Source organism: Nomascus leucogenys, chromosome 12 (assembly GCF_006542625.1).
Source record: "Nomascus leucogenys isolate Asia chromosome 12, Asia_NLE_v1, whole genome shotgun sequence".
Taxonomy (NCBI): Eukaryota; Metazoa; Chordata; class Mammalia; order Primates; family Hylobatidae; genus Nomascus; species Nomascus leucogenys.
This window is the reverse complement of record NC_044392.1, coordinates 67,008,370-67,115,773: the sequence shown is the minus strand read 5'-3', so window position 1 is coordinate 67,115,773 and position 107,404 is coordinate 67,008,370. Positions and strand designations below refer to the sequence as shown.

The following is a 107,404-nucleotide window of genomic DNA, read 5'->3' as shown; positions in this document are numbered from 1 at the left end:
GTTTGAAGTTCAAGTCCAGCCTGGGCAACATAGCAAGACCCCAGAGGTTACAACTCTCTCTATATATGCTTAGGCATCTTGCTTCTTTCACTGACTTTTGCAGATAATCCAACCTCATTCTTTTCGGTGGCTACAAAGTATTGTCATTTATGAATCATCACAGGGGGTATTTAGATTAGTTCCCCCTTGGGGTTGTTACCATCAGTGCTCCAGTGCCCTTCCCTGTACATATATCATGCCACATTGTGTGGCTTATATATAAAAGAAATTCCTAGTAATGGAATTGCCGCTCTGAAAGTACATGATTTGGAATTTGTGGAACTTGGTAGATATTACCAAATAGTCTTCCAAAAAGGTTGCATTTCCGCCAACAGCATATGAGAGTACCAGTTTCCCTCCATCCTCACTGACACAGGGTTTCTTCAAACTTTAATCTTTTTTCAGACTAATAGATAAAAGGAAATTCATTGTTTTGATTTGTTTTATTATGAGTTAAGAAGAACATAGATTTATTTTAAAATAAATACTTGTTGGTTGCTTTTGATTTTAAGAATCAGAAGTCCTTTCTTTTTTCTTTTTCCTTTAAGTACTTTGTGTTACCCATTTCTTATGGTTTCTGTGTTTTCTCTAGAAAGTCATCTTCCTAAATTGTGTAGTAAGTAAAATACATTTTGGGGGAAGATCAAGTTTTCTTTGCACTTTTTTCTTTTGAATCCTTGGTTGCCTAGCGTTGAACTAGTATTTCAGTCGACTCCTCCACCTCTGTGCTTTAGCAAGGTCTTCTGCAATCGTTTTAATCATTTGATCTGTAGTTTCTTTCAAAATGGTTGCTGTCCTTAGGGCATGATCCAAAGCCGAGTTTAAAATCTACAGAGGAAAAGTCCACACATTTTAATTAGATAAACTAACTGCTGTTTCTGTTCTTTGGGTTCTCTCATTATTAAACATTACAAGGTGGAATTTTCGGAGTATTCCTGTTTTCCTCTTGGTCTATTTCTGTTTTTGAGGGTTGGTTTCCTAGGAGACCAGTCTGAGATGGAATATATTTGTTAGGGAAAGGGATTGAAAAAAAGACCAGCACGTGACTGATGAGCATGAATCAGAGGGTGAGGTCAGCTGCCAGCTGGGCTGTTTCCCTGCCGCAGAGAAAGAGAAAAAAAGAACAGCTCTTAGGGGCCATTGATGGGGATATGGGGGCCATAACCACTGAGAGGGTATTCAGGGATACAGCGCATGCGTATGGAAACATTTGAAAGTGGCCTGGGGATTTGAGTTAGTGATTTGAAATAGGAAATTGTTGGCAACCCTGATCACAGTGTCACTGGAACAGACCCAGTGCCTTCAACCCCCGGCCAGGGAAATCCTGTAGCTGAGGCACCACCCACAAATCACTTTCTCCAGGAAATTTCCCGTGGAACCAATTTAGAATAATACAAACCATGCGGCTGCTGAGGCTGTGTGTCTTTAGCTTAGTGCTGAGCACAAAAGTGTCTTTAGCAGAACATTTTCTGAAGCTCTGATACTGTAATAACTTAAGAGCTGCCAGTTCTGTGGGCATCAAGATCAAACTTACGAGCTGCAAGGATTCTCGAATGACTTTCTAAGTCCTCACCTCAGATTTTGTTTCTTCAGTGCTATCAAAGTCACATAAGGATTTGCTTCCAGAAATCCTGCAGGAGTAGAAATGGGGTGAGGGTGTTGCAGGGTCTGAGCTGTAGGTCATGAAAGCCTGAAGTTTTTTTCTGGAAGACAAAAGCACATTGATACTTGTGTCAAGCGCCACCCTCAAGCACACTCCTGTTCACGTCAGCTCTGTGGTCGGTAATGGCTCTATGTGTGTGGTTTGGGTGTGGGTGGATTCGTGCACCCGCTGCCCTCGTAGCTGTCATACTCCCATGTGGCTGACCACAGCTGGGCTTCAGAAAAAGGTTGTTGCCATGACCATGCGGGTATTTTCTCCCGGAATTGATCTCCTTTTCCTCTAGTACAGAAAGAGGCAAGACTCTAAAGACATTTTTTATTCCGCTTTCATTATTTTGGGGCCAACTTTCTTTTTATTATCATTTTTTTTTTTTTTTGAGACGGAGTCTCACTCAGTCACCCAGGCTGGAGTGCAGTGGCGCAATCTCTGCTCACTGCAAGAGATCGCCTCCTGGGTTCAAGCCATTCTCCTGCCTCAGCCTCCCGAGTAGCTGGGACTACAGGCGCCCGCCACCATGCCCGGCTAATTTTTTGTATTTTTTTTAGTAGAGATGGGGTTTCACCGTGTTAGCCAGGATGGTCTCGATCTCCTGACCTCATGATCCGCCCGCCTCCACCTCCCAAAGTGCTGGGATTATAGGCATGAGCCACCGTGTCCAGCCTTTTGGGGCCAACTTTCTACCTTGCATTTTTATAAAACAAATACACAAAACTGCCAATTGCAGGTACCTTGGGTTGAGTTCATTCTGGCACCAGTGACCTTTCACCCCAAGGAGGCAGAAGCAGTCAAAAAATAAAAGCAGCTCCTTCTGAAGTAAACAGGCTCCCCTTGCCTGCTACACTGTGATTGGCTCTCTCTCAGGGGTGGGCCAGAAGTCTGCACTAGGTGAGTGAGGGGTGCAGGGCCACTGGGCTGTTCAGGTTGTGCAGAGCATGGCTCTAGGGGGTTATTTGCACAGTCTGTGAAGGGCACTGCCTGGAGTTAGGCTTTTCTCAAGCACGAGCAGTGGCCCTGAGGGATGCCATGAGAACTTGCCTGTTGACAGAGCAGTCATAGAGCCACCCTCACAGCTTCCTCTGGCTTCAGGTTTCCTCTGTTAAGCATTACTTTGGTACATAAAACACTTGTGAGCAATATCATCTCCAGAAAATATCCTTTCATCCCTCTCCCCTATCATATGAGCATCAATTGGTTCTGCAAGTTGACACATTGGATTGATCCTCCAGGCAAGAGATGGTCCAGCATCTGGGGCCCCTAACTAATGAAATACTCTGGGCAGGGGATGGCAGAGTTGTGCAGAGTCCTCTCTCTCCCCATAGCCCATCAGTCTCCACTGTCAACAGTATAACAGCCATCGCTTGCTGAGTACTTATTATGAGCTGGGTACCATTCTAAGTGCTTTATACGTATGGACTCAGTCCTCAATGAGTTTGGCACTATTATGATTCCCACTTTACATGTGGGGAAATGGAGGCACACATAGGTCAAGGAACCTGCCCAAGGACACAGAACCAAGACAAACCCAAGAAGTCGGCCAGGCATGGTGGCTCACACCTGTAATCTTAGCACTTTGGGAGGCCGAGGTGGGTGAATCACCTGAGGTCAAGAGTTGGAGACCAGCCTGGTCAACATAGCGAAACCCCCTCTCTACTAAAAATACAAAAATTAGCCCAGCATGGTGGTGGGTGCCTATAATCCCAGCTACTCAGGAGGCTGAGGCAGGAGACTCACTTGAACCCAGTGGGGCAGAGGTTGCAGTGAGCCATGATCGGGCCACTTCACTCCAGCCTGGGCAAAAGAGTGAAACTCCATCTCAAAAAAAAAAAAAAAAAAAACCCAAGAAGTCTCCAAAGGCCACGTTCTTAAACACTGTGCTAGACTATGGTAGAGGGTAGTAGGTTCAGACTGAGTGGCTCTGAGTGCAGAGCCTGAATTGTTAGCCACTCTGCTGCATTATTGGTTCTGTCTCTTAAATAGCTCTTGAATGAATACACAGATTTTTCTCTTTCCATCTCCACCACCCTTGGTCAAGCTGCATCATCTCACCTGAATTATTGCACTGCCCTCTTATTTGGCCTTTGTTCTCCAATCTTAACTCCTCTAATTCATTTCCACTCCTTCAGTAGCTAGACTTATCCTTTAAAACACTAAGAAACTTTTTAAATTCCCCGATTAAAAAACTTAATTGGGTGGGCCTGCCACAGTGGCTCATGCCTGTAATCCCAGTGCTTTGGGTGACTGAAGTAGGAGGACTGCTGAGGCTAGGAATTCAAGATCAGCCTGGGAAACATAGTAAGACCCCATCTCTACCAAAAAAAAAAAAAAAAAGTAGCTAGCTGTGGTATCACATGCCTGTACTCCCAGCTACCTAGGAAGCTGTGCCAGGAGGATCACTTGAGCCGAGGAGCTCAAGGCTGCAGTGAGCCAAAATTGCACTCCAGCCTGGGCAACAGAGCAAGACCCTGCCTCAAAAAAAAAATTTTTTTTAACTTCACTGGGGGGCCAGACACTTGTAATCCCAGTGCTTTGGGTGACCAAGGTGGGAAGATCACTTGAGGTCAGGAGTTCGAGACTAGCCTGGGCAACATAACAAGACTCTGTCTCTACAAATTTTTTTTTAAAAAAATACGCACCTATAGTCCTAGCTACTCAGGAGGCTGAGGCGGGAGGATGACTTGAGCCCAGGAGTTCAAGGCTGCAGTGAGATATGATCACCACTGCACTCCATCCTGGGTGACAGAGGGAGACCCTATCTCTAAAAATAAAAATGAATTAACAGCAAAAAAAAAAAAAAAAAAAAAAAAAAAAAAAACCCTAATTGGCTTCCTCTTGCTCCTAAGATTCTGAAATACTTCCTGGAGCTGACAAGTCTCTGTACAGTCTGGCCCTGACAATTCCACCAACCTTCCCTCATCAGCCTCATCTTGCTCCACTGCCGCTCCCTCTTTTGGGTTCCAGCCACACCATTCCTGAACTTGCCAAGTGCCTTCTCACAACAGGAAGCTTTCCTAGACTGGAATGTTCTTCACTGCCCCCAGATCCCCTTGCTAGTTCGTTCATATTTATCCTTCGAAGCTCAGCTTCCCTGAACCCCCAAATTAGATCAATAGGACTTTGTACGTCCCCTTCTTGGCACTTACAAAGACTGTGCGGCTTCTCTGCCAAAAAAGTAAGCTCTGTGAGGCCAGGGACAGTGGCTGACTTTGTCCTGTGTTCTCAGTACCTAGCACAATGACTTGGTTTATTGAATAAACAAATGAATGATTGAAGGATTAGATAGGTTTAGGTTTGAATCCTGGCTCTACTCCTAATGATCTAGGTTATCTTGGAGTAGGTAGTTAATACACTATCAGGTACACTGTATACACCCCACCAATGAGAAATGTTTTGTTAGTAATAATGAAATAATACTTACTTTCCTGGTGTGGGCTCATGTTCACCTTTAAAGGATTTTGAATTCGCTCCCTGAGAACAGGTCCGTTTGGGTTTTAAAAAAGCTGAAAAATGTTAGCTATGATTAAATTCAGAGTTTCAAAAATGAGCCCCAAATGTATCATTCCTTGAACTTTTTGTATGAATGAAATATTTCATAAAATTTTAATAAATCAAAACTGGGAAACATAGACAACAAAGAACTTTTGCTGGGCACAGTGGCTCATGCCTGTAATCCCAGCACTTTGGGAGGCTGAGGTGGGAGGATTGTTTGAGGCCAGGAGTTTGCGACCAGTCTTCCCTGTCTCTATAAAAAAAAAAAAAAAATTCATAAACCCCTTCCATACTAACTATAAATTTTTTGTTAAGTTAGCTGGGCATGGTGGCATGTGCCCACAGTTTTGTAGCTACTTAGGAGGCTAAGGCAGGAGGCTCGCTAGAGCCCAGAAGTTCAAGGAAGCATTGAGCTATGATCACATCACTGCCCTCCAGCCTGGGCAACAGAGCTAGACCCTGTCTCTAAAAATAAAATTTTTAATAAAGAGCTTTCTATGAAGTATTCTGAACTTAGGAAAAGAAATTCAATTTTAAAAGGATTTTTAGGCCAGGCGCAGTGGTGTTTTTAATCCCAGCACTTTGGGAGGTCAAGGTGGGCAGATCACCTGAGGTCAGGAGTTCAAGACCAGCCTGGTCAACATCATGAAACCCTGTCTGTACTAAAAATACAAAAATTAGCCGGGTGTGGTAGTGGGCGCCTGTAATCCCAGCTACTTGGGAGACTGAGGCATGAGAGTCACTTGAACCTGGGAGGTGGAGGTTGCAGTGAGCCAAGATAGTGCCACTGCACTCCAGCCTGGGTGACAGAGCGAGACTCTGTCTCAAAAAAAAAAGAGAGTTTTATTAGCAGATAGAAACCAGGAGTTTAGGTTCCCTGGGTTCTTGCTGTGTGACCTGTGCATGACATCTGACTTCTCTGGGTTTAATAACCACATCTGATAAAGGGAGGAATAATATCTTCCAAGAGGTTGGACCAAATGGATTTCTGAAATCCTCTTCAATTTTAGGAGTTAAGATTCTAGGAGTAAAAATTAATGATTATGTTACAAAGACAATTCCAGAAAATAGAGTCTAAGCAGAGAAGGAAAATGTGGAAAAGTCACCATGGAAGACAAGAAGAAAGACAGATAAAGGAAAAGAGATGAGTCAGTGGCCAAGAAATCTGCCTTCTCTGTCACCAAGGCTCCCTTCTCCCCTTCCCTTTCCCTCTTCTTCTTCTCTCTGTCTTCCCCTCGTTCTCCCTCCAGGTCTCCTGTCTTATTCATTGGTGTCAAGTAGCCAGGCTTCACTCACCCTCAGGAGAGTCCCGTTGGATAAAGGACACTGGGAGAGATTGTCCCTCAGACATGCAAGGCAGGGCAGAAGCCAGAAACCAAGATTTAGTCATGCTGACCACCTAGACTTGGGCAGGATGAAGAGGCACTAATGAGCTCAATCTTGATTCTTTGGTAGTCTCCAAATGTAATTTTGGATTTTACTGGAAACTCAGAGTTAGAAAGCACCACAGTGTCACCTGGTGCAGTTCTAGTCCAGTGTACAGATCTACAGCTTCCAGACAAAGCCCATTGCCTTCCAGTCCACAGATGAGCTCACAACCTTCTGCCACAGCCCCCTCCATTTTCTGTCCGCTCCAACTGCTATAAGGGTCTTTGTAACCTGGAGGAAAAGCTGCCTCCTTATAACTTCTACCCCCTTAGTTAGCTAATGGAGTTCAAGATCACATTGTGGATGAATCCATTGCAGCCCTCATTCATAGTATACTGGCATGACAAGTGTCACCGGCTGTAGACCTCAAGACCAAGGAGATAGTGAAGAAATCTGCGCTGTGGCTTCTCTGGTCTTAGTCACTGTCACTTCAAAAGAATACATGCAATTGGAGGATGTGGCAGCTGGAGCGGGGGAGGGGAGACAGCTGAGGTCAGTCAGGTAAATGACATTCTTAAGTCTTGGGCACTGGCCATCATGAAAGATAAGAAACATTCTCCCTCGTGCCCTCTCCCAGAGAAGGAGAGGAAGAGCCCTGAAGGTATGAGGGCAAGGATGTAGCACCTGTCAGAGAACAAGGTATAGCTGTCATTCAGGGGTAAAACTAGGAGTATTTCCTTCCCTCCTTCCTGTTCCCTTGGCACACTTTGCCCTGCTTTTAGAACTTACCCCATTTTGCTTTGAGCTTTCCTTATTTGGGTATGAGTTCCTTTCAAGAGCTTGGGAAAGAGCAGTCATGTCATTCATCTTTTTAAATATGTGTTTGTGGGGTTTTAATTTTTTTTCAAAGACAGCAAATTTTTGCCTTGGAAGTTAGCAACATGATGTCTATGGAATGTAAAAATAGTCTATTTCTCTACATGCTGACTCTTAGTAGGGACAGATGTAAAGCATTAGCCACCTCTGAATAGTAACAATAATAGTACTGATTATCCAGTAAGTCATTTATTTGTTCAGCAAACATTTATGGGTTGCTACCAACTTGCACTGGTGTAGCCCTTAATAATTTTCAAAGTCCTTGGTCACTGTGATTTTATATTTTCCAGCCCCAGCTCAGCCTCTTGCCATCCAGGTGTAGGGCTGGATTTGGAAGTGTCAGGTGAGTGCACAAGACCTGGGCAGCAGAATGGAGAGGCCAGGGCTTCCCAGATGGAAGCAGTGGCCAGTGTCATGTGAATGTCCCATACCTGGGACATTAGGCTGTTGACATGGATGGGGTCATGCAGGAGATGTACTTACAGGGTGAAGAGTTTTTACTTTCATCTAAAGAATAGGGCTGGACAAAGGCACCTCTTTTGCTATGATTTGAGTAATTCTGTCCTGGAGTGTTGTATCTATAATGAAATTCTGGAAAGAAAAGATTAAAAATACAGTTCATTGCCTGGGAACAGTGGCTGTCCCCACTTGCCTTTCTGAGGCCCCAGGTGAGTGTTACCTTTAGGTGGTTCTTTGCTGCAGGCTCTTCGGGAGGTAGGAATCTTAGTGTCACAGTCCTGACATTTGTTACTCTGCATTTCAGTGCCAGAATCAGAACAGAAGCTGTGTCCTGTATCAGAATCTGAAAAAGCCCAAGTTGCATGAATGAAGGGTAAGTGTCTTGATTATAGTCATAAAATACGGCATGGAGGGCAGAACTGTAACCGTGCAGGGTATGTGTTTGGCACCAAAGTGCTTAACGTCCCGGCACTGTCACCAAGGGGAGTTGCCAGCCCGGGGTAGCATTTGGGATTCCCTTTTGACAACTGAGAAATGTTTTGATAATTAACATTTCTTGTAGGAAAATCTCAAGATGTAGCATACATATTTAGGCTTAGTAAAGGTCTGCTGAATGAATGGATCTGCGGCAATTTGGCCCACTGAAATATCAGACAACCTTGGATTTGTATTTGCTTTTCCATAGTTGGCCTGATACATCCACATTCTTTCTCTCAGACCCTGCTGCGGCCAAGAGCTTGTATTTTGTCATCCAGGCAATTGGAAAGATGGGTTTCTTCTATGAGACATTCATAAGCCTATAAGGGAACCTAAATCATGACTTTGCTCTCTTAGCCTCAGAGAAGCTAGTAGCAGACAGCACATGTATTTGGTGCAGGTATAGAACCTGTCTGGCAGGCTGTGGACAGAGCAGCACTCCAGGTAAGGCCAGAGTATGAAAGCCTGGGGCCAGGCAGGTGAGCATGTCAGGACTGGATGTCCAAGCAACATCTCGCTGCAGGACAGATGCTGCAGTGACAAAGCTGCTTCCAATGCTTCTTGCCTTACTGAACTCATGGTTAGACTCATTTTTAACATTATCTTTCAAAGTATATTAAAGTGAAGTCATCCCTGGCTGACATCTTGACTTTAACATGTTATACAATATATAGTAACTTCACTGTATAATAACAAATCCATTTCATATTAGCAAATGGAATGAGTTTGAAGGCCCAGGGTTGCAGCCTGGCTCTGCTACTTATTAGCTATGATGGTTGAAAATATGTTCACAAATTCTTTAATGTGCTATTTTTATTTTTTTGAGCCAAGGTTTCATTCTGTTGCTCCCAGGCTGAAATGCAGTGGCTCAAACATAAGCCTCAACCTTCTGTGTTTTTTTGTTTTGTTTTGTTTTTATGTTTAAATATTGGGTCCCTATGTTGTCCAGCCTGGTCTTGAACTCCTGGGCTCAAGCAATCCTGGCTCAGCCTCCGAAAGTGCTGGGATTACAGACATAAGCCACCACACCCAACTGACACTCTTTAAAAGGTAGAGCCTAATTCCTCTCTCCTTGAGCATAGGCTGGGTTTAGTGACTCACTTCTAACAAATAAAATAAAGCGGTAGTGATGGCATATAACTTCCAAAACTAGGCCATGAAACACACTGAAGCTTCCATCTCGGTATTTCTCTCTTGGATCACTTGCTCTGGGGGAAGCTGGCTGCCATGTCATAACGACACTCAAGCAGCCTATTGGAGAGGCCCACATGTTGGGGAACTGAGACCTCCTGCCAGTGCTCATGTGAGTGAGCCATCTTGGAAGCAGATCTTCCAGCCCCAGTCAAGCCCTCAGATGACGGCGTCCTTGGCTGACATCTTGACCAAACCTCATGAGAGACCCTGAGCCTGAACCACCCAGCTAAAGTGCTCCCAAATTCCTGACCCACAGAAACTCTAAGATGATAAATGTTTGTTGTTTTGAGCCTTAAGTTCTGGGATACTTTGTTACACAGCTATAGATAGCTAATACACTCACACTCACTGTTTGGTCCTGTCAAGTCACTTAATTTCTCTGAGCCTCTAGTTCCATATCTATAAAATAAAGGTAATCATTCCTGCATTACAGGGATGTTGTGAGAGTTATGTGATATACACTGGCAACAGTTTTCAAACTTTTTATTCCAGAACCCTTTTACACTCTTAAAATTGAGGACCCTAAACAGCCTTTGTTTCTGTGGTTTTAATCTACCATAAAATGATAATATATACCATTTTATATACCTGAGGTGAAAATCCTCCCTCACTGGAGAACAGCTATCATTCCACATTCAGTCCACTGCAGATGGATTGGTAGAGAAGTACTAATGTATAGATTACTAGTCATTTTTTGCTTGTGCGAATCATTTAGATTTCCCAAAACTAAATGAGCAGTTCCAAGGCGCTTTTTTTTAGAATTTTAAACTGAGATGTTTAAAAGACAATTTTATTTATTATGGCATTTAAAAAGTAATAAATCCATTTCATATTAACAAAATAGCAGTTTTTAATGAAAATAACTATTTCCGAAAAATTTAGTGAGAAGAGTGGCATCATTTTATGTTTTGGCAAATATCTTGAATATCCGGCTTAATGAAAGGCAACTGGATTCCGTAGCTGCATCTCCGTCAGTTGCCTGCAATACTAGCGTTGCACAGCTATATGGCTGGTAAAGGAGGGACCTGGTGGCCCCCCGAAAGGGTTTCAGGAAACCCCAGGGACCCTCCGATTACACCTGGAAAACCCCTACTTTGTTATACCATCTGGCATAATACGTCTTCAGTCAATGAACCCTATTATTATTTGGAAATGTGTCATCTACAGTGCAGAACTGACTGTGACATAACAGAAGGCAGAGCTGGAGGCACGGCTCTGGGCCACAGGCAGTGCGGATGTAAGAAAGCCTGGGTAGCTCTCCAGTGCAGCTTCCTGTTACTTAAGCTGGGGAGACAAGCTGGGTAGGTAGGTTAGGCTCAGGGGTGATTTTTAAGCTGAGAAGCTGCATGAGCAGAGGCCTCCAGCCCCACCTCTTCTCCCAGGGCAGTTCTGCTAGATGTTTCTCTCCTTAAACTATCTTTGAAGAAAGGATCTTATGACTAAAAGCCATTGAATTGCATGTACTGGGGCACCTCCCAGCTCCAACTGTCTTTGCTTCTATGAAATGCATATATCCAAGGCAGCAGCAACTCTCACATAGTCAGTAGCCTTACCAGGTACAGTTATGGGTCATGTGGGAAGGATGAGGATGGACAGACTGAAAGACATCTTGTGACTGAGTCCATGGAGTACTTCATTTTCAGCTAGAAACAGGTGTTCGTGCTTTACCTAACCACGTCTTATTGAAAGTGATTCTTTTTTTCTTTTCTTTTTCTTTTTTTTTTTTTTTTTTTTGAAACAGGGTCCTACTCTGTCACCCAGGCTGGAGTACAGTGGCATGATCATGGCTCACTGCAGCCTCAACCTCCCGGACTCAAGTAATCTTCCCACCTTAGTCTCCCAAATAGCTGGGACTACAGGCATGAGCCACCACACCTGGCTAATTTTTGTATTTTTTTGTACCGATGGAATTTCACCATGTTGGCCAGGCTGGTCTTGAACTCCTGAGCTCAAGTGATCCACCAGCCTCAGCCTCCCAAAGTGCTGGAATTACCGGCATGAGCCCCCATGCCCAGCCTATTAATTCTTTACATTTTACAAAGAAATAAATACAACATGCAACATCCTAGTGTAGGGAAATGCTCTTGGAGTGGCAGATGGCAAGCTGGTGCCCACCGTGAGCAGAACCCATGGGGAGGGACGCTGGAGACTGAGCACCCAGCCCAAGCCCATCAACTTACTGGGAGTTGAATCTGAGTGTGGTGCCTTTTCATGAAGGACAATTGAAAATCTTCCACAGTTGATCCTTCTGTGGCCCTTTTTCTCCACTTTTTGCTTCCTAAAAAAAGATGCATAAGATCCTGTAAACTTTTAGTGCATTTCCAATAGAGATAGGGAAAGTTTTGGTAAAGGTGAAATGTTAAATTTTGTTATATCAGAGCCTGGAACAGTGTAGGAGGGGCTTGTCATCCTCCACACAGAGCTCTCCTCTGCCTGCCTGTTTGAGAGCTTTTCTACAAGAAATTGCACCCTGGCACAATTTGGCCTGATAAGAAAATGTATACAAGACATGAAAAATAAATGTTTTGTTCTGCGGAGGTTAATATCTAATCATCACATACACATTTACAAAACACATTTGAAGTATGGAATTATAAAATTTGGAGTTTTCCTCATGCATCAAAATCCGTGGTGGCTCATGCCTGTAATCCCAGCACTTTGGGAGGCCAAGGAGGATGGATGGCTTGAGACTAGGAGTTCAAGATCAGCCAGGGCAACATGGCAAAACCTCATCTCAAAAACAAACAAACAGTTCCTGCCAGGGGAAGAAACTATGCTATACGTCAGTAATGGGTCACGTAGCTTTGGCCCTGGAAGTACAAGCTGATTACATCCAACAACTCCAGCAAAGTGGGCTTTGTCAGGTGTCTGTGGGACTAAAGGCTCTGGGAGCATGTGGAGGTGATTTTAGTTGCACATGGCCACCAGGTGGCGTCAGAAAGAAGCAACTGCAATGGACATTCTTCAGGAGCCTTCCTGTGGCCCACCTGCAGCTTCCTCCCTCCTCCTCAGAAATCCCAACTCCTCCAAAGGAATTCGAATTAATAACAGTTCTGAACAAAGCTCTTGCTCAGCTCCTGGGATACAGTCGTAGCCCCCAGGGAAAGTTGTTCATTCTTAGTATGGAAGGCACCGTGCCCGAGACATCCTGGCATGAATGAGGCAGATTGCCCAGGGCTAGGGTTTGAGCCCAAGGCATTGCTGGGCAAACACATGCTTGCTGCACTGTGCCCTGGCCTGCTGTTGGCGGAGAAGGGATGGGGCTGCAGGTTCGTGGGGCTGGGGCTGAGAAGCCAGGCCCTTTCCCTCCTCTTGGAAAAACACGCTGTCCTCCTGAGTCACATATTTTCTCACACCTCATTTTCTGTCTCCACCCTTCTCCTCTGGGGCATTTGAACATCTGCTCTCCAAAGTGGGAAACTTGGATCTCGCTCAAGTGCGTGCAGTCCAACACAGGACTTTTTCTGCTTTTAAACTCCTTTGTGTACTCAAATCTTCTGGCCAAACAGAATTCCACTGGAGAAGACAGTTTTTCAACAGGACAAAGCAGCTAAAGTACACACTTAAATCCAAAGTTTTGCATCAGAAATAACATAAAGGGATAAGCATATTTTACATTTTATACGTATATAATTTATCCACTTATATATAAACAATTTATAAATATGCTGAAAACAATATGTACCTCAGCAAGCTTCATAAAGGACGAGTCCCATCAGAGAGAGATTTAATCGTCTAACAGAAAGAGTATATAGCCCTCCCTTCAGTAATTCCTCAGGGATTATGTAGGTTACCAAGATTTTAATTCATAAGTCATGTGTATCTCCTCATCACTCCCCAGCAGTGGGTTCACTGTGAGATTTGATTTTACACTTGGTTGTGCTTGTCTTTCCAGCTTGTCTATCATAAAAAAGTATTATTTAGTCTGGAACATTGGTCCCTGTCTTGGTACTTAATGTACTTCTGTAGGGTCTAGACTAGGAATTTAGAAGAGAGAAATTTAGTACCTTGAATGCTTAATAAAAATGTTTTTTAAATGTCAAAATACTTTCATTATACTTAGTAAAACCTTTAAAAATCCAAAATTAGACTTTAATTCAATAAATAAAAATAGTAGGCCTGGGATGACTCAGTGAGTAAGCTTCATGAGTGCCCCTTGGATTAAAGGGCAGCTCAAAGCTGATGACTGACATGGTGGTTTAATGACCCACACACGATGACACATGACCATTTTTAGCACAAGCTTCATGCAGTTTCTTTTTGCAGGGGTGGACACTCATTAGAACTCTTAAGGCAGGTGCCCATTCCTGCAATGGAATGCTTTCTAACAGGAAGCCTCAGTCTTTCAGACCCTGTCATCTGCTTCTATTAGAGTCCATTACGTACATATAATAGTGGTTGCTAAACACCTGCTGCCTCCCTGACTCTTGACCTTCCAAGGTCAATGAGCCAAGCTTTGGCCGGAGTCCACAGTGATCTTAGAGGTAACATCTCTCGCTACCTGAAAGAAGCTTCAAATAAATGATACTGAATCGACATGGATTAATAGTTGCACCAATGGGTGTTTCAAAAACAAAGGATTTCTCCTGAGGATTTTACATGATTTACAGCTTGTTAGCTCTGGAAGATTTCGTCCTTAGGAATGGGAAGAAGTCAGCTCTGAGAAGAGGGATGAGGCTTGTTCCTGGGACTGGGGGGCTCAGATGAAACCCAACAGAGAAGACTTTTGCTCATCATAAGGAGAGAGTAGGGTTGGTGGGAGCTGTTTGTTATACAGGATAAGAATCCCCCATGTGGGCAATGTCCAAAAGCCTACAGGACCACCCTCCGTGGGCTGTAACCATGATTCTTAACCAAGGGGGCTTATCGGAATCACCTGGGGAGATTTAAAAGCAATATTCCAGCCGGGCACGGTGGCTCACGCCTGTAATCCCAGCACTTTGGGAGGCAGAGGCAGGCGGATCACGAGGTCAGGAGATCGAGACCATCCTGGCTAACACAGCGAAACCCCGTCTCTACTAAAAATACAAAAAATTAGCCGGGCGTGTTGGCGGGCATCTGTAGGCCCAGATACTCGGGAGGCTGAAGCAGGAGAATGGCGTGAACCCGGGAGGCGGAGCTTGCAGTGAGCCAAGATTGCACCACTGCACTCCAGTCTGGGCGACAGAGTGAGACTCCGTTAAAAAAAAAAAAAAAAAAAAGCAGAGCCCCACCGCTGGCGATGCTGAGACAGTAGGTGGGGTGGAGGCATGTGCATGATAGTAAAATCTCCCATGGTGATTTTGATGTTCTCCCCAGTTGAGGACCACTGCTAGAGGATCTGTAAGGTGCAAGGGAGGCTGGGCTCTGTGCCCAGGCCTGAGATCTGTGACTCTATAACTCAGCCAGTGGCCTCAGTTAGTTGCCGCCCACTCTCGCTGGAGTTACTATGCCAGGACTGACTCCAGCCCACCCTGGGAATGTAGCCGCAAGCAGCCCTCACCATTCAAGGATCCTGCGACAGAAGGCACAGCTCGGACTGGGTGCCGTCGTCTCTGCACAATCCTGCCTTCCTGGAGTGCCCTTGGGGTCCTCCTGCGCCACAAAGCACATAGATGGAGATATGATAGAGGATGTGACTCACGCCGCGGCTGCACGCGCACAGCCCAGCAAGCAGCTGAGGTCCGGCTGAACTTGACACGTCAGGCGGAGACAGAGACTCACCAAACCTCTCCTCCATATGGGGAAACGGAGGTGCAGGGGGACAGGAGGAAAAGAAGTAAAAGCCCATCCTTAGTTCTGATGTGTCACTCAGTCGGGGCTGCGCCTCTAATGGCCTGGGCTGAAGAATGGAAGTTTCCACCCTGGTTTGCTTCTTTCCTCCTCTAAACAGATTTTAAAATCTGGTGTACAGATGACAGAATACTTTCCCCTCTGTATCTTTCCCTTAGTTTCAAATTACTCCAAGTTTCACCAGAGAATGAACAGATTTAGGAACATAATTTTTAGATCTATTAATCTGACCGCTGGCTAGTAGAGTTCTAAAAGCCTTTCCAAATAAATATATTCAATTATGAATTAAAACAGGGTTTAGGGACTGTCTGGTGGCCTAAATGATTGGTTATATGTCCCTCTTTAACACAAAACAATTACTCCACTGACCTGTGAGGGCTGGTACCACCCACTGTGTATTTTTGACTATGATCTTACCCTTTATGTAAATAAAAAATAAATGTACTTTTCCCATCATTATAAACAATGGCAGAAGCATCATTGCACACCTAGCTTTTTCCACATCTTGGATTACTTCCTGAGGAAAATGTCTGGGCCAAAGGTTGCGAACATGTTTGTGTGATGACCCATATTGCCAAATTACTTTCCACAAAAGTTGTACACATTTCACAGCCACCAACAATGTGGACGGCTCAGTTTCACCACACCTTCCTCTGCATCACGAATTATCACTTGAAGATGTTTCTGTTAATTGAAGGGGGGGTGTCACCTTTTGTGTTAATTTGCATTTCCTCTGTGACTAAAGGAAATAAGTCTGTTCCCATATGCTGATTTATTGGTTGTATTTCTTACCTGTGACTTTTTTTTTTTTTTTTTTTTTTTTGAGACAGAGTCTCACTCTGTTGCCCAGGCTGGAGTGCAGTGGCCCAATTCAGCTCACTGCAACCTCCGCCTCCCAGGTTCAAGCAATTCTCCTGGCTCAGCCTCCCAAGTAGCTGGGATTACAGGCGCCCACCACTACTCCCAGCTAATTTTTTGTATTTTTAGTAGAGACAGTTTCACCATGTTGGCCAGGCTAGTCTCAAGCTCCTGACCTCATCATTTGCCCGCCTCGGCCTCCCAAAGTACTGGGATTACAGGCATAAGCCACTGCACCCGGCCTTACTTGTGACTTTAGCTCGTGTCCTTTGTCCATTAATTTTCTTGGAGGGTTTCAGCGTTTTCCTGTTACCATTTGTTAGTTGTTCATGATGTACCAGGTGCTTCCCTTATAGTCTCTTTAATACTTCCAACCATCCTGGCACATTGTCTCCATTTTAATGGTGAGTAATCTAAGGCTCGGAGGATTTAAGCAACTTGGCAAGGTTGCATCATGAGTAAGTGGGAGAGCTGGGATTTGAACTTTTACCTATCTAACTGGTATGCTGTGTTTTTTTTTTGTTTGTTTTTTGTTTTTGAGATGGAGTTTCTCTGTGTTGCCCAGGCTGGAGTGCAGTGGCGCAATCTTGGCTCACTGCAACCTCCGCCTCCCTCCCAGTTTCAAGCAATTCTCCCACTTCAGCCTCCCTTCCAAGTAGCTGAGACTACAGGCACACACCACCACACCCAGCTAATTTTTGTATGTCTTAGTAGAGACAGGGTTTCACCATGTTGGTCAGGCTGGTCTCTAACTCCTGACCTCAAGTGATCCACCCGCCTTGGCCTACCAAAGTGCTGGGATTACAGGGGTGAGCCACCGCACCCGGCCAGTATGCTTGTGTTCTTAACCACAGTTCTGCTCCTTGGGGAATTTGTCACAGCATTTGATATAATGAAGTTCTCAACAATGAACATTATTTGCTCTTAATATTTTCTCAGTTGTCTATCTACGTTTTTTTTAATTGACGGTGGTTTCAGTTTTGTAAACAACTTAAAATATCAATATTGTCAAGGAGGAGGTGCGAGTGGCCAAGAAACATATGAAAATAGGTTGAATTTCAAAAATAGCAAGATTATAATAATGAGATATCGGTTTTCACTTACGCATTTAGCAAAAGTTGGAAAAAGAAAAAAATGTCTGGAGTAGGCTCAAAGTGGGGACACCAACATTCCCATGCACTGCCCTCAGCCTATAAACCCCCACGGCCTTCCTAAAGGCCAGATTATCAGAATTTTCAGCATGTACCATTTTAACCATTAACTGCAATCCTAGGGTTTTATTCTAAGGAAATGATCAACTACAAAAGTTTGCATGTCAAATGATGCTACCCGAAGCAGTGTTTATAATATCAAAGAACTGGAAAAAACTAAATCTCCATCAATAAGAGATTGTCTAAATGTGTCAGAGTACATTAGTATAATGAAATATAGTGCAGTCATCAAAAATGAAGTGATAGGTTTATTCTAACTGATATGGAGAGCTGCTCAAAATATAACATTAAATGAAAAGCATAAAAATATATATATATATATATAGTAAAATCCTATTTTGGCCAAAATGTATATATAGGAGAAAAAAAGACCGGAAGGATATACACTAAAATATTAGCAATGGGCCAGGTGCAGTGGCTCATGCTTGTAATCCCAGCACTTTGGGAGGCTGGGGTGGGTGGATCACCTGAGGTCGGGAGTTCTAGACCAGTGTGGGCAACATGGCGAAACCCTCTCTCTACTAAAAATACAAAATTTAGCTGCACGTGGTGGCACATGCCTGTAATCCCAGCTACTCAGGAGGCTGAGGCAGGAGAATCATTTGAACCCAGGAGGCAGAGGTTGCAGTGAGCCGGGATCGCACCATTGCACTCCAGCCTGGACAACAGAGCGAGACTGTCTCAAAAAAAAAAAAAAAAAATTAGATTGATTTTCCTCGCAGTGGAAGTTTCTTCTTTATACTTTTCTTTATTTTCTCATTTCTCTTGTAATAAGCATGTATCAGTTTTATAATTTAAAAAAATAAGGTTTTTTTCATCCATTTTTCCCGTGTTTTTTTTTTAATTTTTATGTTTTATCACTGCTAAGCTTACAGGGTTACTCCTCCACTGACATTTAAGGCAGATTTACATTAGCAGAATGCAGGGAGGTGCCCCTCCACCTGAGTTGGAGACCTGGGCTTTAATATCGCCTATCATTTACCCTGAACAAATCTCATCTTTCTAAACTACTCTTCCTCTGCAAAAAGTCTTTGCAAACTGTAAAGCTCTGAGCCAACATAATTATTATATCATTGTTTACTGCTTATTATAATATTGCTATCATTTAAGACTCCGGGGTTGTTAATCCCAGCATTTCCAATTCATTCAAAATGAAATAATCTCTAGACCCTCGGAATTTAAAGTGTGGTCCCCAGACCAGAACCAGCTGCTTTGGCATCACCTGGGGCTTGTTAGCAACGCAGAATTGCAGGCTCGCCCCAAACTTAACTGATTCAGAGCCTGCATTTTAACAAGCTCTGCAGCTGATTCATAGGCTCAGAGAAGTTGGAGAAGCTCCGGTCTAGGTACGCCTGCCAAGATTCTCAGGAGTGCTGAAAGTGGGAAACCGTCAGCAGTACCAGCCGTCACCAGCACTGACACCCAGGATGCCATTAGGAAGAGGTAGGTGATCTTGATTATGCCAATTTCACAGTCACATTCAGCAACACTGGTTTTAGTTAAAGAGCCAACAATGAGATAGAACCCAGCCAGGCCCCGGCTGCAGGACATTACCCCAGAGTTAGAAGACAGCCTCATGGCCACTTGGTCTGGCTTGTTCTGGGCAGCTGTATCTCCATAATGACCGTTTAGGTAACTAATTTAAAAAAAAAGTTTGAATTTTAGAGCTACCTGGGAATTCTTGAGCTACCTGGGAGCTCCACTATTTGGAATCATTTGGCAGCACCCCTGGGATGGTGGGAGCGAGCAACCTAAGGTAGAGAGTGCTGTGGGCCTCGTGTGGCCACTTGACCTTCACCTCTCCCCACGTCCCCCAGCCCCAGCCGTCCCGTCCCTCAGATCTCTGCCCAGAGGGTTGCAGAGGCTGGCCGGGCCCTGCTGGTGGGGCAGGTGAGGAGCCAGGCTACCAGGCTTTGTAACCTGTGGTCCAAGACTGCTTTTCCTGTGGGAGCCCCGTGGGCCCCCCTGGAGGCTGCATGGGGAAGGGGCCTCTTTCTGTGTCCTGTGTCTGCTGGGGCTCCAGAGCGAGGACTCACGTCTGCGGGGCCAGCTCACAGAGCTCCTCGTTGGGGGCCTCCTGCAGCCCTCCTTGGGGTGTCCCTGTCGCCTCACTCTCACCTGAGCCTCGAGGCCCAGAAGGGTGGCCAGGGTGCTCCTTGGGAATCTGGGGGAGCCACACAAAAGGACTTGAATTAGAGCCACAGTCCCACTGGAGGTGACTCAAAATCAGTTCAGCATCCCTACAGCACCCCTAAGGCACCATAACATCCTGCCTGGCATCCCCACCCCTGTCTCCCCCAGCTCCTTACCTAGCTGCCTTCTCATCCTCCAAGACTCAGTCCAAATCTCACCTTCTCTGAAAAATCTTCTCCCTTAGTAATTCAAACCTTCTGCATTTAGTTATTTTTGGTCATATGCCATTACTTAATAGTCATGATAGCTAACACCCAGGAATAATGTACCTACTGTGAGCCAGGCCCTATTTTCAGTACATTACTTATATTAACTCATTTAAACATCATAATAGCCCTGTGAGGCAAGTATTATTATCCCCATTTTACAGAAGAGAGAACTGAGGCACAGAGAGGTTGCATAACTTTCCTAAGATCACAAAGCTAATAATAAGTGACAGAGCCAGTATGTGAACCCAGGTAGTCTGGCTTCAGAGTCACGCGGATTGTATTATTATTTTCTGCACCATGCTTTTAACATTTCATAATTATATGTTAATTTAATTTTTTTTTTTTTTTTGAGATAGAGTCTTGCCCTGTCGCCCAGACTGGAGTGCAATGGCACAATCTCGGCTCACTGCAACCTCTGCCTCCCAGGTTCAAGAAATTCTCCTGCCTCAGCCTCCCCAGTAGCTGGGATTACAGGCGCCCGCCACCACGCCCAGCTAATTTTTTGTATCTTTAGTAGAGACAGGGTTTCACCATGTTGGCCAGGCTGGTCTCGAACTCCTGACCTCGTGATCCACCTACCTCAGCCTCCCAAAGTGCTGGAATTACAGGTGTGAGCCACCACACCTGGCTTAATTTGTTAAGTATATATATCTCTCTCACAGAAATGTAAGCATCTTGAGGGCAGGTGATTTGTCTGTTGTTCATGTTTTATCCCCAATACCTAGAAAAGTGCTAGCATATAGCAATACATACTGCTGAGTGAATGAAGGATGCCAGCACTAGACTCTTTCCAGAACCGCTTACCACAAAGTTATTTAGAGAGTTCTCATCATTTCACAACAGTAGCTGTAAACTTGGGACCAAGTAAAGAAGAGCAGATCCAGACCCCAGGGAGCCGCCAGGTAGAGGGCAGGGCCAACCCTGAGGTGGCCTCACAAAGACTCGTGACTCCTGCAGGTCTAAGACTAGCAGGGCAGCCGCTGTGAGCCTGGAGACTGCTTGGGTGCCTTGAGATGCGCTGTTACATCCGCAGTGGCTCAGGGCTTCCTCTGTGAAGCATCGACTCTCCTGGGCTTTCAGCTGGACATTCAGGATTCAAAGATGAGTGCAGAGTCACAGAGACAAACGAGACCCAGTGCTGCGGGGACACGGAGGACGGGGCCAAGAATTCCTCCAGGTGTGGGGGATCGAGGGGCTTGGGGGTGAGGAGGGTGGCTCACTAGGGGTGCATAAATGACCTGATGCTAGAGCTGGGCCTTGAATGAGTGAGATTGTGCCTGGCAGGGAAGTGCTTTGAGGAGGCAAACACTTCTTCGGAAGGGCTAACGTTGACATAATCTTTGTCACTTTGTCCTTCGCTCTGACAAAATCCTCATTCAAGTTTGATGTTTCAATTCAAGTTTGAAGATGATGATCAAGCCTCATCAGCCCCAGGCTGTGGCTTCAAATACTGTATGAAACTAAAGAGTCAATTTAAGGTATTTATTTAAATGATTCTGTTTCTCAGAATTTTGATTTTAGTCTGAATGTTCTGAGAGTTGAGGCTACAAAGGCAAAAAGTATAGAAAGACAGTGGTGGTTAATTTGAATTCCCAATCTTGCATATGTAGAAATCCAAAAGAATTTAACTTGAGAGCAGGAAAATGCAGAAGTGGATTCATGGGAAATAATTATTTCACTGAGTGTGCTATTCTTTATTTTCAGGTGGCTCATGCCTGTAATCCCAACACTTTGGGAGGCCAAGCGGGCGGATCACTTGAGGTCAGGAGTTTGAGACCAGCCTGGCCAACACAGTGAAACCCCATCTCTACCAAAAATATAAAAAATTAGCCAGGCAGTGGTGGCATGCACCTGTAATCTCAGCTGCTTGGGAGGCTGAGGCAAGAGAATCACTTGAGCCCGGGAGGCAGAGGTTGCAGTGAGCTGAGATCGTGCCACCACACTCCAGCCTGGGTGAGTACAAAACTATGAAGAAAAAAAATTATTTCTTCCAGGCATGATCTACAAAAATTTTATTAATTTGGAAGAAATAGCTCTTCAGTGGTTTAATGGATTTAAACAGCATTGTTACATCCTAAACTATAAAGGTGTTTCAAAAATTAACACTTGAAATAGCTTCTAATCTTTAAAAGCTGGTTCCATTTAAAATAATATAATTCATGGGACTTTGGAAAGTTAAATTTTCATGAGATATTAAAAATGGAATTCAGTGAATCCATGAATTAGGAGTCTATAAATGCAAAAACACCATTTTTCCTGGCACAAAATTAGACTGTGCATTGCTGTATTACCTCATTTGAGAGTGAAGAGGAGGTGGAGGCCAAGTCATCCAGGATAACTGGAGAACTCACAGGAAGGGAAGGAGCTGAAGTATATTTGCTTTCATCCATTTTCTCTTTAACATCTTCAAGTAGCATCTCCAACTTGAAGATTTCACCTTCCACTTTTCTAAGTAAACATAAACACACAGGCATCTTCTGGGCTCTGTGGTTGGCATTCTAATTAATAACGACAGTTCTTGAATACAGCATTGATTTATATTATTAATGTGGCCTGTCTTCTGTCACAAAGGATAATGGGAGCCCGCATGACTGTTCATAGTTTCTCTGACAGCCTGGGCTCTGATCTTCACCTGCTGTCCATTAGCTGCGTATCCTTGTATAAATCACTTAGTATTTCTGGGCCTCCAATGTCTCACTTATAACCTGGAATAACAATACTGTACCTTACTTATCTGGATTTGATGATTTTGAGATCCCTTACAAGGGATTCTAAGAACTGTGATTCTATGGAAATACTTGTTATGCTAATTTAAAAAGAGGAAGAATATTAGATATCTGAATAATTTAATTAACAAGTTCTAATCCATATTAATATATGTGTATGTGTATATAAATATATATTTTACCCAACAAAGAGAATCCATTTTCTTCAAATCCATTACATTTATAAAAATTTACCTCGTAACAGTCCACAAAGAAAAATTTCAAGAAAATGCAAAATATTAAAAATTATACGACCTACATTCTCTTATCACTAGACATTAACAACAAAAAGATAGCCCCCCCAAAAAAATCCCTATTTAATTAGAAATTTTAATACCTAAATAGCTTTGGATTAAGTAGGAAATAAAAATGAATGTTAGGCATAACTTACAAGTCAATGACAAATGAGAGAATAACATAGGAAAACCAATGTAATGCAGTTAAAGCAGTACTCTGAGGAAAACTTCTAGTCTTAAATGCATTATTGGGGGAAAAAATCAAAAATCAATAAACTATTTAAAATAAGAAGATAGAAAAGGGAATATAAAATAAACCACAGAAAAGGATTCATAAAATTACTAGAAATAAATGAGACTTAAAATAATTTGATCAATAAGATAAAACATGTTTTCTTCCAAAATATCTATGAAACAAACCACTGGAAGTCTGAAAAACAGTAACGTTAAGAATGAGAAAGGAAAAATAGGAAAAATTTTAAATCAAAAAGCATTGAAAAATCCATATCAACACCATTTAAAAGTTAGGTGAACTGGGCAAGTTTCTAGAATAATATAAATTATTAAAATTCACTTTTAAAAAAGTAGAAAATATGAAAAGACTAATAACTAGAGAAAAATGGAAAGTGTTAAAAATCTACTCCACGAAAGGCATGAAGAGTGGGATAATGGGTGAGTTCTACCAAGCCTTTTAAAAAACATTTCAATGTCTCTAATATGTTAATTTTTATGTATTACATAGTTTAAAATGTAATTTATTACAGTTTGAAAGTATATATTTCAACATATATTTTTAAAGGAGAAATTTAAATCAAGTATATGCAGACCCCGAAGCACGTGTATAGAACCTTAGAGTTCACTAAACATAATTCTACCAAGACTTTTAAGCAACAGTAAGTCCTATATTATTAAACTCTTCCAGAACATGAAAAGAAAAGAGGCCAGGCGCGGTGGCTCACGCCTGTAATCCCAGCAGTTTGGAAGGCCGAGGTGGGTGGATCACGAGGTCAGCAGAGCGAGACCATACTGGCTAACATGGTGAAATGCCGTCTCTACTAAAAATACAAAAAACTTGGTGGATGCCTGTAGTCCCAGCTACTCCGGAGGCTGAGGCAGGAGAATGGCATGAACCTGGGAGGCGGAGCTTGCAGTGAGCCAAGATCGCGCCACTGCACTCCAGCCTGGAGGACAGAGCGAGACTCCGTCTCAGTAAAAAAAAAAAAGAAAGAAAGAAAAGGGAAAATTGCCCAACTCATTCTGTGGTTCAACATTCATATATTTATTAATATATTCCACTAAATTAATAGATTAAAGGAGAAAAACTAGATTTATAAATCCCATTTGATTAAACATTTTCTTAAATTAAATAACAATAAAAGCCCCAATTCTAGAAAGCTAGGAATAGAAGAAAACTCTCTTGATGAAGCTTATCTATTTGAATCATACTTAGGAGAATTCTTATTATTATCAGTAACATGACAAGAATGCTGTCTTTTATGGCTCACGCTGGTAATCCTAACACTTTGGGAGGCCACAGTGTGGGAGTATCACTTGAGCCCAGGAGTTCGAGACTAGCCTGGAAAACATAGGGAGATCGTGTCTCTACAAAAAAAAAAAAAGATTTAATTAGCTGGGAGTGGTGGCATGCACCTGTAGTCCCTGCTACTCAGGAGGCTGAGGTGGGAGGATCCCAGAGTCCAGGAGTTTGAGGTTGCAATGAGCTATAATTGTGCCACTGCATTCCAGCCTGGACAAGAGTGAGACTTTGAAAAAAAAAATGCTGTCTTTCACTAATATTAATTATCCAATATTGTTCTGGAAAACCTAGCAAATGAAATAAAGAAAAAGAACTGAGATAGATAAGAATTGGAGAGAAAAGAAAGTACAATACAAATATTCCAGAATAAAAAGCTTGTTAATATTTTCAGATGCTATGGATTGTCATACTTAAAAATTAAGACAATCAACTAAAAAATCAACAAAACACTAAGAACAGAATTGCATAAGGTAGCCCAGTACAAGTTAAATATGCAATATAGAAATACTTCCTATAACATCAATTAGAGAAAACATCTGTCAACAATACTCAGAAAACTATAAAATAGCTAGTAATAAACTTAACAAAAAAAGTGTAAAATCTGCATAAAGAAAACACAATGGGAATACTCACTACAAAGATTTCAGTTCTTCCCAATCTAACCTATAAATTCAATACATTCCTAAGCAAAATCCTCATGAAATTTTATTAAGAAACTTGGTGAGCTGATTATAAAGTTTATTAGTAACAGGAGTGTATAAGAACAGCTAAAAGAAAATTTTAAAAAGAAGAGACATTTCTAAATATACACTAACCTATAGTAGTTTAAAACTATGTGGATAATGTAGAAATAGAAACATAAGATCCATGGGATGGAATAGAAGCAGTTCTGTATACACGTGGAGGTTTTGTATCTGATATAAGGGGCTTTTTCAACCAGTGGGGAAAGCCTGCCCTATTCAATAAGTGGTAGGACAAAGATCTAAGCATGAAAAAAACAAAGCGATAATTGAATAAAATATAGGAAAATATGTTGTGATCTTGCAAGCAGAAGAGAATGAAACAGGGGACAAGGAGAGACTGAAAGTTTAAAAGAAATGAGCCCGGGTATGGTGGCTCATGCCTGTAATCCCAGCACTTTGGGAGGCCAAGGCGGGCAGATCACTTTAGGTCAGGAGTTCAAGACCAGCCTGGCCAACCCAGTGAAACCCCGTCTTTACTAAAAATATGAAAAAATTAGTCAGGCATGGTGGCACGCACCTTTAATCCGAGCTACTCTGGAAGCTAAGGCAGGAGAATCGCTCGAACCTGGGAGGTGGAGGTTCCAGTGAGCCGAGATCGCGCCACTGCACTCCAGCCTGGACAACAGAGCAAGACTCCATCTCAAATAATAATAATAGTAATAGTAGTAATAATAATAATAATAATAAAAGAAATGAAATGATGGAGCAAGGCCTCAAGGAAGTAGAAAGGGATGAGTTCAAGGACTGTGGCTAGAGAGGTTGGAGAGCAAATTAAGGAAGGGAGAGGAGGTGAAAACATGGGGATTTGGAGATGGAAGAGACATTTTTGAGGGAAGTTGTGATCTTTAAAGCAGAAGATAAGATTTTATGCTGAGACTCTCAGGGAGAAGTGGCTGATGAAGTTAGAACCCCATTTCTTGAATTCTTGGCTTCTGATGTTAATATGTGAAAGAATCAAATTACTGTTGGACTACATTCTAACAAGCAAGATGCATGAAATCCAAGCAAATATTTTTGCATATTACCTTGTAAAGGTAATAATGAGAAGGCTTTAATAAGAGCACAGCAGGTGATGTAAACAAAGGACTAGTCAATGAATTTGCAGAATTCTTGCCCCTCCAGAAAGCCCTCTGCATTAGCCTTTGGACTCAACACTTACAAGGTTCTCGACATATCAAGACCCCAAGGGTTGTATGGGATTCTGTTCCTTGTCACATTATGCCCATTTGAGAACAAGGGGACGATTCTGGAGCTGATCAGTCTTTGCCTGTCCTGAGGTGACTTTAGCTGAGATTTGGGAAAGGCTGGGTCCCTCCCTTGCCCCAGTGTTGAAAGCTTCTCCCATATATGGAATGTAATTGCAGTTGAAGCTCTTTTTATTTATGCTCATGCCGGGCACAGTGTGGTTGTAACTAGGATATAAATAAGACATTGAATAACTTTGGTCTTAATGTGCACAGAAACCTGTCTTTAAAATGACTGCCCAAACAGAAGATTCCTTGGAAAATAAATGTCCTTACTCTATTAATTTTAAATAGCAGAAGCCTGCAGAGTTCTTTCTTCCCCTACCCCCAAAAAAAGCCTTTGGGAAAAAATCAATATTAAAACCTCATCCTTACTGTCTAATTACTCAGTGTTGAAATAAAGGTAGACAGAGGTTCCATTAATTTTGGAAAAGTAAAACCATACCTTGGGGAAAAAAATACCACAGAACACTAGGACTGAAATGTAAACCATTAAAAAATTTGGCAACAACAATTCCACATTAAAATGCTATGAATAGAAAGGGCTGAACTTACAAATATTAAGCCTATTAAATAGTTTCTTTTAATTTATACCAGGAAATTATAGGGAAAGAATCCTCTCCTGGAGTCCTGGAATACAGCTTAAAATCATTTGGAATGCAGAAAGGAGAATACAGTGCCATAGAAACCACCAGTTAGAAACTTCAGTTTGGAGTGTGTGTTCAAAGTTCTAATGTGAATTAACTCAGAAATCATCTAACTTTAAGCTTTAACACTTTTCCTTTATCAGGATTTGTAGGTCCCTCACCCTGACATCAATTAACTTTACAAGGACCCCCTCCTGCCCAGTGCGCCTTGGAATTATCAGTGCATGGGAAAGAAAAGGGGAAAGAGAGGGACAGAAGAGAGAACCAGGCAAGGACAATAAAGGCAGGTGTGGGGAGAGATAGATAAGACAGGAAAAAGCTGAGAGGGAGAGGAGAGGAGGAACTTGAGAAGAGGCCCTCTGTGGTTATCATGTGAGCCTTTCTAGGGTTTTCTTAGGCTCCTCTGGGTCTCCAAACCAATTATAATGATATTCAACAAATTGCAAAATTTCGGTACAATGCCTCTGCCCCAGGAAGCATTTGTTCATTTTGGGTGTTCCATCTGAGTCAATGTCCAGCACAGCACCTTACACTCAACAGGTCCTCCATGCTGTCTGTGGCATGAGGTGACACTTTGTTCATTGGTGACACAGTTTCTGCTGACCCTAGACCAGTGGCTCTCCAAGCACTAAGCCAGCAGCCACATCAGAATCCCGCCTGAAGGAGATCACCTTTGACCCTTCCACCTTACACAGTTGGTTTAAACCTGACCTTTCTGGATCAAAGTCACCAACGATTGTTGATTCGTGCTTGTGGACTTGCTGCAGCAAAGTCAGATGCTTGTCCTTGGTGGCCAGAAAGTTCTGCTCCAGCAGTTCAAGGTGTCCCTGCAGTTTCTCCAGGACCTGCAGTGGTGAAGTCACTGGAATCATTCACATGCAAGCCTGTGTGTGTAATTGTCTTCCCAAAAACACAAAGCAGGCGTACCCTACAGTAGTGTCAAAACAAAGCTGCCATCCTTCTCCCAGCAGCACGAATTGTTTTGTCTCAGAGGCTGACATCTAAACTACAGACAACCCAAGGGTCATCTCAACATTCACAAACCCTCACAGCACATAGCTCAAAAGTACAATTACTTCTGATTTCTCTCTCAGAACCCACTCAGAGGCCTCTGGCCTTCCTTAGTGGGACATTCATAATCCTGTATATTTGCAGAATGGTTTTTAGCTTACAAAGCATTTTTCCATTCCTCATCTTATTTAATCAACACATCAATGTTGTAAATGTGGTAAAGTATATTTTATTATCGCAGTTTTACAAAGGAGGAAATTGGAGCTCTAGCAATATGTCTGAAGGCACACAGATCTTAAAAAGGAACTGTAGTTACATGGCCTGGGTGTCAGTCTGTGGGGAGTTGGAGGATGAGATGGGGAAGGAACAGCAGGAAGATTTAGCCAAAGCTGTGAGTGGGTCTTCCACACATCACTACGTGCAGCCTCAGGAAGATGAATGTTTAAACTGTGCGGGTTAGGGGCATGTTGAAGATGCATGGAGGCTTCAGTCCCACATCCCCAGTCACTAAACATTCCCTGAGCACTGCCTATTTCTGGCCCTGGGCCAGAAGTGTGAGATTTAAAAATTGCACCAGGCACAGTTCCTGGTCTTAGAGATGTTATTCCATTGAGAAAAGAGACTGTGGCTTAGAGTACTTAGCCAAGCCAAAGGCTGGGCACAGTGGCTCATGCCTATAATCCCAGCACTTTGGGAGGCCAAGGTGGGCAGATCATTTTAGGTCATTAGTTCAAGACCGGCCTGACCAACATGGTGAAACCCCATCTCTATTAAAAATACAAAAATTATCCGGGCATGGTGGTGCATGCCTGTAATCCCAGCTACCCGGGAGGTTGAGGCAGGAAAATCACTTGAGCCCGGGAGGCAGAGGTTGCAGTGAGCAGAGATTGCACCACTGCACTCCAGCCTGGGCAACAGAGCGAGACTCCATCTCTCTCTCCCTCTCTCCTTCTCTCTCCATACACACACACACACACACACACACACACACACACACACACACACACACCAAACCCAGAGCTCTGGAGTGCATATCTGTATATGTATATATAGATATATGTATATATAGATAGAGAGAGAGAGACCTTTGCCAAGGCCCAGTGGAAGGAGTGCAACTTAAATCAGGCATAAAGGATGCTCTGGAGGGCCTGGACCAGGCAGTATCCACGAAAATGGAGAGGAAGGGAGGAACTGGAGAGAGGTTGCCCAGGACAGAAACATAGCTTGGTGAGGTTATAGGATCAGACACAGCCGGGTGCAAGTTCAGACTCTGTCACTTACTCATTGTATGATTTTAGTAAACTTGAACTCTCTAAGCTTCAGTTTCTACATCTGTAAAATTAAGGTAATACTCCTTGCCTCATATTATAAAAACTAAATGAGATAATGCATTGTGCCAGGACTATAGTACATACTTGACAGATTATTTATTCTTTTATTTTTTTTTTATTTAAGACAGAGTCTGTCGTTCTGCCACCCAGGCTGGAGTGCAGTGGTGCGATTTCAGCTTACTGTAACTTCTACCTCCCAGGTTCAAGCAATTCTCCTGCCTCAGCCTCCCAAATAGCTGAGATTACAGGCACGCACCACCATGCCTGGCTAATTTTTGTATTTTTAGTAGAGACGGGGTTTCACCATGTTGGCCAGGCTGGTCTCAAACTCCTGACCTCAGGTGATCCACCCACCTTGGCCTCCCAAAGTACTGGAATTACAGGCATGAGGCACCACTCCCAGCCAATTCTTATTAATATTAAAAATGAATAAACAAGAGTTTGGAAACATATTGGCTAAAGGGTATATAAAAAGCAGCAGGTGTGGCAGATGTTTTACATTTCTCCCCAGGTTCATCCTCTGTCTTTCTCTGTGCTGACCTTTAATGGACTGCACCACAGGCTCCCCTGGGCCCTGGCTTTGGTTGGTTTTAGTCAGTGGAAGGCAACAGCAGGAGAGAGGAGTTGGAGGATGAGATGGGAGTCTTTTCTTCCTCCCTGTGCCGTCGTGGAGTTGACTCTGTCCCTCCACCAAAAGCCACAGGGCTTGTCAGCTAGTCCCACAGTGACAGCTGCTCTCTTTAGGCTCCAGGACCTGCTTTTCCTCTGCTCCTTCAGGCCAAAGGGGAGCTCCCCACAGGTCCTTCCAGGAGATGCTTTTCCATCCCTTATTGGTTTCCCTTAGCCTTGCCCACACTGTTGTAAAATAATGCCTTTGTTAAACTCTCCTCCATTGCCCCATTTGAGTAACCATCTGGTCCCTGCCAGAACCCTGACTGACAATGTAAATCTCACAGACAATGCTTTAGTTTCTCAGCTTGGGAAGGGAGAAGAATGTGATAGACCTGACTAAACTGAGGAATTTGGAAAGGCTACCAGGCTCGGAGATATCGATGTTGGACAAGGTAGAGTTTGCAGTGAGGGTGGGATGTCTGAAGTGAAGAGAGACACAAACGTTTGGAGCTATAGATGAGAAGTCAGGACGAGTAATTCAGAACTGGAAGCCTGAAGATGGCAGCTGAGGCCATGAGGAAGGATTATGTGTTCAAGGGAAAGAGGGCAATGAGAAAAGAGATAAAAGCTAATCACGAATTATAATTCAGGATCTTGGAATTTAAATTGCGTTATGTGGCAGAAGATAGGGCACAATTTTCTAGGCAGAAATGTGCCTCACTGAATTCTCATAACAACTCTGAAAGGGAAGACATGCTGTAACATGTCTACAGTTGTGTAACCAATAAGTAGAGGCACGACATCCGCTCCAAAATCCAAATGCTTGCTGCTGTGTGCTGCTGCTCAGGCTGAGGCGGTTGCTTGTAGCCCTGTCTGGCTTCTTTCAAGACTGAACCACCCGGGCCCGGAAGTCCCAGACCACAGGCTGATACTGTCAGGAGCCACCTTTACTCTCCTCTCGGTCAGCAGGGATCCTCACATACCCGATAACATCAGGAAGAAACCTCCCGCATCCAGGCTTCCGAAGGCTCCTGACGGAACCAGTTTTCTCTGCTCTGCTTGGCCCTTTAAAATTCTGTGTTCTTCCAATTCCTGAAATCCTAGCTTTCTGGAGATCTTGTTTATCTGTTGTTTCCTCCATAATCCCTGCAATCTGGCTTCCAGATCCACCACTTCAATCAAAACCAAGCTTGCCAAAGACCCTTATAACCTCTTGATTGCCAAATCCAATGCACTTCTTATTTGGGCCCACTCCCCTCTCCTTCAAACCCTCTTTTCTCTTGGCTTCTCCGCCTCTGCTCCTCCCCAGCTGCCATTTCCCTCGAGTCTCTCCTAGGCCCTTTTCACTTCTCACTCTGTGTATTTTGCCTGGCCCGTCTCATCCACTCCAGCGTCAACCCACAACTATGCCCAAATCTACATTTCTCACCCAATCAGCTCTGCAGGCCAGATCCACTGGTCTAACTGCCTACTGGAGCCCTCTACTTAGATGTCCCAAAGGTAGCTCAAACTCAAAATGCCCCAAACTCAACTTGACGTCTTGCCTCCTGCTTGCCTTCCACACCCATTCTAAATGGGATCCTCTACTTTTATTCCTGACCTTGGTTACCCAAGCCAGAAATCTGGAGCTCATCCAAGCCTCTTCCCTTCCTCTATTCAGCCCTTTCCATCTGCCACCATTTCCCTAAAGCCCCAGATTTGTCCCCATCTCCATCTTCACTGCCAGCCGTGGTTCAGGCCCTCCTGACTTGTTACCTGGATTCTGGCTTCCTAACCAATCTCTCTGCCTTCAGCCTTGCCCCCATGGTGCTTCCCATTTGTCAGCTTGAAAACCTTCAATGCGGCCAGGCGCAGCGGCTCACGCCTGTAATCCCAGCACTTTGGGAGACGGAGGCAGGTGGATCACCCTGAAGTCAGGAGTTCAAGACCAGCTCAGCCAACATGGTGAAACCCCATCTCTACTAAAAATACAAAAATTAGCCAGGCACGGTGGTACACACCTGTAACTCCAGCTGCTTGGGAGGATGAGGCAGGAGAATCTCTTGAACTTGGGGAGTGGAGGTTGCAATGAGCTGAGATCATGCCACTGCACTCTAGCATGAGTGACAGAATGAGACCATGTCTCAAAAAACAAAAAAACCTTCAATGCTGACCAATTACTCAGCCTCAGGCATGGCTTAAAGGCCTTCATGATGTACCCCTGTCCATCTCTCCCATCTCCTCCCCCACCCCCATGTCACCAAATGCTCCCAAGTGCCATATGGTAAATCACAGTGCTCACAGCTCCTCACACTGGCAGCACTTCCTCACCCCTGTGCCGCTGCACCTGCTGTTTCCTTTTTCTAGAATACCCCTTGGTCTCCTGCCAAGCTCATCCCTATTCCTTCTACAACACCCAGCTCAGAAGTGACTTCCAGGAAGCCTTCCAAATGTCCCCTCACTGGCAAAGGTGAGCCTCTTCTAGGCTGCCATTAGCATTCTCTGTAACATTTTTCCGGCTGCATTTTAGCTGCTTGTTTACCAGTCCACTGTTCCTAAGAGACTATAAACCACTTGAAAAAGGAATTGTTTATTCATCTTGAATTCCTAGTGCTGGGTACAGGGTCTGGGACATAGGAAGTGCCTGACAAATGTTTGTTGAATGAATGATTTAATTAACAGGATGAATGAGAGAATAATCAACTGTGTCTTTTAGCATTTGGGTCCCCTGGTTTTTGTCCATGCTGCTAGGTTTCTGAAGCACAGCCCTCCCTAAACCTTGCTTGTGCCTACGTCAGAACTTCTGATCTTATCCCTTGTTGATGAGCCAATGGCCTCAACTACATCTTCAACGTCAGCATACTTCTGGTTCTCCCAGCCTTACCCTTCACCCCATTGCTCCACCCCACTTCCCATGATCCTGGCACTGACAACATGACTGCTGTGGTGATGACATAAATTAATGGTTTGATTAAATGCAGCAACTAGCAAGGATATGAAAGGAAAAGATTTTGACCTGAAAAACATTGCTTCAAGGTTGATTTTATGAGTATTCAAAGTCATATTTAATTTCCAGGTAATGGCAATTTTTATAACCTTAATCCACCAGTACCCATCAACTGTGGACAGGCCCACCCTTTATAACTGATTACAGGTTCTTCTCTTGAACCTCCCGTGGTGTCAGATTAATTATGAATAACTGGCAAGGAGTAATAGCCATAAGTAATAGATCCCCTGAGAAGGAAGGAGGGCTAAATAGCTAGAGAAACAGAATTCTGAGCTCTTTTAGCCCCCATAAACAAAGATGGTTTAACCTTTAGCAAAACATTTCCATTCCCACCACTGTAGAGAAAACATGGCACTATAAAGTTATTTGCCTTTATCCAAGCCAAATTCTCTAATCAAGATTTTAAAAACGGGATAAAATTCATTACCAGCTTCTTGTCTTGCAAATGATAAGGAGAGTCCTGTTTTATTCTTTTGGAAAATTCTTGTACCTGCAGTGAAAAAATTACAATCTCTCATTAATGGCATGGTTTCTCATGTATGAATTTGGTTACTTATATTGTTTATAACAAGCTTTAAAAGTATTACTTTAGTCTTCAGTTGATCAGTCTGTTCTTTTAACTTCTGACACATCTGTTTCCCTTGGGATATCTTTTGAAATATGTAAGAAGAACTTGAGGAAGTGCCTTTCTGAGAGGTTGGTGACAACTTAGAGAGACTCGCCTCAGATTCTATTCCTATACAAGAAAGAACACATTTGGGCTACCATTCATCTCAACTTATCACAGTTTTATGAAGTACTGAAAACAGAAAGCTGTTGCAGTCACCACCACTTACTGTTTTAAAAAAATATATTTTTTTCAAAATCTATGTCTAGGCCAGGCACAGTGGCTCACATCTGTAATCCCAGCACTTTGGGAGTCCAAAACAGGGGGATCACTTGAAGCCAGGAGTTCAAGGCCATCCTCAGCAACAAAGTGAAACCCCACCTCTACAAAAAAAAAAAAAATTATCTAGGTGTGGTGGCATGCACCTGTAATCCCTTATCCCAGGAGGATAAGGTAGGAGGATCATTTGAGCCCCAGAGGTCAAGGCTGCAATGAACCAAGATTGTGCTGCTGCCCTCCAGCCTGGGCGACAGAGTGAGACCCTGTCTCAAAAAGACAAAAACAAAACATATATATATATCTCAAAGAAGTTTTAAAACATTAGTACCTGTGAGAAGTTCTTGGTGGATATGTACTGTGGGCTCCATCTGCACAATTAAAGGGTAAGAAAACATTACTGTCGATATTGATCAATGACACCACCGTTCAGAACGACCCAACATGTTCTGTCATCATAGAGGCAGCCCAGGTTTGCAATCAAGAGCCGGGGCCATGATGCCAAGGTTGAATTGCACTCTGACACTTACTTGCTGGGCAACCCAAGTAATTGTCTCAACACTTATAAGCCTGCAATTCTTTGGCAGGAAAATGGGGATAGTAAGTGAACCTACCTCAGGGGGTTGTTATGAGGATGAAATGTTAAATATCTACCATAGTATCAGGCAGGAGGTAAGCACTTAACAATACATGTTATCTGTTATCACCATTGTGTTTGATACTGGTATGTGAAATGCTGAAACATTTCTCCTAAAACTAGACTATAAGTTTCACAACGGTAGGGACCATGGCTGGTCTTGTCACCAGCTCTGTTGCTGGTGCTGTCACTAACACAAAACACATGGTAGCCACACTCTAGAGAATAACAGAGGATGCATTAAGTTCCAAACTGTGTGTCAAGATAGTGATGGTTTTCTACTCACCACAGGCTAATTGAACAGTTTAAATTCCAGAGTGATTCACCTTGTGAGGGGTCTTTCCTTTGTTCCCAACACATAAAGCTCAGAAACATGCTAGTGCCAGAGAGCTGGTCAAAATAGACTGTGGTCTTTCTAGACGTCTCAACTATATGATGGATATGAAACCTGCAGGGTCCAATTCTCCAATCTGAATTGACAGGACTGGAAAAAATCAGATACCTGACCTCGAACCCCCATACCAGAGGGAGATGAGCCTGATATCCATCTGCTCCTGCTAACCACGGGGCACTGAGAACTGGACACAACGAGGATGTTCTCCTGCAAGCAGAACAAGGAACCCCGACACTTCCCAATACCACGGGGGTGTAGGTTTCTCTCAGACTTAGAGAGCATCCCAGTCATGGCCAGGTGGGCTGTTGGCTCAGGTTTGGATGTAGGGGGTTCTGCTCAAACTCCCCAGGCATTCAGTTGAAAGAGAGGGGGGCTGAAGCGTGAAAATGGAAATGGAAATTTAAAAAAAAAGAGAGAGAAAAAAATCACTTCCAAGGTTAGGTTATAGAAAAAAAGAGAGAGAGAATGGAAATGGAAACAGGCAGTGTGGTTCAGTCCAGAACACCTTCATATAAGGCTCAAAAGAAAGATCATGCACTCTAGGCAAAGTGCCCAAGAACTAAAATGTTTATTTTGATTCTTAATATGGATTCACCTTACTATTGGGCCTCAAAAATCAATGAGCTCCTGAGCCTCAGCAAGTTGGGAAGTTGGTGGGGGAGTGTAAGAAGATGGGGTAAGGGAAAGGGGGAAATAGCATAAATTAAGCATTAACAAAGTTTTGTACCAAATGATTACCAAGATAACAAGCTTGAAATCCATTACTAATGATCTTAATTCCATTCAATTTAGCATTAATAACTAAGGGCATAATGTACATAAGACACGAGGCCAGACCTCTGGGGGAAGTTAGGCAATGGAAAGGCGAAGATAATGTTGCTGCCCTCCAGAGCCTTAGAATCTAGTGGAGGAAGCAGATGCTTCTGCTATTATGATCCAAAGCAGGCTGAGATACACACTCTGATGGAAGGACTAAACAAACAAGTGTGGAAAAGATTGTGACTTGGGAGACCTGAAAAGTTATGTGGCCCAAGGGGGAATTGAAGGAGGCCATGAAAACAAGCAGGTCTTTGGCAAGTCAAGATGGGATGTGCCACACAAGGCAGGAACTCAGAGAGCTCAGGGCCTGGGAAGAGGTTCTGGACCAGCCAGGTAACTGCAGAAGACTCCTGAAGGAGGGCAGCTAAGTTTAAGTGAGGAGAGCCAAATTCCAGCTTGAGGAATTTGGATTTTATTCTCTTATATGTTTTTGTTAGCGTAGCCCCTGATGCTTCTCATGAGGACACTGAGAGTCTGATTGGCCACGTCACTCATCCAGGGTGACCCAGGGTGCTGAATGAAACTTTGGAACTAGAACCAAGCTCTATTCACCCTCCAAAAACCCACACTGAAAGAGATAAGCAGTGGTCCCAATTAATGTGTTTACAGGAGACCGTTTCATTTACCTGGATTTTTTGTGAAGATTCAGTGATTTTCCCTTTCTGCTCTTGATGTTGTTTTTCAACAGAGTTTGACTCAGGCATGGTTTCTAAAATATCTTGCACAAGAGCGGGTTTATCTCTCAACTTGGAAGAAAAGCTGGCTTGTTTAGCTATTGCAAGTGGTTTATTAATTATGTTATTTTTAGGAATTTTCACTTTGGGAGCAATCTTAGAGAAATCAGGGAGCTGGTAATGAACTTGACCTTGGCCATATTTGAACCTGTTGCCTGAACTTGCTTCTTCAGTCTGCTGTTTCTGGGGTGCCTGCCCTTGATAACTTTTTTGTTTATCACCTGGACCTTTGGTTTTAGCTGGAACATTTACATTTTCTTGATGGCTGCTATCTCCAGCAGCCACTGGCTCTTCTAAATCAGAGGTATTTTCCTCTGTCGTGGTGGGAGAACCAGGCTTATTGCTGTTTTCACCATCCCTTTTGGGGTTGAGTTGGTCAGTGAGTTCTGGGGTTTGTTCTTTTGGCCAAGAATTCTTATTATAACATGAAATAATACTTTTAATAATAGCTTCCTCTTCAAAACTGTTGGCATTTGAGATCTCTGGGAGGGTTTCACAATCAATGCCTTGACCTCTTAAGAATGGTTCTTTAGAAAGATGATGAAGTAAAATATCAGAAATGCTTGACTTAGAAGCGCCTCCTTCATTTGCTGGAATATGAAGAGCTGCAGTGCATTGTTTCTCTTTCTCAACTTTTTTGTTGGCAGCATTTTCAGTAATTTTACCCAGGGGTATGGTCATAACTGTATTTCCACAAGTCTCATTATGTGTAGCCTTCTCCTGAGGGTCATCTGCTGTGAAAATAATTTGATTTGAGACTTCAAGGCCATCCTTTTTTGAGGTAAAACTGTAATCACTGCATATCTTAATCTGAGAGAGGTCCCCATCATAAGGCAAATCCTCCTGCTTAGAAGTCGTGTCTTCTGAAAAATCAGCCTCATCCATGTGTGTGCAGCCTGATCACTCTCGTCCTCTGCCTCCTGAGCTGGCTGCTGTCAGTTGTAACAATAGCTCTGATTCTCACTGACTGTCTTCACTGTGTGCTATTCTGTGTGAAATGAGAACAGCCTCATTGTTAAATATATTGGAATAATGTATACAACTATGCCAGAACAAAGTGGATGTTTCTTAATTCGAAAAATTCAGTTACAAACAGGAAGGCAGGAAGCTCAGCCACAAGCTGACCCAACCTCAATCCACACTATGTTAACACAATCAGCAGTATAACAGCAAGGAATGGGAAAAAAAAAAAAAAAAAAAAAGGAGAGTGTTACATTTTTCATTTATTAAATTTTGAGGATGACATTAGTCTACAGTTAATGGCCAAATATTTATCAACCTCCCTTAGGAGATACTATTTGGAGTTTATTCTCCCAAAGTAGGAACTTGGGATGCAAGTAAAGGATTGACTTTTTTACTTTTTTCTTTTTTCTTTTTTTTTTTTTGAGATAGAGTCCCGCTCTGTCGCCCAGGCTGGAGTGCAGTGGCGCAATTCGGCTCACTGCAAGCTCCGCCTCCCGGGTTCACCCCATTCTCCTGCCTCAGCCTCCCGAGCAGCTGGGACTACAGGTGCCCGCCACCACACCCAGCTAATTTTTTGTATTTTTAGTAGAGATGGGGTTTCACCTTGTTAGCCAGGATGGTCTTGATCTCCTGACCTCGTGATCCACCTGCCTCGGCCTCCCAAAGTGCTGGGATTACAGGCGTGAACCACCGCGCCCGGCCTGATTTTTTTTTTAAACTACCAGAGCCACACCTTGTCCACGTGTCACTGACAGTCTTCTAAGCCATGTGGCAAAGGAAGCCGGCCTAGCTCACATGTAACACCCACCTTCTCCATTCTGGGGTTTTTTACCTGTCCCTCCAGACCTTCTGGTCCCCTTCTCCTGACTTTCCCTTGCATGTCTGAGAAGAGCAGAGAAGGACTTACAGAAATATGACATAGGGGCCGGGCGTGGTGCCTCACACCTGTAATCCCAGCACTTTGGGAGGCTGAGGCAAGCAGATCACCTGAGGTCAGGAGTTCGAGACCAGCCTGGCCAACATGGCGAAACCCCCGTCTGTACTAAAAATACAAGAAGTTAGTCAAGTGTAGTGGCACACACCTGTAGTCCCAGCTACTTGGGAGGCTGAGGCAGGAGAATCGCTTGAACCTGGGAGGCAGATATTGCAGTGAGCCGAGATCAAGCCACTGCACTCCAGCCTGGATGACAGAAAGAGACTCTGTCTCAAAAAAAAGAAAAAAAGAAATGTGACCAAGGGACAAATAGGCTTTCAAACACCTGGAGGCCAGTCTGCAGCCAAATGTCCCTTTTCTAATTTGGACTCAGGCAGGAACCTAGTCAGAGAGGCTGCCTTCCCTGAACAACCCCTGCCAGCCACCACAGCCCAGGCGGCGGTCTGGTGGTACCAGAGTCTTTGGGGATATTCCTGAAAATGGCTGGAGTAAAACCAGCTGCCATTTGGTATGAGTCCTATTTTCTCTTTTTTAAACAAAATGTAAAGCACCCATTCAGATATCTCTTCCTGATTTGTGAATTTTTGGGATGATTCCTCAGAAGTAGTAAAATTATCTCAAGTTTTAGGTGGAGTGACTGAGATTCCCTCTCCCCTGGAGCACCAGCCCAGGGTGACCACAGCTGCTGGCAGCCTCCCTTGCCCATACAATGATTAGGTTGGGTGAGCAGATCTCTGAGGTTCTCTCTCCAACCAAATTTATTAGGTAACCTCAAAAGCTAAAATCATATGTTTGACCAAAATAAAGTTTTTTTGAACTAAGTCATCCAAGAAAAAAAGGAGTACAAACTAAATGTGGTAAAAGCATCGGTGAGACATTGTACAAAAATCTTAATTTATAGACACATGCCAATGTTAGAGAACCCAAATGAAACAGATGCTCTGTTTAGAGAGGTGGAGAGAAAGGAGAATATCACTGCAGGATTATTCTAAATCATTTAAAGAGAGTAACATTTAGTATAAAGTGAGGCATGTCTTCATGAGAAGAATTACAGGCTACCCTAACCCAAGTTGAAGAACAAGGGAAAAGGCTTCCCAAGAAAGTGAAAGACACAGTGGGAAAGTAGAAGCGGAGAGGCATGGATCTGAATTCTCTGGCTTCCCTGCTTTCTAGCTGTGTGTCATCTGGCAAGCTATTGAACTCTTATGAGTCTCGGTTGCCTCTTCTGAGAAATAGGACTAGCAATATCTGAGATAAGGCACTAAAGTACTCGGCATAGGGCTTGGCACAGAGTGTGAATTCCATACATTGTTGTTGAAAAATGAAAAAACAAAACCAGTCTCAGTACTGGAATACTGAAGAATGCCCAGGTCCAGAGGTGAGGCACTCCTTATCCGTGGGGATATTTAAAGGATAAAGGAAGGAATTGCATATGTAAAACATAATCTCAGCCAAGCAAGGTGGCTTATGCCTGTAATCCCAGCACTTTGGGCGGCCGAGGCAGGTGGATCACGAGGTCAAAAGATGGAGACCATCCTGGCCAACATGGTGAAACCCTGTCTCTACTAAAAATACAAAAAATTAGCTGGGCGTGGTGGCACACGCCTGTAGTCCCAGCTACTTGGGAGGCTGAGGCAGGAGAATCACTTGAACCCGGGAGGCGGAGGTTGCAGTGAGCCAAGATCACACCACTGCACTCCAGCCTGGCGACAGAGTGAGACTCCATCTCAAAAAAATAAAGACATAATCTCTACAAGAACTTTAAGACAATTTTAAAACTCAACCTGTAAATAAATATATTTGAAGGTAAAAAAAAAAAATCAGGCCAGGTGAGGTGGCTCACACCTGTAATCTCAGCACTTTGGGAGGCCGAGGCAGGTGGACCACTTGAGCTCAGTAGTTCGAGACCAGCCTGGCCAACGTGGTGAAACCCATTTCTAAAAAAAATACAAAAATCAGTTGGGCATGGTGGTGCACCCCTATAGTCCCAGCTACTCAGTAGGCTGAGGCAGGAGAATCACTTGAACCTGGGAGGCAGAGGTTGCAGTGAGCCAAGGTCGTGCTGCTGCACTCCAGCCTGAGCGACCGCAAGACTGTGTCTCAAAAAAATAAAAATAAATAAATAAATAATTAAATAAATCACTAAGCCAGTTTAAACAAAATATTGTCTAATTTTTTAGAACAAAAAAAAAACAGAAAGAGTAACTTTTTTTTTTTTTTTTTTTTTAGACAAGGTCTCACTCTATCACCCAGGGTGGAGTGCAGTGACACCACCATGGCTCAATTGACCTTCCTCCCTCAGCCTCCTGAGTAGCTGGGACTACAGGCGCACGCCACCACACCTGACTAATTTTTAATTTTATTTGTGCAGATGGAGTTTCACCATGTTGTTCAGGATGGTCTTGAACTGCTGGGCTCAAGTAATCCACCTGCCTCAGCCTCCCAAAGTGCTGGGATTACAGGCATGAGCCACTGTGCCTGGCCTGAGAGTATGTTTAAATGCCTACAGAGAGAATGGAAGAAGAAGAAAACAAATTCTAGTTTTGCAAGACTTTTAAGGACCCAAGCATCAGTCCCAAAGTTATCCTCATGCTTTCTTTACATTTTCAGGAGCTCATTGCCAAACTCCATACCCTTCTTGTATAGAAAGGAAAGATACTTTGTTGGCCAAATTCCCACTTTTAAAATATAATTCCACTAAAACTGATAAAATTTGAATTTTGCTCTGGCTCTTAAGAAAAAGAAAAAAAGTCTAGGGGCAGTGGCTCATGCCTGTAATCTCAGCACTTTGGGAGGCCAAAATAGAAGGATTGCCTGAGGACAGGAGTTTGAGAACAGTGCAGGCAACAAAGCAAGACCCTGTCTCTGAAAAAAAATAAAAAAATAAAAATTAGCCAGGAGTGGTGGTACGTGCCTGTAGTCCCAGCAACTTGGGAGGCTGAAATGGAGGATCAATTGAGCCCAGGAGGTCAAGGCTGCCGTGAGCAGAGATCATGCCACTGCACTCCAGCCTGAGTGACAGAGCCAGACCCTGTCTGTCTCTCTCACACACATACACACACACACACACACACACACACACACACACACACACACAGAAAGAAAGGAAAAGAAAAAGAGTGAGATACCATTAAGATAAACCAGAAGCCTGAGGAAAACTCTCATTACATACAGGAAAACAGCTTCTATTGTTATTATTATTTGTGTGTGCATGCAAAATATCAAGAGGATTTTTTCTGGAAAAGGACAGTCCATACCCTTAGCATTGTAAAGAGCTTCTTTCAGGTAACTGGAGGAACTGGAGCATCTTCCCACATCAACACTTGGCTCAATCTTGAAATCCAAAGGCACATCCAAAGAGATTCCGGTCAGAATCCAACAGAATCTTTCTGTAGAATCCAATTTGATTTTCTGAAGTCAGGTGACTACATTTGGGGCCACGCCTGCTTATGCAGCTATCCTGACCATTATGTGCTCAGCAATACCTCACAAGTCATTCTGAGATTAACTCTTTGAGCAAACAGGGCCAGGACATCACAGTGACCCAGGCTGTGAAAACACTTCAGGCCAGTTCCTGAGTAGGAATGAACAACAAGGTGGTCACCATGCTGACAGCTATTCCCTGTATGATTTACTTTATCATGAAGTCTAAATTTGATGCTGAAGTGTTAGCCTAAGCTCACTAACCTGCCAACTTAGAGAAGAAGGTAACCATGGCTAGGATGACTGGGAATCTGATGGACTCAATTAAGAATTTCTACAGATGGGAAAACCAAAACTCCTCAGTTGCAAGAGGCCAAAGATGGTCAGCGAATCGTTGTTTCTGGCTGGTAGGTGACATTTCTTCTGTTCACTAAGCCCATTTTGTGATAACAGTTTTCCATATTGACGGGATTGTTTTAATCACCAAAGGAAAACTGTGGGGCCATGTTCCTGTGACAATCTCTTTATCTTATTCCCAACACCCTCTGTTCGGTGTTTAAACCTCTACAAACCAGGCAAACTGGGGACGATGTGTAGGACCCAGATGTGGAGGAGAAAGCAGGCATTGTTTTTACTCACCTTCTCTGCCCCTCCACTAAAGTACCAGTTAGCACAACCACATAACACAAGTCCTACACTTCTAAGATCAGCCCTATTGACTTTGTCACGGTAAGAGTTGGCTGTTGGAGGCAATTAATTCAACGACCCAAATTCTGATTATTCCTTTTTGTATCTGTCATTTAGAATGTGAATAGTGTACACCTAAAAGCTTTAAGTACATTGTCCATCAATAATTTGTACTGCACAAAGCAATATGCTGCTCTGTCTTCAAACAACACAATGCTACAGTCAGCACAAAGAGGCAAAACCATGGCAATATGGCAATTGCAATAGAAACTCACCAACATCTTGGAGTCTCTGGATATCACAGGGTGAACAAGTTGAAGGGCCTTGCGACACAGACAAGCAATCCTTTAATTCTAAATCATCTTTTTTTCAACAGTTGGAAGTTGACTGCAGTTGAATAATGGAACAAAAATGGAGCTTCAAAATCATGGCGTACCTGCTTCTTCTGGGTTCTTTTAACTGCAAGAAACCAGCTTTGAAGACCACATAGGGAACTTCTGATGTGATACAAACTTTTGTCTTCTTTTTTTTTTTTTTTTCTTTTAAGAGCATTCAAAAACACTTGGTCTGGCTGTTTCAATTTTCTCTTTCTCTCCTTCTATTCCTAGCTCAAGAATTCTATTTACATATGAAAGAAAATAGGAGATGGCTTAGAATAATATGTCCAAGGCCACGCCCAGGAGTCAGGGATTCATGAATTTTGTATCCAGTGTATGGTGTTTCTAGATTCAAATATTTTCAAAGGTAACATGATATAGGCTCCCTCTATAATGACTGCATTTGATTATGCTCTGGTAATTCTATCAGCTAACTTTATCTCAGAAATGTGGGTTACCCACAATGAAGTGCCTCAACTGTAACCATATACCATTCAGTGAGGCCGTCTAGCTTCACCCTGTCATTGTGGGGTGGCAGAAGGGAGACACCGTGATGGGCAACAAGTCAATCCAATACTCCTACAAGAGCCAGATGGATGTATTATTTATAGTCAGTCTTGGGGCTGTCGTCCTTTTGGGAGTGCACATGAATTTGATGACCAGCTGTTACAAATTTGTTATCCTGAAACTATTTTAGAAGTTGGGGGGGAAGGGTGGAAAGCCTTTTAAAACTGTGAGTAAAGCAGTATTTGGAGAAACTTCCTGCCTGTGTTTTACCAGAAAACTTTGCTGGTTTTCCTTGCTCTTTGGTGAGGTTAGCCCTGTCTTTTTATCCAATTTTCCCATTGACATAGCCTAGTGTGTGCTGTAAACCACGGACCTTTGCTGTGCTTTGGGAACATTTAGAAAACTCTTACCAATTGATTTTCTGAAAATAATTCCAGTGATAAACTTTAAAACACATTGATTTAAAGAAGTATAATCTCATTTTTTTTTTTTTTTTTTTTGAGACAGAGTCTCACTCTGTCGCTAGGCTGGAGTACAGTGGCGCAATCTCAGCTCACTGCAACCTCCGCCTCCCGGGTTCAAGTGATTCTCCTGCCTCAGCCTCCCGAGTAGCTGGAACTACAGGCACGTGCTACCAAGCCCAGCTAATTTTTGTATTTTTAGTAGAGACGGGGTTTCACCATGTTGGCCAGGATGGTCTTGATCTCTTGACCTCGTAACCCGCTTGCCTGGGCCTCCCAAAGTGCTGGGATTACAGTCATGAGCCACCACGCCCAACCAAAGAAGTATAATTTTTAAATTTTATCTATTTATTTATTTTGTAAAGATAGAGTCTTGTTGTGTCACCCAGGCTGGAGTGCAGTGGCATGATTATGGCTCACCGCAGCCTCTACCTCCTGGGCTCAAGCAATCCTCCTGTCTCAGCTTCCCAAGTAGCTGGGACCACAGGCATATACCACCACACCTAACTAACTTTTTTTTTTTTTTTTGTAGAGGCAGGGTCATGCTATGTTGCCCAGGCTCATCTCGAACTCTTGGGTTCAAGCGATCCTCCTCCTCGGCCTCCCAAAGTGATGTGATTACAGGCATGAGCCACCATACCCAGCCTCGAATAAGTATAATTTGTTTTTAATCTTGTCCCTGAAACTTCTCTGCCCTTCCCTAAACTTTCAAACGTAAGTTTTGCAACCTCTGCCTGGAGATAAGAAGGGCCAGAATATTTTAGGAAAACCCTTCCTCCCTTAACCAAAGACTTATGCTTCTCTCCTCTGCCCTCCTCCCCCTGCCTAAAGGAAGAACATTGACTTGTAATTATAATTTTTTTAAATAATGAATACAAGGTTAAATATATTGCACATTGATACCTAATCTATGCTCCTCAAAATGATTTCAAAAAGTTATGATTTTGATTAAAAGTCTATTTTTATATTAGAAGAAATATCTATAGAATGAATCTCAAGACATGTGGTAGGATTACAGGTAACTTTTATTTTCCCGTTAGAACTGTTCCTTCATTTATTAAACAAATATTTATTGAGTGTACCTATTAGGCACACAGTACCATGTAGGTCCTGGAATCAAAAGGAAATATAGAGAACAGTTAGGTTATGGACTTCGGTGCCAGACTGAGTTTGTAGTTAGGCTCTGCTGCTCACTACTGTGCTATCTTAGGGAAGTTGCTTCACTTCTCTGTTCCTTAGTTTGTTCATCTGTAAAATGGGGATATTAATAGCACTACCACATAAGGTTGTTGTGAAGAGTATGTGAGTTGCTGTTTAAATCAACACTTATGTAGCACAATGCACCTGATGCTATTCTAGTCACTTTCCAAATATTCATTAACTGAGTGCAAAGGATTTAACACATTGTATATTATTATAAATGGTGATAAGCGCTATGAATTATAGGAAGACACTGCTGGAACAAAGAATATAAGGAAGGAAAACCTTTCTCGAGATCGGATAGGCAGGAAAGGGCTCTCCAAGGCCATGCATTTCAACTGGAGCCTGAAGGACACAAACCAACGACGCAGAGAGTCGGGGCAGAGCATTCTGGGCTGAGGGGACATGTGTGCAAAGACCTGAGGATGGAAAATAACATTGTTTATTGGGAAAGCTGAAAGGAACTAGCATGGTGGTGCAGAGATTAAACAAGTTGATGTGTTCAAGACATAAGACATTTTTGAGTAACAATCAACAAAACCTGGCAATGTGCTTGTGAAGGCAGGGGAGAATTTAATCAGTACCCCTTGTCATGCTTTCTTGTATTTTTCCAAGTATTTTAGAATAAAGATCACTCAAATCAATTAAAAAAAATGACCCCAAAGAACAATGGACATGAATTAAGAGAAAAAAGATATACGAGCATACATGACACTTAAACGTATGAAAAGATGATTACCTTTGTTAGGTCATGTTCTATGTTTTAAACATATTTGTAGGCCAGGCGCGGTGGCTCATGCCTATAATCCCAGCACTTTGGGAGGCTGAGGTGGGCGGATCCTTTGAGGCCAGGAGTTCAAGACCAGCCTGGCCAACATCATGAGACCCCGTCTCTACTAAAAATGCAAAAACTAGCCGGGCATGGTGACGCGTGCCTGTAATCCCAACTACTTGGGAGGCTGATGCACGAGAATCACTTGAACTTTATTTATTTATTTATTTTTGAGACAGGGTCTTCCTTTGTCGCCCAGGCTGGAGTGCAGTGCCATGATTGTAGCTCACTGCAGCTTCAACCTCCAGTGCTCAAGTGATCCTCCTGCCTTAACCTCCCAAGTAGCTGGGACTACAGGTTCCTGCCACTGCGCCCAGCTAGTTTTTTTTTTTTTTTTTTTTTTTTGTGGAGGCGGGGTCTCACTTTGTTTGCCAGGCTGGCCTTGAACTCCTGCACTCCAGCAATCCTCCTGCCTCAGCCTCCCAAAGTGCTGGAATTACAGGTGTGAGCCACCGCACCCAGCCTATGCCTACTTTAGCTTTAATGCATGCATAAGGTTTAAAACAGTGCCTGACACATAATGTCTTCATACATGCTAGCTTTAAAAACTTATTAACCATTATGTGAAATACCTCTCTCAGTATTTAACAATTTTAGCTTTTTTAGTCAGTTTGTATGGTTTTATATAAGATGAGGATTTGAAATGTAAATCTGTTATAAGTTGTGCCATGGTAGAAAAACAATAACTATCAATACTTCCCTAACCCCTTTCTTGTAAAAAGCACAAAGCTCTTTGCATAGTCATAAGTTAGAGCCCCCAACACGACTATGAAGTAAATATTACCTGATCCAATGCTGCAATGCCAATTTTTACTAGACAGTATTGAGATACCGGAAGTGACAACCATATGAAAAGTAAATAATCAACGTTTAGTCTTTTATGATAGGCTTGTGTAGGCTTCAAAAGCGTTAATTAACTAGAACTCACAACACCTAGGTGAGGTATTTCTTTACCCTCTCAAGCAATGTCATTATCTCAGAGAAGGAAACTCTGTACAAGGTTAAACAACTTAGGACAGGAAACAATTATCTGCTCAAAAATAACAGCACTTTGCCTCTAAATAACACTTTTCAACCGACAGTATCCAGTCACATTGCAAACTCTAATTAAACATTCTTGGGGACTTAAGTATCTCCCTTTAAACTTGTGGAACAGATTGAAGAAGAGGAGGCAGTTTAGCTAAAATTACACAGCAGGCCACTAGCAGCCAGGATTTAATCCCTTGGAATCAGGTGTAAGGTGGGATTAAAAGCCTACTGTGTGGTAGGTGCTTTGTGTATATCTCTTCAGTCCTTTCCACAGCCCCTGAAGTAAATATCATTGCTTCTTTAATATGAGAACTGAGGACTCTGTGGTTCATGCCTGTAATTCCAGTTCTTTGGGAGGACAAGGCAGGCAGATCACTTGAGGACAAAAGTTTGAGACGAGCCTGGCCAATATGGTGAAACCCTGTCTCTACTAAAAATACAAAAAAAAAAAAAAATTAGCCAGGCATGCGGCATGGTGGCATGCACCTGTGGTCCCAGCTGCTCGGGAGGCTGAGGCACAAGAATCACTTGAGCCTGCAAGGCAGAGGTTGCAGTGAGCTGAGAGCATGCCACTGCACTCCAGCCTGGATGACAGAGTGAGACCCTGTCTCAAAAAAAAAAAAAAAAGAACCAAGCTCAGAGGAACAGAGCTAGGATAGGTCATCCAAAGCCAACGTGCTTCTACTCCTGTAAGACCACATGTCACAAACAGGAAGAAGAAATAGAAGCAGTCAGACTTATCAGTGTTGTTGTTGTTTTTAATAAGATTGGTTATTTTAGTTTCCTATTGCTTCTATAACAAATTGTTAAGGAACAAAATTTCAACAAATTGATTTCAAAGACCTAATGGGCTTTTATTGGCACTTCATGAATCAGGCAGCATCCCATCTATGAAATAGAAAGGCTCTTCAATGAGCTGAGCAGAGAGGCTGGGCTTTACAGGCAGAAAAGGCTGAAGTAAGCAGAAATAAGGAACAAGGAACAATAAGCAGATTGGTTGTTTCAAAGTGACTTTAAGCAGAGGGGATTTCCTTATCATGCCTAATCAAGTTGACTGGGCCCCATTAGGTTGGTTGCTATGAATTTCCTGTTTTTTGGAAAACTGACCCATTTCTAAGTTCAGTTTGGTTATATGGCCCCTAGCACAAGTGACTCCATTCAATTTGGTCTGGTCTGCTGGGGCCTAGTGCAGGAGCTCAGTCAACCAATGACCTCTCATAAATTTTATTTCACAAAGTTACCACAAATGTAGTGTAAAACTACACAAATTGATTAAGTTCTGGAGGTCAACGTCTGAAAATAATTTCACTGGACTGAAATAAAGGTGTAGGCAGGGCTGCACTCCTTCTGGAGGCTTGACAGGAGAATCAAGTTTCTTGCCTTTTCCAGCTTCTAGAAACCATTTGCATTCCTTGGCCCATGGTTCCTTCCTTCATCTTCAAAAGCAACATCACAACATCTTCAAATCTCCTCTGACTGTGACACTCCTGCCTCAGTCTTTCACTTACAAGGACCCTTGTGATTACACTGGGCTCACCCGGGTAATCTAGGATAATCATCTCCAGACCCTTAATCTAATTGCATCTGCAAAATCCCTTTGACATGTAAGGTAACACATTTGCAGATTCCAGGGATTAGTACTTAGACATCTTTCGGGGCCATTGTTTTGCTTACCATAGTACTCTTTTGGAGGATTCTCAGAAAACCAGGATCTATGCCTCATCATTTCATCCCCAAGCGGCATTTATTGTACCTCCAGGGGGTACTACTACCCCAAAGTCCCTCTTGATGTGAAGCTTTTTTATCCCGTGGAACAATTGTAATTTATTGAGATACAGCAGGAGGGCATACCTTCAAAATTGGAAAGTTTAAAAAAAATTAAAAATGATAACTATTGATACATGCAACTGTAATACATGGATGAATCTCAAAATACAGTTATGTGTCACTTAACACCAGATATACATTCTGAGAAATGCATCATAGAGTGTACTTACACAAACTGATGGTATGGCCTATTACACACCTAGGCTATATCGTATAGCCTATTGCTTTTAGGCTACAAACCCATACAGCATGTTACCATAATAAATTATGTAGGCAATTGTAACACAATAGTAAATATTTGTGTACCTAAACATAGAAAAGTTTCAGTAAAAATATGGTAATATAATCTTACAGGACCACTGTCATAGATGTAATCTGTCATTGACCAAAATGCTATTATGTGGTGCTTGACTGAAATTTAGCTATTTAAAGGAAGCCAGGTTACACACACACACGCACACACACACACAGAGAGGGTATATATTGTATAATTCCATTTATATAAAATCGTGAAAAATGCAAAGTGATATATAATAATAGAAAGTAGATCAGTGGTTGCCTGAGTTGGGTGGAGGTTGAGAAGGGAGAGGGGGTGATCAAGAGACATGAGGAAATTTTTAGAAGTGATAGATATGTTGATTGTGGTGATTTTTTTTCAGAACTTCACAAATCGTGCCTTATAAATATGTCCTGTTGATTCTATGTCAGCCATACCTCAAGAAAGCTGTTAAAAATAATACAGCTGAGGAAAGCTTGGGAAGCTGAGGCAGATGGATAACTTGAGGTCAGGAGTTTGAGACCAGCCTGGCCAACATGGTGAAACCACGTCCCTACTAAAAATACAAATATTAGCTGGGTGTGGTGGTGCACACCTGTAGTCCCAGCTACTTGGGAGGCTGAGGTGGGAGGATCACTTGAATCCAGGAGGCAGAGGTTGCAGTGAGCCAAGATCATGCCACTGAACTCCACCCTGGGTGACAGAGCCAGACCCTGTCTCAAAATAATAATAATCATAATACATGAGCAGGCCTTGGTAGCTCACACCTGTAATCCCAGCACTTTGGGAGTCTGAGGGTGGAGGATCACTTGAGGCTAGGAGTTTAAAACCAGCTGGGCAACATAGCAAGACCCTGTCTTTAAAACACACACACACACACACACACACACACGCACACACACACCAGCTGGGCATGGTGACAGAAGCTCACAAGCTTGTAGTCCTAGCTACTCAGGAGGCTGAGGCAGAAGGGATCGCTTGAACCCAGGAGTTGGAGGCTGCAGTGAGCTATGATCACACCACTGCTCTCTAGCCTGGGTAACAGAGGGAGACCCTGTCTCAAAAACATAATAATAATAATACATGAAAAGAGACTTTAAAAGCCTCCGAGGCACACAGGAACTTCATAAAATGAGATTATAGAGCCAGGGAGAAACTTGTATCAAACAGCAGTAACCTTATCTATAAAGCTCTTCAGAAAATTTTTAATGACCTCATTCAGATGTTATCATTTTAGGATGATTGCAGGTTTGCAAGTGTAACATATTTGGCAGTTTGTTTTGCATACTGTCTAAGCTCCACATGGCCTCTGAGGCCCTTTGTGAACTGTGGCAGCCTACCTCTCCAACCTGTCTTCCTACCACACCTTGCCTTGAAATTCATGCTTCAACAATCCCAAGCTATTTATAGCTCCCCAAGCTCACCTGGTGTTTTATGTCCCCAAGTCTTTGAAGAAGACACACCTGGAATGCCCTTCCTCTCTGGCCTCCTTGGCCAGGAGAGGTCATCCCTTCATCTTTTGCCAATTTATGCCCTGTACAAGGTTCCTTGGTTACACTTTCCCCACTATCTTGTAATTAATTGTTTCATATCTGTCCTGTCACTAGCCTATCTGTACTCCCAACCAGGGCATATGGCAGGGATGGCAGGATCTCAACATTTATTTCATGGAACTGGGAATGCTCCCAGTGTGTCATGGTGGTATACATGAGAACCATTAGGATGTCTACAGGGAAGAAGATCCACCAAAAGAGGAGTTCGGATGTTGCTAGATGAAGGGATAAAGCATGGTCCTGAAGTTGGTGGCAGTGACACTCCTGCAGCCTGAACTAGAGCAGTTGGTTCTCAATAGGATGGCAGGACCACCCAGGGGCTTTTAGAAATGGAGGGGGAGTGCAGCTGGATTTAGTACTCAGGGGCCACGGTGGAAGCAAAGTCCTGTGCAAAGAAGAATGCTCTCGTCCAGAACGCCGATAGGGCCCCCAGTTAGAAACACTACTCAAGGATAAAGTGCGGTGACTCATACTTGTAATCCCAGCACTTTGGGAGGGGGAGGCCAAGGCGGGTGGATCATGAGGTCAGGAGTTTGAGCCTGGCCAACATGGTGAAACCCCGTCTCTACTAGAGATACAAAAAATTAGCCGGATGTGGTGGCACGCAACTGTAATCCCAGCTAGTCGGGAGGCTGAGGCAGGGGAATCACGCAAACCTGGGAGGCAGAGGGTACAGTGAGCCGAGGTCGCGCCACTGCACTCCAGCCTGGGCGACAAAGCGAGACTCTGTCTCAAAAAAAAAAAAAAAACCGACTGCAAATAATCCTCTTCCTTAGTGCTTCATGTGAGTGTGATGTGCAGCTAGTGATGAGGACTGGAATCCTCTCCCTGAAGCGCTGACTCTCTGCACTTACTCCTTGGCCCCTGGGGGGTCCCCTGTCCCCTGAATTTCTTTTGCTCCTCAAATACACTGCCTCCTCCCTACCTTAGACCTTCCCTTCATCTGTCCATGGGGCCTGAAGTGTCCACCCCACCTTCCTCTTGCCTTTCTACCTGGCTATTTCTTACTCAACTCTTAGCATGCCACTTCCTCCAGAACCTTCTCTCATTCCTACAGTAGGCCAGGGTCCCCTGATAGAAGCCTCCAGAGTACTCCATGTATCTCCTTAGTAGCATTTATCACAATAATAAAATACTGGTGGAAGGAGGGAGGGCAGACAGTGAGAAAAGGGAAGGCAGACAGGGAGGAGGGAAGGAAGGGAAGAAGACCAATTTGGCTGCTTGAGGAGAGTGGAAAAGCACAAGTTGTTTAAAAACTGAGTTTGGGCCGGATGCGGTGGCTCACACCTGTAATCCCAGCACTTTGGGAGGCCGAGGAGGGCGGATCACCTGAGATCGGGAGTTCAAGTCCAGCCTGACCAACATTGAGAAACCCTTCTCTACTAAACATACAAAATTAGCAGGGCATGGTGGCGCATGCCTGTAATCCCAGCTACTTGGGAGGCTGAGGCAGGATAATCGCTTGAACCCAGGAGGGAGAGGTTACGATGAGCTGAGAATGCACCTCTGCGCTCCAGTCGGAGCAACAAGAGCGAAGCTCCGTCTCAAAAAGAAACAAACAAACAAACAAAACAAAAACTGAGTTTGACCCTTAGCTCTGCTCCTTAGTAATTGAGGACCTTGGATAAGTTATCTAAGTGATCTGAACCTCAGTCCCCACATCCACAAAATGGAGATAAAGGGTGCTCGTGGCAATTAAATTAGATAAGTATATGGAAGTGCCTTGCTCAGTGTCTGACACATGGTAGGTGCTCAAAAAATGTCAAACCTTTTTACCTTCTCTCCTTCTCCCTCTTCCCCAAATGGAAGGGCAAGTAAGGGTGAAAATTTAACTGAGAAAGGTGGACTGAAAAAGCCTTTGTGCCTAGCTTGCTAGAGAGAACATCTATAATCCTCCTAAATTGGTTTGAGAGGCTCTGTGAACACAAAAATGTCTTAAAGGAAGCCTGTGGTCAGAGGATGAACAGTCATAATTGGTGAGAGTGGAGGCAATGGGTAGAATTCATAGACATTCGCATGGTCGTGTTGCTCAAATATTCATAAAAGATCTACCCTTTTCTGCACAATTCCTCCAGCATGCTAGCAAGTATCTGTAGGATGACTACACTTGGTTTCTTGGAAAGAATGTGACCCAGTGGGGAAGTGAGATACCGCTAAAAATTTACTTAGTTCTTATGCCTAGTGTTCCATTATTGGAACGCTAAGCATGTGAGAATTATTTATAGCCTACTGCTCAAGGTCATCACCAAGGTCTGATTGCAAAAATTCAAAAAATTGCAACCTCAGGCATAAATGGATTAATGTCTCTGAGACCAGAGCCCTACCAAGATTCTACTAATGCAAAACACGATGGTTTGGGAAGGGTCAGTGACAATCATCTGAGGTGGAGTCTAGCCACTAAGATAGAAAGAATTCCAAATGATGACAATTTGTATTGGTATGATTTGCCTAAACCTCTGGGCACATTTGCAATCCCATTATTAAAACTGATAATAACATCATAAAACAGTGTCATTATCTTCAGAGGAGAACATCTGAGCAAGCATGTTACCCTAAAGGCAAACAGACTCTTAGAAATTCAGTATGTAGAAGACTTCTAGGGTCATCATAAGAGTCTCGCTTCCTTTCTAAGCAAGCCACCCTACTGATTTTTTGAACAATATGGTAGTAATGAAGTTTTACCGGGCAACTTGTTTGCTACTTCCTTTACACCTGACACCATGTAAATTAAGAGCACTTGATTGCTTTGCTGGCAAAGCAAAGGCAGCTGCTAGATCTGCTGTTAACCAGTGATAGGGCCCACCTCTTTAGTGAACTTTAGTGAACCCTAAAATGTATTAGTATATCTTCACTAATGCTGTAAAGAAAGAGAGGTGTCTCCTGGTTAAAGCCCTAAGCTACTTACTTGCTTCTCTTTCTCAGACAGGCTTCTCAAACCTACCATCTTTGATCTACAAGTCCTAAAGTGTTTCCATGCTATTGCCTTTGCCAACTCCTGAAGGTTTAAAATTGGAAGTCACTCATCCTGGGACCCTCTGAGTCTCGGGATGATTGGTCACCCCAGCTCAGGACAGATTCTCTCCACTCCACCCAACCACTAACATCTGTATTATCTGCCTCCCCCAAGCACTTAATCTCTTTTCATACCTTTTTTTTTTTAATAGAAAGATACCAGAAGGAAGTGATAGAGAGAGGCACGTGTGGGAAGTATGTACAAATTCACAGTGTTTTTTCTTAGTTTTCAACTTTTTTTTTTTTTTTTTTGGAAACAGGGTCTCACTCTGTCACCCAGGCTGGGGTATAGTAATGTGATCTCAGCTCACTGCACTCTCTGCCTCCCAGGCTCAAGCTATCCTCCCAGCTCAGCCCCCCAAGTAGCTGGGATTACAGGCCTGCGCCACCATTCCCAGCTAATTTTTGTATTTTTAGCAGAGATGGGGTTTTGCCATGTTGGCCAGACTGGTCTCAAACTCCTAACCTCGGGTGATCCACCCGCCTCGGCCTCCCAAAGTGCTGGGATTACAGGCGTGAGCCACCACACTTGGCCTTTTTTTTCCCCCTTGAGACACAGTCTTGTTCTGTTTCCCAGACTGGAGTGCAGAGGCATGATCACAGCTCACTGCAGCCTCAACCTCTCAGGCTCAAGCAATCCTCCCACCTCAGCTTCCTGAGTAGCTGGGACTATAGCCATGCCTGGCTAATTTTTAAAATCTTTTTGTGGAGATGAGATCTCACTGTGTTGCCTAGGCTGGTCTCGAACTTCTGGGCTCAAGCAGTCCACCTACCTTGGCCTCCTAAAGTGCTGGGATTACAGGAATGAGCTGCCGTGCCCAGCTGGTAATAGATTCTTTATCAAAACTGTTACAAGTTAATTATTAGATGAACATCAGAATATGGTAGCAATTAACAGAACTCAAAATCTCAGAAGGAGGGTGTACCAAATTGTAGATGTCTTAACATATTTAGGAAATAGGAGATTTATCATCCTGTAGAGTAAATGGTTCATGTTAGGAAGGTTGGGCCTCAGCTTCAGCCTCCCGAGTAGCTGAGACTACAGGTGTGTGCCACCACACCAGGCTAATAAAAAAAAATTATTTTTGTACAGACAGGGTCTCACTATGTTGCCCAGGCTGATCTCAAACTCCTGGCCTCAAGCAGTCCTCCCACCTCAGCTTCCCAAAGTGCTAGAATTACAGGTGTGAGCACACCCGGTCCTGATATTTTTCTTGTTATTTATTTTTGTTGAGCTCCAAGAGATCAGGGGCTGTGTTCTGTTGTGCTCACTACTATATTCCCTGTACTAGAACAGTTCCTGACACACAGCAGAAACTTAATACATACTTGCTGAATACTGTAATGAATAAGCTGAGAGCTGAGGATGAAAAGAAGCCAACCATTTAAAGAGCTCGGGGAAAATCTAGGCAGGGAGGAGGTCCTGAGAGAATCTTGAGGCTTAGTCTGTTCTAGGGCATGAAGAATGCCCTGTGTACTTGGAGGAAAGTGAGGCAGCAGGAGGAAAAAATAGGAGAGAAGAGAGAAATTGGCAGGGGCAAGATGGCTTAAGGCCTTTTTCTCCCATAGGAAGTTTGGATTTTATTTTAAATTAAATGGGAAATCACTAAAGGTTTATAAGTTACGAGAGTGACATAATCTGACTTATACCATTTAAAAGATATTTTTCAATTTGCGTGATTAGGAAGATGGAAGTAAGTAATATCAGAGATAGAAATCACATATGTAAGAGAAGATTTGCAGGGGGTAAATACTCTTGGACATGTTGAATGTAATGTACTTCTGGCTGGGTGAGGGGGCTCACGCCTATAATCTCAGCACTTTGGGAGGCCGAGGCAGGAGGATCCTTTGAGCCCAGGAGTTCAAGACCAGCCTGGGCAACATAGTGAGACCTTTTCTCTACTGAAAAAATAAAATTAGCCAGACATAGTGTCAAGCTACTGGGGTGTAGGGGTGGGGTGAGATTGGAGGATCACTTGGCCCTGGGAGGTTGAGGCTGCTGAGCAGTGATCTCCAGCCTGGGTGACAGAGGGAGGTCCCGTCTCTCTCTCTCTATATATATATAAAACTTCCTTTGTGGCTTTCACAGTATCCATACTTTAAAATCATTTATGATTAAGAAGGAATTAATACCTACCTCTGAAACAGTACAGCCAACCAATTCCATTGTTATTTACAAGAACCTGATATTAAAGATGGTTGTTGATAATAATGATAATAGGTATCAAGTATGGAGCAGTTTCTATGTGTCAGGCCCTATGTCAACCACTTAACAACCTTACCTCACGGAAGCATCATAGCAACGCTTATTAGAAGAGGCTTTATTATGTTTTACAGTTGGGGAAACTAAGACTAAAGAAGATAACTCATTCAAGGTCAATCAGCCAGTAAATAGCAGAGTTGGAGCTCAAACCCAGGTCTAGTTTGATGACAAAGCTGTTCCTTTAAGCAATTTGCCATAACATGAACCTAATGGGAAATGTTGCTTGGATCACTGGTTATGGCCATCATTCACAGAGATACTGAACCCCGAGTTTTCTTTAACATAGCCTTTACCCTGTAGAAACGTTTAAACTTCATTTCAGAAGAGAAATATCTATTTGAGAAATAATCTAAGTAAATTTATCAGATGCTTTACCCCAGAAAGACTTTGGTCTTGGTATTTTGGTTTTTGTTGTTGTTTGAGACAGAGTCTTGCTCTGTCGCCCAGGCTGGAGTGCAGTGGTGTGATCTCGGCTCACTGCAACCTCCGCCTCCTGGGTTCAAGCAATTCTCCTGCCTCAGCCTCCCGAATAGCTGGGATTGCAGGTGCCCACCACCAGGCACAGCTAATTTTTGTATTTTTGGTAGAGACGGGGTTTCACCATTTTGGCCAGGCTGGTCTCCAACTCAGGTGATCCGCCCGCCTCGGCCTCCCAAAATGCTGACATTACAGACGTGAGCCACCGCGCCCGGCCGGTATTTTGTGAAGAACAAACTACAAGGTTTGTTCTTCAACTATTTTGGGGTCACCTCGACATGGAGAAGAGGTGAATGGAAATAAAACTTATTCTTCCCAGTGTCTTTAGAATGTAGGCACTGAAACTGAGTGAAACTGCCACCCAGTTTTCCTGGGAACCAGCGATTCTGCAGTCAACAGAAGTTTGCTTTTCCAACAGCTGGAAACGCCAGGGTTGGGCACAGCCTCAAGAACTGAGGCTGCCTTGTTCAGACTTTCACACGGTCCCTTTCCTTCCACAGAGGCCTCTTTTTCTTCTACATCCCGCATCTGCCGCTTGGGACACTCATTGTGTAGGGCAGCACCAAGTCTTCCAAAAACCAGCGCCGCTTTTTTAAAGAGATCTAGGCCAGCCCCTATCTGAACTCTGTAAGATGTTTTTTGTTTGTTTTGTTTTGGTTTTAAGACGGAATTTCGCTCTTGTTGCCCAGGCTGGAGTGCAATGGTGCGATCTCGGCTCAAGGCAACCTCCGCCTCCCAGGTTCAAGCGATTCTCCTGCCTCAGCCTCCTGAGTCGCTGGGATTACAGGCATGGCCCACAACACCCAGCTAATTTTTGTATTTTTAGTAGAGACGGGGTTTCTCCATGTTGGTCAGGCTGGTCTCGAACTCCCGACCTCAGGCGATCCGCCCGCCTCGGCCTCCCAAAGTACTGGGATTACAGCCGTCAGCCACTGCGCCCAGCCAACTCTGGACAATATTTATTGCTCTACTTTTTAGTGTCTGAAGAAGAAAGAAGAGGACAGGAAAGAAACTTCAATCTGAGGGTTGAGGACACGTCCCGGAGCAGAGGAGGACCATGCTCCCAAGTCCCCCGTCACCTTGACACGCAGACCGGTAGCCAGGACAGCGAAGAGGGGGGAAACCAGCGCCCCGCCCCGCCCCGCTACGCCGCCAGCCATTGGCCGGTCCGAAAGACGCGGGGCGTTGTCGGTTTGAATGAAAGCGCCAGGAGCCGGGGCGCAGGCGCAGAGGAGGGCGGCGTTGAGGCCGGCGGAGCGGCGAGACCCCTAGGTGGCAGAGGGACGCTCCGGGGAAGCAAGGGGCGCTAAGAGCTCTGGCCCACGTGACCTGCCTCCTGCGGTGCCCCTGCCTTGGGGAGGGGCCGTGACCACCCGCCTGTCGCCCGAGGCGGCCGCCGCTGCACCTTCACCGCGTACCCGGGACCCGCCCGCCCGCGGGAGGTGAGCGCTGCCGCGACGCGGGGTCTGAGGCGTTTGAGGGGCTCTCGGAGGGAGGTGACAGGGAGGGGTTCGTGTGCGTGCGTGTGGGGCTTCTGTGTCCAGAGGTCTGGGGGTGACGTCCTTTGTTTTGGGCGGGGGGCGGGCGGCTTGCGGGACCTGTGGGCTCTGCCGGAACGCGGCGTCGATGCTCCAGAAACCAGAAACTCGGCTTGAGGAGTTGCTGCTTTTTTGTTGGAAAGTCTTAAAATGAGAGTAGAGCGTAAAAGCCTCACTCCCGAGTATTTTTTTAAGATAAAAAGTATACTAGGGTCCAGCGACTTCTTACTACTATGAATGTGAGTAACAAATTGTGAATTAAAGCCCGAATCCCCGTGGAATTCAATCCGAGGCTGATTGCAATCACTTGGAGTCGGGCGCTTCCTACTTAAACCAGGCAGTTTATGGCAAATACCTGCCTTAACCGTGTTTAAATCAGTGAACTTTTGGGCACCAACTGGTCGATTTACCATAGAAATTGATAGTTGCTGCAAAAAGAGTAAGTAAACATAAAACGTTAAGAAAACCCTTTCCTGAAATCTATAAAATACCTTCAAATAAAAAAAGAAAAAAATCTGTAATTTCCTTGTTTTAATAATAACCAATTAGAGCATTTGAACTAGTAGCATTTGAACTCTGTTAAAGAAGACGAGTAAGGATGGAAATTTTATTTGCCTTAATGCATAATTTAACCACGCCGTAGAATTGAACGAAGTAGGTTCTTGACTTTCCTTTCTGTCGGGTTTGCATTGGAGCGTTCCTGGGGTGTGCTGGAAGTTAACAGGACCAACCGAGCTGAGTTTTCAAGCTGCCACTTTAGAAGGGTGTACCGAAGATTTCTGGCCTGATAATAGCCAGTGTGATTGCTTCTGATAAATACCACCTTTGCTTGGGTTCTCACTATTCAGGAGCAGCTTTAGTTGATTGTTTAGAAGTGAATAAACAACATTAAAAAGGGTGGATCACTGTTGGTTGACATGGTGTGTGTAAGGAGAGAGGGGCCTCAGGGATTAGGGGTGGTCTCACATCTACTCCTCTTTACAACTACCACGGAGTCGTTTTCGCCAGCTATTTCCCAGGCTATTATTTATAATTTAAGTATTGGAGCGGTTTCAAAGTAAAAAGTTGTGTGATGTTGTTGTAGAGGCATGTCTCCAAAATCCTCTCTGGCCAGATAAGCAGTTCAGTTGTATTTTCTTACGTTCTTAAATCAGATATTCGGTGTTGCAAACATCTTTTAATATAAATCTGAGACTTGGTTACTAGACTAATTAAAACAGTGATAAGATATAGTAGTTTTAAAAATGACCTTTTCATAAACATAAAATATTTCTAAGATCTATCTTTAAAAATTTGTAATTACTTTTCTGGAATTTTAAAATTGAAAACCTGACATAGATTTAGGTTATTCTAAATTTATTTGAATATATATTAAATATGTCTATTTTATAATAACAGTTACTGTTATTACTACAGCACTATATTGAGTACTTTTGTTATGTATCAGAGCCAGGTGCTGGGTCAGGTGCTTTATAAATCATGTCTGTAATTATCACAGCACATTTTAGGTAAGTGTCATTATGCCCACACCAACTGAGAGTTTAGCGTAAGATCATATAACTAATAAGTCACTGTGCTGAGATTCAAATCACGGCCTGATCCCAAAGCACATGCTGTATTGCTTCTGTGTGTCTGTTTAAATCTCTGCTGTGTCTCTGGATTCCATTTGTAGGGACAAGTTCTACTTTAAAGATGCCTTTAAGTGCTGTGTTTTGTTGTAGCTTCGCAGAAACATTTCAGTCTTTCTGTTGGAACTATCTTGCTTCATTATCTTATAAGTCATCTTATAAATCACATTATATTTTCAATATCCTCTTAATCATCTTTATACAAAACATAACTGAAGAGTAAGACTTTTCTGAGTTTCTTACATAAATATGAATACAGTCTTTACTGTGGAGAAGAAATGTATTAAAGTCCGATTTTCTCACTATTATAAGATTCTTTGGCCTCATTATAATTCCTATCTTCTTCCCAGACAAGAAATAAAAGTTTATTGGGCCTCTCTTATGTGCAAAGCAATGTCTTTGGTGTTGTGAGATGACAAGAAAATGCTTCCTATTCAGTAGTTGTTTCTGGAGTTTTTGTAGTATTTTTCTTTCCTCCCCATTCCTGCCTTATATGTTGCTGCTGGTTTATCTTCCTAGCAGAGATCCAACTTGGCTATTCCTTTGTGGGGAAAAAATACCAGCAAGGTTCCCCATTGTGTAAATAAAAGGCTGCGGCCAGGCACGGTGGCTCATGCCTGTAATCCCAGCACTTTGGGAGGCCGAGGTGGACGGATAACAAGGTCAGGAGTTCGACACCAGCCTGAACAACATGGTAAAACCCCATCTCTACTGAAAATACAATAATTAGCCTGGTGTGGTGGCGCATGCCTGTAATCCAAGCTACTCAGGAGGTTGAGGCAGGAGAATCGCTTGAACCTGGGAGGCAGAAGTTGCAGTGAGCTGAGATCGCGCCACTGCACTCCAGCCTGGGTGACAGAGCAAGAATCCATCTCAAAAAAAAAAAAAAAAAGCTGAATATGAATATGTGCTTCTGCCACATATTCAGAGTCCCTCACAATTTGTTACTGTTCTACCTTCTCAGCCTTCTCTTTCACTACTCTGAACACTGTGTGCTTATCTTGGAACACGGTCTGTGCATTTCTACCTCTCCCTTTTTCTTGAGCCATTGTTTTCCCTTGACTGGAATGCCTTTCCTTCATTTGGCTAATAAGATCTACCCATACTTCAAGGTGCAGTACAAACTTACTTGCTTCCAAAAAGTTTTCCCTGGTCCTTTTTAGTTAGTTAGAATTATTATTCCCATATTATCTCAAAACATTATTGAATAGAAACATTTATTTTCCCACAGAATGGCCATAACTTTTGGGAAGAGAAGACAAAATCGTTTAATATATTTTCCTATGGAGAATTCTAAACTCAAACTCTCTAGGGATCCTTTCTAAGCATTTATAATATTTCTGCATTTGGGATTTATTTCTGCTTTAAAATGTGTTTGGGTCAGGCGCAGTGGCTTACACCTGTAATCCCAGCACTTTGAGGGGCCCAGGTGGGCGGATCACTTGAGGCCAGGAGTTGAGACCAGCCTGCCCAATATGGCGAAACCCTGTCTCTACTAAAAATACAAAAATTAGCCAGGCGTGGTGCTAGGCACCTGTGGGAGGCTGAGACAGGAGATTCACTTGAACCCAGGAGGTGGAGGTTGCAGTGAGCCAAGATGGCACCATTGCACTCCAGCCTGGGCGACAGAGTGAGACTCCATCTCAAAAAAAAAAAAAAAAACAATGCTTAGTGGAAAGGACCATTTCTTTTCTATTTCACTATTGGGCTTTAAAATTATGTATATATATTAATTGACTGAAGCTGATGACTGACCATCGTTGGTAGTAATAAATGGCTATGCTTACCAGAAAGGTTTATATATAGTTCAGATGATCTAACCTGGAGGCAAGAAAAGTAAATTATATTTATTGTCTGATGAATGTTACCAGTTTATATAGATCCATGGATGGAAGAAACAGACCAAAAACAAACAAAGAAACAGACCAAAAGTTATTGGCATTTAAGTGGCAGTCAGGATCAGATAGTTTACATAAATTCGAAGAAGCACAAAATGTAACCTAGTTTGCAAACTTTTTACTGCCAATGGAGTAAAGCAGGGCTAGGATCTCTTTGATAAAAGAGCTGGCCTTTCTTGTCTGCTCTGATTGCATACCTTGGACAGTGCCTGGAAGTCCACTTAGCTGTCTAAAGGGAGTCTGTCTATTTTGACTTCCTAATCAGATAATTAAATGTGAGGCAGTTAGAGTTATGTACTAGTTGATCTTTTTATATGTTTCCGTCAATTCCTGGGATATGGAAAAAATGATTGCCTTTTCTTTATGGTTAGATGCTGTGATCTAGCAATTTTGTTAATTTTGAGGTTTTTGGAGCATTGCTTGGAAGATGCTATTAAGAGACAGATTTGTTCCTTGCAGATTGTTAGTTGTAAATAGTAATGGAGGTTGGAGGTCGAACTTGATGACTTCTCAATATCCTTTCAAACCTATAATTTATTTTCCAATCCTTGGTCCTGTGATTAAATTTTCTTTTTTTTTTTTTTTTGTTCTTTTTTTTTTTTTTTTTATACTTTAGGTTTTAGGGTACATGTGCACAATGTGCAGGTTTGTTACATATGTATCCATGTGCCATGTTGATTTCCTGCACCCATTAACTCGTCATTTAGCATTAGATATATCTCCTTATGCTGTCCCTCCCCCCTCCCCCAACCCCACAACAGTCCCCGGAGTGTGATGTTCCCCTTCCTGTGTCCATGAGTTCTCATTACAAATGTGTAATTTAATATTTGTTGCAAATTTTACTAGTCTTACACTGTATACACACACATTATTTCTAGGAAGTAGGTTTGTTAACTCCATGTAATGAGGAACATGAGTGAACACATTATTGCTAAATTGGCTAGAGAGTTCTTAAACATGAATCATGAATCAAGAATTGCTTGTTTGTTCAGTGAATATTTTTTTGTGCGAAGTGCTACCTAATTGTTATGGAGATTGTAATGGAAGAGGCACTTTTAAAGATATTCTTCCCTTGAGAATAATAAGACTATATTATAAATTACTCTTATTGAGATAGTGAATAGCATTCTGTCTTCTTGCTTATTTTAATGGTCTTAGAAGTGGTTCTTTCTACGTGCGGTTTTCATCAAGTAAAGTATTTTGCAACTTTTATTTATATTCATTTACTTATTCGTTAATTTGTTAAACATGTAAATGCTACATGTTTACATCTTAAGAAGTATGAAATTAACATTTTATGCCGGGCGCGGTGGCTCACGCTTGTAATCCCAGCACTTTGGGAGGCCGAGGCGGGCGGATCGCGAGGTCAGGAGATCGAGACCACGGTGAAACCCCGTCTCTACTAAAAATACAAAAAATTAGCCGGGCGTGGTGGCGGGCGCCTGTAGTCCCAGCTACTCGGAGAGGCTGAGGCAGGAGAATGGCGTGAACCCGGGAGGCGGAGCTTGCAGTGAGCCGAGATTGCGCCACTGCACTCCAGCCTGGGCGACAGAGCGAGACTCCGTCTCAAAAAAAAAAAAAAAAATTAACATTTTATAATTGTGAAATTTAGAATTTCATTAAGAACTCATGGATGAGAAAAATATTTTATTTTTTTAGAGACAGGATCTGACTCTGTGGCCCAGACTGGAGTGCAGTGGTGCAATCATCGATTACTATAACCTCCAACTCCTGGGCTCAAGTAATCCTCCTGCTTCATCCTCCCAAGTAGCTGGGACTACAGGCACAGGCCACCACACCTGGTTGATTTTTTAATTTTTTGTAGAAACGGGGTCTTGTACATTGCCTGGGCTGGTCTGGAACTGCTGGTCTCAAGTGATCCTTCCACCTTGGTCTCCCAAAGCACTGGGATTACAGATGTGAGCCACCGGGCCTGGCTGAGAAAAATATTTAAATTTAATATCAGTATCTGTGGGGAATTGGTTCCAGGACCCCCTGAGGATACCAAAATCCATGGATGCTCAAGTTCCTTGTATAACATGGTATAGTATTTGCATATAACCTATACACATCTCCCCACAACCTTTTAATCCTCTCTAGATTACTTATGATACCTAATACGATGTAAATGCTATGTAAATAGTTGTTATACGGTATTGTTTAGGGAATAATGCCAAGGAAAAAAGTCTGTACATGTTCAGTAGAGACACAACTTTTCATTTTCTTTCCTGAATATTTTTGATACGCGGTTGGTTGAATCCACTATGCAGAACCCACAGATCTGGAGGGCCTACTATAATTTAATTTAATTCTAAGGTAAAATAATTCTAATACCTCTCTGCTCCATTTTATAAATAACAGCCCAAACCTCATAGTGGATAATGGGAGATAATTTCATTGCCAGTTTAGCTATTTGTGTAATCTAGATGCACTTTGGAGCTATTGCTTTGAGTATCCACACTAATTCCCTTTAATAATTTTTTTATTAAGGAAAAAAGAGGCACAGTGGAATTCTGAACAAAAGGAAAAGAGACTTGATGTGTTGATAGCTGCGATTTGATGTGTTGATAGCTGCTACCTTTTTGTTCTTTCTTAAAATACTGCTCCCTAGCCCATGCTGTGGCGTGCACCTGTAGTCACAGCTACTTGGGAGGTTGAAGCGAGAGGATCACCAAGAGTTCCAGGCTGCAGTGTGCTATGATTGTGATGTGAATAGCCACTGTATTCCAGCCTGGACAACATAGCGAGATCCCATCTCTAAAAAAACAAAACAACAACAAAAGATAGTGCTTCCTTTCTTGGCCAAGGGAAGGGATAAGAGGAGTAATATTTTGTGTTTCTTGCATGCTAAACTTGTTATTAATATGAAAACCTCATTTCCTCTAGGAAACTTTGACAGTATTCCCAAGGCTGTTTCTTTCTACCTTCCCTGCTTTCACCTTACTGCTCTGTTCCCTATTAACCTCTAGCTGTACTTAATTAACAGAGCAGTGAGTATTCATTAGAGTCTGGTTTATGATATAGCTGAAATACTTAAAAGGATGTTATATAGAAGAGGAATTAGGCTTTATTGTATATGGCAGCAGAAGGAAGAAGTAGAACAAATGGGTCGAAATGGAAGGAATGCTCAAAGTATGGAACAATTTTCTTACAGGAATATTCAAAATTAGGATTAGCTGCTTTATGACCTATGTAGGAATGCTATAGTAAAATAGTGGACTAACTGACCTCTAGGATTGTTTATAACACTGAGATTCCAGGACTTTATGATTGTATATCTACTGAGTTTTCTCATATATGTATATGTATATCCTTCTTTGTCTTTCTCAACTGTTATCTCAGAGGTTATAGTTTATATCTGATGTGCTGTAGCTCTCTCTAATGTATTGGTATGGATTCATTTTTATTTAAAAATTCTCAGTCTTTATCACTGAAGATTTTGCCTTTATTCTTCTATTTTTCTTTCTCACCCTCCTATTAGATATATTATAGAGCTGCTCATTTTGTCCTCCTTTTCTCTGAACTTCTCTTTATTATTTTTCATCTGCTTATTCTCTCTTTAGCTGCTTAACTAGTACATTGAGGGTTTGTTGTTGTTGTTGTTGTTGTTTTGTTTGGGGGAGACAGAGTCGCGCTGTGTCGCCTGGGCTGGAATGCAATGGCATGATCTTGGCTCACTGCAATCTCCGCCTCCCGGGTTCAGGCTCACTGCAACCTCCGCCTCCCGGGTTCAAGTGATTCTCATGCCTCAGCCTCCCAAGTAGCTGGGATTACAGGCTTGCATCACCACGCCTGGCTTATTTTTGTATTTTTAGTAGAGACAAGGTTTCGCCATGTTGGCTAGGCTGGTCTTGAACTCCTGGCCTCAAGTGATCACCTGCGTCTGCCTCCCAAAGTGTTGGGATTACAGGCATGAGCCATTGCCCCTGGCCTTAACTAGTACATTGAGTTATTAATATCAGTGTTCATGGTAGTTTTTTGTTTCATTTTGTTTTGGGGCAGGGTCTTGCTCTGTCACCCAGGCTGGAGTGCAGTGGCATGAATATTAATACTTTTAGTAACAGCAATCCAAAAAACTACAATCCAAATGTCCATCAACAGCAGAATGAAAAATACATTTGGTATACAATGGAATACACATGCAAGTTGTAGCTATGCACAACAATTGAGAAAAATCACAGAAACAATGTTCAGCAAAATCACACAAAACTAAATGGTGTCTTATTTAGGACTATACTGACATTTGTGGTAAAGTTGTAAAGACAAGCAAAGGAATAAGGAACAAAATCTAGTTTAGAAATCACCTTAGAGGGAAAAGGAAGGAGATGGGTTAGGTTGGACTATCCAGGAGACTTTAAAGGCAGTGGTAGTGTTCTTATTTTAAACTGAATGGTGTTATATAAATATTTGTTGTGTCATTCTTTTTACCATACACATATTTCCCAAATGTCTTTTGTACCTACCCAATATTAATAAAAAACATTTTAAAGACCTTAAAGAGTTTAAGTAGAATGTATTTTGAAAGCAAATGAATCCAGCTGTAACCTAAGTATCAGTGTGATATCTTCTTTGAAGAAATAAATTTACTGAGTTTGGAGTTGACTATTTCAAATAATTATTGAATTTTCATTTGATTTGTTAATAGTAGTTTTTAAAAGTTTGAAGCAGCAATTTTGTTTTTAGATGCTAATATGATACATACTGTTCTTTTTTGTTTATAGCAGAAAATATTACATAAAAGTATTAAATTTCAAACGTATTTTAAAAATTAAAGTACAGTTCTCAAATTTCTTCTATTCCCACCCTTATTTAGAAGCTCCGTGATGACAGTTAAGCCCTGTGCTGTCTTTTGTAGTGATTGACATGACAGCAGTCTGCGGAGTTAGCTTGTGATTATGTACAGCTCAGGGTTACTGTAGGTTATTCTTTGAAAATAGGACTTCAAGCAAAGCATCTTGTATTCCTTTTGCAGAAATGTTGCTGAAGTGCTGCTGAAAGGGCCAGAGATGCAAGGATTTGGGACACATTTTGAACCTTTAAGCTGTCTGACATTGACCTCCTTTCATTATTAATAAAGAAGAAGCAGGAGCTTAGGATGTATTAACACCAACTCATTAATATACTAACCGGACAATGTTCTACAAACAGTTCTACATTGTAAAGGACTGGATTGGCACAAAATAAAATAATTTTATTTTATTCAGCTTATAATATGACTCGATGGAGGAAAATTTGATAAGCATGAGGGAAGACCATTCTTTTCATGTTCGTTACAGGTAAGACTATTGCTGTCTTAATGGATGACTTTTAATCCTTATTTTAAAATGTTTTTAACTCTGATGACCATTTCAAGTTTCAGTTGAAAATACTCAAATATACCAGCCATAGTATTGTCTGTAGACAATATTTTCTTTTTGTTGTAAGTTTTTGTGTCCTTTCTGTAGGAAAATGGTAGTAGAGACCAATTATGTACTATGGTTTGTTTAATGTTCTCTGGAAGAGTTTATGAATAATTTCTTTATAATTTGTAACTTTTTATATAATGCAAATATGTAAATGAAATATGTTTGAAAATCTTTGGGGCTAAAAGATGGATTTTTAAAAAATGTGGTCAGCTGAAGGACCTAACCTTTGCATTATAATTTAATGTGATCTTTTAGAAATGAACTTTTTATTTTTGATTTATTTTTATTTTTTGTAGTGTACTGTTTTGATTCCCTTCTCATTTCCTTTTTTGTATATTTTTTATTTTTTTAATTTTACTTTTTCTATATTATTAGAGATGGGAGTCTCACTATATTGCCCAGGCAAGTCTCAAACTCCTGGGCTCAAGCAATCCTCCTGCTTCAGCTTCCAGAGTAGCAGGAACTACAGGTGTGTGCCAGTGCACCTGGCTTTTTATTTTATATTTAAAGGAAATTTTATTTCACAATCATTATTACTATTTTAAATATGTACCTAATCCACATTAATATAAATACATTATTATTAAAATACCAACAAGCACTGCTCAAAAGAAATGTCATTTTTAAGCTTAATGTCTAGTGACATTTTGTGTTGTTTTGCTGATTTAATACATAAGACCACATTTTTACATGAAGTGGTGGTTTGGTAATCCCTAATTTACTCCAGAAAGCAAGTCAGGCTGAGGAAAGGCACCCACATTCTCTCACAAGCTTCATGGGCCCTAGGGAAATGGCCTGGCTCCTCTAGGACTTACAGTGTTCCCTTGGATGCCCAAATGGATTGTCTACATTCCTGGTAGAAGGTTGCAGATTGTAAGGACCAGTGTTCCCACCTTTGTTCTTCATCCACAAGTATCTTTCACAAATACAACACACTCCCTTTGGCTACACCTTATATATAATATGTTATGCACATGTATGTGTGTTGGTGGGGGGGAATGCTTCCCACTGATCTAGATCAGGATCCAAATCAGACATACACATCAGGAAAGGAGTGAAGATAGCCAGGAAGTGATAGCTGGGCAGAATGAAGGTACAGACTGGGCAGGTCTTCCTGATTTTTCAGAAGAGCCCAGGAAATCTGAAAATCTGAAGTGGTTTTTTTTTTGTTTGTTTGTTTTTTATTTTTTTTGTTTTTTTTTTTTTGAGACAGTCTCACTCTGACACCCAGGCTGGAGTGCAGTGGCACGAGTTTAGCTCACTGTAACCTCCACCTCCCATGTTAAAGCGATTCTCTTGTCTCAGCTTCCCGAGTAGCTGGGATTATAGATGTGTGTCACCACGCCCAGCTAATTTTTTGTATTTTTAGTAGATACAGGTTTTTTGCCATATTGACCAGGCTGGTCTTGAACTCCTGGCTTCAAGTGATCTGCACGCCTTGGCCTCCCAAAGTGCTGGGATTATAGGCATGAGCCACCAAGCCCAGCCAGAAATCTAAATCTTTATTGTGCTGTCTCCAAATTCTGAAATGTTGGCAGCTAATGCAAATTTTTTTTTTTTAATGTAGGTTGAACATTTTGAGGAGGAAAAAAAGGCCTATAACAGACACAACTCTCTAAAAAACCACACAGGCAGGTGGGGGAGGTGGAGCTCGATGTTTTGAGAAAGCTTCTCTCTGGGACGTAACATACACTTACCCTGGGACTCCGAGGCTCTAACCCTCCTGCACCTCGAGGCCCAGAGCACCAAGCACGAAGTCCCCATCTCCTGGCCTTGCCCACTTCATTGCCCTCCATACCTCCTCATCACACCCTCCATTCCCCAAACCCCATAGGTTTCTCTGCCTCCCAGACTTTGCCCCTTATTCCTTGGATGGCCTAGAATGCCATTACCTGCCATCCTCCCAGGCACTGTCTGTTGCAAGCCAGGCTCCCATTCTCATTCCTCACTCCTAGAGGGTTGCATACAGACCTTCCTATTGCATCCTTCTAGATGGGCTGCTTAGGTCAGTGTCACCCACAGACACCATGCACCCAGTGATAGTCTGTGAGAGCATGCTGCCCACCCCCATCCATGTGTGGAGCTCAGCCTTCATAAATGAGCATTTTGAAGGAATTGGTATTAAATAAAGTCAGAATAGGTGGGTACTTTGTAAACATGATAACCAATAGCCAGTTTAATATTTAGTGATAAAATATTAATGACATCTCTAATGCAATTAGGAACAAAACAAGGCTATCTGCACTATGATTATTAATATTCTGGAAGTTCTGGTAATTGCACTAAGTGATAAAATAAATGCAAACTTAAATATAATCATTTAATAAGGTAATTAAGGAATTTTTTTTTTTTTTTTTGAGATGGAGTATCACTCTGTCACCCAGGCTGGAGTGCAGTGGTGTGCAATCTCAGCTCACTGCAATCGCTGCCTCTCAGGTTCAAGCAATTCTCCTGCCTCAGCCTCCTGAGTAGCTGGGACCACAGGCGTGCGCCACCATGCCCGGCTAATTTTTGTATTTTTAGTAGAGATGGGGTTTTGCCATGTTGGCCAGGCTGGTCTCAAACTCCTAACCTCGGGTGATCCACCTGCCTCGGCCTCCCAAAGTGTTGGGATTACAGGCGTGAGCCACCACACTTGGCCTTTTTTTCCCCCTTGAGACACTCTTGTTCTGTTTCCCAGACTGGAGTGCAGTGGCATGATCACAGCTCACTGCAGCCTCAACCTCTCAGGCTTAAGCAATCCTCCCACCTCAGCTTCCTGAGTAGCTGGGACTATAGCCATGCCTGGCTAATTTTTAAAATCTTTTTGTGGAGATGAGATCTCACTGTGTTGCCTAGGCTGGTCTCGAACTTCTGGGCTCAAGCAGTCCACCTACCTTGGCCTCCTAAAGTGCTGGGATTACAGGAATGAGCTGCCGTGCCCAGCTGGTAATAGATTCTTTATCAAAACTGTTACAAGTTAATTATTAGATGAACATCAGAATATGGTAGCAATTAATAGAACTCAAAATCTCAGAAGGAGGGTGTACCAAATTGTAGATGTCTTAACATATTTAGGAAATAGGAGATTTATCATCCTGTAGAGTAAATGGTTCATGTTAGGAAGGTTCATGCCAAGGAAGTTAACATAGGTAAGATGAGGACATTTCTATTAAAAAAGAGTTTCAAGTAAAATAAAAAGGAAGACATTTAAGATAATTAAGATGAGCTTTTAATATATGAAATGCTGTCATCCTACCCTTTACATAAATTTCCAGCAACCTGGGAATTACATACTTTTTTCCTTTCTCATTCTGTATCCAGCATGAAGTATTGCTGGTTTCATCTCCTAAATGTTTCTCAGATTTATCTACTCATGTGCATCCTCCCAGTTGTTTGAAAGGCTTGTTCCCCGGTGCTGTAAAGAAATAGCACTTGAACATAAATTTATTTAGTAAGGCCATTTCTACTTCCTGCAGAAGGGGTACACTCGCCAGCAGTTTTGCCTCGAGAGTACACCGAACAAAGGAGACAGGGTCATTTATAACCTGACGCATCCACCCTACTGCTGTGTCCGGTTTCCATTGGCTGGAACGGGACCTCACGTTCTGTATTTGTCCCTATTGGCTAGCAACTTAGAACTTTTTAAAAGAGGCAAAGGTAGAGGGGAACAAAGGAAAGAGGAAGTAACTTGTGGAATGCTGAGAAAGGTAAAAACACTTTTAAATAAGGAAGAGGAACAGGCTATGACCTAATGCTTGCTTGGACCAGTATAAGCATGCTAGGGCAAATACTTAGGCTAAATTATGGGAGCTAAGAACATAAAGTACATTGATTTCCTTATTACGGCTAGCAGATATTTAAGAATGTTAGCACAGGTCTTTGAATAAATTTTGTGTCTAAGAGAAGTTACTGTTTATTCCTAATTAGATGGGGAGGAAAGTCTTTGAAGAGGAACCTCTACTTTACCTTTTACACCACCATAGCTATAATTGAGATCCTCAGGATCTTCCTTCCAGACTTCCTCCATTCTTCACCTCTTGGAACCCATCGTTTTGACTTGTCACTAGTGGGCTCAGTCTCAAAACACAGAGCTAACCGTGCAACCTCTCTGCTTAATACCTAGGGTGGCTCCTAGTCACCGAGCCAAGCTGAACACAGAACACAAGATCTTCATTATCTGGCTTCTGCCTATTCCTGGGACCTTACTTCCTGCCATTCTTCACCTTGTACTTTGAGCTCTGGTTTCCTGCATGTCATGCTGTTTTATGTCTCAGTGTCTTTGTTCGTGCTATACCCTATGTTGGATTCCCTTCCCACTTTCTTTGTTTAGCTAATTCTACTCAATATCTAAGATACAGCTCGGAGATTGTCTCCTCCTGGAAACCATTTCTAAGCTCCATAGTTAGGCTCTATGGCCTCCCTGTGCTCATATTACAATCTGTGCATTTTTCTTAGCACCAACTATATTAAAATTAAATGAATCTGTTTTTATGGTGCTCTCTTCCTCCTCACCTCTCCCTTTGAGCATTAGCTCCTCAGCTATGGTCGTTCCTCAGCAGCCATGATAATTAGCATGTTGTCTGGCACATATTGAACTTCAACGGAATATGAATGTAATAAGATGTTTATCTTGCTGAATGTTTTGAATAGTATTGTGCTTTCTAATATGGTAAGAGCAGTAGATAAGTAGGAATGGCTTGTACCTCTGCCTGTTGGAAGATCTTAGAATTGTCCTTTTTCCATGATACAGTCTAGATCAAACATGGTTGCACTTTGCTATAGGACTTCACCAAGGGAAACTTAAAAATCTGTACTGTCTGTAATAGGACTATACCAAACAAATCCCTGGGTTTATCAGTGCTCTAAGACCAGCATTCTGTATATTGATTGGATTGTCGTATAATTGGGAGTAATGATTTGAACTCTTTATGTTAGGCCATAGGCTGGTATAAGTTATTCTTCTGCTGTAGTAAATACTTATGAAATGTTTTATCCACCTGGTTCTTCCATTGTGGAGGTCCTCGTCTATCCCTGGAGGAGTTTCTGTGGCACAATGAATTTGTAATTTTGAAATGGAATGTTTCTTGGAACACTAAGTAACCTCCTAAGGGGACATCAGAATGCTTTATGAAATATTTTGCACCTATTTGAGAAGGTGGAGACTGATAGCAAAGTACAATTTATTTCTAAGTTTAAAAAAATTATATGATTGATTTTTAAGGAATTATTAATTTTTTTGTGTGATAATGGTATTGTGATTGTATTTTTTGAAAAAGATTAATCTTTTAAAGATACATACTAAGGTATTTACAAATGAAATCATATGCTTTCCAGAATGTACTTCAGACCAATCTGGGGTTGGAAGAGTAACGATCAGAGTAGAGATGAATAAATAATATATTGATTATATATGTGTAATTATTGAAGTTGAAAGATGGATACATTGGGTTTATTACACTAGTTCGTCTGGTTTTGTTTCTTTGGGAAATGTCATTTATACTACTTACTGTGAATAATAAACATTTTAATACTTTAATATTGTAAAAGTTAGATTCTTGCACGTAAGTTGTGAAGGAATACAGATATGGTGTTGAATTCTTTAATTTTGTTAGCTCAATGTAGTTGTTAATGTGCTTTCTTGAGTAGTTTAAGGTAACATGGAGTGATGGAAAGACCACTGGATTTGGAGACAAAGATAAATTTTCATATCTCAGCTTTGCCATCCCATGACCTTAAGCAAGTCATTTAACCTGTCTCAGCATCACTTTCTCCTTCTGTAGCAATACCCATCTTTGAAGGTTATTTTTATTTTATTTTATTTGAGATAGGGTCTGGCTCTGTCACCCATGCTGGATTGCAGAGGTGTGATCTTAGCTCACTGCACCCTCTGCCTACTGGGCTCAAGCTATCCTCCTACCTCAGTCTCCCAAGTAGCTGGGACCACTACAGGTGCATGCCATCACAGCCAGCTAAATTTTTTTTTTTTTTTTTTTGGTGGAGATGGGGTTTCGCCATGTTGCCCAGGCTGGTCTCGAACTCCTGGGCTCAAGTGATCCACCCCCACTTAGCCTCCCAAAGTGCTGGGATTACAGGTATGAGCCACTGCACCCAGCCTCAGAGGGTTATTTTGAGAATTAAGTTTAATAAAGGTTAAAATCACTTTTAAAACTAAATTACCGTACAAATTTTTGTTTTTTAATCATTTTCTTCCTTCTTATTCTATGTCATTAATCATCTAACTATACAAAATGTAAATCAATTGAGCACTATTTTTCCTTTTACAAAATAAACGAGAACAGCTAGATATATGTGGTAAATTGAATGGATGAAATTTGTTTGTTGGGGCTAGGACTGGTGATGGAAAAGGTTCATGCCCAATTAGAATACAGAGAAGGTAGAGCTAGGATTTATGAAAGAAGATTCCACAACCACAGAAATGGAAAGCATAATAGAGAAAATGGAGAGTAGTCTTGTTGTGGCTCTTAAGTCCTGAATTCCATCATTTATTCTTAAATAGTATGTAAGCCCTTTGAAGCAAGAGTCAAATCTGGACAAAATTGATGTTATTGAGTCTTTTAGAAAGATGTAGCATCATGGTTTTATCTTTTGTATTCGCTGACATACTGTGAACACGAAACAAAATTAAGGAGGTAAAGAGGATAATAGTCAAGTGCAAAATCTAGTGTGGAAGAAAGTTAAAAATTTTTAAAAAATTGAAATGACATGAGTTTTGCACAGAAAATGAGAAATTCTATGTAAAATGTTCACTCTATTTGCAAAAATGAAAACACTTCAGTTAAGGATAGTAGTACTATGTCTTTTTGAAGTTTATTAGAAACATTTTCTTTGATTATACAACTAGATGGGCTCTCAGAAGCATAAAAGAAACTTTGTATGTGGGATGAATTTTAATGGAGGGATGTTTTCTTGGTTTTTCTTCTACATGTGGGTATGTTCTTTGTTTTCAACCCAACTGATAAACAAAGGAAGTAATTCTATTCTCTCATAGAGACAGAGAGGATATGAAATTACTTTCTCTGTTACTATTTAATGATCTTCTAAAAAATTTATAAACCAACCTGCCCTATTTTGCAGGCATAAACCTATATTTGATTCAGATGTTAGAGATTTTTGCCAGAATATTAACTTATTTTCTAATAAAATACACCAGAGCCCGAATCTATCTAAGAATTAATCATAAACTAGAGAGTTGGGGACATTATTTCAGGTATTAGTCACTGGAATAACTTTTCTAAGATAGTCTCTCCTATAGGGCATTCTCACTACACGGACTTCAAGGACAGCCATGTAGCCAGCAAGCTTCCAGTTTGCTATCATTGTTTCTTATGATAATTATGTAAAATGCCTTTTTAAAAATGTGTAACACTTACGATGCCATTCAACCTATCGCTAAGTTTTGTGGGATGCCACATCATTTGGATCAATGGTTCCAGTAAAATGTTCTGTAAACTTACATCCAGAAGATCAGTCATTTGTGGTGAAGTTATTTATTTGAAGAAGATACTTCTCAGCTTTATATGAATATAGGCAAACACTTTTATACTTCCAGTTTTTAAATATTGTTCACATGAATAGCCAGCTCTGCCTTATTCCTAATTTCCTGGCCAGCAACCCAGTCATCCTGAACTGATGGTGCTGTCATGTGTGACCATTTCCCCACCTCTCCCTCAGTGAAATGATGCGCCATCATTAGTATTCCATTGTATAGTGGCGTGTAATTTTTTTTTTACCCAGTACTCTATTGTTGGACATTTAATTCATTTGTGGCTTTTTTGCTGCTGTGAATATCCTTTCATATATATCTTCTTTAAATTTGTATAAGTATACATTAAGATCAATTCTTAGCACTGAAAATGCTTGAGATATAATTTTTTAACATAATTAGAGTGCTTAAAAACTTTTTGTAGGAAAAGAATTATTTTACATATAAAAATATCTTTTCCATTTTTTTAATAATATTAGAAGTTCATTGGTTTCAGTTTTTGACAAATAAAGACAACCAGTTCGGGTACTTCATCTAGCAAAATAATCCTTTAATAAAAATCACATTTTGACTGGGCACGGTGGCTCACGCCTGTAATCCCAGCACTTTGGGAGGCCGAGGCAGGCAGATCTCCTGAGGTCAGGAGTTGGAGACCAGCCTGGCCAACATGATGAAATCCCGTCTCTACTAAAAGTACAAAAATTTGCTGGGCATGGTGGCGCGTGCCTGTAATCCCAGCTACTCAGGAGGCTGAGGCAGGAGAATTGCTTGAACCCAGGAGGCGGAGGTTGCAGTGAGCCAAGATTGAGCCATTGCACTCCAGCCTGGGTGACAGAGGGAGACTCCATCTCAAGAAAAAAAAAATCGCATTTTTACATATCTTTTGTTGACTTATTTATCTTTATACATAGAATATGACAATAACTTCATAAAATCTTAAACAGATATACTCAATTTTTTCTTTTATGAAATCTCTCATTTTCAGAAATGCAATTCTAAGGGCAATTTTCATTTTTGGAAGACAAAAATAGGCTTTATTAGTTGTGAAGTGACATATAAAGAAACATAAATATAGCTGTTTAAGGTTTCTGATTTAACTGCTTATCTTACTATGTATTTTAGATCTTCTCTCCTGTATCTAATTGGCTTGTAGTCTAATGTTGTAGCAAAATTTTAGAGGTTTACCTGCATTATTTTGCATAGATCCATAAAGTGAAGATGGGGCCGGCCATGGTGGCTCACACCTGTAATCCCAGCACTTTGGGAGGCCAAGGTGGGTGGATTGCTAGAGGTCAGGAGATTGAGACCAGCCTGGCCAACATGGCAAAACCCTGTCTCTACTAAAATTACAAAAATTAGTCAGGCATGATGGCGCACGACCGTAATCCCAGCTGCTCAGGAGACTGAGGCACGAGAATCACTTGAACCCAGGAGGCAGAGGTTGCAGTTAGCTGAGATTGTACTGCTGCACTCCAGCCTGAGTGACAGTGCGAGACTGTGTCTCAAAAAGTGAAGATGAGCAAGCAGTAGCCATTAGCTAAGTCATTTGAATTCTAAAAAAAAAAAAAAAAAAAAAAGATACCTAGATAGAAAACTTGAAAATTACCTATTGGAATTGGCTGCATATATCTGCTTGTTCTAAACCAGAAGTCTGCTTTGAACCTTTACAATTGGCTCAGTTAATCTTTGTCCAGGCTTTTAGCCTCATCAGATATATTTTCTACTTTACAATCCCATTTTAATTTATGGCTCTAAGGACCCTTGAAATTTTACAGACTGAAAAACACTCACAAAAACATGTTAATTGATCTACCACTAGATATACAGAGTATAATCATATTTGAATATTAGGGTGGGTGGTGGTTTAATTCACATGTCTTATAAAAGCACTGATTCTCAACCCTAACATGTACTTTAGAATTACCTGGGGCTTTAAAAAAATACAGGTGGCCAGATATCACCCAGAGAGTGGAGTTCAGCACTGGGAGTTTTAGAAAGTGCTCCAGGTGAGCTCTGCTATTGTACAGCCAGCATTAAGAACAACTGCTCTGTTGGAGTGGCTCAAAGCTCATTCTAGTAAGGAGTAACTTAGTGCTGTTCCAAAAATTAAAACATTCGATGAGCTTAATCAGAGCTTTTCAAAGAGTGATATGTATGCCACTGGTAGTACATAAGGTAACTTTACTCACTTTAAATTTTAATAATTATATATTTGTTTAATGTGTATTAGAACAGGGGTTCCCAACCCCTGGGCCACAGACCAGTACTGTTGTAGCCTGTTAGGAGATAAGCTGCAGGTGGGCGGGACAAGTGAGCATTTTCACCTGAGTACAGCCTCCTGTCAGATCAGCAGTAGCATTAGATTCTCATAGGAGTGCAAACCCTATTGTGAACTGCACATTTGAGGGATCCAGATTGCACGTTCTTTATGAGAGTTTAATGCCTGATGATCTGTCACTGTCTCCAGTCACACCCAGATGAGACCATCTAGTTGCAGGAAAACAAGCTCAGGGCTCCCACTGATTGTACGTTATGGTGAATGTGTAGTAACAAGAGGAATAAAGTACACAATAAATGTAATGCGCTTGAATCATCCCAAAACCATCCCCTGCCACCCATCCGTGGAAAAATTGTCTTCCACAAAACCGGCCCCTGGTGCCAAAAAGGTTGGAGACCACTGTATTAGAATATAAATATAAGTATCATATCAAATTCACAGTTTCATGAGTACTGCTTTGGATGAAGCTCCATTTTTTTAAAATGATAAGTTAAAGATAGTGTGCCAATTTAAAGGAAATTTGCCAAATTACAGAAATAAATGAATAGGTAGTTCATACATATGGTAGAAATCATGAAGATGCTGAAGAAACACAATGGCAACTTTGGTGAGGGGCACCCTCTAAAAGTTAGGATTTGAATCCGAAGTATCAGTGTTTTTTTCTCCCAGATATGTTTACAGTGACTTAAGCCTTCTTTTTCAATTCAGGGACAGACTTTCAAAATTAGTATTTCTGCAAATTTTTGAATCATTGTTTTCTAACTTAGCTTTTTGACACTTAGTTCTCTTGTGAAAATGTGACTTACAGATCAAGAATATTTTGTTCTTCTATTTTTCTAGGGTATAAGTGGTCATGTGGTGGTAAGAAGAGGAAGGAGAGTGAGTGTGTGTTGTGTGTGTATGAGAGAGAGCGCGAGGGATGGATGGCTGGATGGTCAGAGGGATTGATGAACAGGTGACTAGATTACTTGGATACCTGTGTAGAGAACAATATTAATAATTGTAGGGCCTCACTTTCCCACATACTGGTCTCCTCAGACTCTAAGGAAGTCCAGAGGTCTGTTACAACTCAGAATTGTTTTGAGAAATACTGCTTTAGGTTCTTTCACTAGTAACGTGGATTGCTCTGGGCCAATTAAAATGAGCTCCACATAAAGATATTTAGCTATCCCGACCTTTCTGAGCAGGCTCAGAGAAATTTGAATAGGCAACTTACCTCTTGCTACAAATAACTGTTTTACTGTTTTATCAGGAATGTATATAGACTTCAGTTATAGAGGCAGCTGCCCTGAACAAGAGTAGCCGCATAGTCTACATTTAAATTATATTACGGGAAGTTAAAAATAGTGTGATGCAGCTGTAATGTTATGTTTAAATGTCTGTCCTGTATAATTTTGTAGAATGGAAGCTTCTTGCCTAGAGCTGGCCTTGGAAGGGGAACGTCTATGTAAATCAGGAGACTGCCGCGCTGGCGTGTCATTCTTTGAAGCTGCAGTTCAAGTTGGAACTGAAGACCTAAAAACACTTAGTGCTATTTACAGCCAGTTGGGCAATGCTTATTTCTATTTGCATGATTATGCCAAAGCATTAGAATATCACCATCATGATTTAACTCTTGCAAGGTAATTAATTTAAGCTTTTAAATATTCTTCCTTCCGAAATTAGCTATTACTTTAAAAAATATTTCTATTCAATTAACAAAAACTAACAATACATTTAATGAGTTCTACTTCAGTAGCATCGCTTTTTAAAACTAACCTTTAGGCTGAACACAGTTTAATTGAATGAATAGTAGTGAAATGACCCTAGAGTTTAATTAAATGGATGAAAACTAATTACATTCAAATCTAGAAATGTAAGTTTTAAATATTTATTTAAAGTAGGTTTCAAAGCCAATGGGTTTTTCTTACCTTAAGCATGTCAGTTTGTCCTCTTGGAAAACTGTACTCTGGCTGCTTTATATTTTAACACCATTTGTGTTTTAATACCATTTTTTTTTGTTTTTTGTTTTTTGTTTTTTGTTTTTCCAGGACTATTGGAGACCAGCTGGGGGAAGCGAAAGCTAGTGGTAATCTGGGAAACACCTTAAAAGTTCTTGGGAATTTTGATGAAGCCATAGTTTGTTGTCAGCGACACCTAGATATTTCCAGAGAGCTTAATGACAAGGTAATACCGCAGCATTAGATGGTAGGCCTAATATTTTCATTCAAAGGGCTTTGCATTTTAATACTATTTAATTATTCTATAGTTTATTTTAAAAGTAATACCAAGAAAGAAAACATTTATAGACTAACAGAAGTAAAAGAAAAAAAATTTAATGGAGAAAAAGAAGGAAATAGTGAGAGGTCTTTCTTTCATTAAGTAATTATTTGGTTCTGTATGGAGAGCCAATATAAAAATTTTTTTCTGTTGTCCATAATACTAAGGATATTACAAATATATATGATAAACCTGACCTCTGTTTTCAAAACATTTCAAAACATTTCAAAAAATGTAAACTTTGCTGGTGTCTTCATTTAGGTAGGAGAAGCAAGAGCACTTTACAATCTTGGGAATGTGTATCATGCCAAAGGGAAAAGTTTTGGTTGCCCTGGTCCCCAGGATGTAGGAGAATTTCCAGAAGAAGTGAGAGATGCTCTGCAGGCAGCCGTGGATTTTTATGAGTGAGTAGGGGCTGATATGGGCAGTCACGTAGGCCCATCTAAGCCATGGATCTGCTATACATTCTTTATTCAGTAGTATTTAAGTTTGGCAAAGGTTTTAAAGTTATGAACTAGCAAAATCATCAATTCAGTTGCTTAAATGTTACAGTGTTATATTAGTAGTAATCTGCAGCTTTCATTTAAATTGCAGACCAGTGCCACTTAGTGGCAAAAACAAGAAATGTCAGTGGTTGGTCTGTTATTTAGAGTAATTTAGTCTTTTACCAATAGAATTTCATAGAACTACTTAACTATGGGGGTTCCAAGATTAACTCTGTGCTTGACCCTGGGCAGAAACCTATCTGAATAGTTTAATAAAGTGTTTCCAGCTATTTCCTATAATTGCTTTTCATCATAGATGTCATCCTTAAAATGTTGCACATTGTGGCTGTAAGCTTCCTTACATTTTTTTCTGATAAAAAGAATTAGATATGTAAATCACATAAATAAAATTGTTTTGCAAACTTGTTTTTTCATCACTTTTTGCTATCCCTTAGGGAAAACCTATCATTAGTGACTGCTTTGGGTGACCGAGCGGCACAAGGACGTGCCTTTGGAAATCTTGGAAACACACATTACCTCCTTGGCAACTTCAGGGATGCAGTTATAGCTCATGAGCAGGTACAGTGAAAGGCCTTGGAGCCAGATCATTTCCTCCATCAAAGTTCTGAACAGTGATTAGATCATTCTTCAGTTTTATTTTAGCTACATCTAATTAAAATTTTTTGTTTCAGCGTCTCCTTATTGCAAAAGAATTTGGAGATAAAGCAGCTGAAAGAAGAGCATATAGCAACCTTGGAAATGCATATATATTTCTTGGTGAATTTGAAACTGCCTCGGAATACTACAAGTTAGTCTAATATTTCTGTAGATAAATGTAAAATGAATAGTTACTCAATCCCATTAATTCATAGGCTTTAGGTTTAAAATCTGATTGCAGCAAGACTTTTGGCATCTAAGCCTCAATTTCCTTATCTGTAACAGAATATATCAATACTTCATTTTGGGGAATGCTGTGAGTATTGAATGAAATAATAAACACTTAGCACAGTACCTGGAACACAGTGCTCAATAAATATTATTGTACATAAGATTTAATAACAGTATGACCCCTTTATAATATTGGTTTTTAGCTTTAAAAGTAATTGTTTTTAAATGAAGTTTTCAACCTTTAATATCTTTTAAACCTGTTTAGCAGATGTGGTGTATATTGTGTATATGCTTTATTTCACTCAATTATGGGTTAGAAGAGAGGCCAAAAGAAATCCTGGTAACAAAAAATATTTATAGTCTCTGTCAGTGATCACTAAATTTTTTTCTCTACCTTCCCACCCTCTTATTGAGCAGTTCTCCCTTTACCCTCTTTCTGCCCATATTTGACTGTCACTGTAAGCTGAGTCCCCATTCACTCACCTGAAGAGTTTGCAATCCCAGCTTCTTCTGTGGCAGGATCTCTCTTATCAGTAGATTTGAGACATAGATGATAGAAAGTTTAGACAGCTTAAAGATGCCTGATCTGTGCTTTCTAGATTGAGTTTTCCCTAGTTAGTGGGGATTGAAGGCTCTTATAGATTTTGGGTAGAAGCCAGTTTGACTAAACCGAAGACACAGTGATCAATTTGTATTTTGTTTAAAGAATCCAATATGAGAGAGTTCTGGATAATTTGTCATCTTCATAAAAAAGGTAAAATTGTTTTAGGCCTATCTAAAAAAATTGAATAGTATTCCACTTTGCTTTAAACATCAACTAATGGTTAATATTTGTTGGTTGGTTAGGTTAGTTAGATATGAAATAGCCTCCCAATTAAAATATATCACTATGTACTATGTGAAGAAGTATATATTTTGATTTTAAATATAAAAATTTCATATATTTTAAAGCCAAGGGATATAGAGAAGTCTTAATTATTAAATGGTGTACCTGTGTTAAATACTGAAAGGTTCTATTATAAAATGGATAGTGGCTATTTGACTAAAGAAGCATGAATATAAAGTAATGAAACTTACTTTTTTTCCTCCCAATAAGCAGGCTAGAACTCAGAACTTTATATATATTCCAAGTCGTTGGTTAGAAATATTTTTAGAAGTCTTCTTTAGATTTTTTTTTTTTTTTAAATAAAGACGGAGTTTCGCTCTTGTCGCCCAGGCTGGAGTGCAGTGGCACAATCTTGGTGCACTGCAACCTCGGCCTCCCAGGTTCAGGTGATTCTCCTGCCTCAGCTTCCCAAGCAGCTGGGATTACAGGCGTCTGCCACCACACCCAGCTAATTTTTGTATTTTTAGTAGAGACGGGGTTTCGTCATGTTGGCCAGGCTAGTCTTGAACTCCTGACCTCAAGTGATCTGCCCACCTCGACCTCCCAAAGTGCTGGTATTACAGGCATGAACCACCGCACCCAGACTGGAATTGTTATCAGGGCCAAACAAGAAGGCTAACATAATGTAGATCCATATCCTTCCAGATACAAAGCAGTAGTTTGGTAAACCTATGTTAATAATTGAATTTGGTTCTGGAAAGATTTCTGATCATTTACAAATCAACTGTACCATCAAAGAATAATGGTATGCCAGAAAGCATTATGCCATGGGATCTGAAAGCAATTCCAAAAGTCTTTCAAAAATATTTGAAAAGACAGGCAACATTAGAATAAGTAGGTAGCCTCCCAAGGCGGCAGATTTGAAGGTATCATCATTAAATATGTAATTTTAGATTTGTTTGCTTAAAAAAAAGCTATCACGTTACCATATAGTAATTTGTCATATAGTTATAAGTGATATGAAGTAATTATACTATTTGACAGAAATGATGGGAGAGTCATTTAAATTACTGAATCCAAAAGCATCTGTAGGTTTAAGCACTGATAATAATAACACATTAACATTTATACAGCATCTACTATGCACAAGATGCTATTCTAAGCACTTTATACATATTAATTTAATCCTCACAAAAATCCTTCGAGATATTTCCCCCATTTTATATATGAAGAGACTGGTATACAGAGAGACTAAGTGACTTTGCCCTTAGCTTAGTAATTGGCAAAGTTGGGATTTAAACCCAGTCTGGCTCCAAGATCTATGCTCTTAACAGCTACGCTAGCTTCTCACTGACAATACCACAGGTAGAATTTGGGTAATGTTTGGATGCAGTATTCAGTATTTTTCATGAGTTGGTGACTAATACCCTATACATAAGAATTTTACCTAAGTGGTGACTAATAGCCTATACATAAGAATTTTACCTAAATATTTTAAATTTTGAGAATGCAAAGGTGACAGTATGATTGAAAACAGATGTCATGTGGAAAAAAGCCTCTTTTAGCTATTGCCAATACAAAAGGGAAAGTTTTTTTAAATGTTAAAGATATTATGTTAATCTCTAGAACCTCTTGATTTCATGTTTTAATACTCCTTTACTTTGGTGAATTGTTAGGATTCTCAAATTTATTCTAAAAGTCTTGAATCTTCTTTCTGTGTTTCAAAAATGTCTTTTCATTTTGTCTAAAAGTAATGGAGAAAGTATGGGATATGAATATTAGGCTCTCAGAGATTTAAAGGCAGCAGAAAGCAGCAGAGAGGAAAAATGAGAGTTTTGTTTTGTGATTCTTAAAGCCCAAACTGAGAATGATCATTACATAAGAATTAATTTCTTCTTGTAGGAAGACACTACTGTTGGCTCGACAACTTAAAGACCGAGCTGTAGAAGCACAGTCTTGTTACAGTCTTGGAAATACATATACTTTACTTCAAGACTATGAAAAGGCCATTGATTATCATCTGAAGCACTTAGCAATTGCTCAAGAGCTGAATGACAGGTATGTTTTACGTCTTTTTACCATAACTAAGGTAAAATACAGATGCATTATTGAATCCCTAGAATTTTTCCTTTGTTTCTTTTCCTTTGTTTTCCTTAAAATCCCTTTTAAGGAATTTTCTCTTTCAGTGATATCCTCTGCATATGGTTGTATGAAGGGCTAGTCTGTGATAGAGGATTAGTCTGGTTCCACATGCCCTTGACCCAAGATCAGTGACTAGGGCCCAAACTCAATTACCTCTTCAGAAGTCTTCCTGGTGAAACCCCTTATCTACTAAAAATACAAACATTAGCCGGGTATGGTGGCACACACCTGTAATCCCAGCTACTCGGGAGGCTGAGGCAGGAGAATCGCTTGAACCCAGGAGGTGGAGGTTGCAGTGAGCTGAGATCACACCACTGCGCTCCAGCCTGGCGACAGAGCAAGACTGCATCTCAAAAAAGAAAAAAAGTCTTCCTAACTACGTAAGTGTGGGAATTGTGGTGAACTTAGAGATAATGCCCAGTGTGAAGAGGGCAACTGCTACCCAACTCCAACTAATTGTTGCCAGGCAGGAATGAAAATCCATTATGTCCACATCCTCCTATTTTTTAAAGAGAAGCTGGAAGTGCTGAATTTTATATGAAATCTGATTTTTAAATGTTAGTGGCTAATTCAGTTGTTTTGTTTTACTGTATTAAAAAAACAATATTTGCCAGCATTTAGTCTGTGATGTTTGCTTTAGAAGATCGATTTTGTTTTTACCTTAGTATGGGAGAGAACTTTTCAATTCAGTTGTTCAAAATGAAGTATGCTACCTCAAGAGGTAGTGAGTTCTCTCTCCCTGCTGCTCAAACACACACTGAATAATTACCTGGTAGGGCTGTTATAGAAGGAAAATGGGGTAGTGGACCAGAATATCTATCCTTGAGATTTATTACTTTATAATGTATTTCATATTTTAAAAGAATGTTTTCTATGTTGTAATACTTCTGTGCGTATTCTTTTTTTAATCTGGGTATTCTAGTGTGTCTATAATATCATGATAGTATGTTCTTTGTATGAAAAACCAAATCAATCCAAAGCATTCTTTATACCTTTAGTTCCTGCTAGATCGCTTTTATTCTATACATAGGACCTCTTCAAATAACCGCATGTTCGCTTTGAATAATGTTTTAGAATTGGTGAAGGAAGAGCATGTTGGAGCTTAGGAAATGCATACACAGCACTAGGAAATCATGATCAAGCAATGCATTTTGCTGAAAAGCACTTGGAAATTTCAAGAGAGGTATGCAACTAAAAAAAATGCTGTCTGTGCTATTGTAATTTACAAATTAGAGGTTGGGGGAGGGAACCCTATTATTTCTCTAGATTGATCATGTGGCTGAGTAATAAATTTGATTATATATCATTCTCTTGGCATAAGAACCCCAGAAAGCATTTTGAGGTGCAGATCACAGTTATGTTTGTATTGGCTTTGATGTAGGAAGACAGGAAAGTAAGGCCAGGCATGGGGAAGTGGAAGGAGAGTACTAAAATATGCCCCTACTCTACCCGCATCTCTACATGGAGAAGTAGCATGGTATCGAAGGAAAAGCATGGTTCTTAGAATTAAGGACTGCTTCCTGTTGTAGTTCTGCCACTTACTGGCTATTTGAGCTTGGAAACCTTTTCTGAGCCTCAGTTTCTCTCATCTGCAAAATGGGAATAATAATATCTACCTTGCAAAGTGTTATAACGATTAGAGCTAATGTATATTAAAAGTGCCTAGCAAAATGTCTGGTGCTGGCTTAATAAACATTATACTATGGGAATAAAATATTCTAAGGAAATTTTATTCATATACCAAGTTAATGTGTCCAGGATAATCTACATTATTACTTAGTATGATCCCAGAGAACAAGAGCATCTAATGTTTAGAGAACTAAAGAATTAAAAGAATACAATTAGCTGTCCTGTTGTGATATTTTAGAAGCTTGCTTTTTCTTTCCATATTCTTTAAGACAACTATTAATGGAAAAAAATTTTCATTCATTCATAGTCTCATAATTCTAATATAAATATTTTCATTTCTCTCTGTTTTCTTCCAGTTTTAGGTTTACTACATTTACAAATAATCTTCACCATTCTTTGTCTTTAAATACTACTCTAAAATATAAATGTTTGTGTTGTAGGTTGGGGATAAAAGTGGTGAACTAACAGCACGACTGAATCTCTCAGACCTTCAAATGGTTCTTGGTCTGAGCTACAGCACAAATAACTCCATAATGTCTGAAAATACTGAAATTGACAGCAGTTTGAATGGTAAGTAATAGGACTTTTAAAACCCAATTTTTTATACTCAGTATTTAAAGTTATTTATCACAAATTTGGCATATTCAGAGAGAATATATAACATAGGAAGTTCAACTTATTACACTTTTTTTGCTGTACACAGCTCTGTTAATTTGTAAATGTATATAATTATATGTAATATATAATTTATAAATGTAAAACAATATTTTATAGTTTTTATCATGAACTTAGGAATGATGATGGTATTGTTCTTTTCTTTTGTAAAAATACATTTAAATTCCCTATCTCTAAGCGCATTCAAAAATTTATACATGTGAAGGTGCCAAAATTTTAAAATGTTATTGTTTATCCTTTTTATCTCATGTAGTTTTACATATCTGATTTCTGTTTAGTTCTTTTTCCCCCATTTCATTTCCAAGGTGAATTTTCTTAGGACTTTCTTTTTTAAATTCAGAAAGTCTAAGTTACTCTCTTTATTTTTCTTTCTTTTTTTTGGTGGCAAAATCTATTTTTAGGAAACCTTCCTTAGGTGCCGATTTGTTTGACATTTCTATAGCGAGGAAACTTGCTATAATGTCTCTTTTTGAGTGAAAGAAAATCTACTTTTAAAGAAATAAAAGGATAAGATTAGGATCACATTTTTTGATTTCATCAGTATGTGATTCTGTATGAGATCATTTTCCTAAGCTTGAGAAATTCTCAGTCTAAAAAAAACTGACAAATATTTTGAATTTTAAAGTCAGCGATAAATCTACCTTTACTTTTTCCAATTTTTTTCTTTAAACTCATGAAAAAGGAAAAGAAATTAGTGGCTAGTCATCTGATTTAGACTTTCAAAGAATATTTAGTGAAAAGTTCTGAAGTGTGAGCTGTATAATAATTTGTGACTGTCTGCTTTGTGGTTGAATGATCGGCTAAGACGTTTTTCTGTGTTGAACTTTCAAATAGGTTATGCCATAAGAGCTCTCATCTTTAAAAAGCAAAAACAGTTGCTTGTCTTCATGGACCCTTCTAGCTATAGACCTGTTCCTTTGTTCACTTTTATAACAAAACCCGAAAAGATGCTAATATTCATTGTCTTTACTTCCTTGCCTCTCTTTCTCACTTCAACCCATTCCCGTTGGGCTTTGCCCTCACCATGACTCTGAAACCTCCATTTTACCAAATATATCATTCAGTTTTCACATGTCAGCTTACTTGATTTTTCTCAGCAATATTTCCTATAGCCAATCATTCCCTTCTGAGAAAACTTTCTTCATTCAGCCTCCAGGATTACTCTACTTTTCTGGTTTGCCGCTCTCGTCTTTATTCTCTTCTCTCCTCTTCTTCATCTTTCCTCTACATTTGTAGTGCTCAGGGTTCAGTTCTTGGACCTCTTCTTCCTACCTTCTTTCCCTCCCTATTTTCCATCTCTCTCTCCTTCTTACCGATTTTATCCTTTTTCCTTCTATTCTGTGCTTTAAGTCAGTGCTTCCAATAGAACTTTTCTGTGATGATAAAAATGTTTTACATCTGCCATCCAATATAAAGGCCACTAGCTACATGTGGCTGTTGATCACTTGAAATGTGGCTACTACAAGAGGGAGTGAATTTTTAATATTACTTAACTTTGCTTAATTAAAATGTACAGAGCCGCATGTGGCTACTGGCTATTGGACAGCACAGCTCTAGATAATCTCATCCGGTTACTTGGCTTTTATATTGTCTATATACTGATTATTTTCAGATTTATATTTCCAGCCAAAATTTCTCTCATGAGTTTGAGACTCATTTGTTTAACATTTTCCATTGTCATGCCATATCTAATTGGCATCTAAAACTTAGCACGTCCAAAATGTTTTCTCCTAAACATGTTCTTCCTGTACCCCACCCTATCTCAGGAAATAGTATCACCATTCACTCAAGTAATCAGGCCAAAAAACTAGGGGTCATACTTGTTCCCTTTCTACTTTTATTTTTATTTATTTATTTATTTTTTAAGACAGGATCTCACTCTGTTGCCCGAGCTGGTCTGGAACTCTTGTCCTCAAGAGATCTTCCCACCTCACCATGTCGCCCAGGCTAGTCTCGAACTTATGAGTTCAAGGGATCTGCCCACCTCAGTCTCCCAAAGTGCTGGGATTACAGGCATGCACCACCATGCCTGGCTGACAAAATTTTATAAAAGATTTCAGTTCTTCTCAAATTGATAAAAATTAAGTGCACTGCCAAACACATCACAATTATTTTGTGGAACTTCATGAAGTTATTCATAAATTTATATGAAACAAAAAAGTTCTGAGAAATACCAAAACATTCCTAAGAACATGAAAAGTGCTTTCTTTACAGATATAAGTAATAAGACAGTGTGCTGTTGGCATAAAGACAAATAGACCAGTGGAATCGAGTTGAGAGCCTATATTCCTCACATATGTGGAAAATAATCTCATAAAAATGAATTATTGATGGATTAAGGATTTAAATGTGAAAGATTTAAAGCAGTAATAGTGGTGATGCAGGAGAGGTGCAGTGGCTCACGCCTGTAATCCCAGCACTTTGGGAGGTTGAGGCAGGAGGATCACTTGCATCCAGCAGTCAAGACCAGCCTGGGCAACATAGGACCCCTGTCTGTATCAAAAAAAAAAAAAAAAGTTGGACATGGTGTTGCATGCCTGTAGCCCTGGCTACTTGGTAGGCTGAGGTGGGAGGATTGCTTGAGCCCAAGAGGTCAAAGCTGCAGTGAGCTGTGACTGCGCCACTGCACCCCAGCCTGGGCAACAGAGCAAGACTTCTTCTCAAAAAAAGAGATCAGGGGCTGGCCAGGCATGGTGGCTCACGCAAGTAATCCCAACACTTTGGGAGTTGAGGTGGGCAGATCACTTGAGGTTCGAGACCAGCCTGGCCAACATGGTGAAACCCTGTCTCTACTTAAAAAAAAAGGGTGGAGGGGACACGGCAGGGGGGCAAAAGTGATGAACAGTACACAAATAGCCCATAAATATATGAGAAGATGTTTAACTTCATCTCATCAGCAAAAATCACAGTGGAGTACTATTAGAAACTTATGAGGTAAACAAAAATTACTAGGCCAGGCGTGGTGGCTCATGCTTGTAATCCCAGCACTTTGGGAGGCCGAGGTGGGCGGATCACGAGGTCAGGAGATCGAGACCACGGTGAAACCCCGTCTCTACTAAAAATACAAAAAATTAGCCGGGCGTGGTGGCGGGCGCCTGTAGTCCCAGCTACTCGGAGAGGCTGAGGCAGGAGAATGGCGTGAACCCAGGAGGCGGAGCTTGCAGTGAGCCGAGATCGCGCCACTGCACTCCAGCCTGGGTGACAGAGCGAGACTCAGTCTCAAAAAATAAAAAAAAATAAAATTACTACCAGTATTAAAATGATGCAGGGTAATGGAAACTTTCATGTGGTATTGATGGGATAGAAATTGGTATACCCTGAAGTACAATCCAGCAACATTCTGGTGAAGTTAAAGATGCACCAACTGTATGATCCAGCTGTTCCACTCCTGTTCTGCTCCCAGTTATATACTCCTGATATCCACCAAACTAGAAGAAATGCTTGTTCATGTACACTGAGAGACGTTTCCAAGAATATCTGTAGTGTGCTTATCATAGCAAAAAAATTGGAAGCAACCCAAATATCTGTCACTAGTAAAATGGATGATTTCCTAGTCCACTCTACAGTCTGTTATTTTTGAGACTGTGTGGATAGTATAAACCAGTTATTATAAAAAGCCTTTGCCAAAAACGGCAATGAAAATGAATTAAGGTATACATGGCAACTTGGATGAATCTCACAAACATAAGGTTTCTCAAAGCTGGTTGCAGAATACATACAGTATGATACCATTTATAAATGTTTCAAAACCCGCACATGCTATGTTGCTAAGAAATACATACATTTGTAATGAAAATGCATAAAAGCGCAGGGAAGACAAGGGAAATTATGAGGGGAGTTATACAAGGGGAGTTTAATGTGTTCGTAATGTTTCATTTTTTTAAGCTGGGCATTAGGTATTTTGCCTTTTAAAATACTGCCTAATATTTTAAAACATTGAATGGACATGGAAATTCTCTGTATTTAATAACTTTATTGAAAAAAGTTTAAGGCCTTGTTGTTTTCTGACTGGCAGTAAGTCTGTCATCTAATAAGATCTTAAAATAGAAAGGGGTAACCTAGAAAGGAGTAACAGCGTAGTAGTGGGGATGCTATTTTGATTCTTTTCACACAATTGAAGGCCTACAGCCTTTTCCTTCTGTTACAAGGAATAAACTGCTCTACAGTTTGTTATTTTTGAAACTGTGTGGATAGTATAAAACCAGTTGTTATAAAATGCCTTTTTCAAATTAAGGGGTAATGTAGTAACCAGTGTTAGTTTCCAACCAAAATGTAACTTCCTTACATCAAAGCATTTTAGAGGGGATTGTATATTCTATTTTTGTGTAGCTGGTATGGAAAATTATTATTCTTAGAAGAATACATATTTGTACAGGTTTTCTCCTTTCATATGGGTTTGTGTATCAGATTTTGGAATTGAATAATGTAATGATGCTGAACTTGTACTCTTAAGGGCTCCCTGGTTTATTTGAATTAATTTTTTTTTAAACAAAGGTGTATGCCCCAAGTTGGGACGCCGGCACAGTATGGAAAATATGGAACTTATGAAGTTAACACCAGAAAAGGTGGGTGGCAGGTTTTATGTTTTAAATTTCATGAACTATTATGAAATGTTTTAGTAATTTTTAATTTAATGAAATAATTTAAATAAGGCTTGCCCTATATAGGTATCACTTTAAAATTTGCCTGTAAAAAAAAATCAGAAAAAGTATAGTGCAAAAAGAATGAGTACCGTATGCTGCCATCTGTTTAAGAAAAATATATATGCATATATTTCCTTTGTAGATTCCTAAAACATTTCTGGAATAAGATATAAGAGACGGGCTAACAGTGATTTCTTCTGGGAAGAGGACTGAGTGTCTGGGTTAGGCTAGAAATACTTTATATACCAGTTTGAACTGTTTGAATCATTTACTATGCAAATGTATTACTTTTAATTAATAGAAGATCAGGAAGATCAAAAGGACAAGCTTTTTTTCCCAACTACATAGCAACATCATTGCCAAGATAAATGAAATTTATGATCAAGAGGAGAGTTGTTTTTCTAGCTGCATTCTTGAAAAGCATTTTTTTTTAACAAGTACTTTGTATTGAAGGTACATCTTCCCTAGGCTTTTTCTTGGGGGAGAGAGGTGCATAGTAAAAGGGAAGGGACTTCATAATTAGAAACAGGTTATTGAAGAACACATCAAGGCTACTTTCTTCCATTTCCTTTGAACTGAATATTACATTGTCAAAATAGGCTCTCGGCCAGGCGCGGTGGCTCGCGCCTGTAATCCCAGCACTTTGGGAGGCCGAGGTGGGTGGATCACGAGGTCAGGAGATCGAGACCATCCTGGCCAACACGGTGAAACCCTGTCTCTACTAAAAATACAAAAATTAGCTGGGTGTGGTGGTGTCCGCCTGTAGTCCCAGCTACTCAGGAGGCTCAGGCAGGAGAATCACTTGAACCCGGGAGAAACATCTTTCCATGTCATTAAATATTCTTCTGCCCTATCATTATAACAATAACATATGATTTTTCAGTAGTGATAGTTTATGTGTGAATAGTCTTCAAAAAACCAAAATCTAATTGTGTGAGAATCATATCCAAGATATTTTTATTCCAGCCATTCACAGAGTTATTTGGAAACTCTAGTAATTTTTAAAGAACTTTGTGATTTTCCCAAAATGTCCATCTCTTCTCTGTGAGTGGTTCTCAAATATAAATTTGTTAAATCCACAAATTATTTTTTAAAAGCCTTTTTTTTTTTTTGAGACGGGGTCTCGCTCTTTCGCCCAGCCCGGAGTGCAGTGGCGCAATCTCGGCTCACTGCAAGCTCCGCCTCCCAGGTTCACGCCATTCTCCTGCCTCAGCCCCGCGAGCAGCTGGGACTACAGGCGCCCGCCACTGCGCCCGGCTAATTTTTTGTATTTTTAGTAGAGGCAGGGTTTCACTGTGTTAACCAGGATGGTCTTGATCTGCTGACCTCATGATCCGCCCACCTCGGCCTCCCAAAGTGCTGGGATTACAGGCGTGAGCCACTGCGCCCGACCTTTTTAAAAGCTTTTAAGGCAATTTTTGTCTACTTTCTTCTTTTAGGAACATACTAATAAGTAGCAAAATTAATTTGCTATCTTCTGCCTACCTGTGTAGTGGTACTAACAGTGTTATGTAAGAAGCTGACCAGATTTGACCTTGTAATTCTCCAAGAGCCAAGTGATAAAATTCTATTCTTAATGTAAAATATGTTTAAGTGTAATTAGTTCTTTGTATTGGTTTCTTTTCCTCATAATAAAGCTGTCAAAGAATTCATTATTTCATTATTCTCAACAAAGTAAAGAAGCATACATAAGGAAAAAGGGAGACTTCTAGGTTAAGAGGCTTCCTGGGAGAGTGTGCAGTGGGAGGGAACTTTTGAGACTTGGATGCCTGAACTTGGTTATGTGAAAATGTCTTTACTAACCTCACATTTGATAATTTTGCTGACTTTAGAATTCTTGGTTAGAAATAATTTTTCTTCACAGTTTTTAAGACATTGCTTTGCCCTGTATTCTTGTTTTCAGTATTGTTGAGAAGTTCAAATAAATATATAAGGAACATTTTTAATTTTTCTTCTTGGGTTTTGGGTGCAGTTTTATGTCCTCACATCAAGGACCATTTTCCTTTTCTCTAAACAATAGACCATGAAATCCACTGTAGTAAATAATTTCCCCTTATAACCTGTATGTGAAAAGGAATTGATGGCTTGGTTCACTTACTAGCTACGTGTTTTAAAAACAGCAACAAGACCGGGCGCCGTGGCTCACACCTGTAATCCCAGCACTTTGGGAGGCCGAGGCAGGTGGATCACGAGGTCAAGAGATCAAGACCATCCTGGCCAACGTGGTGAAACCCTGTCTCTACTAAAAATACAAAAAATTAGCCTGGCATGGTGGTGGGCGCCTGCAGTCCCAGCTACTCAGAAGGCTGAGGCAGGAGAATCACTTGAACCTGGGAGGCGGAGGTTGCAGTGAGCCGAGATCGTGCCACCGCACTCCGGCCTGGCGACAGAGTGAGACTCCGTCTCAAAAAAAAAAAAAAAGCAACAAATGTATGTATGTGTATACACACACACACACACACACACACACACACACACACACACATATATATATATATATAAATGGGTTCTCACTATGTTGTCCAGGCTAGCCTCAAATTCCTGGGCTCAAGCAATCCTCCTGCCTCAGCCTCCTGAGTAGCTGGGATTACAAGTGTGAACCACCATCCCCAGCTACATGTCTCACTCCCCTGTACATTTATTTCAGTTTGTGCCTCATGGGCCACTTTTCTGGATTGGTGGAAGTGTTCTATGTATTGATTGGAGTAGGGTTTATATGGCTTCTAATCATAGACTTAAAATCTGTGCATTTGACTGTAATTTTACCTATGAAAAAATGTGTGTCACTAAAATTATTACATAGACTTACTTGTAAACATTTAAGACTGAGTGTTAAAGCTGCAAATGTCAGAGCTATTGTATGTAGTGCATATTTTTCCACTGTACTCAATAAATGTTATTTTGTTATTTGTAGGTTGTCATGTATTTAAACCAGATCTAGACCTTTATAAATTGGTTTTGCCTATTGAGAATTTAGTATGGTATTAGTAAAAACAGTACCGTTTTATTTTTTAAAAATTACTGCTATGTTTTAGATATTAATTTTTATGTTTAAAAATTCTACATACATCCAAAAATTCCAGTCGTAACAGATTTTTAAGTAACTCACGTCTAGAGTAAAACTTTGGCTCCTTCTCTGACCATTCATATTTTATTTTTATAGAATTTTGGCAAACCTTGCTTTCTTATTCGTAGGTTCTTAAAAACCAGCATTTTAATGTTTTGATAATGAGAAATCCACAGTATGCATTTGGTACAAGATCTTGAAAATAGTGCAATATACTAAAAAAGATATTTTTAAAGAGATCTAAAATTCTTCCTCTCTCCCCCAATAGTAAATAAGTGAGTATGTCAGGTTAATATTATGGGAAAACAGAAGAGAGCTGGGGATTTGGGGGTGTTTATTCACCTGCCTTCCATTTATAATTTTGTAGGTACAGAACTGGAACAGTGAAATTCTTGCTAAGCAAAAACCTCTTATTGCCAAACCTTCTGCAAAGCTACTCTTTGTCAACAGACTGAAGGGGAAAAAATACAAAACGAATTCCTCCACTAAAGTTCTCCAAGATGCCAGTAATTCTGTTGACCACCGACTTCCAAATTCTCAGAGGGTACGTTTAAACTAAGTTTTTGCGTATTGTGTTTTGAGTACCGACATTTGGGTTTTCTTGTATTCATACTGAATTTTTAGTAATTTAAATTAGACATTTAATATAAAATATCTTTGTATTCATATTTCCCTATCTTTTCTATCTTCTTCAAAATGAGAAATGGTAATTACTGTCTTAGTAGATAAGTTGCTCCCACATATTGGACAATAATTATTTCTTTTTCTTTTTTGTTTTTTTCTCGAGATGGAATCTTGCTCTGTCACCCAGGCTGGAGTTCAGTGGCGCAATCTCAGCTCACTGTGACCTCTGCCTCCCGGGTTCAAGCGATTCTCCTGCCTCAGCCTCACGAGTAGCTGGGATTACAGGTGCGCACCACCATGCACGGCTAATTTTTGTATTTTTAGTAGAGACGGGGTTTCACCATGTTGGCCAGGCTGGTGTCGAACTCCTGAACTCAAATGATTTGCCTGCCTTGGCCTCCCAAAGTGCTGGGATTATAGGTGTGAGGCACTGCGCCTGGCCAATAATTATTTATTTGAGTCACTATTGTTTGCAAAAATACTACCAGTTATTTCACTGCATTGTCTCCCAGTAAAACCACCCTCTACTCAGCTCAGAAGGCAGAACGAATTAAATTCAGATGCTCAAGGATTTCTAAATATTAATTTAGAATGAAGAGTGTCCATTAGCATCTACTTCTATTAATCACATTATTGAAACTACAATGATAGAATTACAAACTTTTGATGAAAAATGAGCCTGGGCAACATGGTGAAACTCTGTCTCTACCAAAAAATAAAAAGTTAGCCGGGTATGGTGGTATATGCCTATGGCCCCAGAGCCTAGGAGGTGGAGGTTGCAGTGAGCTGAGATCATGCCATTACACTCCAGCCTGGGCAACAGAGCAAGACCCTGTCTCAGAAAAAGAGAAAAATGATCATAGCGATCAGTTTATTTAATTTATTTAGAAATAAAAATACAATGGGTGTACTGATAATTAGTATCAGAGAAATCTTGAATCCAGCTACCCTATAATCTGGTAAAAGGATCAAAGTAAATTACAAAGAAGGTACTTCATATTATCAAATCCATTTATCTGCCGGGTGCAGTGGCTCATGCCTGTAATCCCAGCACTTTGGGAGGCAACGGTGGGTAGATCTCCTGAATTTAGGAGTTTGAGATCAGCCTAGCCAACGTGGTAAAACCCCGTCTCTACCAAAAATACAAAAAATTACCTGGGTGTGGTGGCATACACCTGTGGTCCCAGCTACTTAGGAGACTGGGGTGGGAGGACTGCTTGAGCCTGGGAGGCAGAGGTTGCAGTGAGCTGAGATTGTGCCACTGCACTCCAACCTGGGTGACAGAGTGAGACCCCATCTCAAAAAAATAAAAAAATTGGCTGGGCGCAGTGGCTTATACCTGTAATCCCAGCACTTTGGGAGGCCAAGGCAGGTGGATCAATTGAAGTCAGGAGTTCAAGACCAACCTGGCCAACATGGCAAAACCCCGTATCTACTAAAAATACAAAGATTAGCTGGGCGTGTTGGCACATGCCTGTAATTCCAGCTACTCGGGAGGCTGAGGCAGGAGAATCGCTTCAACCTGGGAGGTGGAGGTTGCAGCGAGCCAAGATCGTGCCACTGTACTCCAGCCTGGGTGACAGAGTGAGACTCTGTCTTAAAAAGAGTAAAATAAATAAAATCCATTTTTCCAGCAATGAGAGCCTTTGAAAAAAAAAAAAGCCTTTTTTTTTTTAAATTAGAGTTTTCTTTTGTCAGCATTTCATTTATACCTACACCCTTGTAGTGTCTTTTGTCTCGATTTCTTTCTCCCTGGTCTGTGGTATTGTTATAGAATGCCTCAATTTTTATCAGTGGTTTCTTACATAGCTTTTCTGGGACAGCTATGACTAATAAAAGGAAAAAATATGGGGTATATAGAAATTCAGGGATATTTTTGTAGGTCTAGAGCAGGACTGGAATTCAAGGAAGCCATGCCTTTGTTCAAGGTTTGGGGTCTTAACTAAGCTCACTTAGCTCAACTGAAAATGCCCATACTTTTGGAGCCATATATGTTTTCACGTTCAGAGTTTTGAATTCTAGGCTTTTTTGCCCCTAGGAAAAAGTCTTTTGTTGGTAATTAACACATTTGACTGTAGCTTGTGTATGTATCATTCCCAAACCTCAAATTTAACATGTTAAAAACTTCTCTTAATCACTCCTGTTTTCCTTATTCCAGTTAAAGTGATACCATTTACTCTGTCCCTAAGCCAGGAACCCGTGTCATGCAAGATTCCCTCTTTCACTAACCACATCAAATCCACTGTGTCCCTCAGATCTCTCACCCTCACCCCTTTTAAAAAATAATCTGCTACCCCAGCACTTTGGGAGGCCAAAGCAGGCAGGTTACCTGAGGTCAGGAGTTTGAGACCAGCTTGGCCAACATGGCGAAACGCTGACTGTACAAAAAATACAAAAATTAGCCAGGTGTGGTGGCATGCACCTGTAGTCCCAGCTACTCAGGAGGCTGAGGCAGGAGAATTGCTTGAACCTGGGAGGCAGAGGTTGCAGTGAGCCAAGATCATACCACTGCACTTCAGCCTGGATGACAGAGCGAGACTCCTCAAAACAAAACAAACAAAAAAAAAATCTGCTACCATGTCTTAGCCTAGTACTTACTCTCTTACCTAGACTTCAGTAGGTACCGGAACTGATCTCCCTGCCGTCATTTATTATCTCTAAATAAAACTGCTTAAAATTGACTATTGCCAGTGCTCATCTTATTTCACATAGGATAAAGTCTGCATTTGTTAGTATTGCATACAAAGGCCTCTTCCCTCCTCTATACCTACCCCTACCCTTCAGTTCATCATCAATTGAATACTGAAAACTTTTTGGATTGCATATTAACCAGTATGAAACATCTCTCACCTCCAAATGCCTATTCATTCTTAAGGAGCCAACACAAATACATGCTATGAAATTTTCCCTATTTCTCCTAAAAATTAGTTTATCTCTCCTCCTCAGGCCCATAACATTTTTGTATATGTGCCTCTATTATAATATATCATTATGAAAAAATTAAAATAATTATTTGTATTAAACATTACATTCATCATTTCAGTTTTGAAGCCTTCCAAATGAAGTATAAATATAGTTCTTGCTCTCCTCACAAATATTCATTTATTTGAAGTTTGTATTTTTTCAGGATCTTCAAATCTAAGTATAATAAAAAGACCTTAGAAATCACTATGGTAGGAAAATACACTTGTTTTCTTTCTTAGACAGCTCTTACAAAGAGATAAGTATACCTAAATTCCACTATAGAATGTTTAGAACTGAGTGTAGAGCCTGAAGTACAGGCCTGTATCACCAGTGTTTGCATAATTCAGTATCTGTAGTGGTTCTGATAAGTCTGAGGTATGTTTCTTTAGCCTTAGAAATACAGGAATTAAAAACTAGAAGTGCTTTTTGTTGGATTAAAATAACACTTTATTACCAATATTTGCCATCTTGTATTCTTTTTCCAAATGTCAATTTTTAATCCTCATCCTTTACCTTTTGCATTTGAATGCATCATGATGTTCATTGATGATCTAAATACTGGAATATTCAAATGAACTAGACTTCCTCTCAATATTTTAGAAAATCAGTGCAGATACTATTGGAGACGAAGGGTTCTTTGACTTATTAAGCCGATTTCAAAGCAATAGGATGGATGATCAGAGATGTTGCTTACAAGAGAAGAACTGCCATACAGCTTCAACAACAACTTCTTCCACTCCCCCCAAAATGATGCTAAAAAGTAAGTCATCTCTGTTTCTCCCCCGATTTTAATAGTTCTCACTGATATTCTTGTGGCTTATTTCTGAGAATTGAATTCCCATCATAAGAGATATAATAAATGAGCCTGAATCCAGGTATATCTGAAATGCTGGTATTTATACAGTTCAAACAAGGTTTTTTTCAGTTCCCTTACGTATATCTGTGTTTGTAGTCCAATGTGCTTTCTACTAACTATATTATACTACCTCCCTAGTTTTCTTTGAAAAATCTGTTGTGGAAAATGTGACTGTGAGCCAGGTGTGGTGGTGCACACCTGTAATCTCAGCTACTTGGGAGGCTGAAGTGGGAGGATCACTTGAGTTCAGGAGTTTGAGGCTATAGTGTACAATGATCACGTTTGTGAATAGCCACTGCACTCCAGCCTGGGCAACATAGTTAGACCCTATGTCTAAAAAATATATAAAAATAAAATCTGATTTTATTAATTTATTTGAGACGAGATCTTGCTGTTAGCCAAGCTGGAGTGCCAGGCCATGATCATAGTCAGTGCAGCCTTGTCCCTCTACTCTTGGGCTCAAGCGATCCTCCTACTTCAGCCTCCCAAGTAACTGGGACTACAGGCACACACCACCCTGCCCAGCTAATTATTTTTATTTTTTGTGGAGATGAGATCTTGCTGTGTTGTCCAGGCTGGTCTCGAGCTCTTGGCCTCAAGTGATCCTCCTGCCTTAGCCTCCCAAAGTGCTGGTATTCCAGGCATGAGCTACTGTGCCCAGCCTAAATATAACTTTTAAAAATAAAAATGAGGAAGAAAGGTAGTTATACATACCTTATGATTATATATAAAATGTCAATACTTCATATCTGGATTAAAAAAGAAAAACAAAGACAGACTGAAGAGGAACCTATGGCTAAGGCTGAGGCTAAGGCCTGGCTGAGTTAGAGATGGACTAAAATAGGTTACTTATATTTTTCTATTTCAGCTACCAAAACACTTCTTGTACCATAGACCAAGACTTGCCAGCAGCACTTAACTGTTAGTTTACTAAATGATTTGTATCCAGGGCCTGGAATAAAAAGCAGTGTCCCACACAACCTGGTCTGAGAAATTATGTAAGAAAAAGAGTTTGTTCACTTTCTGAAATCTAGTCACATATCTTATGGTTACATTTTGAGTGAGCATTAAATAGAGAAATATAGTCAAATCTGAATAACCTCCAAGTGGGTCATCTGAAGTACTCTGGGGTTCATTCTTCCCTCCCACCAATAAAAACCACACCCATCTAGCCAGAGCCCATCAGTGTCAGCGCTATAGCAGGAGGGCAGGGCGGGTCTTGGGACTGGCAAGGCCGAAAAGATCTAGGTATATAATAAATGTGCCTCGGTTTTTTTTTTTGTTTTTTTTTTAAATCTTTGGCTTTCTTCTTCTGTTCTTAGCACCATCTGTTCCTGTGGTATCCCCCAACACGGATGAATTTTTAGATCTTCTTGCCAGCTCACAGAGTCGCCGTCTGGATGACCAGAGGGCTAGTTTCAGTAATTTGCCAGGGCTTCGTCTAACACAAAACAGCCAGTCGGTACTTAGCCACCTGATGACTAATGACAACAAAGAGGCTGATGAAGATTTCTTTGACATCCTTGTAAAATGTCAAGTATGTCTGTATATTTTTTTCATTCTGCATACAGCTCAGATACCACTGAGAACATTGGCAGTGTTATAATTCTCATTCAGGAAGGGCTTATTTTGTATTAGAGAGTTATTATTGTCCATCATTCAGTAAAAAATTATTGAACACTGATTATGTTTCAGCTGCTATTCTAGGCATAGAGGACACACTTGATTTTTGAAGGATCTTACATTTTAGGAGAGACAAGTGTGTGTGTGTGTGTGTGTGTGTATATATATAGAGAGAGAGAGTATATGGGTGTTGTATTAGGTAATTATACTTGCTATGAAGAACTTTAAAGGAGGATAAAGGGGTAGTGGGTAAGCAAAGGTGTTGGTGGTAGGGGGAGTGTCTGTTTTAGGTAGGGTGTTTAGAGAAGACCTTTCTGGATTGTCATTTGAACAGAGACCTGAATGCAGTGAATCAGTCAGCCATGTGAGTATCTAGAGAAAGAGTATTCCATGCAGAGGCAGCAAGTCCCCTCTTGGAAATAAAAGCTTAGCCAGTTCAAGGAGTGGCAAATGTGACTGGCATGGGATGAGTAGGGGAAGGGAAGAGTTGTACAAAATGTGGATGGAGAAGTAATCAGGGCCTAGATCATCTAGGCAGGAGGCCATGATAAAGTCTTGTGTTTTAGATGTATTAGGAAGGTACTGGGAGTGTCCTCAAAGAGGATCCTGGCTACTGATGAAGAATGTAGAGTGGCAAGGGTGTTAGTATGAAAACCAGCTAGAAAGATTGTATGGTGATGCAGGCAAAAAATATTGGTGATGTGGACTAGAGTGGTAACAGTGAGAAGTAGTTAGCATAGGGCTACATTATTAGTTATTATATCAGTTATGTATTGTGGTTAGTTGGCAGGACCTCCTAATAAATTGGGTAGAAGGTTTCAGGGAAAGAGAATCAAGGATGACTTACACCTTGCATAACTGGGAAATGAATGGTTCTATTCACTGAAATGGAGATGACTAGAGGAAAAGCAAGTTTGGAGAGAAAAAGCAAGAGTTCTGTTTTCAACATGTTAAATTTGGTAAACTGTTAGCCAGTTCAAGGAATGGCAAGTGTGACTGGTATAGACAATGAAGTAGAGGTGTTAAATAGGCAATTTGATGTAAAATCTGGAGCCCAAGGGAGAAGTAAATTTGGGAGACATCAGCATATAGCTGGTATTAAAGCCCTGGGAAGAAAGTACCTAAAGAATAGGACAGGAAGACTAAGCCCTGAGCATTTCAAAATCTACTAGTTAGATGGAGGAAGATGAGCTGGCAAAGAAGCAATAGCAACAGAGTTGGAAGGATACCCCGAGGGTGGGCTGGGGACGGGTGGGGTGTGGTGTGGTGGAAATCAAGTAAAGAGTGTATCTTAAGCAATGCTCAACTGTGGCAAATGTTGCTAAGAACCTGAATCAGATGATGACGGAACTACTAGATTTGATAACATGGAGATTATGAATAATTTTGAAAGATACTGTTTCAGTGGCATGGTGGGGACAAAGGATTGAGTGGGGTGAGAAAATGGGAAGTGTGAAAGGGGAGACAGTAAATATAGAAAACTTTAATGGGTTAAATGGACCATTAGCTAGCAAATAAATATCAGGCAAATGTGGGTTTTTTTTTTTTCTTTTTGGGGGTGATAACATAGTTTATCTACAGATGGAAATGGTCAAGTAGAGAAGAGTCAGTGATGTAGGTAAGTCTGGGGTAATTGAAGAACACAGTTTTTGTGTAGATGAGAGAGGGAAAGCAGAGTACGGATTTGGAGATGGAAGCAAGCAGGAATTCTCTCGGGCTGCTTTTATTTTCTCACCAAAGAAAGAAGTAGTCATTAGTTAAGACTGGAGTTGGGGAGCACTATAAATTTGAAGAGAAAGGAGGTGGGAAATAGTTGACTTAGAGAAACTGAAACTAGGGGGAAAGTATTAAGAATACTGTGCTCTGCTAAGAACCCACCTGAGGTTCAGTCACTGAAAGTAAGACTAGTGAGTACAATTGTGTATTTTATCCAGTCATAACCAGCTGCTTGAGGCAGAGAAATAAATCAAGACTGATATTTTGCCAGGAGAATGGGATTTAGGGGAGAGAATGGTAGTTGAAGACATGTGCCAGGAAGTGATTTTAATAATAGACTTAAGAATATAGGCTGTAAGAAGGGAAATAAAGGTGTGAAAGTAAAAAGTAGCAGTGGTCCCAGTAGATTCAAGGAATGCTAAAGATACGTAACAAACCATCAAGATATATGAAGCAAAAATTAACAGAATTGAAGGGAGAAATGGACAGTTCTACAAAAATAGTTGAATTCAATATCCTATGCTCATTAGGATAGGACAACTAGAAGAAGATAAGTCAGGAAATGGAGGACTTGAACACACAGTAAACCAACTAGATTTAACGTGCATATATAGCACACTTTACCCAACAACAGCAGTGTGCACATTCTTCTTAAGTGCACATGGAACATTTTTCAGGTCTGTCCGTATGTTAGGCCACAAATTCTCAACAGAATTAAAAGATAACTATCATATAAAGTACCTTCTCTGACCCCATAGGATAAAATAAGCAATAACAGAAGGAAAACAGGGAAAACTCACAAATTTGTGGAAATTAAACACCCTTAAATGACTAATCCATCAAAGAAGAAATCACAATGGAAATCGTAAAATAGAGACAAATAAAAATAAACATACGAAAATGTATGGGACACAGCAAAGGCAATGTCAAAGGGGAAATTCATAGCTGTAAATGTTTACACTAAAAAACGAAAGATCTCAAGTCAACAACCTAACTTTACAACTTAAGGAACTAGAAAAAGAAGAACAAACAAAACCCTAAACTAGCAGAAGGAAAGAAAAATAAAGATTATAGCAGAAATAAATAAAATACAGAACCAAAAAAAAAATAGAGAAAATCAATGAAGCCAAGACGTTTTGAAAATCAGTTAACAAAACTAACAAACTTTTAGCTAGATAGACTAATTTTAAAAAGATTCAAGTTACTAGAAACACAAATTTACCAAGAACAAATGATGAAGAAACAGAAAATACACCCATCATAAGGAAATTGCATCAGTAATCAAAAACCTCCTGATAAAAGCCCTGGACCTGATAGTTTTACTGGTGCATTCTATGAAACATTTAAAGAACTAACACTATGCCTTCTCAAACTGTTCCTTCCAAAAACTGAAAGTAAAGGGGAACACTTCATAACTCATTCTGTGAGGCCAGTATTGCCAATACCAAAGCCAGACAGACACTACAAGAAAAGTACAGACCAATATCCTTCATGAATCCAGATGCAAAATCAACAAAATACTACAATCCAAATTCAGCAGCACCCCTGTTGTAAAGGAGTTTACACCATGACCAAGTGGGATTTATTCCTGGGACGCAAGGATTGATTGTTCAACATGTGAAAATCAATCAATGTAACACATAATATAAACAGAATAAAGGGAAAAAACACATACAGGAAAAAAAATGACAAAATTCAAAACTCTTTCATGATAAAAATTATCAACAGTAGGAAACTACCAGAACATAATAAAAGCCATATACGAAACATGCACCACTGACATCATACTCAATGGTGACAGACTGAAAGCTTTCCTCCAAGATCAGGAACAAGATCAGAATGCAGGTTTTTGCCACTTCTATTCAATGTAGTACTAGAAATTCTAGCTGGAGCAATTAGGCAAAAAAAGAAAGACGTTCACATTGGAAAGGACAAAGTATCAATAAAATTGACAGGTAATCAACAAGTTCAGCAAAGTAGCATGATACAAAATCAACACAAAAATCAGTTGTGTGTTTATACACTAACAATGAACAATTGGAAAAGAAATTTAAAATTCCATTTAAAATACCATCAAAAAATAAAATACTTAGGAATTAATCACTGAGGCAAAAGACTTGTATAATGAAAACCACAAAACACTGCTGAAAGAGATGAAAGAAAACAAATGGAACAATATCCCATGTTCATGGATTAAAAGACTTAATAATGTTAACATTTTGATACTATCCAAAGTGACCTACAAATTCAATGCAATCCCTGTAAAAATCCAAATGGAGGCCGGGCACGATGGTTCACGCCTATAATCCTAGCACTTTGGGAGGCCGAGGTGGGTGGATTACCTGAGGTCAGGAGTGCAAGACCAGCCTGGCCAACAAGGTGAAACCTCGTCTCTACTAAAAATACAAAAATTAGCTGGGCGTGGTGGCACACCCCTGTAATCCCAGCTACTCGGGAGGCTGAGGCAGGAGAATTGCTTGAGCCCGGGAGGCAGAGGTTGCAGTGAGTCAAGATCGTGCCACTGCACTCCAGCCTGGCTGACAGAGCAAGACTCTGTCTCAAAAAAAAAAAAAATTGGCTTTTTCCTCCTACAGAAATAGAAAATATAGCCTAAAACTCATATGGAACCTCAAGGGATCCCCAAATATCTGAAACAATCTTGAGAATAAAGCTTTAGGGCTCACATTTTTTTATTTCAGGTTACTACAAAACTACACTAATCAAAGCAGTGCAGTACTGGCATAAAGACAGACATATAGACCAATGGAATAGAATACAGATCCCAGAAATAAACCCTTGCGTGTGTGGTCAAATGATATGCAACAGGGGTGCCAAGACTATTCAGTGGGGGAAAAGACAGTTTTATCAACAAATGGTTCTGGGTAAACTAGAGAGCCACATACAAAAAGAATGAAGTTGGACCCTTACCTAATACCATATACAAAATTCAAAGTGGATCAAAGACCTAAGCATCAGAACTAAAACTACAAAACTCAAGAGGAGCATGTGGTGGCTCACACCTGTAGTCCCAGCACTTTGGGAGGCCAAGGTGGGAGGATTGCTTGAGCCCAGGAGTTCAAGACTAGACTGGGCAGCATAGTGAGACCCCATCTCTATGAAATTTTTTTAAATTAATGGCACACACCTGTAGTCCCAGCTACACAGGAGGCTGAGGTGGGAGGATCACTTCAGCCTAGGAGTTCAAGGCTGCAGTGAGCCATGATCACATCACTGTGCTCCAGCTTAGGCCACAGAGTGAGACCCTGTCTCTAAAGGGAAAAAAAAGGAAAGCCTCATGGCATTGGGTTTGGCAGTGATTTCTTGGTTATAAAACCAAAAGAGCAGGGAACAACAACAACATAGACAAATTGGACTTCAAAATTAAAAACTTGTGCATCAAAGGACATTATCAACAGTAAAAAGGCAACCCAACATAAAATACTTGGAAATCACATATCTGATAAAGGATTAATATCCAGAAAATATAGAAAACTCCTAAAATTCAACAAAAACCAACCTGATTCAAAAATGGGCAAAGAACTGGAAGAGGCATTTCTATAGAGATAACAAGAGGCTAGAATATGACCATGGGAGCCAAATGGCTAAGGCCGAAGTGAAGGATAAGAACATTCAATCAGAGGAAGCCTAGGAACTAAGTGCCCAAGTGTTAGGTTAATTGGAGGACACTGAAATTATCAATTTATGACAGGAGAAATGAGTGAGCCAGGTATGTGTGGAGGTGGCACTCACTCAGGAGGGCAGTAAATAACTGCACCCTCTGAGGGTTGTGGGCTTAAATATTCAAGGATCTATGTCTTTTCACAGTCTAACAATGTAGTGGGTATTTAAATATCAGCTATCACACTTCTATTCTTACTCTTGAGCTACAATGCCAGAAACTATGGTGTATACTTGTAGGTGCATGTATTTTTTAGTTGACAAGTAGCACATCTAATATAAGAATCATAATACTCAAACTTGAAAGAAAAATTCAGAGACCAGGTATGGTGGCTCATGCCTGTAATCCCAGCATTTTGGGAGGCCAAGGTGGGTGGATCACTTGAGGTCAAGAGTTCGAGACCAGCCTGGCCAACATGCTGAAACCCTCATCTCTACTAAAAATACAAAAATTAGCCGGGTGTGGTGACACATGCCTGTAGTCCCAGCTACTGGGAGGCTGAGGCAGAAGAATCACTTGAACCTGAAAGATGGAGGTTGCAGTGAGCCAGGATCACACCACTGCACTCCTGCCTGGATGACAGAGTGAGACTCCATCTCAAAAAAAAAAAAAAAAAAACAAATTCAGTCTGGACTATTTCTTAACAGATTTAACAGCCTAAGACAGAGGCAGGCAAACTTTTTCTATAAAAGGCCAGATAGAAAATATTTTAGGCTTTGCCGCCCATATGGTCTCTGTTGCAACTGCCCAACTCTGCCATTTAGTAGGGAAGCAGCCATATAGATAGTATATAAACAAATGTATTGATGGGAAAATGAAAATGACTTCACTTACAGAAGCAGGCACTGGGTTACAGTTTGCTGTCCCCTAGCCTAAGACACGATTTTTTTAAGGTAGTTCCTCTTGGGGTTTGTACATATTTCTAAAGATTTGTTAAGTTACACCGTTGATGCCTGTTAGATTATAACCTTGAACTGTCATACTTAGATACAGTTGACCTTGTATTTTATCTCAGATTATTCCTTGTGACCAATTATAATTAAAACAGTATGACTTAATATAATGCACATACTAAACCAATGAAGCAGCTATACCTATATAAGCCATTTTAAAGGAAAAATTTTATGCAGTTTCAGGTTTAAAGATTATTTCTTTCAGAAATCAGGCTGGGAACTAAAGAGAACAATATAAAAACAAAGATTAATTTCTGAGAAGCCCCAAGTAAAAGTTTACAACTGCGTTTTCTTCTTATGACTGAGAGATATAACATAGCTTGGTGCTTTCTTTCCCACAATATGTCTTTTAATCTCTTTCTCATAAACTTTTAGGGATCCAGATTAGATGATCAAAGATGTGCTCCACCACCTGCTACCACAAAGGGTCCGACAGTACCAGATGAAGACTTTTTCAGCCTTATTTTACGGTCCCAGGCAAAGAGAATGGATGAACAGAGAGTTCTTTTACAAAGAGATCAAAACAGAGACACTGACTTTGGGCTAAAAGACTTTTTGCAAAGTAATGCTTTGTTGGAGTTTAAAAATTCAGGGAAAAAATCAGCAGACCATTAGTTACTATGGATATTTTTTTTTTCCTTTCAAACACGGTAAGGAAACAATCTATTACTTTTTTCCTTAAAAGGAGAATTTATAGCACTGTAATACAGCTTAAAATATTTTTAGAATGATGTAAATAGTTAACCCTCAGTAGTCCATTAAGGCATTAATACTTCTCTGGACACGCGCGTGTTTGAGGGTGGAGGTGTCCTGTAAGGTGCTTCATCATCTGTGATTACTACTTGGGATGTGTTCTTTGGCAGCTTGTTAGATTACTTTACCTAGTGTTTGTAAAGTAGGTGAATCATAGATTAGTTTGTAATGTAAGTGAATCATAGATTAGAATTTAATCCTCTCATGGAAATAATTTTTTAAAATCTTAATTGACAATGGCATTTTTTTATACATAACCATGGATGTAGTGGGAAACAATGCTGTTTAGTAAAGGTAAGGTACTTGATCAATGTAAAAAAGTATATAAAATAGTCTTACTAAAAATCTAGGGTTTTTTTTCTCCATGAAAATCTAATTTTTTAGGCCAAAGTCAGTATAAAAGAAACTCTACTTCTTGGGCTGGGCATGGTGGCTCATTCCTGTAATCCCAGCATGTTGGGAGGCTGAGGCAGGAGGATCACTTGAGGCTAGGAGTTCAAGACCAACCTGGGCAACATAGTAAGACCCCCGTGTCTACGAAAAATAAATCAGCAGCCAGGCACAGTGGCTCACGCCTGTAATCCCAGCACTTTGGGAGGCTGAAGCAGGTGGATCACTTGAGGTCAGGAGTTTGAGACCAGCCTGGCCAACATGGTGAAACCCTGTCTCTACTAAAAATACAAAAATTAGCTGGGCACGGTGGCATGCGCCCGTAGTTTCAGCTACTTGGGAGGCTGAGGCAGGAGAATCACTTGAACCCCTGGGAGGCAGAGATTGAGGTGAGCCGAGACCAAGCCACTGGACTCCAGCCTGGGTGACAAAGCAAGACTCTGTCTCAAAAAAAAAAAAAAAGAAAAGAAAAATAGCAAGCATGCTGGCACACACCTGTAGTCCCAACTACTTAAGAGGCTGAGGCAGGAGGACCACTTGAGCCCAGGAGGTGGAGGCTGCACTGAGCTATGATCGTGCCACTGCACTCTAGCCTGGGTGACAGAGCAAGACCCTGTCTCTAGAAAACAAATATCTTTTGTGTGTTTTGGGCTGTTTAAAAAAATTATTTAAAATGGTCTCTTCTGTTCCATAATACTGCTGTAAAACAAACTTTTCTAAGTTCTAATATAAAAACAAAAAAAAACCCATGTGGTTGGGTCAAGAACCTAGGACACATAAATAGAAAACAGAT

The 107,404-nt window shown here is 41.0% G+C and overlaps 2 protein-coding genes across 4 annotated transcripts; one reads left to right on the top strand and one right to left on the bottom strand.

Annotated features, from left to right (window-relative positions):
• Positions 1-467: 467 nt before the first annotated feature.
• On the bottom strand, positions 468-41,670 carry AKNAD1 (AKNA domain containing 1). Its single transcript, XM_003267876.3, has 16 exons — positions 41,539-41,670; positions 36,277-37,372; positions 34,132-34,171; positions 33,505-33,653; positions 33,345-33,407; positions 27,689-27,822; positions 22,097-22,253; positions 19,440-19,567; positions 18,958-19,039; positions 15,045-15,136; positions 11,743-11,840; positions 8,112-8,234; positions 7,916-8,023; positions 5,118-5,199; positions 1,613-1,742; positions 468-867 (listed from the first exon to the last, which is right to left on the bottom strand). The coding sequence occupies exons 2-16, from the start codon at positions 37,267-37,269 to the stop codon at positions 736-738; spliced, it is 2,511 nt and encodes an 836-aa protein (XP_003267924.2). The 5' UTR covers positions 37,270-37,372; positions 41,539-41,670; the 3' UTR covers positions 468-735.
• Positions 41,671-57,534: 15,864 nt separating this feature from the next.
• On the top strand, positions 57,535-106,582 carry GPSM2 (G protein signaling modulator 2). 3 transcript variants are annotated; one of them, XM_030824936.1, is made up of 15 exons: positions 57,535-57,648; positions 66,243-66,546; positions 77,840-78,061; positions 78,470-78,605; positions 78,960-79,102; positions 79,639-79,762; positions 79,876-79,991; positions 82,800-82,955; positions 84,114-84,222; positions 85,109-85,238; positions 89,838-89,908; positions 93,427-93,597; positions 97,242-97,401; positions 98,820-99,034; positions 105,844-106,582. In XM_030824936.1, the coding sequence occupies exons 2-15, from the start codon at positions 66,491-66,493 to the stop codon at positions 106,081-106,083; spliced, it is 2,049 nt and encodes a 682-aa protein (XP_030680796.1). In that variant the 5' UTR covers positions 57,535-57,648; positions 66,243-66,490; the 3' UTR covers positions 106,084-106,582. The 3 variants fall into 3 exon arrangements, with proteins under 3 accessions (XP_030680796.1, XP_003267926.1, XP_030680797.1); XM_003267878.4 differs by having other exon boundaries at positions 93,421-93,597; XM_030824937.1 differs by lacking the exon at positions 66,243-66,546 and having other exon boundaries at positions 57,541-57,648; positions 93,421-93,597.
• Positions 106,583-107,404: the final 822 nt, after the last annotated feature.

Bases quoted from the DNA above. Each gene is read 5' to 3' on its own strand.
- AKNAD1 (XM_003267876.3), bottom strand. From the start codon at position 37,269: ATGGATGAGGCTGATTTTTCAGAAGACACGACTTCTAAGCAGGAGGAT. The intron at 19,568-22,096 runs GTAATACAGCAA...TGGCTCCCCCAG, and splicing joins CCTCTTCACTCTCAAATGAG to ATTCCCAAGGAGCACCCTGG. The intron at 19,040-19,439 runs GTGAGTCCTCGC...TTTTTAAATTAG, and splicing joins TGTGAGCTGGCCCCGCAGAC to TTACCTAAACGGTCATTATG.
- GPSM2 (XM_003267878.4), top strand. From the start codon at position 66,491: ATGGAGGAAAATTTGATAAGCATGAGGGAAGACCATTCTTTTCATGTT. The intron at 66,547-77,839 runs GTAAGACTATTG...ATAATTTTGTAG, and splicing joins TCTTTTCATGTTCGTTACAG to AATGGAAGCTTCTTGCCTAG. The intron at 89,909-93,420 runs GTGGGTGGCAGG...ATAATTTTGTAG, and splicing joins TGAAGTTAACACCAGAAAAG to GTACAGAACTGGAACAGTGA.